The sequence below is a fragment of the Camellia sinensis genome, chromosome 4 (genome assembly GCF_055761805.1).
Source record: "Camellia sinensis isolate YWXY chromosome 4, ASM5576180v1, whole genome shotgun sequence".
Lineage (NCBI taxonomy): Eukaryota > Viridiplantae > Streptophyta > Magnoliopsida > Ericales > Theaceae > Camellia > Camellia sinensis.
The window spans coordinates 183,802,798-183,946,976 of record NC_138964.1 but is presented as its reverse complement, the minus strand read 5'-3'; the positions used below and the strand labels follow the sequence as shown (position 1 = coordinate 183,946,976).

General features: G+C 35.4%; 4 protein-coding genes and 2 long non-coding RNA genes across 6 annotated transcripts; 3 read left to right on the top strand and 3 right to left on the bottom strand.

The window, feature by feature from the left end:
* The first annotated feature begins 41,970 nt into the window (after nt 1-41,970).
* Nucleotides 41,971-44,298, top strand: LOC114289920 (thaumatin-like protein 1). Its single transcript, XM_028233789.2, has 3 exons — nt 41,971-42,501; nt 42,989-43,649; nt 43,938-44,298. The coding sequence occupies exons 1-3, from the start codon at nt 42,447-42,449 to the stop codon at nt 44,152-44,154; spliced, it is 933 nt and encodes a 310-aa protein (XP_028089590.2). The 5' UTR covers nt 41,971-42,446; the 3' UTR covers nt 44,155-44,298.
* Nucleotides 44,299-50,821: 6,523 nt separating this feature from the next.
* LOC114289992 (S-adenosyl-L-methionine-dependent methyltransferases superfamily protein) lies at nt 50,822-81,356 on the bottom strand. The gene is made up of 7 exons (XM_028233880.2): nt 81,067-81,356; nt 80,749-80,917; nt 79,954-80,033; nt 54,189-54,249; nt 53,927-54,042; nt 52,365-52,497; nt 50,822-51,405 (listed from the first exon to the last, which is right to left on the bottom strand). Exons 1-7 carry the CDS (start codon nt 81,281-81,283, stop codon nt 51,126-51,128), a joined length of 1,056 nt encoding a protein of 351 aa, XP_028089681.2. The 5' UTR covers nt 81,284-81,356; the 3' UTR covers nt 50,822-51,125.
* Nucleotides 81,357-100,952: 19,596 nt separating this feature from the next.
* On the bottom strand, nt 100,953-104,727 carry LOC114290064 (protein NUCLEAR FUSION DEFECTIVE 4). Its single transcript, XM_028233982.2, has 3 exons — nt 104,200-104,727; nt 102,370-103,163; nt 100,953-101,579 (listed from the first exon to the last, which is right to left on the bottom strand). Exons 1-3 carry the CDS (start codon nt 104,587-104,589, stop codon nt 101,102-101,104), a joined length of 1,662 nt encoding a protein of 553 aa, XP_028089783.2. The 5' UTR covers nt 104,590-104,727; the 3' UTR covers nt 100,953-101,101.
* Nucleotides 104,728-110,712: 5,985 nt separating this feature from the next.
* On the bottom strand, nt 110,713-113,692 carry LOC114288610 (protein FAR1-RELATED SEQUENCE 5-like). The gene is made up of 4 exons (XM_082923016.1): nt 111,364-113,692; nt 111,175-111,246; nt 110,968-111,039; nt 110,713-110,866 (listed from the first exon to the last, which is right to left on the bottom strand). Exon 1 carries the CDS (start codon nt 113,091-113,093, stop codon nt 111,531-111,533), a length of 1,563 nt encoding a protein of 520 aa, XP_082779142.1. The 5' UTR covers nt 113,094-113,692; the 3' UTR covers nt 110,713-110,866; nt 110,968-111,039; nt 111,175-111,246; nt 111,364-111,530.
* Nucleotides 113,693-134,688: 20,996 nt separating this feature from the next.
* On the top strand, nt 134,689-135,400 carry LOC145789751 (uncharacterized). The gene is made up of 4 exons (XR_014328040.1): nt 134,689-134,788; nt 134,890-134,985; nt 135,077-135,181; nt 135,283-135,400. It is a non-coding gene; the product is annotated as an uncharacterized LOC145789751 (long non-coding RNA).
* Nucleotides 135,401-135,447: 47 nt separating this feature from the next.
* LOC145789750 (uncharacterized) lies at nt 135,448-136,139 on the top strand. Its single transcript, XR_014328039.1, has 3 exons — nt 135,448-135,615; nt 135,719-135,788; nt 135,885-136,139. It is a non-coding gene; the product is annotated as an uncharacterized LOC145789750 (long non-coding RNA).
* Nucleotides 136,140-144,179: the final 8,040 nt, after the last annotated feature.

Here is a 144,179-nt window from a genome sequence, read left to right as displayed (position 1 = left end):
ACAAATTAACACATGAGGAATTGGTTTTTCCCAAAAAGAAATTTCATGTAACAAATCTCTCAACCAATTCGCTTTCTCACATGCTGAAACTAACGCTATAAGCTCAACTTCCATTGTAGAATTAGCAATTATTGTCTGTTTTTTAGACTTCCAACATATAGCACCACCACCCAAGGTAAAAATAAAACCCGAGGTAGAGAGAGAATCACCTGACAAAGTGTTCCAATCGGCATCACTATATCCCTCAAGTACCGCAGGATACTTGTTATAAAACAAACCATAATTTTTTGTTCCAGATAAATATCTCATAATTCTTCCCATGGCTAGCCAATGATCTCGACTTGGCTTTCTAGTGAACCTGCTAAATACTCCAACAGCATATGCAATGTCAGGTCTAGTACAGTCAGTAGCATATCTCAAACTACCAATCATGCTAGCATATTCCTTTTGATTAATCACTTCTTTTTCATTTGTTACAACAGACAAATGTATGCTTGCGTCAAAAGGAGTAACAACATGTTTACAGTCTAGAAAATTATATTTCTTTAACATTTTCTCAACATAGTGCGATTGATCAAGAAAAATACCATCATTAGTCTTGGTAATTTTAATTCCCAAAATAAAATTGGCTCCACCAAGATCTTTCATATCAAAGTGGCTATTAAACATATTTTTAGTCTCATTTATAATATGCAAATTAGAACCAAAGATAAGTAGATCATCCACATATAGGCTAATAATCACATGTGCATTCTCACAAGTTTTATAATATATGCACTTATCACATTCATTCGTCTTATAGTCATTCTCAAGCATGCAGGAATCAAATTTCTCATGCCACTGTTTAGGAGCTTCTTTTAAACCATAAAGGGATTTAGTTAGCTTACACACCCTGCTTTCTTGGCCAGACTCCACAAAGCCTTCGGGTTGGTCCATGTAAATCTCTTCATCTAGATCTCCATTTAAAAATGGTATTTTTACATCCATTTGATGAATTTTTAAATCATGAGTTGCAACCACTGCAATCAACAGTCTAATGGATGTAACTCTAGTAACCGGAGAAAAAATATCAAAGAAATCAAGATCAACTTGTTGCTTAAAACCTTTAGCGACAAGCCTCGCTTTATATTTATCTATAGTTCCATCCGGTTTAAGTTTTTTACAAAGGACCCATTTACACCCAATAGTTTTACAACCTGGAGGTAAATCCACTAACTTCCATGTTTTATTTGAAAATAGTGAGTCTATCTCATCATTTACAGCCTCTCTCCAGAAAATAGCATCAAGTGATGATAAAGCTTCTTGCACCGTAAGAGGAATTTCTTCCACATTGTAAAGATAATAGTCAGGGCCAAAATCTTTTTCTTGAAAAGAAAATTATTTGACTCCCACTATTTCTAGATTTGAAAAGAAATTTATTTTTGTAAAAAATAGCATCATCTGACTCAAAAATAATATTATTTTCCATATCAAAAAATCTATAAGCTGTACTATGCAACGCATACCCAAGAAAAGCACAGGTTATACCTCGTTCACCCAATTTAGGTCGTTTAGGATTTGCAAGCCTCACAAAAGCTAAACAACCCCAAACCCTCAAATAACCTAGATTTGGTTTATGCCCCCGCCACAACTCATAACGTACAATTTTAGTCTTTTTGTGTGGCACTCTATTTATCACATGGCAAGCTGTCAAAATAGCTTCGCCCCAAAGATTTGAGGGAGCACCTGAATCAATAAGCATAGCATTTGTCAAGTCAATTAACGTTCTATTTTTTCTTTCAGCTACGCCATTAGATGAAGGTGAATATGGTTGAGTAGTCTCATGAATAATTCCCAATGACTGAACAAAAGAGTTGATTCCAAGAGATTCATACTCTCGGCCTCTATCACTTCTAATTCTTTTAATCTTTTTACCGAATTGATCTTCCACTTCAAGAATGAATTCTTTAAATTTCTCAAAAGCATCACTTTTATTTTTTAATAAATATACGTTTGTGTATTTTGAAAAATCATCAATAAAAGTGATAAAATATCGGTTACCACCTGAAGTTAAAATTCCTTCAAACTCACACAAATCAGTATGAAATAATTCTAGCAATTCGGTATTTTTTTCAACACTTTTATGAGGCCTCTTGGTAATTTTTGCTTTACTGCAAACTTTACATTTCTCAAATTTTTTTGTCACTTTGGGAATTAACTCTAAACTACTCATGATTCCCACATATTTACTATTTATATGACACAAGCAAGCATGCTAAAAATTAATAAAAGACAAAATATAAGTGGTGTCATAGTAATAATCATAAAATTGATCAGCAAGGCAATTTAAGAGATAAAAGTGACATTTGTACTCATCTGTATTATAGGAAGCCACTTTTGCTTCATGTGCCTTGTAGTCTTCATCATTCATCTCCTCGGTTGGGAATTTGCTTGGATTCTTTTCGGTAAGAACATATGCAACTTTCAAAAGGCTAAGGTAAAAAAGAACTTTTCATTTCCACCTCTTAAAATGAACTCCTGTGAACTTGAAAGGCTTGTTGAGATCTCCAATTCCATCATTGATTTTTTCTGGCACTTGTTCCATGTTTAATCTCCTTAAAATTGTTGGTGAAAATGCCAGAAAAAATTATATTTTATTGATAAATGATGTAAAGAAAATGAGATACAAATAGATCAGCTGAGGCACGGATATCTCGTTTTCTTTAAGGAGATCAAGCCCACTGCGGTAGGAAGAACCCCAATACCAATGCAGCAGTCACAAAACTAGGACTTGTACCCTCTAGGATACAACAACTTGACCACTTGTCGTGTGGTTCAGGCCAACTCTGCACAAGATGGAGAACCCAAAGCTCTACCAATAAAACACCATTCTTTGCTAGTAATCTCTCTTGTATAGAAAATAGTTGATGTGTTAGTGGTGTAGAAAAGAGTAGATGAGAGAGACTATATATAGGCCATTAGGACCTTACAGTTACACCAAAAAATAATGACCATTAACTAAGTTCATGAATTCTATTTAACCTTCATTTATGACCAAAAGGTTAGCAAACTAATGAAATCCCATTTATGAAAAAGATAAACCAATAATAAATATAAGATATTAAAATGGTCCAACACAAATCATCAGCGTGTTTACATCAAATGCATGCAAAGATTCTCCGTTCGTCCATAATAATAGTTACTTATATAAACAAAGTATACACTAAAATATATAAAGGTTTTAGGAGTCAATTTTATATGTATATATATATATATATATATATTTATTTTCAAATAAAAATTTTGTTGAAAAAACATTAGAATATGTTGTCATGGGAGTCGTTTTTTTTTTTTTTTTTTTGGGTTATGTAGGATATCTTGAGTCAACTTTGGGTTATGTAAGGTATTTTGAGTCAACTTATGCACACCAGATTAAGTCCCTACAGCCCAAACAAGCCTTCTGAAAGAGGGCTTATGCCCTGCGGTCCGTGGCCCCAAAGTATACATTTGTTGGCTAGGAGATTTGAACTTGAGACCTGGGAGGGAACAAACCTCCAAGCCCCAGTCGTCATCCACTAGGCGAACCATCCTGTGATGGGAGTCTTCAAGGTTGTCCCGAAAAAAAATATATATATATAAAAAAAAGACCTTTAGCAACAAAAATTTAACAATGTAACTAATAAATTTTAGGACAAAATAATTTTGTACAAAAAAAAGTTTACTTTTTGAAATAAAAATTTTGATCCCAAAAGAATTGTAATTCATTATTAAATGTTCAATTTTGTTACTAAAAATATATTTGATAACTAAAATATTTTGTTCTTAAAAAATAATTTCATTCTTAAATTTTTCTATAAAATCTTAATTTGTTGTGGCGAATGATATATGTCTCCATTAACTGACTCTAATGGCTGAGGAGGACCATTGTTGAGGCTGAGGAGGACCATTGTTGATGCTGCGGCACCGATGTGATCAGGGAGCTCTAAACAAAAAGAAAGACGTTACTTATTCAAAATTTGTATCTCAAAAAATAGAACTATGATATAGATTTAAAATTAGTCTAATATGAGTCATTCCTAAAATTAATGTTATCCCCCTAAAGCCACATTGATTGGCTTTATATTTTAGGGTGGGTTTTGCATCCAACTTAGAAAGTCATGTTTTTTTAGAATTATTGTCTTTCATGAATTTTTATAAAATTTGCGTGAAAAAAAAAAAAAAAAATGTTCGGGTTTGTTTACTGTAGAATGATTGAAAAAGTAGAATCGTAAAATATTGAAAAATCCAGCTTTTTTACTGAAGGCAAAAACACTTCGAAAAAAAAAACCAATAAAAGAGGTCAATCCCAAACTCTTCCAAAATATTTAATCTTTTAATTTTTCAAGTAAAAATTGATGTTGTAGTTTATATTTTCAATTTAAAAATTTCAAGTAAAATTCAGGGTCTATCACTCCTAAAATTCAGGGTCAAAATAATAATCATAATACAATAAATTATAATTAAAAATTATAAAAGTCATAACTACGATATGTTACGCACCTTTTCAAGATATGTATTATAAATTTTTTCAATTTTTTTTTTTTTTTTCTTTTTTGGTTTGGTGACATCGTAGCACAAACTAGTTTTGCATGAGAGTTCAACACAATCTAAAGAAGGATACCAAAAGAAAAGCTCATGACTTGAATATAAGGGTCAATTTTTGCCCTGACAAGGCTCACATTTATGAATAAATTATTTTAATAATTTTTTAATTTTTATAAAAAGATATATAAAAAAAATAAAAAGAGCAATATGATAATTTATAATAATTTTTTAACTTTTTAATTAAAATTAAAAGTTGTTAAATGAAACCTTTTATGAGTTGGTTTGATTCGAATGAGGCTTGAGTTGAGCTAGGCTTATAGGGTTTAAAGGCCCTATTTGGTAAAGCTGTGAAAAAGTTATTATAACTTATAACTTAACACCTTATAACTTATAGCTATGAACATAAGTTGATTTTTGACTTATAAATTAAGCTTCTCCTCTCCCACTCAAAGAATAAGTTGATTTTTGACTTATAAAAAAATATAAACTGTATTGTTAAGCTGAACTAAACACATCAAAATAACTGAAATTAAACTACAAACTAAAATAAGTTAGAAATAAACCCTGCCAAACGAGGCCAAAGTCTGATTGGTCCACTACTTGGAATCCCGAGCCTAGCAGAAAATAGAAAAAAAAAATGTAAAAATAAAAAATAAAAAAATAAATCGAAATCTGTTGGATTAAGCACGTGACGTAAACTATTTGCCCATGAAAGGCCATCCATTGATAACCCGTCAAAAAGGCCACTAGACTTAACTTGCACGCGAATCTGAGTACCATTTTTATTGATTAACCTAACTCAGAGTGATGCGGACCTTGCCTAAAGAAAAAGAATAACGCAATAAGATTAGAGCTTGACGTGGGTCGATTGCACTTATGTAATTTTTAATCGGTCATCCATCCACTAATAGTAGATTAAAGAAAATCAATTTATATTCATTTGTCAATTTAGCCGAGTACAGATTAAGTGAATTGGTGAATTGATAGATAGATATAAATTGGTTAAATGATTTATAATTTTATAAATTTTTAATATAATTCAACTTGTGTACTTCTTCAAAAAAAATTATTATAGTCAAAGACTTAAAAAAGCATTACAATCACTACATGTCTCATTTAAAGAAAAAAAATTTAAAATTTTAGAATATTATAATCACTGCATGGCTCATTTACATATTACAATCACAGTATACCTTATCCACATGAAGTAAATTATTATAATAGGTGGTTCTTAAAATATAAAAACAATTCAAACCACAAAAATCATGAATAGGCAGTAGTAGAGGTTGTATGCCTCTGTATTGTTACATCTATATCTGTTTTTAAAAATAAAAACCAACCAACATATATCATCTTTTTTATTTATTATTTTTAGAGCTAGATTTAAAAATCAAAAAATATAAATAAACAACACATTTATTTTTTTCAATTCAAAAAATATATTCAACTTGAAAACTCTTTTTTAACAAAATATTTAAACTCTTTTTCAACTGAAAACACAAACAGAATATCTAAACAAACTGAAAACACAAAGTCTTATAAATTACTAAAGGTTCTCGCAGTTTGGCAATTCGGTTGCGGCCAAATGAACCTCAAATCCGTCATCCGTCCAAAACTAGACGGATTGGAAAAAATCAATCTGCAACCGTCCGCTCGTCATCACGCATCTGTCCAAAATGCGGCGGATCGGTTCAGTTCAGTCGGTTTGAACGGATCAGTATATCCGCTACTCACCCCTAATATATATCAATTAGTATACAAACTAGTGTATCAATTGTTGATGTGACATAATTTAAAAAAAATTGATATTTGTAATTTATAAAATGAGTGGGGTCAATAATAATATCATAACTAGTGTTGATACATTAGTTGGTACACTAATTCATACATATAAATACTTGGGACTTCCAAAATTAAGGACAGTATGAGTCATGACCCCTAAAATAATATAAACCAATCATGTGAAATTTTTATTTTATTTTATTATTATTTTTTTTCATCCTAAACTAATCACAGGTGAGTAAAAATTGTATTTTTTAAACTTCCGTAGAATTGTTGTATGTTTTAGGCCACTAAGCTAGTTTGTATCTTCCACTCATTTCAATTTGGAGCCTCTCTATCCAACTACTAAGGGTCAACATTGCCTTTTTTTGTGGCATTCTTTATTGGTGGAAGCGATTTCTAGGTCATCCTCTTCATTCTAGGACCAAATTTTCTTGCAAAAGGTGATAATTATAAAGTGCCCCAAAATGAAGGGAATTAATGATTTCTTTTTTTTTTTTTTTACCATCCCATATGTTCTCCACAGCCAACTGGGCATTTCAAACAAATTGCACATTTAATTTTAGTTATTTGACATTTATATATATATATATATACTAGCGGTAACCAGTGCGATGTACGGAAAAATAGACTATATATATTCTGTGTGATAAATAAATCATCTTAATTTTAAATTATATCTTAATAGAGACAAGCCATAATATTAAACCATCTAGGTAGATGTTAACAATAATTAACTCACAAAATTTTACAATAAAATTTGATATGTATAAGAAATTATTAATTATAAAAATTGTTGAGAATGATAGTATCACAATCACCTGATAACATAAATAACTTGTATCAAACTAAACAAAACATTAAAAGAGAGAAATTCTATAAGCTTAGAAAAGTTATCATAAATTTACTTAAACTTTTAAATCAGTGGTGTATATTATTATTGTGGGATCAAATTATGAATAAATATCAACTTTTAATTATAATTTATAAGTAGTTTTTAAAAAATTTTAATTTAAGTTTGTTGCCTTGCTTATAAAAAGAACTTCTCAAACAAATCATTAATTGATTATATTAGCAACCCTTTTATCTTTGATTTCCTCTATCAATGACATACTCATATCATATCAAAGTATAAATCATTCTCCATAGTTTGAATAATACTTGTATAGTTCTTACATCATTTTAAAAAAATTAATCAAGATAAGAATGTCATAGTATTATAAAAATTATATAAGAGAATAGTTTTAATCCATTTTATTTATAAAAAAATGATAAAAAATTATTTGAATTGTACTTGAAAAAATATAACAAATGATAGCTTTAATCATTATATACCCAAAAAAAATTATATCGGCTACTCAACGAAAAAATGGTCAAATACAAATAGAGTCATGAACAATTAATTAAATCATATGGGCTCTAAATTGATAGTATAATCTAGCAAATCAACTAATAATAACATAGAGATATTGACAAATATGTAATACTTCCCTATCATCTTTGTATTATATTCACTAATTTCATATATTATATGAAAGTTTTATTCGTCTCGATCCTTCAATAAAATAAAGATCAAGAAAACAAATTTGATAAGAAATTGATTCTAAACTTAATTATTGAAAAAACAAAGATTTCAAAGAGAGAATTTAGAGATGGGATTGAAGAAATACTATAACGAATGATAGCCTTATAAAAAATAAAAATAAAAAAAACATAACAATGATCTAATGCAAATTATTTTTAATAACTAATAGAAAGAATCTCAAATTATTACCTTTTATAAATATAGTGAAGAAAATTAATTTTGTGAGATTTTTGTGCTACATTTTCCTATGTAGCCTTTATTATTTCATTATTAATACTATTCTCATTCAGAGCGATAATTTTTTTTATTTATTATTTATTTATTTATTTTTACAATCTTTATCATTTGGTAGATAATAACGAATAATAAAAATTATCAAGAGAATGTTAAGAATTTAATAGGAGATAAGAAGTTATAGATAAGAGTATTTCATAAGATAAAAAATTTAAAATAAAAAAAAGATAATATGTGATAGGAGAAAAAAAAAGTAAATCAAAATAAAGATTTAGATATATATGTTTTTGATAGATATATAGATTAACAAATCATATCTTTATCTAAATTTTATTATTTTAATTTTTTGAAGATCAATTATTTTATCTTTATCTTTATCTGTAGGCCACGAAATTAATCTTTATAAATTATTTATCAATTTTTATATGTTTATTTATCTATAAGTCATGAAATTATTTTTTTAAATAATTTTTAAAATTTTTATCTTTATCTATAGGTCATGAAATAAATTTTCATAAATTATTTATGAATTTTTATATGTTTATCTATAATGAAATTAATTAAAGTACGAAATGAGGAGGAAAAAAAAAAGAGAGTAATTGTTTTTTTATTAAAAAAAATCAATTATTTAATCTTTATCTTTATTTGTAGGCCATGAAATTATTTGTTTATTTATGGGAAGAAATTTTAAATTATCTATAAGTTATGAAATTAATTTTTTTAAATTAATTGTTTATTTTTTTATCTTTATTTGTAGATTATAAAATTAATTTTCAGTTTTTATATGTTTATCCATATGGAGAAATTTTGAAATTCAAATCTTTATCCATAAGTAATGAAATTAATTTTAATTTTAATTAATCAAAAAAATAAAAAATGAAGAAAAATAGAAAACATGAAAGGCAATCAAAGAAGGTTGCCATGTAGGAAAGAGAGTGTTTTAAAATTATGAGAATTTAGAAATAAATATTTGGAGGTTTTTGACAAAACAACTACATTTGGTTATATATATAGTATAGATATATATATTAAGTAATCTTGCCTAGTTTCATCAATTGGGTACTTGGGTAGAAGAGTATTAGGAATTAATATACCAAATCAAGAATAATGAGACATGAAACACAAATATAAATAAAACAAGAATCTATACAACATATGAACATAAATATTTATATGGTTCACTCCATAATAAGGCATGTTTACAATTAATCTGTGGGGACATAATTTTTTAATGACAACACATGGCTGAGGTGTTATCAAAGTGCCAGCCGAGGTGCCATGTGTCCTGATCATGACGCCGAGATCATCTCGGCTAGGCCGAGGTTATCTGCGAAGATACCGGAATCCGAGATAAGCGGATAAGGGACAAGAGTCCTAGAATGAGAGAGAACTTCAGTTTGGGTAAAGATAAGACTCTTAGAAAGTTTATCCCAATCCTACTGGGAGTCCAAGATTAGCAGTAATCCTAAATCCATTGAAACTAGGTTTCTATTGGGATTAGGTAAGTGTTTGCTATAAAAGAGAGGCACCCCCATGGGTCTAAGGTATGCTTTTTATGCTCTGAATAGTGAGTGAAACACTTTTCCTATCTTTGAGAGATAACTGACTTGATCGTTGGAGTGTCCCCAGGTGGACGAACCATTGTCGGAATCTCTTCTTTTTGTGACAGGTCGTTCGGGCTGAATCTATTCTGCCAATGTTCCCCAGCTGTTTACTAGTTTGGCAATGTGGTCGGAAATTGACACACACAATTTGGCTCCGTCTGTGGGAAAGAAAGGAGAATAGATGGCCAACGACGGACAGAAAGAGAGGGCTGGAAAATGATGCTTGGGAGTTGGAATTTGCAAACTAAGGTTAGTTTAACACTTGTTGAAATTTTAAGAAAAATTTATAAGTTGAAGTTAAACCGAGGTCATGTTTAATATTTGTTGAATTTTAAGAAAAATTTACAAGTTAAAGTTAAACTGAGGTCATATTTAACACTTGTTGAAATTTTAAAAATTTACAAGTTGAAATTAAACCGATAACATGTTTAACACTTGTTGAAATTTTAAAAATTTACAAGTTGAAATTAAACTGAGATCATGTTTAACACTTGTTGAAATTTTAAAAATTTACAAGTTGAAATTAAACCGATGTCATATTTAATACTTACTGAAATTTTAAGAAAAATTTACAACCTGAAGTTAAACTGGGGTCATGATTAAAGGAATGAATGATATAGGTTCCATCACCTCAGGATGCCGAGATAATAGAACCTAGGGGCAGTTGTGGGGACATAATTTTTTAATGATAACACGTGGCCGAGGTGTTACCAAAGTGCCAGCCGAGGTGCCACGTGTCCTGATCATAACGCTGAGATCATCTCGGCTAGGCTGAGGTTATCTGCGAAAATACCGGAATCCGGGATAAACGGATAAGGGACAAGAGCCCTAAAATGAAAGAGGACTTCAGTTTGGGTAAAGATAAGACTCTTAGAGAGTTTATCCTAATCTTACTGGGAGTCCAAAATTAGCAGTAATCTTAAATCCATTGAAGCTAGGCTTCTATTGGGATTCGGTAAGTGTTGGTTATAAAAGAGAGGCCCCCTCATGGGTCTAAGGTATGCTTTTTATGCTCTGAATAGTGAGTGAAACACTTTTGCTATCTTTGAGAGATAACTGACTTGATCGTCGGAGTGCCCCGGGTAGACAAACTACCGCCGGAATCTCTTCTTTTTGTGACAGATCGTTCGGGTTTAATCTATTCTGTCAATGTTCTCCAACTGAGTGCTTGATTGGCAATGTAGTCAAAAATTGACACACAGAATCTTTCAAATAATTATAATTATCAAGTCAAGCTCGAAAGATACCAACAAAAGTTGAACTTGGTATGGCAAGCACTAGCGTTGATTAGCGTTAATACTTCATGTTAATTAGGGCACTAATATTGAAATAAAATAATTAGTGCATTGTGTTTACAAATGACTACACGATCTTAGTACACAATTACTTTTGAAAATCAATAATAGATGATAAAATAAGAAAGAAAAACGAGTTAGATAAAAAAGATACTTTGCGCGCACACACCATATCTTGATAAGGCAAACAAAAGCCATTCCACATCAGTTTGCCCCCTCCATGTTTGCTTCCACCTCAGATTCCTGCTAAGCTAATGATTCTTCTTCCATCTTCTACATTTACCACAACTTTTTTTTATTCTTCGTCATTTAATGAATGTATGTTAAAAGCATTTGTGTAACAAGAACAAGCCCTTTTCATCATTAATCACATAATAATATAATGAGTATTTACGTGTAGGTCTTAATAAATAGATTAATTGTTTAATAGGTCCTATGAAAAAAATTTATCATAAAAAAATGTTACTAATTGTAAGTTTTAGCGACAATTTATAAGAATCGTGACAAAAAGTCACTAATTGTCAATTTTTAGAGATATATATAAAAAATTGTCACAAAAAAATATTTTTAGCAACAATTTTACCAAGACTTATTTTCAATAGGACTTAATGGGAATTAAGTCTAACTATTAAGACCTATTGGTAGTTTACCATTTTTTTAATGAATTGGGCTTCTCTCTAATCCAATCTGGGCCCTAGAACTTATCTCGTTTCGATAATTTAAACTTTTTACTTTGTACAGTTCTTCATATATATCATCTACACAAAAAATTAGATAGTCTATTTTTAAAAAACACTTGTCTTCAAATCCTTTTGTAATCATCTCATATTTATGTGTGTAGTTGGTAATTTAGTAGGGGTATATAATAAATTAGTTTTCAATAATAATATAGCTGCAAAGATAAGTGTACCAAAAAAATCAATGCGTAACCCAATTTTATTTTAGATGAAGTAGGAACGAAACTCAAAATAAAATCGCATATGGAGGTTTAAATTTTTGGGGTGCTTACGTGTAAGTCTTAATAAGTAGACTTATTATTTAATATGTTCTATGAGAAAAATTTGTCATAAAAAAAGTCACTAATTGTAAGTTTTAGCGATAATTTATAAAAATTATGACAAAAAAAGTCACTATTTGTCAATTTTTAGCGACATATATAAAAAATTATTTCAAAAAAATTATTTTTAACCACAATTTTACTAAAACTTATTTTTAATAGGACTTGATGGGAATTAAATCCAATTATTATGACCTATTAATAATTTACTCTTAAAAAAATGGGTAGTTTAATAGCAATTTCTATAAATTTTCTATTGAAAAACTTTGGACACAAGGATTCTTCATACCTTTTTAGAAGAATTTAATGTCTTTACTATCAAAATTGCAAATAGTGGGGGTGACGCAAATCTTTAACAAAGGACAAGAGGGGGAATGCAATGAAAAAAAGAGTGAAAAAGTGAGGATGCTTACTAGAAAAGCAAAAGTAGAAATCTTATCCACATGGTGTACTTTACACGGCATATGTATATATATGTATATTAAAGCATCAATGAATTCCTAAAGATGGTGGTTGAAGTAATTGATATACAAAAGGGGGATACAGAAATAATTAGTAGTCTGCTTATTGATGTGTTATCCCAATTTTTAATGGAGGTTTATCATGATTGGTAGTGATTTAACATGATTTGTGGGTGAAAGAGAAGTCATTATGTAGGGATTTTATTTGAGGATCTTGTCAACATATTTGGGAGGGGGGGGGGGAGACTGTAACCCTTTTAAGTTTTGCATGGATTTCATTTTGGTTGTTTATTTTTTAATTACGGCAATTACATCTTCAAAGTTAAACTCGTATTTAATTTGATCTTTTCGTATCACTTACCGTTAAAATTTTGAATGAAAAGACTTAGGTGAGCACATTATAAGAGTATTAGAGAGAAAAAGTAGTATAACAAATTACAATTTTTGCTTTTCAAGTTTCACTTGGATGCTTTCCGCTTCTAATTTTTCTCAAATTTCAAATGGTGGAATGACGAGAAACCACAATGAAACATAAGTTGAAATATGATGGTTTGACTTTTGTGTCATTTAGTTTCTGTTATGACTCTTTGTTGTCAAAATCCATGGATCAAAACCAAGGTTGTTACAGGTTTCAGTTTTCCAGTTTTTCAAATTTTGGTCTCCCCGCTCGAGCGGGGATTGGAAGCTCTCAGCATCTCTGCAGTTGCCTGAAAAAATACTGGATGGTGTGATTCGATGCTTGAGCGTGGAAACTGCCGCTCGAGCGTGGAGCCTGTATGAAATCACAGAATTTGAAATCTCCGCTCGAGCGGGAAGACTCACGCTCGAGCGGACCGCGCGATCCCAGATTCTATATATTCGCTTGTTGGGTCTGTTTTAGGTTTACTTTTCCTAGATCTTATTCAAGAGTCCTAGGGTTTTGTTTGAGGTGTACTTCTGAAGTTTTGGTGAGTTTTCCTTGATGTTTTGAGAAGAGTTTTTCACTCATGATCTAAAATACATACATCAAGGAGTTGGTTACTTTAAATTCAAGAGAGAGTTCTCTTCGGTGGATTCCGAAGATTCAAGCGTATAGTTTCAAAAGGCGTTTGATCTTATACGTAGTCGTTAATTCGACAAGTGAGGTTGTGGAATCAACTTCAGGATTGATCAGTTCCGAGACGAAGTCGTGGAGAAAGAGTTACAGAAGATTCGAAGACAAATTGACTGAGTTGGGTAATTTGTATGTTATCTTTGTAATCTTTCTTACTTCAGTAGTGGATTGATTAGTGGTGTTTCGCCCGTGGTTTTTTAATCACAGTTGGAGGTGTCCAATTGTGGTTTTTTCCACGTAAAAATCGTTTGTGTCGATTTATTATTTATTCTAAAAAACAAACAATCTAAATCACTTTCGTAAGTGCTTGTTGATTTAGATTGTGTGTTTTGGATTTTTGGGATTTGGAATATTTGAATCTTGATCTAATCACGAATCACTTAGGATTTTCAATTGGTATCAAAGCTTAGGTCACATGAATTTCAAAGACCTAACTAAGATAGCCAACGAAGAGCTTGTGAGAGGAGTACCTAAATTGGGTAAGAATTTGAGCCATGTGTGTGGACCATGTCAACTTGGAAAGCAAACCCGTGCCCCTCATAAAAAGGTGAACAACTTTACAACCAAACATCATCTTGAATTGGTTTACATGAATTTAATGGGTCCTACACGCACTGAAAGCATCGGAGGTAAAAGATACATTTTTTTAACTGTTGATGATTTTACTCGATTTTCATGGGTAAATTTTTTAAAGGAAAAATCTGATACGTTTGATGCTTTCCAGGCCTTAGTCTTTAAAATTCAAAATGAACAAGGTATTTCCATTGATCGTATCATAAGAATCCGAACCGATCATGGTCGTGAGTTTGAAAATAGTTCGTTTTCGGATTTTTGTGATATACATGGAATTAAGCATGAATTTTCTGCACCCATTACTCCACAACAAAATGGAGTTGTTGAGAGGAAGAACAGGGTTGTTCAAGAAATGGCTAGGGTCATGCTCCTTAGTAAGAAACTTCCTCCAAAGTTTTGGGCCGAAGCCATAAATACTGCGATTTATGTCATAAATCGCGTGTATTGAAACCTAATGTAAAATATTTCAAAACTTTTGGGAGTAAGTGTTACATCTTCAAAGATAGAGAGCCTTTGGGCAAATTTGACTCCCGAAGCGATGAAGGTATTTTTCTAGGGTATTCAACCACTAGTAGGGCTTTTAGAGTCTATAACCTGCGAACTTCATCTTTAATGGAATCTATTAATGTGGTTATAGATGACACAGGTGCACCTACTCCAGCAACAAATGAGGATGACAATGATGAATCTCCAATCTTGGATACTGAACCACAAAATCAAGGAGAATCTGTGGACCAATCACAAGAAATTGCTACAGCTCCATCCTCACAGGTAAGTGCAAGTCCAAAGAGTGCACAAAGGGACATCACTCCTGTTGCTTCTGTCACCGCAAGTCCTAAGCTAAAACCATCAGCAAGGGTGAAACTGAACCATCCAGCTCAACAGGTGATTGGAAGTGTCTCGGATCGAATGAAAACTCGAAGACAGATTCGGGATGAGGTATCACATATGTGTTATGTTTCATTAATTGAACCTAAGAATTTTAGAGAGGCCTTGCTAGATGATAGTTGGGTCAATGCTATGCATGAAGAATTAGGTCAATTTGAACGTAACAAAGTTTGGACTCTAGTTCCCAGACCTAGAGACATGAATGTGATTGGTACCAAGTGGATCTTTAAAAATAAATCTGATGAGAATGGTACTGTTGTTAGGAATAAAGCTAGGTTGGTTGCTCAAGGCTACACACAAGTAGAGGGTGTTGACTATGATGAGACGTTTGCCCCAGTTGCACGTCTCGAATCTATTCGTATCTTGCTTGGTGTTGCATGTTTTCTTGGCTTTAAATTGTTTCAAATGGATGTGAAAAGTGCCTTTCTGAATGGGTACTTGAAAGAAGAGGCATATGTTGAGCAACCAAAAGGGTTTGAGGACCCCAAATGTCCTAATCATGTCTACAAGTTAGACAAGGCTTTGTATGGATTGAACAAGCTCCTCGAGCTTGGTATGATAGACTTACTACATTTCTTCTTGATAATGATTTTCAAAGGGGTAGTGTGGATAAGACTCTATTTGTGAAACATACTAAGTCTCATATTCTTGTTGCTCAGATTTATGTTGATGATATTGTGTTTGGATCCACTGCTGAACATCTTGTGAAATATTTTTCGGATTGCATGACACATGAGTTTGAGATGAGCATGATGGGAGAGTTGTCTTATTTTTTGGGTCTTCAAATTAAACAGTCTCCTTCCGGTATATTTGTGTCTCAGTCTAAGTATGCGAAAAATCTTGTGTCTAAGTTTGGTCTTGAGTCTGCCAAACATGCACGCACTCCCATGAGCACCAGTCTTCACCTCTCCAAAGATTCCTCTGGTATTGATGTTGATCCTACCCTTTATAGGAGTATGATAGGGAGTCTTTTGTACCTCATAGCCAGTCGTCCTGATATTGCTTTTAGTGTAGGTGTTTGTGCCCGTTACCAAGCTAGTCCTAAAGAGTCTCATCTACTTGCTGTCAAACGCATCATTAAATATGTTAATGGGACATTGGGGTATGGGGTTTGGTTTTATACTGATACTACAGCTGAAATTACTGGTTTTTCTGATGCCGACTAGGCAGGATGTGCTGATGATAGGAAAAGTACATCCGGGGGGTGTTTTTACCTTGGGAATAATCTGGTTTCCTGGCATAGTAAAAAGCAAAATGCCATCTCTCTTTCGACTGCTGAGGCTGAGTACATTGCTGCAGGGAGTTGTTGTGCACAAATGTTGTGGATGAAGCAAATGCTTCATGATTATGGGATAGAACAAAACACTCTTACTCTTTTCTGTGATAACACAAGTGCCATAAACATTTCAAAAAATCCTGTCCAACACTCTCGCACCAAACACATTGACATTCGTCATCATTTTATTCGAGAGTTAGTGGAAGAGGGCCTTGTTGTTCTTGAGCATATTCCCACTGAGCATCAAAAAATTGATATTTTTACAAAACCCCTTGATCTTCTTCGGTTTGAGTTCCTTAGAAAGACCTAGGGTGTCATGCTCGATCACTAGAGTGTTACTTGTTACTTGAGTAGGTGTAAGTGTTTTGCCTTATGTATGCTTGGAAGTCATAATCTCATTGTCATTGATATCTGTTGCACTTGCATCCAACTTTTTATGTACACAACTCATGCTGCTTACAAGATCTCATTGTTCATTGGTCATAGCTCATTTTGAATGCCCATGCTCACTAACCTCATGATCTCATTCTGTACACATCCTTGAGACTAATTGTTGCAGGGGTTTCCGCACATGTGAACAAAGTTCTCTATGGACCACTAACAGTGTTTCTTGTACTTTTACAGTGGAATTGACCGATACTAGCATATCATGGGTGATGTTGAGTCTCTTAACCATCTACCATCTGTTTTCACTTCCACAGTTTCTCCCTCAGTTCCTTGAAGTCTGGGCATTAGGAAAAGGCTACCTCAGAGGCACCAACCAGGCCATCCTTTATGATTTCATTCTTCTCTGGTTTGGTTTCCATACTCTTCAGAGTGAAAGCCACCAGTGAGTGCCCACAAGAAAGAAAATGTTAAAAAAAAAAAAAAAAAAAAATGGGACTCATTGATTGAGGGGGAGCCTCCGCATTTACTCAACAAATACCCCGTGATTCCTAGTGGTTTGACTTTTCTCTGTATTGTTGAGTTACTCTTGATGGAGGTCCAGCCATCCGATCACTACTAGGATTAACTCTAGCTCAGTGACTGTAGACACCCCATTTTTGACCGTCCTTGAGACTTGGACATCACCGCTTGGAACACTCGGTGATTATTCATGTATGTGTTCGTTTAGAGTTCCCGGAGGTTTCGGCTCGCGCGCCTTGCCTCAGGATCTCCGAACTTGACCGTTTAGTGTCTGGTTTCACACCGAACACTTATGTTTTGCCTTGGAAGGGCAAGGAAGGCCTTGTAAGGCATCCCCACACACCACCGGCAGTGGCTAGAGGCCACCGGCTGGTCTTTTGCTTCCATCGGCACATTTTGTTGCCGGTCGGCACATTTTATTGCCGGTCGGCATAGTTTGTTGCCGGTCGGCACTTTTTTTTGTCGAAACAACTTTTTTGGGCAGCCGACCACTGTTCATCCACTTTATGGAGATATTTTGTGCCAGCTGTGATAGCTGGCACCAACTCTGCCTCCCTCCATACACGTGTATGGAGGGATCTCCCTCTAAGCAAGCTTGTTGTATAAGCTTTGCAAGAGGGAGTCTTATAAGAGGGAGGGTCTTCCTCTTTATTCTAGGTTAGAATTTTGGAACCAAAAACCAGAGCTTTGAGATATAGATACACTCTATCTCTATATCTCCCTCTCTCCCCTCCTCTGTGTGTGTTTCTTTGGCCTAAAGGTGGTTTTTACCTTACTTTTGCACCATTACACACACTATTACACCTTACTCCGAGATTGAGGAACTTGGGGGGTTGATTCTTGAGTTTTTGGACTGGTTTTGATCAAAAGAAGAGGGCTAGACCATTTGTTCTTCAAGGGTTCTTCAAGGGTGAGCATCTTGCTTTATATTCCCCAAACTTGCAATAGTTTTCTACCTATCTTGCTTGCTGTTTTAGCTCTTGTGTATAACATGAAAAAGGCTTATATTTTCATGCTTTAGAACTTTCATTAAGGTTGTTTGGTGTTTTGAGTGCAAACTCATTCTATTAGGCCTTGTTTGGCCACTTTTGTTGCCTCTTTGGTTAAGCTTTGGTCATCTTTGTATTTTGATCTCTTCACCACAGAAAATCAGTGTATTTTTAGGGTTGAAGAGGTCGGTTTGAAGTCTTGCATAGGGGAGGGACACCCCTCTCCCTTTATTGTCTTGTTTCCTTGAGTTGTGGCCCAAAAGGGTGGCATGCATGCTTGCTTGGCTTTTGCTTCATTTCAGAACTTTTTGGGTGTTTTTAGGTCATGTGGGATCTCTGTTTTTGGCCGGATTTGTGCCTCCTTGTATGCTTGTAGCACTTGCTTTGTATTGCTCCATTTGGCCTAGAAATGTCCCTTGTGTTTAGACCATGATTTTTGCATGTGTTGGCTTAGCTCCATAAAGATATTAGCACTATTTTTCCATGCTTAAAGTCTGTTGGTTATCCATTTGGTCATGTTTGACATGTTTGACATGGTTGCTATGCATTTTGGCTTGTGAGCCCTCAAGTATGTGAGTCACAAGCATGCCTTAGTTGGTCCACTTTAATGAGTTGAAGTTGTTTGCCATGCTATTTCAGTCCCTAAATCGTGTTTGCATGCTCGCATTTATGATCCCTTTTGTGTCTTGAGGGTGTGCCCCTTTATGCCTACATTTGAGCCTTGGTGCATATGCCTCTTGGGAGTCACCTTAGCTGCCATTTTAGGAGAGTTTGGAGTCCTATCTTGGTCTGTAAAATTCTGTTTTTACTTGTTTTAATCATGCCATGAGAGGTCATGTTGGTGGGGGTAAGTTGTCTCCTTTTTGTGCCTTAACCTTGGGACCATTAGTTTGCTTGTTAGCATGAGTATTGGTCCACCTTTTAGACATCTTTTGGCCGCTGTTTTGGGATGGTTTAAGGTCTGCCCCTTTATGGTTCTAGGCCCCATTGCATGCTTGTTTCATATTTGTTGCATGGTTACTTTGTTAAGCCTCGTAGCATGTTAATCACATTCCCAAATTGGTCCATGTTTGCATCATATTTGCACCTTGTATGCTTGGCATTACACATTTGTCATGTTGGTTGCATAATGCTTGTTGTGCCTTGCATCTTGGTATCATGTTGCATTTTGAGCCATGTTTGCATAACATGCATTGCATTTACTTGGTTTGGGGTGTCAAACCAAGTGTGGGAATCAAGGAACATTCATACTTCAAGTGATGTAATGTGCCTCGATTCCCGGTCACCGGGGCCTTTGACTCCAACTTGATAAGGCTTCGGTTTTCATTTTGTTTGTTGCATGCATCTTTATATCAAATGGCAAATTTGATTCTTTGAGCCACCATGCACCATTGATGGTTCGAAGATCGAAGGACATGCTTCCTTGAGTTCAAAACATGATAGGAAGTATGACCATGCTTACATGTACCTGAAAACCCCATGCCATGCACTGTTTATTCTCTGTTTGCTGTCAAAACTGTCTCTGCAGGAAGTTTCTGCCGACTGGCAGAATTCAGTGCCGGCCGGCAACAATTCAGTGCCGATTATCAATTCAACAGCCGACGGAAATTCTGGAGTGCCGGTAGGAATTCTGTCTGGCCGGTGGTGCTCTGCAGTGTGTGAGGAACCTGCTCCAGGACTTGGGAAATTTTCAGAGAGATAAGGCAGTACAAACAGAAGTGGCAGGGGTACGATACGGGTTTTTCGGGCGAGCCGAGTTCCGAGCATGCATTATCTGCGCATCCCGAGGCAGAGGCTGTGGCCACCCTCTTCTTTCTTTTGCATCCTTTCTTTTAATTAATTAGGAAATTCTGTAATAATTTTATTTGTTTTTTATTTGGGACTGTAATATTTATTTGGACCCTCCGAGTGAGGGCAATAATGTAATAAGTGTGGGTGAGTGTGTGTATGTCTTCCAATCCCCATTTCTTTCTTCCCTTTTATTTACTTGCTTACGATGGTAGATTAGGGCATGTTTAAATCCAGCATACCTTATGCTATGCATGCGTGCATTCATGCATTTGTACTGCATGTATTGGGCTCGGTACATCACGCTAACTGCATTTGTACTTTAATTTACAAATCGAATATGTGATAATTGATCGCATTACATATGCCATGCTTAGGTTAACCGAGCCTATCTAAATTGCATCTTGTATGTGTTGCATTAGGCAATTTAACATGAACTAGGACATGCATGTTTGCTAACTAGTTTATTGTTTTGGCACGGAGTACTAGGTAAGCTTTTATGCTTTAGCATATCGCATGCGTGTGAATGTTGCCATGATAGCATGATTACCATGAGGCTAGCTGCTTATGTGATATAACTGCTTGAATGCCTGTGGATGGAGGTTGAATTACCTAAATTGGAATAATGCATTAAAACTGTGAGTTTTAAGCCCATTAGATAGTGGCAAAATCATCTTTTCTAAAAGCCCACTTGAGGGTGGCAAAACTTGCATTTTAGCCTACTTGCGAGTAGCAAACCATTTTCAAAACAAACATGAAATGTTTTGTTCCAATTTAGGCGATTTGGTCTATACTTGTTTGCTGTGCACATAACATAGTAATTCTAGGCTAATAACCAGAATAAGAACACATAAACGTTTTCAAAACAGAATATCACGGTTAGTAGAGGCCGGTCTTCGGACCGGGCGAGAGGGGGTGCTCATAGCTGACCTTCCCCGATCGTACCCAAGTTCCCGAGCCGAGGCAACTTTGGTGATGACGGACACGTGCCTTTGGCACCGAGTCAGGGTTTCCTAAATTCCCCCTTAATAAAATATTTAGGTGGCGACTCTGTATCTGGCAAAGCAGTCCATGTTTGGCACTTCTTTTCAAAAAATCTGTTTTCTCACAAACGATTTGCCAGATTTGGACTCTTTGGTTCAGATTAAGAACCGTGACACAAATCGAGTCCGAACTGTAGTAGCGGGGTCCCTCGCGGGCGTGCTACAGTGACCTCTCATGGATTGCACACACACACTTTCTTTTGTGAGCTCTCATGTTGGCTTTTGAGTTGTACATTCTCATGTAGCTTATGATCACTGATTATATTTTTTCTGCTTTGCTCATGATATTCAGTGTCATTTTTTTTAACAACTGCAAGTTTCCAGACTTCATGAATTGCGGATTATCTCATCTTAGTATTCAATTCTGGCTGAATGTGCTCATCCACTTTTGTTTCAGATCTCACCTCTTGTTATTGAGTATTTTGTTTTTATTTAAAAAAAAAAAGAGTTTTTTTTTTCCCGCTTGAGCGGCACTTTTTACGCTCGAGCGTAGTTTTGAGCCTTGCAGTAGTTTGCTCTCTTCCTTACAGTTCTGAGAGGGGTGAATTGGCGCTCGAGTGTATGTGTTCACGCTCGAGCTGGTCTCTTCGTGTTTTGTCTCACGCTCGAGCGTCAAATATTACGCTCGAGCGGACTGGTTTTGTATATATTTCCCTCCTTCGTCCTTTCAATTCATTTTTTCCACACTACTCTCTCTCTCTTAGGTTTTTTTTTCTTTTCTTGCGCTTCCCATCCTCTGCTCTTCCGTGGTGTTTCCTTGGTGTGTTCATGTGTTTCCACATCTCAGGTTTGTCTCTTCTCTCTTTCGCCTTTGCTCTTGTCGGGTCTCTCTTCTTTGATTTATACGTATTTAGTTTTTTTTCTTTTTTCTCTTTGGTTGGTTTACAGTATGTCGATGGGTCTGTAGTGCCTTTATTCATCTTGTTGAAGGTCCTTCATTGTTGCTATTGATTAGTTGCATACTGCTGTACTGTCCATGTCTTGCATCTAGGGTTAGTATTTTGGGCACTTTGCTAATTTTTGATTGACTTTGAAATTGCGGAGTTTAGTCTACCTCTAGTATCTTGTGTTATTTGATTTTTTTTTCATAAGTCCCTCCCCATGCTGCATACATTTTTGCATTCTAGATTTTTTTTTATTATTGCCTCATGTTGCTATATCCCTGTGTTACTAATGTTTCTGTTGTTTCTCTTGTCCTTGTTGGTTTTTGGTTGTATTGGGTTGGGGTTTGTTTGTCCTGTTTAGCCATGTCCACCTTCAAAAGACGTAAGTCTACAGCCTCTCGCCCTACCTATAACACTGACCGCTTCCCGTCGGCTGAAAAAGCCAAGTTATACCGCGATTCCTTCTCCTCCCGCTCCATCCACCTTGAACGTAATGTTCAAACCTCCACCTTTGAGTCCATTTCTATCCGATCTCTCTTTGATTCTTTGGGTGGGGATCATGTTCTTTTGTTCTCTGGGTCACAAAATCTTACTTGGGTACGGGAATTTTATTGCAATATGGATGGTCTTAATGACATTGGAACATCTTTTAAGACCTGGGTTAGGTCCAAGGAAATCACTGTTACCACTGATTTATCCGCGAGCTTTTAGGGATTCGTGAGAGATTTCCTATTTTTTACCCTTTTCCAGTGCGCCCTACGTGTGATTTTGATGAGGTTGCTCAGTTTCTTTGTGGTTGTCCTCGTTCTTGGCCTTCTGGTTCCTTGATCAAACAGAATGAACTTCTTCCACAATTTAGGTTACTCAACTTAATTGTGTGTGCCAATATCATAGTTACCACCCACTGCTCTGAGATTAACCAGGATCAAGGCTTTGTTCTTCAGTGTATAGCCCAAAACCGTCCCATTGATCTTGCCACTCTTATCATTCAGAAGATGGTTGTTCCTTTTGAGCGCAACAATCTTGGCTTACCCTATGGTTGTCTTATTAACCGACTTTTAGCAAAATTGAAGGTCCCTGCTTTTGATGAGGACGAATTTGCTTCTCCTTCCCGTCCGTTTACCAAAAAGACTGTCTCCCAGAGTCAGTCTCACATTCGGGGGGTTCCTTCTGGTTCGGGTCGTTCTGGTGCAGGTCCCAGTATTGCTGCGGCCATGGCAGAGGAGGCCGAGTATGATGCTGCTGCTGGTGGAGATCTTGGTGAGGGGGAGCAGCACCCTCCAGTTCGTACAGTTCATGGTCAGCTTCAGTTCCTTGAGCGCTCTGTTGGTTCCCGGTTTGACCATCTTGAGGCGCGGATGGATATATTTGAGGCCCGATTCACAGATCTTGAGACCACTACCGATGCTCGTTTCAGTGCCTTGGAGGCTTCTTCCCAGCGGATTGAGGATTCGGTGGCACAGTCTTCATCCCAGTTGGCTCAGATCTTGACCTTGCTTCAGATGCAGTCTCCCCCTCCGGCTTCGTGATCTTTGCTCTTTACTATTTTGTTTTGTTTCTCTTTCTTTTGTTCCCTCCCGGACAAAAAGGGGGAGTGTTTTTGGTGATGTGTACTTTGGATGATTTTGGTGCAGTTGATGTTGGTACCGTTGATGTTGGTACAGTTGCTTTTCTCTTATACAGTTGATGTTGGTACCGTTGATGTTGGTACAGTTGCTTTTCTCTTATCCTTCTTTGGTACAGTTGGATTGTTTTTTTTTTTTTTTTTTTTTTTTTTTTGCTTTGGATGATTTTTTTAAAAAAGACTTGTCATTGGTTATTTCTTATTTCATCCATCTAATACAGTTCCACATATTTTTGGTTGGCTTGTGTGTGGTTGTTTTCTTTTAGGATAGTTGTTCACAAGCATAGATTTGAGATTTGGTTGTGACTGTTGGATCATCGTTGGTGGTGTTGTTTTTTTTTGGATTTATGTTGGAACATTGTTTTTAGACTAGTTTGGAATATTGTTTAAGTTCTTTTGTGATTTTGTTAGGATATATGTTTTAGAATGGTTTTGTCCGGGATTTAACAAAGGGGGAGATTGTTAGGACTCTTTGTTGTCAAAATCCATGGATCAAAACCAAGGTTGTTACAGGTTTCAGTTTTCTAGTTTTTCAAATTTTGGTCTCCCCGCTCGAGCGGGGATTGGAAGCTCTCAGCATCTCTGCAGTCGCCTGAAAAAATACTGGATGTTGTGATTCAATGCTCGAGCGTGGAAACTGCCGCTCGAGCGTGGAGCCTGTATGAAATCACAGAATTTGAAGTCTCCGCTCGAGCGGGAAGACTCACGCTCGAGCGGACCGCGCGATCCCAAATTCTATATATTTGCTTGTTGGGTCTGTTTTAGGTTTACTTTTCCTAGATCTTATTCAAGAGTCCTAGGGTTTTGTTTGAGGTGTACTTCTGAAGTTTTGGTGAGTTTTCCTTGATGTTTTGAGAAAAGTTTTTCACTCATGATCTAAAATACATACATCAAGGAGTTGGTTACTTTAAATTCAAGAGAGAGTTCTCTTCGGTGGATTCCGAAGATTCAAGCGTATAGATTCAAAAGGCGTTTGATCTTATACGTAATCGTTAATTCGACAAGTGAGGTTGTGGAATCAACTTCAGGATTGATCAGTTCCGAGACGAAGTCGTGGAGAAAGAGTTACAGAAGATTCGAAGACAAATTGACTGAGTTGGGTAATTTGTATGTTATCTTTGTAATCTTTCTTACTTCAGTAGTGGATTGATTAGTGGCGTTTCGCCCGTGGTTTTTTAATCACGGTTGGAGGTGTCCAATTGTGGTTTTTTCCACGTAAAAATCGTTTGTGTCGATTTATTATTTATTCTGAAAAACAAACAATCTAAATCACTTTCGTAAGTGCTTGTTGATTTAGATTGTGTGTTTTGGATTTTTGGGATTTGGAATATTTGAATCTTGATCTAATCACGAATCACTTAGGATTTTCAGTTTCTACTGTTTAAAATTTGTTAATTTAATCCCTAATATATCGAAAGTATTTTAATTTGATCTCCCAACTTGGCTCCATAGATGCCATTAAAATCATATGTAAATGTTTAATTTTGGAGACCAATAACACATTACATTTAACTAGGGCATTTGGTCTAGTAGTTGTAGCACCTTTTGTGGTGCGAGATTTCGAGTTTAACTCCTATAGAGAGACATTTGATATCCTTTGTGGTGCAGTGATTTATTTCTCTCCCATTATGGAGTTGATGTTGGGCATGGTGGGTTCCAGTTATTGGTTGTTTAGACTTTCTACCTATTGTGGGTAGTGATCTGTTCGATTATCTAAACACTTGTCATTATTATAATTACTCTCTTATCTATTCACCAAAAAATAAAAAAAGAATACATTACATATTTTTTCGGAGATTAAAGTGTACTTTTTTTTTTAAGTGAATTTTTATAGTAATGACACAAATCATAAATTTTGAGAATTAAAAGCATAATTTTAAGTAAATTTTCAAATTTATCACTGATTTTAATGGCAACTGATGGAGTTAGGATAAAAGACTAAATTGAAATACTTTTTTATATATTACCAAAATGATTTGAACAAAATATTTCGAAAACGAAAAATGTAATTGATCCTAAATTCAATTTTAAGCCTCCCTTTCCTTCTATGGGATTGAAATTGCTTGGCATAGTCGGATTATCAGCAACAAATTCATAAAGCAGTCGCCAATACGTGTTAAGTGATAACTTCATGATTAGATATATGTATATGAGAAATGTTTCGTAACTCGAAACGCCTTTGGCCCGAATGGCTTGACTGCCCAAAACGACGTCGTTTTGGGCATTTTTTTTTTCTTCTTCTTTTTTTCTCTTCCCCTTCTATTTTCTTTATGAAACAAACAGAAGAAGAAGAAGAAGAAGAAGAAGAAAAGGAGAAAAGAAGGAGAGAAGGAGAAGAAGGAGATTTGGACTTCAATGGGTCTCTTCGGATATGGACTTCAATGACTTGTTATTCGGAACATCATTGCCTTGCCTTATTTCGTGGTTAGTTACTCTCTCTCTCTTTCTTTGTGATTTGAACCTGCAGACTCTGTGGTTGTGCGATGATTTTTCATATTTGAAGGCAGAGAGATAGTTGATTTGAGACACCAAAATGGAGAGATTTTCAATACCCATCATGATTGGGTTTGTGGTGGAGTTATTAAGCTTGTGGGTTGGTATTACAGAAGAAGCAGAGCATATGAAATACAAAGACCCAAAACAACCATTGAATGTTAGAATCAATGACCTAATGAAAAGAATGACGGTGGAAGAGAAGATTGGGCAGATGGTGCAAATTAAGTGCAAGGTTGCATCATCTAATGGATTTGTGGGTAGGGTTTGGTTTGGGATTTTTGATGCTTAATTTTTGAGAATTTTCAACTTATTTTATATATATTTGATTTTATTTGAGTATGTATGTATGTATGTATGTATGTGATGAGATGGAGAGAAGATGAAAAAGATTGAAGACAGTGATGAGAGAGAGAGAGAGAGAGAGAGAGAGAGAGAGAGAGAAAGAAAATGAAATATGTGGGTGAATTGAGCACAGCAACAGAAAGTTAAGTGGAAAAAAAAAAAAAATTCGGGCCACTTGAGCCAATGAGGATTCGAGCTACGTAACGGAGTTGTATATGTATATATAAATTTGTGAACTCTTTTCTTTTTTTTTTCTTTTTTTTATTAATGATAAACTAGGAAAAATGGGGAAAGTGAAAATTATGTCTTATTTTGGAAAGTTGGTTAAAAGTTAATTTTTTGACTTTTTTTCACTTTTTTTGAAAAAACATGTAAAAAATTAAAAAGATAATGTGGCCTAAAATAGGTTAAAAGCCTTTTAACTATGTTTCTAAATTGACCCATGTACTAAAAAGATTTGAATTCAAACTACAAGCAAGTAACTTGAACTTCAGTAAAGAGTGGATAGCTCGTTTGTAATTTTTGACTAAAATGCAATAATAATATAGTTAATTAGCAGGTGATCTGTGCAATACATAGGAATTTATTTCAAAATAAAAAATTGAATTTGAGTTTTAATGTTTTATGGCTAGAAAATTTTAACAATTAAAAATTAAATACAAATAGAATTGCTAATGGTTGGTGAATTTTTTTATCATTATGTGTGATCTTATGTAAAATAGACTCATAAAAATAATTTCTTTTAAAGTTAAAAAACAAAAGAATTGTGTTCTCAACCAGAAATCAAATCCTCATTTGTTAATCAAATATACCAAAAATCATGAATTTCACTTGTATCAAAATATTTTTGTTCTAAAAAAAAAACACCAAAAACAACGAAAAATTCTATAATGTATAAATTATAACTGGGTTATAACTCATTATGTATTATTTTGGTTATTAATCGAAAAGGTTTTTGCTAATTTCTTATATTTTTGGTTATGTTTAAAGTGGTGCATCGAGTTTTTAATTATACTTCAAGTGATTTTTTATTATGATCTATTATAATATTTTTATATGATAATATTTAAGTATTTTATTATATGAAAAAATGTTCAAGATGGGTTGATTCAAAAGTAAGATCTATGGTTATATTAGAAAGATCATAAGAGTTGAGAGGGTAATTTATAAGTAAATTGGACCGAGCTGGGTAAATGGGCCGACCTGTGTCTGTGGGTCATTGTAAGAGAGGCCGAGTAAAAGGGCCTAGAAGGTAGCTTGGTCCAAAAAGAATTGTAACAACCCTCGTCACTGTTTACCGAATAACCACTGATTACTGTTAAACTGAAACTGATTATGACTGATGAGTGAACTGAATAAACTGCTGAACTGACTGACTGAAATTGAAACTGCATTGACTGAGTATGCCTGTTTTATTGTAATTCTATCTGTTTGGTTATTTGATTATCTGTTCGTGTCTTTGTGTTTAAACTGCTAATTGAAGGCCTTATCGGCGGCCGAACCGAAAAAGCGATTAGTGTTTTATGATCATCGTGATTTATAGGATTTTATAGCATATTTAATTAAAAGGTGATTTGGTATGATTAATTTGGATTAAAATGAGTTGAATTGCAATAGTTGACTTAATTACAACCTTGCCATCCCTAGTGGATCACTTAGGCGACATACTTGGAGGCTTGTATACATGTAAACAAAACATTTCTTCTCCCATTTCTTGCACACAACCGACCTAGAGAGTGAGAGTGAGGGAATTGAGTTCAAGTGAGAGTCTAGCTTGGTGACTTGGAGAATTTGTAGGAGATTTGCCTAATTGAACTTCTACTCTTGTAATTGAAGACCTAGGTAAGGAAATTCAACCCCTCATTATTGTGTTTAAGTTCCTTCTAGCATGGATCATGGTAGTTTAAAGAGTTAAGTCAAGAATTGGTTCATTAATGTTGAATTGGAGCTCATTCCATGCATGCATGTTTGAATTGTTGAATTTGAGTTGATTCCATAGAGAATTGTCCCATGCATGCTCATGGTTATGTTAAGTCCATGTTTTCATCTTGTTTTTGGAACAATTGGCTCCTTAGAGCATCAAATTGAAGCTTTGAAATGATTTAAATTCATGCATGTTTGCATGTTCTTCATATTCATGGAAATTGGTTTGAATTGGATTTATTTGAAACACCCTTGGGCTTTGATTTTACAAATTGAGCTTTGAATCATGTTAAAGTACGAGTTTGATGTGTTTTCTGGAAAATTGGCCCAAGAGGATCGAAATTTATGGTTTAAAACTTGGTTTTGAGCTTGAGGTTCAAATCTGGAATTTCCAGAATTTGGACTCACGCTCGAACGGGGTGACTGGCGCTCGAGCGTGGAAATCGTGCTCCCAGCATTTTGTTCTGTTTTGAAGTCCGCTCGAGCAGAATAATTGACGCTCGAGCGGGACATTGTGTCTCATGCTCGAGCAGGTGTCGAGCGCCCAATCGAGCGTGATTTTCGCCTATCCAGCACTTTTGACTGTTTTGCAGAACGCTCGAGCAGGTAAGTCTACGCTCGAGCTAAAACCTTTGTCTTCATGTCCGCTCGAGCGGAGTAACCTACGCTCGAGCGTGACCCCTGTTTTCTGAAAAGTCTGTAAATGCTTTTAAAGTGCATCTTTGCATCATCATCCCATCCTAGGCATTCTTAGGCCTAGTTTAAAACATCTTAATGAGGATATAGATGTAGAACCACACCGAGGCAAATTAGGGATTAAGTTATTATCTTTCCCAACTGTGTAGCTTAGTGTGTGTTCAATCTGTAACTGTGTAGGGTTGGCGACTGGGGACGCGCTCTAGCTTTACTGTAGCCCAGAACTCTGTAAGTAACAACTGTGTAAAGATATGTTCAAAATGATTATCTTCTGAACAATTGAACCGTACTGCTTTCTGAATTGATACTGTTAATTGAATGAGTGTATGTCCTATATTCTGAACTGTACTGTGGCATCCTTAGCAACTACTGTTTACTGTTACAGAGATCTCTGTCGGTTCCCTTGTTGGAACCACTACTGTTACTGATTGATGGCCATCATTTACTGTTCGGTCTTTTAAGACCTACTGTTTACTGTACTGTTATGCTAATGGATGTACCACATATGATTGTACTGATTGATCGACTGAAATACTGATTTAATGAACTGTTTTCATTACTGTAAGGACATTCATTCTTAACCCCTTTACGCATTGTGTTATTCACTGGGCTTTAGCTCACTGCTCATATATATATGTAGGTGTACAGGCACCAGACCGCAGCTAGGAGCGTCGGGGTAAACTCCAGTTTTGTCGAGCCAACCTATGTGCCTCAGTGCGAGGTTCCGAGCCTGTCAAGTTATGGCTTAGGGGTGTTTTAGTTCCCCCTTCTGTCTCTGTAACCATTTTGTTTACTGTACTGTTACTGTACTGTTTAATAGGGATTAGGTCCCTGAACTGAATGATCATATATATGTACATACTGTTTTGTTCGACTGTATATATTTGAATGAAAAGTCTTTTTGCATACAGACTGTCACAGCTCATTGGACATTGTTTATTTACTGTATTGGCTTCTGCCAGCCCCTGTACTCTGTATTACTGTATTACTGTTAAGCAGGCCTTCGGTAATCTCGAATTACTGGCCGGTTACGGTGCTAAACCCATAGGGGCGGGTTTGGGTCGTGACAAGAACTCTGCAGTTCGCTTGGCCCCAGATAGCTCTGCAGTTAGCTCGGTCACCATACTCAAAGCGGTAACAGTTAGCTCGATCATATCCTTCTGAACCAAGGTATGTTGAGCTTTTCTCAGGACCTTGCTACGGGTTAGCTCGGTCCAGGCTCAGTATGGTCAGCACGGTCTCAGCCAGAGAAGCCGATACACGTACAGTGGACGAGAGGACCGAGCTAAGTAAAGCTCGGTCATTTCAGCCAGTTTAGCATGGCTGATATAGCTCGGTCGTTTTGTCATACCGCCGAAATAAAATCATATCACTTGGTTTAAGCAGTGAGGAGGGTGTTGAAGGATAAGCATTATCTTTCAAGAATGTGATTCCTAGGAGGACTCTGCATAGAAGAATAAGAGTTCTATTAGGACTGTGACACGCGAAACCTATAAAAGCTCACAACATCACCTATGGAGAGATAACACAATTTTGATTCTCGAATACACAGAGCTTTTGTCTATTTTTGCTGACTTAGGCATCGAAGAGGTATCCGGCACACACTCGCCGGCTAGCTCACGTTTGTGTTTTCAGGAAGCAAAGCGACGTCGTACGAAGGAGCGCAAACTTGATCAACAGGATTATACGAGAAAGTTTATTTCTTTCCCGTACAAGAGTTATTCACATTGATGCTTAAAAAATTATAAATTCAAATCATAAACAGTGTCATCAAAAGAAATCAGGCACAAAACCTCTATAATCTTGATAATTTCAGTTTTTAAGGGGTTCTGATTAATTATGTGACACATCATGATAACTGCAAAATTTTCATTTCAGCCAAATTATTTTTGTAGCAGAGCTACATGAAGGTGCATTCTCAGTAATACTGTAATTTCAAATTTTTTATTTAAAAATTATTCAAGAAATATCAATAGGTATCTTAAATACATACAATCATTTTCAATGAATCATTATTCTTCCTATCTAAAAAAAAAAAAAAACATATTTTTTAAAATAATATTCCACACTATTTATCATTTGACATTTGTTAATTTATCTTCCAAAAAGTTAATAAAAAAAATATTGAGTTCTATTATTTTAATCAATCAACATCAAATTAGACACTACACGTGTATGTAAATCATTTCTAGAAATATTATGTCTGATATAAAATCACAATCGAGTTAACTTTAATGAATATAATGATATTTAATATTATGATATGTGTTACAAAAGAATACTATTAATTTTAATTTTAATAATATTAGCCTTATCGTTCTATAAAATTGTTACTTGAATATTTATATATAATAAATTGGGGTTTTTTTTAGGATCCCCGATATTAAGATTTTATAGCATAAAGGACATTCAATATTTTCATAATGTCTAAGGTCCGCTCCCTCAACATTGATCTAGAGAAATTTCAATCCAGAGAAATTCGCTCCAGAGAAATTTTGGACTTCCCAAAGAATTTCTCTGGGTTCAACCCAGAGAAAATTCAAATTTCTCTGCGTTCATTTTGACTAATTTTCTTTGGTTTCAAATTCAAATTCAAATTTCTCTGGGTTCATTTATAAACCAGAGAAAATTCAAATTTCTCTGGATTCATTTTTACCAATTTTCTCTGGATCACAAAAGCATTTTATGAAATCATTTTGACAAACCTTAGACCAATTTCTCTGAGTTCAAATTCAAATTCTTCCTTTAGAGAAATTCTTTGATAGCCTTCATCATCATCATCATCATCTTCTTTCTACATCAGATAAGAAACTGTAGTAGCACCATGAAAGCCATATAAGCAAGAGCACATTGATAGCATCAACATAAATACACAACATGACAAATGATTAACTGGAGGTAGCATGAGGCAATAACAAAGCTTCCAGAGAAATTTGAACAACCCAAAGACCTACCAGAGAAATTTGAACAACCAGAGAAATTTAAACAAACCAAAGACCTACCAGAGAAATTTGAACAACCCAGAAAAATTTGAACAACCAGATAAATTTGAACAATCCAGAGAAATTCTCTGGTCCAAACCATTGCAAGGTTTATGTTTTTAAATCTGTTGTTTAATTAATAGTTGGGGTTGATTTATTCAAATGGTTGTTGTTGTTGAAGGCAGAGAAAATGGTAAACAAATCAAAGAAAATTTTAAGTAAACCAGAGAGAATTTTTTTAGTTTGGAGAGAATTTCTCTGGTTTGGACCAGAGAAATTCAAAGCTGGATGGTTGTTGTTGTTGTTGAAGGCAGAGAAAATGATAAGGAATTTCTCTAGATATCTACAAAGCTGTGTCCTCATAGGAAGCCACTGATCTTTCTCTCATATTTGGATTTTTTATTTCTAAATTCTTACACTAACAAACACACTGCAGACATATCCAGTGGAATGAAAAAAATTTCTTTTTTCTATTAACCTTTTACACTTGAATGCAAACACTAAGCATCAATTTTGAAAACTTTTAGTGATTTGTCTTTTGCAACCCATTAGACCAATTTAAGCAAGCACTGAACAACCTTTCAAAGGGAGAAGAAGAACTGTTTGAAAGCCGGCTATTGAACCAGTCATCATCATTCTGTGGTGGAGATTTTGTAATGGCGAAGATCTGTTGCGAAATAGTGAGTGATAGCAAAGCATCGACGACGTGCGAACCGAGTTCACGAGTGGCGAGGTGTCGGAGAATAGAGATCCGACAGTTCAAGTACGTCGCCGGTGTGGCCTTGCCTGAGACTTCAAACGGATGGAAGCATCAGAAACTAGAGCACGATAACAAGGCTAAAGATGGCGTGGGAGGAGCGGAGGAAGCTGAATTTGGACTCGAACTGGATGATCTTCCATGTGATGCGAAATCTGTAGCCGTGTTCTTGTGCTAGGTGGTAGTACTTGTCCAAACGATGCTTGCCCTTGACTTTGCCCATCTCTTCTCTCCAGGGTTTCGCAGAGAGAGAGATTGGAAGTGCTGCTCTATAGTAGAGGAGGAGAGACGAAGAGTCAAATTTCTCTGATATATGTTTAGGGACTTTAGACATCAAAAAATAATATTGTAGATCTCTTCCATTACTAAAAATGGGAGAGGGACCTTAGACTAATTTTTCCTAATAAATTTAGTTAAATTATTTATTTATTTTGATAATTTAGTTCTATTGTACTATAAAAGTGTAATTATCATATAATTTTATATGACATATATTAAATTATAATATAGTAAAATAAATATTCATTTGATATCAAAAATAATAGTTAAATTAGAAAGAGAATTAAGGATTCTAATTATTTAATTTTATTTTCATTTTTATATTTACACAGGATTTATTTAAATATAAATATGTTGTAATTGGATTAAGAAGAAAATACATAAATTACTTATGTAGAGTGTCATTTTTTCTTTAATATTCTTTTTAAATTATTCATACATATTGTATAGAAAGGTATTTAGTATAACATCCCTCTATAATTTTTAATAATAGAAAAGATTCACAATATTTATTTTTATTTTTTTTTTAGTCGAAGGTCTCCATTATATGTCACCCCCATTGCAAAAACACCAACGAACATCGCCCCTGTCAAATGGACTCGTTGTCTGGGCGAGATACTTCTGCCGACCACCAGTCTCCTTATATTCGACCACGTGTTCTTCAACATATCTGGGTTAGTTTCTTCAACCCGTGAGAACTACACAATCTATGGCTTTTTTAATACTCCCTCCGTCTCAAAATAATTGTCTCTTTTAGAGAATTCAACTTTTTTTAGTAGTACAATTATTATATTTGAAAAAAATTAATTTTTCAAAATTATCCTTTTGATAGTACATTTTTTGGGAATATCAATGTCATAATTGTACTTTTTATATTGTTTATTAATTTAAAAGAAGGACAAAATAAAAAATTTATATTATTTTTGTACTTGATTTTTGAAGAGGGACTAATATTTTGGAACAATAAAAAATGGAATAAGGGACTAATATATTGGGACGGATGGAGTATTATTGTTTGCTCTCTCTCTCTCTCTTTGCAAATAAGAAAGAGAAGATATAGATATACAGATATAGACGATGCTTTGTGTTGCCTTTTTGATCAATTTTCTCTAAGCTATCCCTGATTCGTGTAAAAATGATACAAGAGTTGAGTTAAACACAATTTTTTCTGATTTGGTCAAAACACAAAGAAAATTATGAATAAATCAGAAAAAAAAATGGTCAAAACACAATGAAAATTGTAAGCAAATCATATTAATTTGTGAGCAAATCAGAGAAATTTGAAAACACAGAGCAAATCAGAGAAATTTCAAAACACAGAGAATTTTGTCTGAAATTTCTCTATGTTTTGGAATTTATCTTGATCGAAATTTCTTTGAATCAAAATTTCATTGGATCGAAATTTATCTAAAAAAATGTTGAAGGACTCCAACTACTATGAAAATATTATATGTCATTTATCTTATGAAATTTTAATACCAAAGACCTTAAAAAAAAATTCCCTATTGTATATATGTATATAAAATTTAAATTAAATATAAATATTTTGTAATAAATAATTTCATGTTGAATAAAAGGAGCACTTTTTCATAAATGTCTTTTCTCCTACTTATGTGCCTTTAGTTCACATTATTTTCTTATATTCGAATAAGTCTTATAGGTAATATAATTACCAAAATATCCCTAATAATATTCACATTTACAGTGTAAATGTTCCGTGATGTGAATATTCACATCGTCAATGTGAATGTTCACACTATCAATGTGAACATTCACAAGTCAATGTGGATATTCACATTGTAAAATATGAATGTTCACATCACCAAATCAAAAAATATTTGTGAGAGTAGAATTGTCCATAAAACACCTTAAATATGAGAATTATGATTTGGTAGATCAAATGTTCAAATAATAGGACTTATTGAAATATAAAAATATCTTATGGACTAATTAGAATACAAACACTTGAAAAAAGATTTTCTAATAAATCTCCCTAAATAAAAAATTAAATATAAATTAATATTAGGACATCAATAAGATAGACAAAAAATATAAAATATAAAAGAGAATTAATTTGATTCATGTGATACACATAATTAAACATATTTTATCAAATAGTATCTATATAAAATTGGTTGTTATAATTGAAATTGAGTTTGTGTAAAATTTTATATGCAAATAAAAAATGCATTCTGATGTGACTTTTTTAGGGAGGATTTGAATGTGTCACATGAGAAAGAAAAAACACTACTTATATATATATATATATATATGATGTTAAAACATCTAATTTCAAATTAATTGGTAATGAGTGGAGTCGTCTCTGAATTACATTAACCAAACTTGAGTAACTTAAAGAGACATATGGGGCAACTCTAAAATACGATAAATGACACTAGTCTCTCTTGAAATTTGAGAAAAATACAATAAATCTCACAAGTTTAAAATAATTATGTTAGACTCTGTTGAAGTTTTAATTTGCATAATACTTAAATCCATTTTTATCAATTATTCGTTGGTCATATTATATGGATGAAAAAATAATATTATTATTATTTTTACACTAAAATACATAGTTTTCATTATTTATTTTTGTATCTTCACACCATCTGTATTAATTTTGATCTCTTTAACTTTTCTAAAAGAGAAGTTGATATAACTATGTCAAAATTATAAAATTCATTGTATTTTCACTAAATTTAAAGAAAAATCCGTGTAATTTACACTATTTTAAATTAGCGAACTCAAATCCAATTGTAGTGATATCACTACCTTTTATACCCAAAACAAAAAAAATAAAAAATAAAACCATTAATTACAATTTACAAAGCCAAACGGATGTAGCTACTAAAATGTTAAAAAGAAACCATAGCAAAACCAGCAAAGAACATATGTATAAGTAGCATAAAGTGAAAACTTGATGTGCTTTTTTTTTTCATATATAGATAAAGAGAGTGAAAGATTTGTGAATAAAGATGGAGACAATCGCACGTTAAGAACCTGATCAGATCATCAGATCAGACATCATCCTTGTGAAATTTTTGTTCCCTTTTTTTTTGCTTCTCAGTGTTTCCTCTTTCATGTTTCTCCTACACCTTCTTAGAAAACTACTTTATTGGCTACTTGCTTTGTCTTTAGATAAACTGATCTTTCTAGACAAAATTTTTACTTTCAGTTGGAAACCTTTTCGTATAAATTATATTTCAGCTCTGTATATTTCAACTAAAACTTATTAGTGCCAAAAAAAATTCAAATTGTGCCCTTTTTTTTTTCTTTTTTTTTTTTGTTTTTTTGTGATTGTAGAGGTCATCTTGTTTTTGTTTTTAAACTTTGTAAATATGGGTGATACAAGGTGTATGTGATTGAGAATAGAGATGGAAACGAGCAGAGCATTGATTAGGAACATTGCATGCCCTACTTCATTTCCACGTAAATTACTTTTTGACTATTCTCGTAGGCCACGTTTGATTCACAAAATAATAGTGAATGTATTAATAATTTTATCAAATTAGTGTAATATTTATTATCTAATTGAATTAGTTGGATAAATTATCTCCTTGTCCTTTGTTTAATTTACATTGGATAAGAAAACATATGAATATAGAATAAGAACTATATTTATTTTCTTTTCCAAGCTTACCCTCCATCAATATTTTTTCACAATCTTTACTTTATTAAAATTTCTTTATAAACGTGGTTTTGAAAAAAATTATAAATAAATAAATAAAAGCAAAATAAAAATACAAAATACAAAGGTCATGCTTGCTTTTTTTTTTAATTTTTTTTAAATATAAACTAATTTGATAAAATAAATATCAAAAAATATTTTAAAATTTTTAAAAATTATTTTTAACCTTCCAAAATATAAAATTATATAAAAATAATAAGGGTTTTAATTTTTAGTCAAGGGTAAAAGAGTCTTTTTTATTTTATTTCCCAACTCATAATATATTATCACACCCCTACCCCATTACTAATAATTTTACAAATTTGTTGGATTAATTATCTATTGGATTAATAATCCTGAAACAAAATTTCAAAACAAATACAGAATTATTGACCCCACGGATTAATAATCTAAATCTCATACTCTAATCTTGTCAATCAAACATAATCAAACATGCCATAGGGGATATGTTATTTGGTCTAAAATTTATTTTATTTTTTTATTTGTGATAAGAATATGCATTAAAAAATTATCAAAAATTTGGTTGAAAGAGTGGCTGGTGGCTACAGTTGGTTAGCGGCGGTGAGATAGATAAATGGGTTAAATAGATGAATAGATAAGTAATATATGTTTAGATAGGTGATATTTAAATAAATAATTGGATAGGTAACTGACGTGTATATAAATAAATGATATTTTGATATATAGATAGATACGTAAACTTTAAATAAATAGATATTCTTTTTTAACAAATAAGTGTCCTTTTAGATTGCTAATGTCCTTTTGAGCCAAAAATATTTAAGCATGATCTATTAACCCAAAAAATTTGGAAATGAACCTCTGCCTTGAGTGTCATATTCTCTTTTGTTAAAACAAAAGTTAACTTTTTGAGAAGTTGGTAAAAAATTAATTTTTTGACTTTTTAATTTTTTTAGTAATTTTTTTGACAAAAAAAATTGACTTTTTTTGAATTTTTTGTGGCTTTTTTTGGAAGAATTAGGTAAAAAATCAAAAAATTGACTTTTTATCAAGTTCCCAAATTGCTCTCCATTAACCGAAAAAAAAATATATAACTTTTTTAGATTCTTAAAAAAACTATTAAAAAAAAAGTAATTACCCAAACCCATCAAAGTGTTACATATGTATTTGGTAGCTACGGTTTGATAATATGAATGTTTTTTAATTTAATACTTAGCCTCTGTTTGGGAAGTGGGTTAACTTTTTAGTTATTTGGCTATTTTGGTTTATTTTGAAAAGATGGTAAAAAGTGATTTTTTGACTTTTAACCAAGCTTTTGGCTTTTTTAGACAAATGATTTGGGAAGTTGGTAAAAAGTGACTTTTTGACTTTTTTTATTAATGTTTGTTTATGATGTCAAATCATAATAAAATGACCAAATTACCCCCATTTATTTAAAATATTTGCAACTTCACCTATGTAACACATTTTGACCCATGATGATAAAATTATAATTTCACCGTTGGCTAAAAACCAACTTCCCAAATGAAAAAAAAGACAAAAAAGCCAACTTTTGGCTTTTGCTACAAACCAAAAAAAGTGGCTAAAAGCCAACTTTCCAAAATAGCCTGGGCTAAAAAGTTTGGTTTGAGAATGACTTTTTTGGCTTTTTGATTTTTTTGACTTTTTTTTGTGAGAGAAGAATGTAATGATTATGGGTTGAATGTGATATTTTATTTTTTATGATTAAAATAGTCTATTTTATCTTTTGTGACTAAAATAGCTAAAAAAATCCCGTTTAGCTTTTGCCAAACGGAAGTTTAGTATTTAAGAAAGGGTCGATTAGAAATTTAATGAAAAAACATAGCATGACATCAGCAAATATTATTGCGTTAGCTGCAAATCTTCAACTAGTGAATCTGAATTGGTCGGGGAAAAACATGTGAAATCGCTATGGGAAATTATACTTTCAATTTTTGTTAGAGGTGATCATTTTTTCTCGCCTTATTCTTAATGAATTTTTCTTGTTTCAATGAGAAAGTGAGATGGGAAAAGGTTTCCCATTCCGTTTATATTTACTAAACAAATTTGTAAGTATATAATATATATCATTTATTTTTTTTCAATATGATAAAATTAAATTTAAAAAATTACATTTAACATTTATTTTCATTCATATATTTCTCATTTTATATTTTTATTTTTCATTAATTATAAATTGATACTGCCACCAATCTGATTTGCTCCGCCTTGGTATCATACACGACGGGAACGGGGATTACAAACCCACCCCATCACCCTCTCTAATTTCAATAATTCAATTTAAATTTTACTTTACCATTTATTGTCTCAAATTGAATAATTCGTCCCACACTTTTAAATATAATTTTAATTTGGTTCTTTTTCCAAGTAAAAGTTAAAATTAACAATTTTAGAACAGTGTCAATCTCCTAATGTGTATATGTGAGAAAAATTAATGAAAATTTAGATAGAATAACCAAACTAAAACTAGGCTGAGCGTAGACTAAATTATTCAATTTGAAATACTCAGGTCTACCATACCTTCAAATTAAATATTAAAAAAAATGTCCAACATACCTTCTTTTTTTTTTATAGGTAAATTACACTCACCTCCCCTAAGGTTTTTGACAATTACAAAGATCTCTCTTGTAGTTTCAATAATTACAGAAATTACTTTTACTTTTGAAACTATTATTAAGATTTTCCACAGTTAATCTTCTATTAATTTATTTAACAGAATATGATGATGTCATACTGACGTCATGTACTATGAGTGAAAAATTCAAAGATTGCCCTTATATATTCAAATAGTAAATTTCACTCACCTCGCCTGAGGTTTTACAAAAAATTAATAAAGATCCATATATTATTTTAATAATGTTAAACAAAATTATTAAATTCTATACAATATTTAAAAAAATTATAAATTGTTAAGACAAGCATATATATAGTAGAATAACCAAACATTACCTTGTCTTAAAAAAAATAAAAAAAAAAAAAAGAGATAGTAAATTGATCACCATTAAATCTTATACTAGATTAAATACAATCATTTATTTGAAAATTATGAAACAAAGTATAAAAGATGTTTTATTTTTTAAAAAGACCACCAATTTATAAATAATTATTTTGAGAAATTAGAGTTTGAATAAAAATTTAAAAATACATATAGGTATTTGAATTTTTTTTATTTTCCGTATGAAAAATACGTATTTGGAGAAATTATCCCTCTCTTTTCGTTTTCTTTATTTTATTTCTTTAATTTTTATTTATATTTATTTTCTCATTCATTTTTTCATAGTGTCACTGTCAAATAGCAGCAACATTTAATTATTATTATTATTTGTTCTCTTCTCTATGTTTTTTCCTCAATTTTTTTCATTATTTTTTTCTCTTTCATCAATGCTAACTAGCATCGCCCAATACCATAGTAACTTACAAAACATGAATTATTCTTTTGTTTTGTAAACATATTTGTGTATTGAATTTTTTTTTAAGAAAAATAAATATAATAACATTTCATATTTATAATAAAAAAAATTGACTTATAAAAATTACGTCATAAATACACATAAAAAAATTATCATTTTATCTTTTCACAATCCTATATTATGCTCAAATTTTAATTATCTTTAAAAAAATAAGTTTATATTTCTCACCTTAATAATAAAATTTTTAAAAATAAATATAAAAGTGAAAAAATATCTAATCATGTTACAATAAATTAAAATTAGATGATAGGAAATGAAAGATAAAGAAATTATTTGAGAATAACAAACTATTTAAATTTGTCATTTCTTACATCTAATTAAAATAGAATTTTACTTGATGAAATAAATTATTTGAAAATAATAAAATACTCAAACAAATGTTATTTATTACATCTAAATTCTATATCTTCATCTTTGTTTCTTTAATTTAAATTATTTTTATTAAATTAAATCTCAAAATTAATTCAAATAAGAAACATGGATATTCTTTCTTAATTTCATTAATGGTTGATTTTCTTTTAACTTATAAAAGTTCAAAACTTATCGTGGAAAAAAAATACTAAGTCAATGAAATACAAAAGAAAAGAAAAAATTGTGAAAAATAAAATGATAATTTAATATATAGAGGTAAATTACAATTAAAGGGTATTAAGTGTAAAGGGTATTATGGTCATTTGCACAACCAAGTTAACACCGCTTGGCTTAAATTAACGAGAGGAGAAATCTTGACAGTGTCTGAAAAAGTAAGGAAGATTTTTGTAATTATTGAAATTACAGGGGAGATCTATGTAATTGTTAGAAACCTGAGGGGAGGTGAGTATAATTTACCCTTTTTTTTTCAAATTCAAAATACTTAAGGAAGATTTTAAATTTCAAATTGATTTAAAAATTATACTCCATTAGTTTTGATTCTAATAATGTATTTAACCATATGTATTAAAATAAAGATTTGTATTCTAATCATGATATAGTATCACCAATTGTATGGAAGTTCATCTTCAATGAAAAATACAATCCAAATTAACAAACTTCATAAAATAAATATAAAAAAATTACCAACTAATGTGTAATGCAATATTAAAACTACAAAATCTGAAACAATATTCTTATCAATAATATGATACATGCTACATCAATGAGTAAAGATAACACCATCTCATATTGGCAACTTAAAAAGGCAAAGATAATAGTAATTAACGAATTCTTTAAAATATATATATATATATATATCTTTTCGTCAATTTTTTTGCATGCACGACATTTGTCCATCACAACATAAATTAAGGGATTTTTGCCACGTTATATTAAAAATAATAATAATAATAAATAAAAAAAGTCATGTGACCCACGTCCTAGGCAAAGGAAGTTAGCTCAAGTTTGACTGTAATCGGCACCAAATACATTGTGCCAGGAGAAATTATTCAAAACTCCTCGAATATTATGTATTCATACTCTAAATTAATTACTAAGGCCTTGTTTGGGTAGTGGCTATTTTAATTAAAAAGTCAAAAAGTCAATTAAAACTAGTCACATCACCTCTCTACTTTTCTGCACATCTTTTCGTAAAAAGTGTTACTAAAATAGTCTGTTTCCAAACGAGACCTAATTAATTAGTTTTATGTTATTTTTACATCCCAACATAAATTGTAGGCTCTTCTATCTCTCCACCAATTAAAATTTTATAGAATATGTTCATACTCCGAAAGAGTACTGAATAAATAGGAGGTGAAGAAAGATTGTCCCTTTACTTCCCTGGTTGTCTATAAATAGAAGCCAATAGCAGATAAGTAAGATTCCCACCCACCACTTACCACTTCAGTACCCTTCTTCTTCCTTGTCCACTCTCTTCTACTACACTAGAACTACTGAGAAATTTCTCAATTTCTCAGTGAGACAGAGAGAGAGAGAGGGATGAGGCTTTAGGGGAAGGTTTTTATGCGTGGGTGGTAAGCCTACCTTCTTTTACATTCATCATCTCTCCCCGCCATCTACCAAGGCAAAAAACCCTGTCTCGGTTCTCTATTTCGCTGCTTCATCTCTACTTATCCACCATTTCATTTCACTGTTCTCATCGTTGTCACTACCATTTATTTTTCAGTCCCTAAAAATTGCAAATACTGATTCAAGGTTGCAAACCCAAGTCATAGAAATAAACTATATATCTTTTTTTATTAAGAGGCAAAAATCTTTATGGCTCTGTGCTCTAATATGATTCTGAGCCTTGTTGTGCTCTTCATTTCTAAAGGTAAACATTATTCAATTCACTTTCTGCTTGATTTCAAGATCTAATCAGTGTCAGAATCATCCTAATTGGTTGATAGATGTGATCCCACAAAAAGGATAAGGTTCCATTCCATATGATTTTTTTTTTTTTCAACAATCAATGAAAAAAGAGAACAGAAAAGAAAATTAGACTAACACGCAAATAACCTAACATTGTTCATCTTATTAAAAATATAAGGACAAAATAATTAACATAGGTATTTGTTCACTTATTATTAAAATAACATAGGACTTATATAGAATACTAGACTCGACATTAATTTTTCATCTTGAAAGAATTCCAAAAGCAAAAAGGCAGAAAAAATAAAATAAATCAAAATCTCCGCACTTCTCAAATCTATTTTATTATATAAATCACACAAAATGTTCATAAAATTAGTAAAAATTCCAAATATTTTCAATAATTGAAGTATATTTTTATATGATATGCTTCGTGTGGGTTGAAACAGGTGTTTCAGGTACTACATTTACATTTGTGAACAAGTGCGATTTCACACTCTGGCCCGGAATTCTCGGCACCCCAACACTCGACTCCACAGGATTCGAGCTCCCAAAGGGCGGTTCACGTTCCTTCCAAGCCCCAACCGGCTGGTCCGGCCGGTTCTGGGGCCGAACCGGCTGCAACTTCGACGGCTCAGGCCACGGCTCCTGCTCCACCGGCGACTGCGGCTCCAACCAAGTCGAATGCAACGGCGCCGGAGCCACCCCTCCGGCGACCCTAGCCGAGTTCACACTCGGGTCGGGTACCCAGGACTTCTATGACGTCAGCCTCGTAGACGGGTACAACCTGCCCATGTTCGTGGAGGTGAGTGGCGGGTCGGGTAGCTGTGCGGCTACGGGTTGCGCGGAGGACTTGAACCGGAAGTGCCCGACGGAGCTCCGAGTGGCTGATGGAGACGCGTGTAGGAGCGCGTGTGAAGCATTTGGGAGTCCGGAGTATTGTTGTAGCGGCGAGTATAGTTCGCCGTCGACTTGTACGCCGTCTGTGTACTCGCAGATGTTTAAGTCGGCGTGTCCGAGATCGTATAGCTATGCATATGATGATGCCACGAGTACGTTTACGTGTACGGCTGCTGATTATATTGTCACGTTTTGTCCGTCCGGCCGTCGGTAATTTTGTCACTCTTTGTCAATTTTTAAGTTTTTGTGCCTTTTTTTTTTAATAATTTTTTTCAGTTATTTTTTAGTGAGTTTTTTTTTTTTTTTTTTAATAAATAATTTACTTTTTAAATGTACGAAATAAAATAATTTTATTAAAATATCAAAAATTCACTAAATACACATATTAAGAAAAATAAAGAACTCAAAAGTTATTCTACTAAATCTTGTTATTAAAAAATAAAAAATAAAAAACTGTGATGAGATGTAATTTAATTTTGGGGATTTATTGTAATGCAGCCAAAAATCATCAAAAGATTCACCAAATCCAACAGATGGGTCGGGGTCGTCGGCGTCGGAGGAAATGTTGGCAAATACAGGGTCATGGCTAGCAAAATTGGCCACCGGAGACTCAACCAGAACACACTCTCCTCCTCATCCAGCTCTTCTATTTGCATTCATTCTTCTTCTTCTTCTTCTTCTTGTTTCTATTTCTCAGACACTCTCATTCCTATAATTTGTTATAGGCTTTAGTCTCTCTCATAATTCAATCTTCCATCATGTATCACTAAAAGTTAGGAAATCAAGTTTAACAAAAATCCACATTGTAAACCAACCCCACTTCATAATTCTCCATATCTAATGTTAGATACTTCTATTATTTTGAATGTGTATTAAGTTCTTTCCTTTCTATTTTTGTATAAATCATACTTCAACAGAAAGTTAAAACATAAGATACTAAAGAAGATTTTCAATGAAAATCAGAGGCAGGGTGAAAAGCATAAATGAATGTTAAATGTTGATGATTTAATTTTTGCAATTATAATATGGAGGCCTAAAGTGAAAATTAGATAAAAAATAGAGGGTAAAAGTGTAAAATATATTTTTTTTCTTTCCTGTTTTGGGGCTTTAAGAATTGGAATCTACAGTGTCTTCAAAGGTGTAGTATGGAAATGCTGTAATTAAAGGGCAAAAGATTAAACAGTAGAAAAGAAAGAAATCTTGTGGGGTTTTGGTTATTTCTAGCTTTGAAGGTGATTTCTGGGAAATAGATTGGTGATATATGCGTGTGCGTGCGTGTGTGTGTGTGTGTGTGTGTGGGGGGGGGGGGGGGGGGGGGGCGCACTTTGCGGGAATTGCAAGCTCGGTAGTTTTGTCTCTGCCTGTGGAAGGTTGGGAGCTATGCTACCTGGACTCTTTTTCACCTTTTATTTTTTTTGCTTTTTAAGATCCCTTCTTTGCTTGCAAATGTGGAAATATGAGCGGAAATTATCACGCATTTTTTGAGCACTATGTGACATTCTGTTCAATTAATTATGTTTTGTTATTTTCTATATTGTTTCTACACAAGTTTTTACTATTAAATTGGCACACTGCAACTTTGAAATTTCTGAGAGACCAAATAATTTACTTAAACATGAGATTTCAGGGAGGTTAGGGGTTATATTTCTTGAAATTTTAATAAAAATAAAATTTAAACAGATAGGTGAATAGATAGATAAGTGATACATATACGTATATGTATACATTTGAATAAATAAGTAGCACACGTACATATAAATATATATTTGAACAAATAGATAGATAAGTGAAACTTGTAAACGTAAGTGATATTTAAACAAAAGATAACTTTGAACACATGAGTTTCTTTTTGGACAAACAATACCCTTTTGACTCAAAGATTTAAGTTTGGGCCTGTTATCCCAATAATTTTATAAATGAACCTTTAGCCTGAGTATCCTATCTCTTAATCATTTTATGACTCCAAACAAATTGAGGCATTTATTAATAATTTCAAGTCAAATTTTTATACTTGTGTATTAATTGAGTTAAACTCAAGTAAACCCCAACTTAGTTCGAATAGACTCGTACATATATTATTTTAATGATATATTAAACATATTTCATAATTCACTTTCTGTCTTTGTTTATGTTTAGTATATGGGCAAATTTTCATATTTGAATGATAAAACAATTAACGATATGGATATTCTCTTTATGTTTTGCTCATAATTTTTTATTTTATTTTAATGTATGTGTTTTTTTATATTTTTTTTAACTTTAGTTTTAATTTTTTTTTTTTTAAATCTTGAGCTTGACCTTAAACTTAATTTGTTTATATAATCGAATTGATTCAAGCCAAATTTAATTTGTCAAAGACAAGATAAGCTGAGGGCTTGGCTCAAGCTTAAGCTTGATTTATTTTCAACGAATTAAACATGAATACTCCAAAGATCAGTTGGGTTGGACTCGTTTGTAACATTAATTGTAATGACTCCATTGGTTAGTGTCACTCTTAAACAAAATACGTGAAAAGACAAAAATGTATTTGCAAAAACGAATAGCATGAAATAAATGTATTTGTGACATTCATTAATATTGTGTTTGGTTGAGGGATTTGAGGAGGGATTTGGAAAGGGAAATGAAAAAGGTAAGTGAAATGTAAAAAAAATATACCTACATTTCACATAATTTCACATATTTTTTTCCTTTCATTTTTTAAATTCCTCCCCAAATCTCCTAACCAAACGCAACATAAGTAAACCATAGGAAGAAAAAATTCTCTATCCGGGGCGATCAAGACTTTCTAACATTATTGTAGGAGCACACAGTAATTTTTTCAAGCAGTTAAATAGTAATTTGATATTTTCAAAACCTACATGAGATATTTTAAGGGGCGCTAAGGTTAAATAATTGATATAATCATAACTTGTTGAATATTAGACTAGATCTTGGAGCTACTTTTTTAAAAGTCAAAAATATCACTTACAATTTGCTAACATGAAAACATAAAAAATCCTAACTACATGAGATTCGTTTGGAATGTGAGCTAATATTTTGATTTTTTTTTATTATTTTAACATGAGGTTAAAAAATTTTATTTAGAATAGATTTTTTAACTTTTTAAATTTTTATACTTTTTAATTTTTGTGAAAGAAGAAATGAAATAATTATAATTTAAACGTAATATTTTGTCTTATATGACCAAAATAGTCCAAATAAATATCCCAAACAAACCCATAATCTAGAATGTAACAATTTTTTTCCTCGAAAAATCTGAGTAACCGACTAGGGATTGGAGGAGGAGAACAAAAAAAAATCCAAACAAATATATATCAAATAGTTAAGATTAATTTTACATGTAAATCTCATTATATAAAAATAAATCTCAATAACATATCACACTTCCAATTCAATTTCTGGTCTCTGTTTTTGGGTTCGTAAAGTTTCTCGTGGCAAACAATAGGTCATTGTCCTAGGATTAGAGGGGCAATGATTGGCATCTAGGACCTAAAGTTCTTGAAGCATCGGTTAAAATTTCTCAAATTCTCAAGTGGCCAGTTGTCACAGAAGATATTTTTGGAGTCTGCATCATGGAAAGTGGAAATGTAACAAACTTTTAACTAATGTGAAAATAATAGCATCTCTAACTTCATTTAAAAAATAGACTATTTTAATTAATTTTTTAATTATTTTAATCTAATTAAGAGAATTATATTTAGAAAGAGAATTTATTTTTTTTTAAAATAATTAATTTGATAGTTGAAAAACAAAAAGTAAAATGATTATAAATTAAATAATACTATATGTACTAATTGATATACTAACTACTGTACCAATTGATGTTGTGACATAATTTTAAAAAAAAAAATTAAAATTTGTAATGTAATTGATAAGTAAGGTTAATAATAATGTCATAACTAATATTGATACACTAATTAGTATACTAATTGGGAAAATTTGGCTATAAACCTCTTTTACCTTCCTTTCATTGTTAGAAGGACTAAGAAAAAAATTATACTTTCTAAACCCCCTCATAATTATAAAATCTTGCATAAAAGACAATTTATTATTTAAATATTTTATCAGACTATTATACCCTCACATATACACAATCTAGATACAAAATTTATCTTCTCTCTCGTCTCTCACTTCTAACCCTAGCTTCCTCCATGGCCGGAGCTGTGTCATTCCTAAGCTCCGACGATCTCTCTCTGCATCTTCTCAACTCTCCTCCTTCAACTGTTCATCTTCTATCTCGTCTTTCTCTTCTAATCCTAGCTTCCTCCATGGCCGGAGCTGCGGAGAACTTGCAAATCGCGCTGATACATATATATATATATATTTTGAGATTTGAATTCGAATATATATCTACATATTCCGATCTGTAATATATATATATATATATATGTGTGTGTGTGTGTGTGTGTGTTTGTGTGTTTTGAGATTTGAATTCGAATATATAGATTTTTGAAAGCTCAAAGTTTTAAAAATCTGAAAAATCTGTAAAATCTGAAAAATCTGAAGATCCGTGGTATGAAAAATTGAGATTTCTCTAAAATTTTCAGATTATAGGCCTGATTCAAGAATTATAGGCATGATTCAATGTTTTTCAAAGTAAACATCGATTGATTCAAGGATTAGAGGCCTGATTCAAAGCTCAAAGCTCAAAGTTCCATCGATTTTTCAAAGTAAGCATCAAATTTCATTTGATAGAAACTCTGATTCTATTGCTCTGTTTTTTTCATTTGACAGAACCAGAGTAAAATTTTACTTTTAGCTTCAGAGTCTTACAGTTTACTTATTTTTCAGAGTAAAATTTTACTTTTATACAGAATAAAATTTTACTTTTAGTTTCAGAGTGTAAAATTTTACTCTCATTCATAGTAAAATTTTACTTTCATACAGAGTAAAATTTTACTCTGAAATACATAGTGAAAATGTCTTAATAGGAGAGCTGATAGATATGAGGGTAATATATTAAAAGAAACAAGTTTTAAAATATCAGGGATTTTGAAAGTACTTATATAATTCTTGTCCTTTTGAAAGAGAAATTAGATAGTGAGGGAGCTATGACCAAATCCCCCTACTAATTGGTATATGTAACACTACTGTTATAAATTAAATATAATATTTTATCTTATTAATTATTTTAACATATTTTATTTTTATTGGTCATTTTAACCCAAGCAAAGCCTTCCCAAACAGGCACTCTACGTATAGCAGGGAATTACATGAGTGACATAGATTAAAAATAATTACATAAAAGGAGACAACTCAGAGTTACACCCCTATCATTTTTTAGTTACACCCCACCATTTGTATGTCTACATCTTTCCGCGTTTTTTTAATCAATAACACATTCTTAAAAAAAACATAATTCGTGCTCATCTGTAATTAGTCCAAAAAAAAATAAAAAATAAAAAATAAAAAAATACATAATTAATTTATATTATTTTCAGGTCCCGTCCTGAGATTTCCGAGACCCAAAGCCAATAATCAATTAATAAATTTTTGAGACTCTTAAAAGACAAAATTTGTGTCAAAATTATAAAAAAATACTTAGTATTACATTACAACAATTAATAAGTATCGCTTAATCCTCACTCTTCTTGCATTTTTAAAAACAAATAAATCAATCATACTTGCATAATCTAATTTTTTTGCAAAATCATTTTCAATGGATAACAATGCTAATTATTTTAAATAGATCTTTCAATTTTTTAATGGGCCAATTTATTTTAAGTTGGTTTGTATCTTTCTTAATTTTTTTTTTTTGATTTAAAATATACCAAATATATTACAATAAACTATAATAGAAAGACCCTTTTTTTGGATCTATTTTTAATGGATAACAATGTTAATTTTTTTGAATGGACCTTTCAATTTTTTAATACGTCAATTTATTTTAAGTTAGTTTGGGTCTTTTTTAATTTTTTTTTTTACCTTAAAACGTACCTAATATATTACACTAAACCACAATAGAAAGGGCCTTTTTTTTTATATTTATTTTGAAAAGCGCTAGGCCATGACCTTGTTGGTCCATGCGCAGGGCCGCACCGATTATTTTGAGGATGATAGAAATTCCCAACTTTGAAAGTCTCGGCCATTTTTGTTTTTTAATTGCAAGTATGAATCATAAGAATCAGATTTTATGAAAAAACAGCTGGCCGACTACCTCTCCTAGACCCTACTATAAGCGAAAGTAATAGCAGCAGATAAGACAAGTCATTATGGCGGTGAAACACACAAGGTGGTCGGACCATAATGTTTTGGCTATAAGACAATTAGCTAGGCAAATTGCAGACAAACTACTGTTAGGGAAGGAAATATCAAAGAAGGCAAAGACGAGTGATACACATTAAAACTCTGAGAAGACTTGAGAGGAGGTGAGATCATCTAGAGATAGGCCACCATGAGATTTGATTCTTTAACCAACTTGTGTGGGGAAAACAAACCGACCAAGCAATAGAATGATGACAGCAACACCCATTTTAAGTGGAGCTCCGCATTTCAACTTTTTTAAGACATAAAAATTAAAATTAAAAATAAAAATAAACACCCAAATAATGAAGGCATGCGTATTGGATCAATGCAACATTAGGTTGTCAAGAAAGTAGAAATGAAGTGAAAATGGGAATAGAACTTTCTCAAAAGAACATTGATTGCGAAATCAAAACCAGCTTGTTCGTGCTTCGAGTGGACTTCCCACCCTGACCGAAAATGGAAACGGTTCCAAATTACCTTTCCTAGGGCTAATTTCAGCAAAAGCAACAAATTCTTAGATGGCACAGCAAAGGCTGTGTTTGGACCTTTGGATTTTGATAGAGAGACAAGAAAAGGAAAGGCAAATGTGAAAAGATTCCCTTTTTCGTCCATAAATCTCTCCTTCAAATTCAAGATCCAAACACAGCTTAAATGATAAATAGCAAAGTGAAAAATGAAACAAGAGATTTGTAGGAGAAAGGACACACTGATCTCTGTAAAAGCAGCTTCATATCTGTAACCAAAACATTCCCTATTCCATGAGATTTTCATAATAATTCGGCTTAATGCAATGGAATTCTCAACCATGCATCAGTCTTCTAAGGACAAATTGTCTATCCAGTTATATATTTACAATTTTCATTAAAGGTCAAGGATCCAACACATTTCAACAAAAAAAAAATCAAAAAAAACCCTCTCCCACTACCAAAAAATGCTACTAATATACTTTATCCAGAAAGCATCTGTTTTCTTCTTTTTGACATTGTCCTGCATTATATTCTTGGTGGAGTCTTTGTTTAGTAGTTTCATTTTTATCCCTTAATAATGAAATGGAATCTTCTTGCATGTCAAAAGTTTCAAGGATGATCACATATAGCAATCAAGTTAAAAGGAAAGCAATTATTCATGGAATAATAGATCAATAAAAGCCCATTCCGATAAGAAAAAAGATCAATCAAAAACAGTAACCAAACGATTCCAATTGGTAAACGCTATCAGTGAGGACTGAGGACCCCTATGAAATGCAGTGGAAAATATGTGGAATGCAAGTATTGTCGGGACCTACCAATAAACTAGGAAAAAGTGATGTGCTGTTGTCTGTACATGAAAACCAATGCATACGACAAACCAATCAACCAATAAACAAAAAGAAACAGTTAGATTTTGAGACGAATATGAACTACCTGGAACATGTACAGAACAAAAATGGGCTCCAGATGTTCACAGAGCGATTCTGACCAATAATGGGTAGCAGTGATCCTTCTCGTAGTTAGGCCACGCATTATTGCCATCCAAAAAACCCTGATGACGCTTCCAAATTTGTGTGTCATAGATCTCAGTTATGCTGAAATGCAAGCCAATCTCTTTTATTTCCCCTAGAAACCTGTCCAATGAGTTGCCTCTTTTAGGGCTGAAAAATATAGCTTCCGAGGGCCCCTCGCTTTTTAACAAGAATTTGACGGTTTGAGCGAGGCCTTTGTGGAATTCCTTGAAGAAAGTGCTGCAAAATGACAACGACTCAAAGTCAAGAAATTTGAAAAGAAATATAAAATCTTTTAACATAAAGATGAGAAATGCATTCCCAGCAATTTGCTTGCATGAGCATGTTTTCATGCATTACATCTTACATATGGGTGTTTTTTGTCGATTAGTGAAAACTTAGATTTCAAGATATCCACCACAGGGCATTAAAAATTGAAGCAAAAAACAATCTTGTCTTGTAACCTCGCAAACTCAATTATAAAAAGTACTAAAGAGGGAACACATCGACGACATCCGCCAGAAAGAAATTAGATTGAGAAGAATCTTGAAGATGGAAGGGCTGGACCCATAATGATGACCGTCACTCCAATGCCATAAATGTCCAAACCTCCTGTTCTTATCCCGGTGAGAAAGAGAGAAAATAATCTAGTTTAAAGAATGCTTTCAATACAAGTTTAGGACAAGTTGAGGCATATTAACACTTGGTTCAAACTTGATGATTCTCTTCACTTTCACAATGCCAAAAATGGGACAACATGACGAATACTTACAGTCCATCTAGATTGAGGGGTTTGATGAGAAAAGAAAAGAATGGAGAGGAAGACATTTCTCATTACTTGTTTGGATCATTAAAGAGATGAGAAATGGTGAGAAAACAAAAATCTCTTAAAAACTCATGTTTTGTTTCTCACCGATTTAGTGAGAAACCAAAATTAAAAACGCCCAATTAGTACACATTAATGTGTGTTTGGGAGGGGAAAGATTGGATACCAAAATTGCATAGAAAAATTTATCATTCCTAAATTACCCCTATAAATACAAAACAAATAAAATTAAAAGGCGTGTGTCCTCTTTTCTCACCTAGATGAGAAACTATAATCACTTCTTTTCTTTTCCCACCTCGCAATCCAAGCAGAGCGCTAGTTAATTGGAAAGTTCAACAAGAAATAGAAGTTTACTGTTGTAACAAGAGATTACCAGTCACTTGCTACAATGACATCAAAGCTGTTGGAATTATCTGAGATTTCTCGCTGATCCCAGTGCAAAATCATGGACTTCACTAGAGTGCCACCAAATGCACCAGAGTTGGCATTAATGTTACGCTGAATATCTGCATGTTAAGAACTTCAGATCTAAATCCAAGGGAAAATATATATATATATATACATATATGAAAGATGCTACAGAATAGCATTCTGAAAGCAATCACGAGCTTTAGATTTCTAAGCTTTACATTTCTAAGGACCTAAAAGATTAGAAGGTTGGAAACTTGCCAACATTCGTATGCAAGAATAAACTGACCACAAAATCTCAAACCTAAATCTGTGATGGAAAAGGTACAAATTTGCACACCAACAATATATTCAATTTACTTCAAACAACTGAAATCACTTTTTTACCGAGAGAGGGTGGGAAAAAGTGCAAATGCTTGTCAGCGATTTCGAGAAAATAGTGAAAACATGTGCAGTACATATGAGCCTGTGGCACAATATGTAGGGACCACTATGGCAGACCTTCAGAGGATATTTCCACAATTAAAGAATAACAACTTGGGGAAACGGGAAGAAAAAATCCTAATCCTCGCAATTTTGTCACTTTTGTAACAAATTGTAACTGCTGAGACAAATAATGAAACTAGCAAGCCGAGATGAAGCATGAGGGAAAAATTAACAATAACAGGGTTATATGAACAAATTGTTGAGAGTGCATTACTACAAAGAATCAGTATCCTTAAATATTTTTATATTAGCTAGCAATTTTTAGGAAAACAGGGTTACCTATATGCTTACAGAGAGTCATCTTCAATCACAAGTAGTTTCTCTGGATTATTGATGCAGACAAGATTTTAGGAATATTATTATTATTTTTTTTTTTTTTGAAATTAATATTTGATTAGGAATATTCTAGTTTCATGTAGAATAGTATAGAATTTAGTTTTCTGATTTGAGATTATTCAGTTTTTATATTTTATTAGTCTTGAGTTATTTTCCTATTTTGTCAATTCTTCTCTAATAATTAGGTTTTTTATAAATAATAATAATTCTAAGCCTTAGGGCAAGATAAGTTGAGAATTAATACAATTTCAGGTTTATACTCTTCTTTCCAACCTTGGGCATTTGTTTCAATCAATCACTGTTTAGGTTTTATTCTTGGTGTTCTTTGTGAATCAACAAGTCTAGAGAAGAATCTTGCTTCCAGTAATTCATTCTTGACTCAATGGACCCTAAGATCATTATCATGTGTTCATTCATCATATTCTTATAACTATAGATGGATCAGTTGCTTGGTTCATCTTTCAAAGACACTCTTCATTTGCTCATTAACGTATGTATTGTCCACAAAATTCCAAAGTGAAGTATATGGTGCATCACGCATGTCACCTCCTTCTATTCATGTTTAATTTGTGATCAAAATACACTATGCTTGTTTTTCTCCTCAAAGTAAGTCATACAGCTGAAATGAGACAGACATAACCTTCTTTATAGACAAAATATATATATATATATATATATATAACATGACTGCAATCAAAAGGATACAATCAACTACTTGAGGGTTCCCATCTGAGATCACAACTTCCAATGCATCTGTGACTGCTGCAATAACTAAACCAGCTAAGCCATATCCTGATCCAAGTTCAATAACCTTTTTGGACCTGGAAAGGTTAGAAAACAAGATCAGCAAAATCACATCATTTTATAGCATGCAGAAAAAAGTTTCTCAGGACCTAGCAACTAAGTAATAAAGCAAGAACAGGCTGAGATGTCAAGAACAGCAAAACTCAAGATATTACATAACAACCTGAAGATGTCCACATGAGACAAGCAATAATAAGCAAGGACATCTTCTGATGGCCAACAACCTGTCATTTTTAGCACAAATTAGGAAAATTACAAATTGATGACCAGGTATGCTACAAAATAAATCTACCCAGAAGCTTAAAAAAATTGAATACAAAGCACCAAAATCTACAATATTGCATAAAGGCAGAAAACTTACATATAGATATTAGAATATGAAGGAACATCACCTTTTTCAAAATTAAAAATGGAACAATGTCTATCTCTATCTGGTTTTAATTTATTAAGGTTCCCATGATTACTACAAAGATTGGAGTTAAATAGCACTTCCAAAATTTTGTACAAAGATCATTATCAAAATTGGAGCTAAATAGGACTGTCCAAATTTTGTAGCTCACCACCACTTATACCAAAAATAGTTGTTCCTTTTTGTTTTCCCTCCCCCAAAGGTAGCAAGTAGGCAGTAGCCTAGTTAGTTAAATAACTATGTAATCATTACCTGGGACTGAATTCCCTTCATCAAAGTAATTTACCTCTTTATTTCTAGCACAATATGTTAGCTATCATAGTTCTCAGAACAGAACTACTCTTTTCATCACAACAATGCCCAAAATGTCAAGTCCTTGGGGTTTAAATTAAACTGCCTTTTAGTTTCATCAAGGAGCATATTTGTATTTAGATGAAAAATCATCAGTTATTTTCTTAGAACCTCAACCCATGTTCCATTTGGGGTTCATTTTGCTCCAGCACCGCAACTTGCATGAAATAACCTCTCCAAATTAATACATGTTGGATTGATTTCTAATTGGAACCACATATTTAAATGTGTGTTATCATTTATAAGAAGCCTAAACTTAAGTGATCTAATTTAGTTATAAATAGACTTAAGGGTATGTTTGTCATGGAATTAATGAGTAGATACCTTTGTGTAATTTCTATTTCGGGCAGAAATAGAAATTATGATAGTTTCCAACAGCCAGGGAGGGGTGTAAATCGAGCCCGGCCCGGCCCATGTCGGGACTCGCGGGCTCTCGCCAAAAAATCAGGCCGGTCCGGGTCACGGGCCAAAAAAACTAAGCCCAAGCCCAAGGGTATTCGGGCCTTGGGCGGGCCAGTGGGCCTGGGCCTAGCCTCGGGCTTGGGCAGGCCTGGCCATTTTTTTAAAATTTTTTCTACCAAAAGTTTATTATTTTCTACTAAAAAATACACTGGACCGGGTCTAAGCAGGCCGATGGGCCGGGCTGAGCTTCAAAACGATGGCCCAGTCCCTAGCCCAGGGGCTCGGGCCTGGGCCCAAGCAGGCTTAAACGGGCCGCGGGCGGATTTCGGGCATGGTTGTTAAAATCACGATCCGGATCGTAAGATCGTACGATCCTATGATCTTACTTTGCCAAAACGATCCAGATCGTTGTCGGATCAATGTTACAACAAGATCGCAAGTAGGATCGTGTAGGATCGCATGGGATCATGTAGGATCATATGGGATCGTATAGGATCGGAGGTAGGATCGCAAGTAGGATCGTAGATTTTATGATTTTTCACCTTATTTTTAATATGTATCACTTTAATTTTAATTTTAATTTTTTTTTTTAATAGAAAGTAGGATCTTATGATCCTACGATCTGATCCACCAGACCCTCTCACTGATTCTACTTAGGATCCCGATTTTAACAACCTTGGTTTCGGGCCATTTTTACACCCCTACCGCCAAATGGAAAAACTATAAATATTTAGGAGTAATGGTCCCCAATCCTGTCAAAAAAATACATATTCTCCAGATCCTCTCTTGGAGAAAACAAAAGGCATTAAAGTAAGGAAAAAGATTAGAAGGATATCCCGTAATCACGTTTCTGCTCAACCGTTATAATGGATTCGGGTACACATTTCTCCTTGATTTCTTAATAATACACTATGATATGTGATCCGTTATTTAAGATTTTTAGGATATAATCCTAGCAAGTGGTATCAGAGCGGTCATATCATGTCCATTGTTAGAAATCGATATATCTTGATTGTAGTATTCCGATTACTAGGTTGGTTTTCGAAATACGGAATTTTATGGCTTTGTCTTCCTTCGTCTTCATAAAGGAATTGATATATATATATATTCACATACGGAGTCTTTGTGATAGATATATTGTTCATGTTTATAAGACTGTTCGATAATCATTTAATCTGGTCAGTTGATCAGTTTTTTGTGAGACACTTTCACTGTCAAACTATCAAACTGATAGAATTGTTTCCGTCGTTTTACGATAAATACAAACAATTTGTGTTTGAAACTGGGCACCATTGTTTTATCAAATTCATGTAGAGTATTGAATTGGTATGCCTACTTTAATGCTCTCCTTTGATGTTTGCCTTTTGATTTTTTTTTTTTTTTTTCCCTATACATACATGGCAACAAGAATACGACATATATAAAAAATAAAAATAAAAACAAAACAAAACAAAAACAAAAACAAAAACAAAAACAAACAAACAAACAAAACAAAACCAGGGGATGTTGGTTTCAGAAACAGTTGAGACTATATATATATATATATATATTTTTATATATAACAAAATACCTTGTTTTTTTTCTTTAAGAACTTGATGGGAATGGCGCACGTTTGCTTATAGTTATATATATAGTTTTTTATTGTCCGCTTGTATTATTTTTATATATACAGTTTATGAATTAAGGAGTCTTTAAATTTAAGTAATCTCATGCAACATCTACGTCAAATGATATCAATTGTCTAACATTTTGATTATAGATCAATTAAAACAAGATGTCACCAAAGCGACCTCTCTTGTCTAGATTGTTTTGTATGGAATGTTTGGATGTTCATGTATGTGTACATCATACGGGTATTAATCAGTCCAAAGAAAGATTAATACTTGGCAGAATTACACTAACACTTGTGGTGGTAAACATGTGACAATTATCACAGTAACCTAATGTGAATAATGAATCAATCAAAAGAAAGATTTATTATTTGACATAACTTAGTGTCAATATTTGATCATTTCAACAAGCTAGGAAGCACGGATATGGATACGGGATACGGGTACGATACGATACGGATACGGATACGGCGATACGGCAAAATTCAAAAAAGTAGGATACGGATACGGCGGGGATACGTTCAAAAAAAATATATATTTTCACAATTTTTAGTAATGTAGCATACACAAAAATAAAACTTCCCGTACCTGAACTCATTTCCTAAAATTTATGGTAAACAAATAAAAAAAAAACATTAATATAGCATCACCCATAACAACCATAATGCATCATCCTCATCCATAACAAAAAATTCATCGATTCAATTAAATTTCAACAATTTCAACAATATAGCATCACCCATAACAACCATAATGCAATTCAATCCCAAATTAAGGGGGGGAAAATTTACAAAGTTCATTTATTTATCAATAAATTTATTTATTTATTTATTAATAAATTTTTTTTACCTTATTTGATTTATTAATAAGTTTACAAAGTTTATAATTTTATAAGTTGACAAATTTTATTTTTAATAAGTTTATTTATTTATTTATTTATTACTAAGTTTTTTTTACCTTATTTAATTTATTTATTTATTTATTTGTTTGTTTTATTCAATAAACTTATTCAATTTGCAGAGTCTACATATAAGTGTTTTTTTTTTTTTTTTTTTTTTGCAGAGTCTAGTCTACATATATAAAAATAAATAAATAAATAAATAAATAAACATCCAAGTCCAGAAGGCAGGAACAGATCGACATCTCGAACCAGAGTCGAGACAGACAGATCGAGCGAGATCGAGAGGGAGAGGGAGAGAGAGAGAGTTCGTGACAGACAGAGGGAGCGAAAGGGAGAGAGAGATGGACGAACCTGATCGAGATGAGATCGATCGGCGAGCTGTTCGAGACGATCGACGAGCTGTTCGCGACGATCAACTGTTCGCGACGATCGGCGAGCTGTTCAAGACGATCGGCGAGCTGCTTCTCCTCCTCCTTCGCGGCTGCGTCGAATTCGTAGGTAAGACAGAGTTTGGTTTGTTATTTTTCATTTTTTTGTGTTTAATTTCATCTTTATTTTCATATTTTACAATTTCACCCCATTTTAAGTTTTTTAAATTATTTTTTTGCCCCCGCCGTATCCATATCGTATCCATTCCGTATCCATACCGTATCCTCCCGTATCCGAGACGTATCCGAAATTCAAAAATTAAAAAAAAAATACGGATACTCCATTTCCCGTATCTGATACGTATCCTCGCGTATCGGGCGCGTATCCGTATCCGATACGTATCCGATACGCATACGTGACCTATTTCGGAGTATCCGTGCTTCATAGTCAACAAGAATACCACTTACAGTTAATATCACTGCCTAAAGGCTTGGTATTAATGTTGTGCTAGGTATCTTGAGATGTTGTCATAAAATTATTTGATTTAGAGATTATTGATTTGGTTATTTGATGTGAGCATGATTGTTTATTCGTTTTATTTTATTCTCTTTTCAGCTTTAATGTCGACTACTTCAATCTCTGCCAACATGAACAATGTTCCAATGTTAAATGGAACAAACTTTAAGGACTGGAAAGAGAACATACTAATTGTTCTTGACTGCATGGACATAGACTTGGCATTAAGAATGCCGAAACGAGTGATCTCACTGAACAAAGTACTTATGAGGAAATTGCCTACCTTGACAAGTGGGATCATTCCAACAAGCTAAGTCTTATGATCATGAAGCGCGGAATTCCAAAAGTTTTCAGGGGTGCAATAACAGATGATGTTATTGTGATAATATATTAGGGATTTTATGTATATATGGTAGTATATATATTTTGTATATTGAAATAAGTCATATTTGCTTTTTCGTTCTAAGGTTAGATTATTATATAAACCAATGTATTATTGCATTACGATAACAATTGAATATAGAGATTCATTCAGAAAACTTACATGGTATCAGAGCCGTATCTGAAACCCCAGTTCTCACTTCTGATTGTTCGAAGTTATCCCTTCGATTTGAAGGTTCCCACTGGTTCAAAATCATCTCTGGTTTTGATCTCTGGATTTGATCGAGTTTGAGTTCGAGTTGTCAGTTCACCCTCTGCCTTGTCAGGTTCTTTACAACTCTTCTGATTTTCGAAACATGTCTGATTCGAGTCTTATGCGTGACCATCGGAATCAAGTTTTCTAGGCCGAAATCGCAACGTTGTTTGCCTTGTAACTTAGAATCGACTCCAGTGTTCATCGGCTCATCTGCCCCTACATTGTGATCCATTGGCAACCCTCGTGGTTTGGGTTCATCTTGTTCAAGTTCGTCTGGTTTGTGGTTGCCTTCTAATTCATCTCTTGCAGCTTACCTACGGTTAGTCACCTAGTTCTCACGACTCACCTGGTGTTTCGTAAATCATCTGGAGGTTGACTCTCTCTGGACCTCATGACTTTGTCTCTCTCTGGTTCTGGTTCACCTCACGACATAGCCCTCTCGCTGGTTCTGGTTCTGGTTCTGGGTCGGTGCTTCTAGTTCTGTCCATCTGACTTGGGAATATTTGTGGGTCTTTGGCTCAAGATTCTGGTTATTATAAATTTGATCTCTCCGGTTCTGTTTTTGGGTTATTACACTTGAACCCTTGAGCTTTCTAGTTATTATAATGTCTCTAGCTTCAGATGAGTGTGCTTTTTGCCATCAGCGAGGCCATTGGAAGTATCATTGTCCCAAGAAGGGACGTATGTCTGCCTCGTCTTTTCAGCAGTCTCAGACTCAATTCCATGCTCCTTTTCAGAGTACTTTTCAGACTCCAGCCATTTATACTGCATCTGCTCTGGTTCCTGATCCTGATTTGGCTTCCTTGAGTGCTCCGATTGCTCAGCTTCAGCATATATTGTCTACCTCCCAACCCTCCCTGTCTGTCTCAGTTGTTTCCTCTCTTCATTCAGGTTTGCTTGGGTCTCCTTCAGGTATCTCTTCGTCTGTCTGGATTTTTGACTCTGATGCCTCTCATCATATAACTCCTCATCTCTTATTCCTTCAAAATTGTACTCCTCCTCCCTTTCCTATTACTATTAATATTGTTAATGGATATGGTATGTCTGTTATATCTGTTGGGTCTGTCTTACCGTCTGCTATGTCTACTGTCTCTATTTCATTTGTCCTTTATGTTCCTCAGTTTTTTGTCAGTTTATTATCTATCAGTCAGCTTGATGCCTCTGGTTTTGATGTTATCTTTTCTTCTTCTCTTTGTTCTATGCAGGATCAGATATCCAAACAGCAGATTGGGATTGGTCGTAGAGTTGGAGATCTCTATGTGGTGGAGAGCTTGCATCTGTCTATGACAACCTCTCTAACTACTTTTTTCTCTTTTTAGTTAGATTCTCTGTCCAGTCCTTTCTACTTGTGGCATTCTAGATTAGAGCACTTGTCTGCTGACCGCTTATGGTCTTTAGCTCAGTCAGGTATATTGAGTAAAGTTTCTCCTAGTGAACTTACTGAATGTCGGGGGTGTAAACTTGCCAAAATGATAGCCTTACCGTTTCGTAAAAGTACTTCTATATCTGATACACCGCTTTCTTTAGTTCATACTGATGTTTGGAGCCCTTCTCCTGTTCTCACCAAAGGGGGTTCTACATACTATGTGTCATTTGTTGATGACTGCACCCGTTACACTTGGGTTTATTTTATGATTCATAAGTCCGATTTCTATCAGATATATCGTACATTTCAATCTATGATTACTTCTCAATTTGAGTCTACAATTAAAGTATTACGGTCTGACTTGGGTGGGGAATATTTTAAAAATGAGTTCTGTGAACATTTGGCCAATTTGGATACCATTCACCAAACTTCCTGTACAGATACACTTGCCCAGAATGGTCGAGCCGAGCATAAATACCGTCATCTCCTTGAGACCGCTAGGTCTCTTCTTCTCTCTGCCTCAGTTCAGGCTCCATTTTGGAGAGAGACAGTTCTTACTGGTGCTTTTCTTCTCAATTGCATGCCTACTCCCCTTCTTTCTAGTCGGTCTCTTTATGGGGCTTTGTTTTTCCAAATTCCTAACTGCTCCCTCCTTTGTGTGTTTGGGTCTGTCTGCTTTGTTCTTCTTCCCCGCAAAGATAGGACCAAACTTAGTGCCCGGTTTGTCCTCTGTGTCTTTTTGGGTTATAGTCCTACTTAGAAAGACTATCGATGTTACGACCCTATTTCTGGTCGTCTTTATGTCTCCTGTCATGTTTCTTTTCTTGAACGTCTGCCTTACTTTCAGCTTCCTCCTATCACTGCTTCGGTTTTCAAAGAGGATTTGGTTCACATTGATCCATTTCCTTCTAAGGTTCCTCTTGATGAGTATATCTCTACCGTTCCCCATGACCTTATTCCCTCTTCTCCACCTTCCACCCCTCTTGTTGAGTACCTCTCCACTGACCCCCCCCAAGGCTATTCCTACTTCTCCTCCTGCTTCACCTCTAGTTTCCTCTCCTCCTTCGACTTCTTCTCCGCCTCCGTTGTTAGTCTATTCTCGTCGCCAGGCACCCCATCCACTAGTTGTCTCTGCCCCGGCTGCTCCTTCTTCTGCTTCTGAAGACTCTGATCCTGTTGAACATTGATATCCTACTCGAGTACGTCGTCCTCCAAACAAGTTGGGTTGGTCTAATACATGTTTTTCTGTTTCATATCGTAATTTTTTGTTTGCTATTCATTCCTTTTCAGAACCTTAGTCTTACAAGGAGACCTGTCAGGATCCCAATTGGGTTCAAGCTATGGAGGACGAGTTGTCTGCTTTGCTGAAAATTAGTACTTGGGAGTTGGTTCTTTTGTCTATTGGTAAGAATTTGGTTGGTTGCAAATGGGTCTACAAAATCAAGACTCATTCCGATGGTTCTCTTGAGCGCTACAAGGCTCGTCTAGTTGGCAAGGGTTTTTCACAGGAGTATGGTATTGATTATGAGGAGACCTTTGCCCCTGTTGCCAAGATGACTATTGTCCGTACTTTGATATTTGTCGCAGCTGCTCACCATTGGCCTCTTTATCAAATGGATGTTAAGAATACTTTTCTTAATGGTCATCTCTCTAAGGAGATTTACATGTGTCCTCCCCCTGGCCTTCACCATTCCTTTAGACAGGTTTGTCGTCTTCGACGTGCTCTGTATGGTTTGAAGCAATCTCCTCATGCTTGATATGATCGCTTTCAAACTACTATGACTGAGCTTAGATTTCATCCTTCTGCTTCCGACTCTGTTTTGTTTCTGAGACGTACCTCGGCTGGTTTTATTGCTCTCTTACTCTATATGGATGATATGATCATCACTGGCTCAGACTCTTTTGCTTTCTCTGAGGTTAAGCAGCATCTCTTCCGCAGCTTCAAAATGAAAAATCTAGGTCCATTGTGGTATTTTCTTGGTATTGAGGTTGCTTTTTCTTCAAAGGGCTATTTTCTGTCTCAGGCTAAGTATGCTAATGAGGTCATTCACCGTGCTGGTTTTACTGAGACTAAGGTTTCCAATACACCTATTGAGCTTAATGTGAAGCTCAATTCTACTGATGGTGTCTCTCTGGATGATCCCACTTTATATCGCGAGCTTGTGAGTTGTTTAGTTTATCTGACGGTTACTCGTCCCGATCTTACCTATGCTATTCATGTGGTTAGCCAGTTTGTTTCTGCTCCTCGCTCCACACATTGGGCTGCATTGGTTCGGATTCTTCGCTATCTCCGAGGTACTGTATTTTAGGGTTTACTACTATCCTCTACTTCCTCTCTAGATTTGATGGCCTATGCTGATTCTGATTGGGCTGGTGAGGTTACTGATCGCAAGTCTACGTCTGGTTTCTATATGTTTCTTGGCGATTCCTTGATCTCTTGGAAAAGTAAAAAACAAACTGTTGTTACTCGCTCTACTGCCGAAGTTGAGTACCGTGCTATGGCTCATACTACTACTGAGATTGTTTGGCTTCGTTGTCTTCTATCTAATTTGGGTGTCCCTCAATCTTCTCCGACCTCTCTCTATTGCGACAACCGCAGTGCTATTCAGATTGCCCATAACACTGTCTTCCATGAGCGGACAAAGCATATTGAGATTGATTGTCACTTTATTTGTCAGCATCTACAGTCTAGCTCTATTTCACTTCCTTTCGTCTCTTCAGCTCTGCAACTTGCTGACTTCTTCACTAAGACTCACACCACTGCTCGGTTTCAGTTTCTTCTTAGCAAAAGCGGGGGTGTGAGAATATATTAGGGATCTTATGTATATATGGTAGTCTATATATTTTGTATATTGAAATAAGTTGTATTTTATTTTCGTTCTAGGGTTAAATTGTTATATAAACCAATGTATTCTTATATTACAATAACAATTGAATATAGAGATTCATGCAGAAAACTTACAGTTACTATTGCCAGTCAGTTTCTTTCGGAAATTCAGAAGCGTTTTGCTAAAAAGGATAAAACTAAAACAAGCACTCTTTTAGCAAGCTTAATTTCCATGAAGTATAAGGGCAAAGGTAATGTTCGAGAGTACATCATGGAAATGTCTCATCTTGCATCAAAGCTTAAGGCACTAAAAGCTCGACCTATCTGATGATTTGCTCATGCATTTAGTTCTTGTCTCTCTTCCTGCATAATTTAACCAATTGAAGGTCAGTTACAACTATCAGAAGGAGAAATGGACACTTAATGAGCTCATTTCATTTTGTGTGCAAGGGGAAAAGAGATTGAAGCAAGAAAGGACCAAAAGTGCTCATCTGGCTAACACCTCAAAGAATACAGGCAAGATGAAGAATAAGGGAAAAGAAGTTGCTACTCCTAAGGGTTCGGAGCAAAAGAAATAGAAAACAGGGATGGTTGTTTCTTTTGTGGCAAGCCTGGACACAAGAAGAAAGATTGTGCCAAATTCGCCGCCTGGCATGTAAAGAAAGGTACATTTCCTATTTTGGTCTGTTTAGAGATCAATTTAGCTTCAGTATCGAGAAACACTTGGTGGGTAGATTCTTGTGCTACTACTCACGTGTTTCTATGCAGGGTTGCCTAAATTGCCGAGAGCCAACTGATGCTGAAAGACATCTTTGTGGGTGATGGAAAGTCAGTGGAAGTGAAGGCCATAGGGCACTTTAGATTATTACTCAAGACTGGTTACTATTTGGATTTAAAAGACACTTTTGTTGTACCGTCCTTTAGACGGAATTTAGTTTCTATTATGTATTGGACATGTTTGGATATCGTTGTTCTTTTGGAAATAAGTAGTTCAGTTTGTCTATTAATTCAAATGTTGTTAGTACTGGTTTACCTAATACTTTTGATAATCTATATTTGCTAGAAACTATTTCATCTTATAATGAAACCTTGCATGTGGAATCATGAGGTACGAAGTGTAAATTAAATAAGGAAAATTCAGCCTCATTATGGCACAAATGCCTAGGTCACATCTCTAAATCTAGAGTTGAGCGACTTGTGTCTAATGAGATTTTGGACTCTCTTGATTTTTCAGACTTTGATGTCTGTGCTGAGTGTATAAAGGGAAAACATACCAAAATGAAGAAGTTAGGTGCCAATTGGATTACGGACGTCTTAGAATTAATTCATACAGATATATTTGGGTCATTCCCTACAGCATCTTGGAATAGTCAATAGTATTTTATAACATTCATAGATGACTATTCCAAATATGGGTATCTATTTCTTATACATGAGAAATCACAGTCTTTGGACGTATTCAAAAAGTTTAAGGCCGAAGTTGAGTTACAACTCAACAAACGGATAAAGAGTGTCAGGTCTGACCATGGTGGTGAATACTATGGTAGATACGACGGATTAGGTGAACAATGTCCAGGACCGTTTGCTCAATACCTAGAGGAATGTGGAATCGTCCCACAATACACCATGTCAGGATCACCTAGCATGAACGGTGTATCTGAGAGGCAAAACCAAACTCTTAAGGATATGGTAATAAGTATGATTAGTCATTCTACTTTACCAGAGTCCCTCTGGGGGGAGGCTCTGAAGACAGCAACTTATATCTTAAATCAAGTGCCAACTAAAGCAGCTGCAAAAACACCTTATGAGCTTTGGGTTGGGCGAAAGCCTAGTCTAAAGCACTTACATGTATGGGGGTGTCCTGCTGAGGCGAGGCCTTATAGACCTCATGAAAGAAAATTGGACTCCAAAACCGTCAGCAGCTACTTTATTGGCTATGCCGAGCGATCCAAGGGCTACAAGTTTTATGATCCCATAAATAGGTCAATATTTGAGACAGGATCTACAACGTTTTTTGAGGATGTTGAGTTTGGGGGGAGAAATCAAGTTAGAGACATTGTCTTTGAGGAGGAAGAGGGAGTCATCCCAATTCCTACTACTACTTTTGACCAAGTGCAGGTTCCTATACCTGTCATTGCTCAAGAAGTAAATTTAGATCCTCAACCAGACAATGTTGTTCAACCCCTCATTCAAGATGAGGTAATTGTTCCTGAGGAACAAACTCAACAACCTCAAGAACCTGTGCCATTAAGGCGATCCATGAGAGAAAGGAGATTTGCAATTTCGGACGATTATATCGTATATCTCCAAGAACATGAGGCAGACACTGAAATGTCGAAGGATGATCTAATCAACTTTCGTCAAGCCATGCAAAATTCCAACTCTCATAAATGGTTAGAAGCCATGAATGAAGAGTACAAGTCTATACAAGACAATAAAATCTGGGAACTGGTCCCATTACCAGTTGGTGCAAAGCCCGTAGGTTGTAAATGGATATTTAAAACCAAAAGAGATTCAAATGGTAATGTGGAGAGGTATAAGGCACATCTTGTAGCCAAAGGCTTTACTCAAAAGGAATGAATTGACTTTAAAGAAACTCCCTCTCCGGTTTCTATGAAAGACTCTCTTAGGACAATTATGGCGCTTGTTGCACATTTTGACCTTGAGTTGCATCAGATGGATGTCAAAACAGCATTTCTCAATGGTGACATTGAAGAAACAATTTATATGGTGTAGCCAGAAAACTTTGTGTCGGGAGACCCAAAGAATATGGTCTGCAAATTGACCAAATCCATCTATGAACTTAAACAAGCTTTCTCGTCAGTGGTACTTCAAATTTCATCAAGTTCTTACTTCGTAAGACTTTGAAACAAATGTCGTTGATGAATGTGTATATCACAAGTTCAGTGGGAGTAAACACATATTCCTAGTTTTATATGTCGATGACATATTGCTTGCCACAAATGATATAGGCTTATTGCATGACACCAAGAGATTTCTATCAAAGAATTTTGAAATGAAAGATCTTGGTGACGCTTCCTTTGTATTAGGAATCGAGAAACACCGAGATCGTTCACGGGGCATCCTAGGATTATCACAAAGGAGCTATATCGATAAAGTCCTCAATGGATTTGGCATGCAAAATTGCAAACCAGGTGAAACCCCGGTCGCTAAGGGAGACAAGTTCCTTATGCCTCGGCTGTAGGGAGTCTAATGTATGTCCAAATATGTACGCGTCCGGATATTGCGTTCATAGTTGGCATGTTAGACAGATATTTAAGTAGCCCTGGCATGGATCGTCGGAAAGCAGCCAACAAGTTATGAGGTATTTACAGAGAACAAAGGAATATGTGGTCACATATAGGAGTTCGTATCAGTTAGAGATCGTTGGGTATTCCGACTCCGATTTTGCTGGATAGCAAGACAGTAGGAGATCCGCATCAGGCTATATTTATTTGTTATGTCAGAATATTATGTATGTATGGTATTATGTAATTACGGTCAAGGTTTTCAAAGGCGTATACGAGGCGCGATTTGAGGCGCGACTTGAGGCGAGGCGAGGCGTACGGAAAACGCACAGATGCGTTCTTTTGGGGGCGAGACCCCAGCTATGCGTACGTGTCAAAATTAGAGGCGTAAGCATTTGTCGCGCTTCATGCGCTTTTCACGCTTTCAACAGCGAGGCGCAAGCATTTTAGGAGTTCGATTTCAAAAATCAAAAAGGGGAAAATAGAATAGTTGATGGAAAATTGCTATAAATGACTTCGATTCAAACTGAAATTGCTCAAGAAGAAGTTATAAATACCATGTAAGTCGATCTCCTTCAAATCAGAGTCCAACAACTTCGAATCAGTCTTCTAATCTTCTTCAACGAACTAGGGTTTTCAAGGTACGCAATCTCTCTCTCTCTCTCTCGAGTTGAGTCGACTCTGTCTCTGTCTCTGTCTCTGTCTCTCTGTTGTCGCGTCGGTTCTGTGATGTATATATGTCCAACTGTGTTGTATATATATTATATAATATGTCTATCTCTGTTTCGATGGTGTTTTGCTATTATTATTTTAATGACTCAAATATTAATATTAGTAGTCAAACATTGTAGATAACTACTACAGAGAAACATTAAAATAAAGGCTATATTATATTAATATTAGTAGTCATGTTTTGAGCACTATATATATTATATAATATATCTGGAGGCTATATATTATTATTATTTTAATGTTTCTCCTTTTTTTTTTTTTTATTATTATTATTATTATTATTATTATTATTATTATTATTATTTGACAGACTATAATTTATTATTATTAATATTAATATTCTTTTTTTCTTTTTGCCATCCCACCTAACCAGTATCTTTTTTATTTTTGTTTTTTTATTTGTTTATTTTTATATAGTGCTACAGTTGATAAGTTTGTGGGGAAAAAAAATGACTGAACCCAAAGGCCAAAAAAAATTTTTTGTCTGGAAGTATGTAAAAGAGTTGATGGAGAAAAGTATTTTAGATGTAAATTTTGTGATCAAACTTGTAGTGGTACTGTAAGTCGATTTAAAAATCATCTAGCCAGCACACATAAAGGCATTAAACCGTGTTCAAAAGTTCCTGAAAATGTAAAGTTGGAATGCCAACATGCATTAAAAAATTTCTTTGAGCAAAAAAGTGCCCGTAATGAGATGCTATATGAAATTGGGATGGGTGCTGGAGCAAAGGGCGAGAGTGGTGCTTCTCAATCTATTGAAGGCGATACTGGTGGTATGACACAACCACCAAAACCTAGGGGTCCAATGGATAAATTTGCTAGTTTTCAAGCACGACAATCTACACTGAACTCCAAATGGAAACAACAAGAAAAAAAAGATGTGTGTCGAAAGATTGGGCGTTTCATATATTGTAAAGCTCTTCCATTTAATTTAGTGAATGATCTGTATTGGGTAGCTGTAGTTGATGGAATTGCAAATTATGGACCTGGTTTCAAACCCCCTTCTATGCATGAATTGAGGACTTGGATTCTTAAAGCAGAAGTAGAGGATTAAATGTCATGATGGAGGAACATAAGAAAGCATGGAAATAATATGGATGCTCAATTATGTCTGATGGCTGGACAGATGGGAAAAGTAGAGTTCTTATTAATTTTCTTGTGAATAGCCCTGCTGGAACTTAGTTTTTAAAATCAATTGATGCATCTGATACTATAAAAAATGGGGAGTTGATGTTTAACTATCTTAATAGTGTCGTAGATGAAATTGGGGAAGACAATGTTGTTCAAGTTATTACTGATAATGCTTCAAACTATGTCAACGCCGGGTCAAGACTTACGGAGAAGAGGAAGAAGTTGTATTGGACTCCATGTGCTGCGCATTGTATTGATTTAATGTTGGACATTGGAAAATTGAAAGTCTGTGACCAAACTCTCTCGTTAGCTAGGCAAGTGGTCAAGTTTATATATGGACATTGTTGGGTTCTTTCAGTGATGATATCATATACAAAGAACAGTGAACTACTCCGTCCAGCAATAACACGGTTTGCCACTGCTTATCTTACTCTCCAAAGTCTTTACAAACAAAAGCAACCACTCCAAGCTATGTTTTCTTCAGAAAAGTGGGCTTCTAGTAGTTGGGCAAGAAAGGTTGAAGGGGTAAAGGCTCGTGCAACTGTGTTGTTTGATCCAAAACTTTGGCCTAATGTTGCTTTTTGTATCAAAAGCACAATACCTTTGGTTAGTGTTTTGCGAGAAGTTGATTCAGAGGAGAGGCCTACTATGGGTTACATTTATGAGTTGATGGATTTGGCTAAAGAAAAGACTGCTTTTAATTGTAGAGGAAATGTTAGGAAGTACGGACCAATTTGGAATAAGATAGATGCAAGGCGGACACCACAACTTCATAGACCTTTACATGCTGCTGGTTATTATCTAAACCCTCAGTTGCGCTATCGAGATTCGTTCTCCAATGTTGAGGAGGTGAGGCAAGGATTGTATCAGTGCATGGATAGAATGTTGAGTTATGATGAGTGTCTCATGGCTGATATCCAATTGGACTATTATGATCAAGCAAAAGGGGAATTCGGAAGTCGTGTTGCAATTGATTCCAGAGCGATACGCTCTCCCAGTAAGAAACTACTATGAAAATAATTTTCCAATTACATTCTACAAAATTAAAATACGAGATTGAAATTATTTGTGCATTTTTCAAATTATGTAGCTGATTGGTGGATTCGTTTTGGGAGCAAAACACCTGAGTTAACAAAATTTTCTATTCGAATACTTAGTCTAACCTGTAGTGCTTCGGGATGTGAGAGGAATTGGAGCACCTTTGAGTCGGTAATATATCTTTCTTTTCTAAACTTTCTTATGCATAAAATAAAATATTAATGTTCCTTATTTCGTTTCTTATATTATTATATTAGCTTCACACAAAAAAGAGGAATAGGCTTGAGCACAAACGTTTGAATGCTTTGGTCTATGTGAAGTACAACACTAAACTAAGAGAGAGAAGTATCAGAAGAAGACAAAACATCGATCCAATACTAATTGATGAAATTGATTCGGATGATGAATGGATTGCTGAAAAAGAAGATCCTATCCTCCCCCTCGATGCTTCTTGGCTTGATGAAGAAGAATTGTTCGATGCTGAAGCAATTAGGATGTGCCTATCACTACCTATGATAGAAGTGTGGAGAATCGATCAACTACGACTACAATTAATGTTGACTTATCTTCGAATGCAAAGAAAGAAAAGTTGGTGAGGTTCAAGTAAGTTGTTAAACAATTATGGACTAGTTGCATAGATATTATTATATGTGCCTATTTAATTAATTTGAAACCCTATTTCTTGTATAGGAAATGATAGAGGAAAAGGCAAGGCAGCAAGATGCACCCTTGTGGATGAAGATATGGAGTTGGAAGAAGTTGGTGGAATAGATGATAGAACCTATCCCATTATAGATATAGCGGACGAAGATGATGACAATATTAATGAGGATGATTTAGAGTGACCTATTATTTATTTATTGCTTTGTTTATAGAGTATTAGAGTTTTAGGTTATTTTGTTTATTGAACAATTGGAATTTAAGTTATTTTGACTATCACTTAAGTTATTTTTTTATTATAGTATTAATGAGAATGACTTAGAAAGCACTTATAATACTTGAAATTATTAATTAATTTTGGTTATATGCTTAGAATGGCCTTTAAGAATTTTATTTGGTAATTGTTATTTTTTTAACTCTTTTTATGCTATATTTAATTAATTTTGTATTTTAAAAAAATCAAAATTCAAAAGGCTTATGCCTCGCCTCAACAAGGGTAAAACGCCTCGCCTTGCGCTTTCGCCTTTAAAAACACTGATTACGGTATTATGTATCAATTAGGTAGGTTGATTGGTTGATTGTGAATATTCGATTGTATAGGGTTACTTCCTATTATAGATTAGGTTTATGATTGCTATAAATATTGGTTGTGATTATATATTACACAAGTTAAATATACAGAACATTCAGAAATACTTACATGGTATCAGAGCCGCATTTGCAACCCTAACCCTAGTCCTCATCTGAATTCGAATCATCAGTCTCTAGTTCGTGGGCATCAGATGACCTCTCTCTCTGAAATCGCAGCCGTGGTCACGACCCTTCTCTCTCCGAAGTCGCAATCGTACTCGCCTTCTCTTTCCCGACTCACGTCTGTCATCGCTACTGAAATCGCAGCGTGATCAGCCTCAGCATCCTCTGATTTTGTCACTACTCTACACTCATAAAAGGTGTCTCTCTCTGGTTCAGGAATCGCGACACCTCTCTTTGGCTCTGGTTGTGCTATGCAACTTCTTCTAATCTTCTCCACTTGGTTCTCCGACTGGTTTTCTCTCTGTGTTAGTGATTTTGACTCTCTCAGTACTGGTATTTGATTATAAAAATTTATTTTAAAAAAAACTCTTATTTACAGTTTGGCCCATTTGTTAATTATTTTTATACTTCAACTTGTAACTCTTCGGTCTATTACAATGACGAACATCAAAACACAAGCCATCAGGTGTAAACTCACTGGTGCCAATTATACTTATTGGGCTAGTGTTATGAAGAATTTCCTTCTTGGTCAAAAAAAATGGGGCTATGTTTCTGGTTCTATTCCTCGTCCATTGGACCCAAAACAAGAAAGATATCTGACTTCCTGTGATACTTGGAATTGTGATAATGCCCAATGTCTGACTTGGTTTCATAATTCTGTGGATGATCGTATTGGAATGATGTTTTCCAAATACAGTACTGCCAAGGAGGTGTGGGACTATTTATTGGGTATGTATCAGCAGTTTAACTTTGCCAAGCAGTATAAGTTGGAAACAGCTATTCAGAGTACTCGTCAGTGGGATCAATCTATTCAGGACTTCTACATTGAGATGACAGGTCTCTGGGATCAGTTGGCTCTCACGGAGCCATCTAGCCTCAAGGCACTAGACACTTATGTTGAGTTTCGGGAGCAAGGTCGTTTAGTGCAGTTCTTAACGGCTCTTTCCACTCAGTATGAGGCTATCCGTGGCGGCATCCTTCATCGATTTTCTCTCCCTTCTGTGGATGCTATTGCTCGTGAGCTTGTCTCCGAGAAAACCCGTCTTAAGACAGCCAGTCAAACTCTGTCTCCATCTGTCTTCTTGGCTCCTACTCAGCCTCCTCTGTTGTCGACCCCACCACATCATCAGCTTCAAGCTATTGCGAAGCCCAAGAAGGGGCAACTAGCATCTGATGCATGTGCTTTTTGCCATCAGAAAGGCCATTGGAAGTACAACTGTCCCAAGAAGGGATGTCAGTCTGCTCAGTCTTCCCAACCGCCTCAAACACAGTTTCGACCTCCTGCTACTTATACTGCAACTGCTCCAGCTTCTCATCTTGACTTGGCTTCCTTGCGTGCCAAAATGGCTCAGCTTCAGCATCTTCTGTCCACCTCTCAGCTATCATCATCTGCCTCTGCTCTCACCTCTCTTCATTCAGGTTTGTTTGGGTCCTCTTCAAGTACCTCCTCTTCTGTCTGGCTTTTTGACTCTGGTGTCTCTCATCATATGACTCCTCACCTTTCCTTACTTCAAAACTGTATCCCTCCTCCCTCTCCTATTACTGTTAATACTGCTAATGAATCTGGTATGCCTATTCTATTTGTTGGGTCTGTCTTACCCTCTGCCATATCTGTTGTTACTATTCCCTCTGTTCTTTATGTTCCTCAGCTATCTGTCAGTTTATTATCTATCAATTAACTTAATACTTCTGGTTTTAATGTTATCTTTTCATCTTCTATCTGTTGTGTGTAGGATCGAGTGTCCAAGAAGCAGATTGGGACCGGCCGTAGAGTTGGAGATCTCTATGTGGTAGTAAGCTTGCATCTCCCCCCATCCATCTCTCCAGTTGTTTTTTCTTCATTTCAGTTAGATTCTCAATCGAATCAGTTTTACTTATGGCATTCTCGCCTAGGTCATTTGTCTATTAACCGCTTACAGTCTTTAGCTCAGTCAAAATTATTGGGTAAAGTTTCTCCTAGTCAAATTGATGAATGTCGATGGTGTAAACTTGCCAAAATGTCAGCTTTACCTTTTAATAAAAGTACTTCAGTTTCTGTTTCTCCATTTTCTCTTGTGCATACTGATGTCTGGGGACCCTCTCCTGTTCTCACTAAAAGGGGTTCCACATACTATGTGTCTTTTGTTGACGATTGCACCTGTTATACTTGGATTTATCTTATGACTCATAAATCTGACTTCTACCAAATATATCGTACATTTCAATCTATGATCACCACACAGTTTGGGGCTACCATTAAATTATTACGATCTGACTTGGGTGGGGAATATTTTAAAACTGAGTTCTGTGAGTATTTAGCCAATTTGGGTACCATTCACCAAACTTCTTGTACTAATACACCTGCCCAAAATGGTCAAGCCAAGCGTAAACACCTTCATCTCCTTGAGACAGCTAGGTCTATTCTTCTCTCTACCTCCGTTCCAACTTCGTTTTGGGGCAAGGCAGTTCTTACTGCTGCTTTTCTTCTTAACCGCATGGCTACTCCTCTTCTTTCTGGTCGGTCTCCTTATGAGGCAATGTTCTCTCAACTTCCCAATTACTCCATTCTTCGTATGTTAGGGTCTGCTTATTTTGTTCTTCTTCCCTGTAAAGATCGGACCAAACTTAATGTCCAATTTGTCCTATGTGTCTTTTTGGGTTATAGTCTTACTTAGAAAGGCTATCAGTGTTACGAACCTATTTCCCGTCGTCTTTACGCCTCCCATCATGTTTCTTTTCTCGAACATCTGCCTTACTTTCAACTTCCTCCTACCACTGCTCCAGTTTCCAAAGAGGATTTGGTTCACATTGATCCATTTCCTTTTGAGGTCCCTCCTGATGAGTACATCTCTACCGTTTCCCATGACCTTCCTCTCTTTTCTCCTCCGTCTCCCCAACCTGTTCCTTCTCCTCCTCCATTGTTAGTTTATTCGAGTCGTCAGGCTCTCCCTCCACCAATTATCTCTGCTCCTACTACCGATCCTCCTACTTCTGACAACTCTGATCCTGCCGCACACCGCTATCCTACTCGAGCACGTCATCCTCCAAACAGGTTGGGTTGGTCTAATACATATTTTTCTGCTTCCTATCATACTTTTTTGTCTGTTATTCATTCTTTTTCAGAACCTCATTCTTACAAGGAGGCCTGTCAGGATCTCCATTGGATTCAAGCTATGGAGGATGAATTGCCTGCTTTACAGAAAACTAGTACTTGGGAGTTAGTTCCTTTGCCTGCTGGTAAGAATCTAATTGGTTGCAAATGGATCTATAAAGTAAAGACTCATTCTGATAGTTCTCTTGAGCGCTAAAAAGCTCGTCTAGTTGCCAAAGGTTTCTTCCAAGAGTATGGTATTAATTATGAGGAGACCTTTGCTTCTATTGCCAAGATGACTACTGTTCGTACTTTGATCTCTGTCGTTGGCCTCGTTATCAGATGGATGTTAAGAATGTTTTTCTTAATGGCCATCTCACTGAGGAGGTTTATATGCGTCCTCCCCCTAGCCTTCACCATTCCTCTGGACAGGTTTGTCGCCTTCGGCGTGCTTTGTATGGTCTGAAGCAATCTCTTCAAGCTTGGTATGATCGCTTTCAGACTGCTATTACTACGCTTGGGTTTCATCCTTGTGCTCAGGACTCTACTTTATTTCTTCTCCACACCTTTGTTGGATTTGTTGCCTTATTACTGTATGTAGATGATATAATCATCACTGGCTCTGACTCTTCTGCTATCTCTAAGGTCAAGCAGCATCTTTTCCGCACTTTTGAAATGAAGGATCTGAGCCCCTTGCGGTATTTTCTTGGTATTGAGTAGGGATGGCAATTTGAAACCGGCCCGACGGGGACCCGACCCCCTGACCCCGATTAGAGTGGCTTTTCCCCGAAAAATATCCCCTATGGGCCGGGGATGGTACTCAAAAATAAATCCCCGATGATTTTCGGGCCGGGGACGGTGATATGTTTTTCACCCCCGTCCCCAGCCCCAACCCCGACCCCGACCCCGTCCCCGTCCCCGTCCCCGTTAGCCCCCCGAATCAAACTTACTATATATACCCCTTAATATATAACATGTAACTTTTTTATTCTATCTCTCTCTCTCTCTCTCTCTCTCTCTCTTCCCTCTACACTCTCTCACTCTCGCACCTCTCCTCTCCTCTCCTCTCTTCTCTCTCACTATCGCACCTCTCCTTTCCGCCTCCTCAGCGCAGCCATCACTGTCCGCACCGCCGGAGTGGCTGTCCACCTCACACTACCGCTCTACCTCCGTCGACTCCGCCGTTCGCTCCACCTCTATCGCTACCCTCTGTCGACTCTGCAGTCACACAGAGATCTCAGATAAGTGTTGATCTCCTCCATCATCGCCGCCGATCAGCCGATCTCCTCTGTCGTCCTCTCTCTGTGTATACATGTATGTGTGTGTCTATGTGTGTATGTATAATGTATGCGTGTGCTCTGTGTGAATGTATACATGTGAGTATGTATGTATGTATGTATGTATTTGCGTATGATTTTTTGAGAATGTTGCTAATGATGTTGAAAGTTGTTGATGGTGTTGAATGTTGAAACAGATTTGAATCGAGGAACTTTCGGGGTCGAGGAAACCCGATCCCCGTTGGGGACGGGGACGAGGACCGGAACCGTGATAGGTTCCCCGTCGGGGATCGGGGCTGGAGACGGAGAAGTTTTGGCCAATTGGGGACGGGGAGTGGGATCCCCGGCCCCAACCCGCCCCGTTGCCATTCCTAGTATTGAGGTAGCTTATTCTCCCAAGGGCTACTTTATCTCTCAGGCCAAATATGCCAATGAGGTTATTCATCGTGCCGGTCTTACTGACACTAATATTTCTGATACCCCCATTAAACTTAATGCGAAGCTCACCCCTACTGAAGGTGTTCTTCTAGATGATCTTACTTTATGTCAAGAGCCCGTGAGTTGCTTAGTCTATCTGACGATTACTCGCCCTGATCTTACCTATGATGTTCATATGGTTAGTCAGCTCGTTTATGCTCCTCATTCTACACATTAGGCTGCTTTGGTTCGGATTCTTCGCTATCTCCGAGGTACTATCTTTCAGGGTTATTCTTTGATTTCTTGGAAGAGCAAGAAATAGACTGTTGTTGCGCGTTCCACTGCCGAAGCTAAGTACCGTACTATGGTTCATGCTATTGCTGAGATTGTTTGGCTTCGTTATCTCTTGACTGCTTTAGGTGTCCTTCAATCTTCTCCGACCTCCCTTTACTATGACAACCGCAGTGCTATTCAGATTGTCCATAACACTGTCTTCCATGAGTAGACGAAGCACATTGAGATTGATTGTCATTTTGTCCGTCAGCATCTGCAGTCTAGCTCCCTCTCGCTTCCTTTTGCCTTTTCGGCATTGCAACTTGCTGATTTCTTTACGAAGACTCACACAACTGCTGATTTCAGTTTCTTCTTGGCAAACTCTCAGTATTTTCTGCTAAAACACCTTGAGTTTGAACGGGAGTGTGAGAATATTATGTATTTATGGTATTATGTAATTACGATATTATGTATCAATTAGGTAGGTTGATTGGCTGATTGTGAATATTCGATTGTCTAGGGTTATTTCCTATTATGGATTAGGTTTAGGATTGCTATAATTAACAGTTGTGATTATGTATGACACAAGTTGAATACACAGAACATTCAGAAATACTTACAAGCCGGTGGAGCAATTTCTTGGAGGTCTGCAAAGCAAACGCTCATAGCTTCGTCCACCATGGCCGCAGAGTTTGTAGCATGTTACGAGGCATCAAATCATGGAATATGGCTGCGGAATTTTGTCACTAAGCTGCGCATTTTGGAAGGTATTGAAAGACCACTCAAGTTATACAGTGACAATAAATCAGCGGTTCTATGTTCTAATAACAATAGGAGCTTGACAAAGTCAAAGCATATTGACATCAAGTTCTTAGTTGTACAAGAAAGAGTACAGAGTGGACAAATTTCCGTAGAGCACATTGGGACAAACTCCATGATAGCAAATCCGCTTAAAAAGGATCTACCACCCAAGGTCTTTCATGAGCACGCTGCTCATATGGGTGTTGTTTTATTTGAGAACATTCTGGTTTAGTGGGAGTTTGTATTTGTATTACTATTTTATGTTAGACTTGAGTTTTATCTATGTACTTGGATTGTTTTCTGCAGAGATAAAGTATTCAGTTTATTACACTCTGTTACGTATTTTCAAGTATTAATCTCAACAAAGTTAAGTAGGACCAGTTGGAAATAGGCATGTGTGGATCACATTACAAGTAATTTCCATGCTACGCATCCATGATTGATCTATGTCATTTGGCTGTGTTGGTATACGTGCCCATTGATGGGTCAAATTACGATTGATGTAACAAAGACTACTTTGATCCTATATCAATACAGTTAATGGAAAAAATTGTTTGGATACCCTCAGGTCATGATAACAAATTTCTGAGCTCACTAAAGTTAAACACATTTATCAAGTGACATATGTGATCCGGTGGGAGATTGTTGGATTAATTTCTAATTGGAACCACATATTTAAATGTATGTTGTCATTTATAAGAAACCTAAACTTAAGTTATCTAATTTAGTTATAAATAGGCTTAAGGGTATGTTTGTCATGGAATTAATGTGTAGATACCATTGTGTAATTTCTATTTCTATGAGGGGCAGAAATAGAAATTATGATAGTTTCCAACCGCCCAACCGCCAGATGGAAAAACTATAAATATTTAGGGGTAATGGTCCCCAATCCTATCCAAAAAATACATATTCTCTAGATCCTCTCTTGGAGAAAACAAAAGGCATTAAAGTAAGGAAAAGGATTGGAAGTCTATCCCGTAATCACGCTTCCGCTCAACCGTCATAATGGATTCAGGTACACATTTCTGCTTGATTTCTTAATAATACACTATGATATGTGATCCGTTATTTAAGATTATTAGGATTTAATCCTAGCAATACATTCATTGCTCTTCTTTGCAACTTTTTCTCAGACTAAAGTAAGAAGGGAAGCTATTTGAGACAGTTTGGTCATGCACAAAGGAAACAAAGAAAGGCACCCATAAGTAGACAGAGTAGATTAAAATTTTAGGTAGATAAGGCATGAATATAAGCTCTGCATTGGCCACAATGGTGCTTTTCCAAGACAAATTATGTTACAAACACCATCAACCTTAGTTATCCATGCACCACAATTCTCAAAATACTTCTTATCATACTTTTATGGTTTGGGAAAGTCAATTCAAAGTATCCTTACAACATGCAATCCATGTTTTTGCTAACTTTGATGCTCCTAGAAACTCGATGAATTGATGGAGATCCCGATGCAGGATTTTTACTTTTGGCACCACATCAAAGGATGGACAACTTGTAGAATGACTAATTATGATTGTTGATGGTTTGAAATGATTTAGCACTCAATTATGATTTACAAAGGCTGAATAGTGTGTTTAGTAAGAGTTTTTAACTCAAAATCAGCGAGCAGGATTTCAATTGTATAAAAAACTCAAAATAAGAGGATCGATTAGAAGAAGAAAATGAAGAAAGACAAGTGCGAGAACCTAGGCAATCACAACTAGGATCTTGAGCATTCACATTCACCCCCAAGGAGAGATGCACCACACGTCACAGGTGAGGTGATAGGCTTAATCACAATGGTTCTCATATAAATTTCTACTTTCTTGACATGATAATTTATTCATAAGTTGATAGTGCCATGACAAAGTCTATCCGGCATTGTCTACAACCCTGTTACACTTCTTAACAATCAATTGCATGCCACTTTTTCTGATCAAAGGTTCTTGCAAATGACAAATTAATACAGCATAAGATAAATCAGGAAACATGCAACACATAACCTGATCACTATCAGAGAATGAATTTTTAGAAATAACCAACTTAACCAAATTCTGGATAAACAATTTTCACGATGACCAAGCAATCAGCTAATTAGACAGACCCCATTGATGCTTTTTGTCCAGGTCAAATGAAAGAATAGGATAACTAATCAAAAGGGTTATCAGTTCCAGACTTGAATCCTAGTTATTCTATTTCGTAGTTCTGTTCACACTAATCAAAAGGTGTAACAGTTCTAGACTTCAATCTTAATGACTATTTTCTGGGTCTCTTTGCTGTATTTCATTTAACACACAAACCACAAACAAAACACATACATGCACATTTAAGTCAGGACAGGAAGTCCAAATGAAAACGAACCGGTGTACTAAAAATATAGAACATAAGTACAGTTGGAAGATCTTGAAAATTGGTAATTCTCCACGTTATGTGCACGCTTCAAATAGGTAAAAATCAAGGTCAAAGAAACACGACTTGGGCACAGGATAGATCATATGTCAACATGCAGGTAAATAATGGGCACATAAACAGCAGGCTACAAGAACAACAACAATAACAAAAGAATGGATTCACAGTGACCTAAAACTACTTGCTTGAAAATAAGTATATATATAATACATATATATTCTAAACCAACTAGTCCATTCTTTTCTATTATGAAGACTGAATTTTCTATCTAAAACATGATAACTTAGATGCTTCATCACAACCGAGGGTATGGAAGAAGAAATTGAACAACAAAAAACGCATAAGCCCTATCCCCATGGCTTTAAGTCCTAAATGCAACAAGGGTAGCCAAGCATATAAAATCGTTTCTTACAAAGGGTATTATTATTAATACGAACCATACTAACATTGATTATTGAATGCCTATATTGGTACCAAACAGAAGGACAGCAAACAGTCCTTGAACTTGAAGCAAAGCAACAATATAAAATCACTAAGAGGTTTGGTCGCCCTTTGATTACCAGAGATGTATCTCTCTCTTTATTCTTAACAAAAGAGAAACCTGAACTAGCAGCATTACAATTCAAAGACTTCAATCATGAAAACAATGATAATAAAAATAATTAATAAAAGTAAAGGGCCTTTGATGAGCAAATCTTTCTCCAGAAACAAACTCACAAATATAAAGAAAAACTTACAAACAAGGCCGGTGTTGTCAATGTTGTAGCTGTTACAGATCTCAAAATCATAGAGATCAGCATGATTGTCAGCTCTCTGACTGCAACAAACCAAATCAATTCTCTTTCTTAAATGAAGCACCACCTAAACTAGAGCTTCCTAATTGCCAACCACTACAAGAATTTTATCTTTAATTACAACTAAAAGAAACAAAACAACAATTAACAAGTAAAAGAAGATTAACAAGGCACTAAATCAACCTCTGTGTACATATGAAGCACGGAAACGTCACACCATATGGACACACCAATATGGAATTTTTTGAAAAATGCAGAACATGAATACACATAATTTAATATATTTATTATAGATCATATCTATGAATATTACATTCAAAAATATTATTAAAAAAAAGTAAAGTAAAATAACACTAATTCCTGAAATTTAAAAGAGGGGAAATTAATAGGTGGAAATTTATATTGTTTTCTTTTAGCATAAGTTACTTTTATTCAAACTTATATATTGTGTTTCATGTGGTGCTACCCAAATGTCTGAAAATTGTTTGGTCCTAAAAAAAATTAAAAAAAAAAAAAATACCTGTCGAGAAGTGCCAAATACACCACCTTCTTAGAAATGTGGGCACTTCTTAGCCGCATAATATTAAAAAGGAAGTATCAATCTAAATTTGAAGCAATCTAAAACATGGTGCTCCTCAGTGTGATCTATTTTTTTGAAGAATTATAACAATAAAATGAGAAGCATATAGGCAATAATGATTGAAAAAAATGGTGAAAATATGGAATTAAGAAACTCACAATAAACATAGTTCTGGGGAACCAGTGATGGGTAATGTGTAAAAAACGCAAACATCTCTGGAGGTGGACAAAGAATCTGAATTTTCCTCCTTTACATGGAACTGTATCAAGTTAAACCCACGAATCGCCTTCCTAGAAATACTCTTAATACCCATTTCAGGTTGCTTATCTGCACAAATTTTATTATACCCAGAAGATCAGCATTCACATTCGTACCCACATGAAATTGAATAAAGAAAAACACGTATTGATGATGATCTATTCAAGCACTATCAAATCAATCATAACACACACACACACACACACACAGAGTAGTACCAGGATCTGGAGAAGGGGGGCGAGGAAGAAAGGCGTGGCGAAGAATTGCCCACCTGAGAGAAGAAGAAGAAGAAGAAGAAGAAGAAGGGTCGGTTAAGGAAGGAGGAGGGTCCATGGTCATGGTCCCCTCTGGAAGCTGGTTTGGGTCCTTTTCGTTGGTGGTGTAGTGTAGTAGTGAGAGAGACTCAGAGTCATGAATGTGATGATCCATCATCATGTTTGTTGGGGACAAGATTCAGCTTACAAAATAATTGTTAATTCTACGGAGCAAGCAACAAACAGTGGTCCCTATCCACTCAAGTTCACATCGTCCGCCGTTGTATCCGGCGGTCCCTACTGCAGTTCAAAAACGGCAGCGTTTTGACCACGTTTTTTTTTTTGCATTTTTATTTTTTTGGCCCTTTATCTCCTTTTTCTTGGAGAAATTCTATTTTCACGCACTACATTATCTCTATGCACATCATTTCTCACTCCACTCATTTAATAATTTAATTTTAGATATTTATCTTAGTCTACACACCGCGCATTCCAAATATACCCATTTAATAAGAAATATGTGCACACCCTTATCTTCTTCTTCTTCCAAACTCTAACCCTAACTAGCAACCACCTCGTGCGGCGGTGACGCAGCACCATCGTTACCACCTCTTTTTCACTTACAATCACCATCTCCACCTACAAACTCACCCAACGTACACACTAAATTTGAACATCCACTGAAAATTGTGTTTCAGATTTTGAAATCACAGTAAACTTCCAGTGAAGGACCTCCATAGAAGACCTCCATTTTGAAATTCATCACTAGTTTTTTCTGTTTCTTGCAAAAAATTAATAAACATACATTTTTTTGTTTCATTCGGAAGTACACTGTCGAACCAATGTGTTCGGATGTTGAAGATTGAACCAATATGTTTTGTTTGGATGTTGATGGTCGAACCAAATTCATTGGTTTGATGGTTGATTTCCAAATGGAAACGATTCTTTCAATATTGGTAGTCCAAATGGTAAGAAAATGAATCTTCATCCCAGATCTAGGTTCCACGATGCCTACAATGGTAGAGAAGGTTGCGTGAGGGTGGTGTGATGGTGAGGCAGCAATGGGATGAAGATATTACCATGTCTAGGATTAGGGTTTAGAGGTGGCGGGTGGTGATCAGCAATGGCTACTAGTAGTAGGTAGTGGCTAAGGTTTTGATTGAGGTTTAGGGTTTTGATTGAAGGGAGAAAGGGGTATTTTGGTAGTTTCATTTTAGGACAAAAATATAATAATAAAAAAACTCATTAAATGTGTTGATAGAGAGTAAATTGTGTGCAGAAATAGAATTTCCCCTTTTCCTTCTTCCCTTGTTTTCTTCTCTTTAAGTTCTCAAACATATGAGAACTAAAAACCCTAACCCGACGAATAAATGAAGACGGCGGCAGCGGCAGCAACTTAGAGAACACATTATGATCTGGGTATTTTTAGAAACGAGTCCGATGACTCCGACTCCGATCACCACCACCTTCACGAACTGTGTCATAATCTCTGGGGGGTTTTTTTTTTTTTTTCAAAGATCATATGTAGAATCTTTGTTAGATTTCTGATTGGTTTGATTTGGTTTTATATATAAATGATGATGACAATGTGGATTTGTGGATTTCTATTTAGAAAAGTATTGAATTGATTTTTGTGTTCTTGACTAGTTAAGTCATTTTCTAGGATTGCAAATGAATGTGAGCAGTAACCATCATTTCAATAAAAGCATATAAAGAATTGATGAAAACATAAAATCTATGACAGACTTCCAAGCACGAGTGAAGGTGCGTGAAGTGTGTTGAACAAAAAGAGTGATTGCCCATCTGAGAGAAGAAGAAGAGTCTCCTTTCTCAACCAACCATTCTTCTTTTTCTTCTTTCTTTCTCTCTCTTTTTCGCCTCCGCTGCCAGGGTCTTCTTCGTCTTCGATCGTTCGAGGTGTTTAGGGTTATCAACTCTCCGTCCCTTAAGGCCCTGTTTGATTGGGAGATATGAAGATTGGGATTGAATATTATATCTGGTGGGATCCATATATCCCATGTTTGCAATTTTTTTTTTGAAGGGGATATAATATCCAGTGGGATTGTATATCCCCCAAAAGTGGAGGATATACAATATCACCCCCCCATTATATCATATCCCCTTGGTTGGGATATGATGTAAAAAGTCCAATTTACCCTTTTGTCTATCTAACATAATGTAATTTAATATATTTTTTGAATTTAATATAATATAATTATTGAATTTAATTTAATATTATTGAATTTAATATAATATAAATATTATTGAATTTAACATAATATAATATAATATTATTTAATATAATATAATATAATTTAATACAAATTTTGAATTTAATATAATATAATATTATTGAATTTAATTTAATTTAATATAATATTATTGAATTGAATTTAATATAACATAATATGATTTAATTTAATGCAAATTTTGAATTTAATATAATATAATATTATTTAATTTAATTTAATATAAATATTATTGAATTGAATTTAATATAATACAATATTATTTAATTTAATTTAATATAATATAATATTATGAGGGCAATCTTGAAAATTACTTGTTATATCCCACAATATATTTTGTAAAACAAACATGCATAACATATATCCAATCTTATATATCAAGTCAACAAACATGACTTGGGGGATATACTATCCAATACCTATATCTTATTCATTATATATCCTGACTAAATCTCATATCATATTATATCTTCCATTTTATATCCAGTGAAACAAACGAGGCCTAAGAGCTTAGAGAAAGAACAAAATAGATAGGGAAAAAAAGAGGCCAAAACGATGCCTTTTTTGCATAGAAGTCATTACAGGGTGTCACAGTAGAGGATCTGAACTCATAAAGAGTCATCCACACTTTAATGGTGGGAGTACACACGCCTCACCATTATCATTATTATATGAACAAAATTAGGATAATTATTCAATAATCTCAGAATATAGATACATGGTATTCTATAGTATTGTAATTTGTGAAAAAAGTAAGTAGGTGGGGTATTGTGTTGAATGATTGAGGAAGATAAGGGGGTCAAATAAATTATGATTATAGTTAGGAGTACAAACATGTAGTACTGTAGAAATAGTCTATAATTTCCTATAAAATTATACGCACCAATTGGTATGTATACTAATAGATGATGTGTCATAATTTAAAAAATTTTGAATTTTGTAATTTGTATAATAGAGGGTTCATATTTTTGAAATGACATTGTCATAATATGTATTAATATACTAATTAATATATCAATTAATACATATAGCGTCACTATTATTATATTTCCCATTTGGATGCCTTGATTTGGAAAGAAAAGGCCAAGAAAATAATTAAAAAAACAATTCCCAATACTCATATTAGGGAACTTACGTACATGTGTCAATAGGAAATATATGAGAGAAAAAAAAAGTTAAAAACTTAGATTTTGACTTGTATTGAAAAGACGGTTAAAAGTTAGTTTTTTAATTTTTTTTAATTGTTTTTAAAAAAATATATAAAAATGTAAAGAGATTATGTGACCTAAAATAAGTTAAAAATCAAAAATTGATTTTAGCTAAAACACTCATTTGTTTGACAACTTACTATTTTAATTTAAAAGTTAAAAAATTATTGAAAAAAATTAAAAAGTCAACGAAATATATAACAAAAATTAAAGATTTTATTTTTTATATATTTTTTGTAAAAAATTAAAAATTCATCCCCAATATATTAATTTTTTTATCTCATATATTAGTTAAAATGTCAAAAAATTATTAAAATAGTATGTTTTCAAACAAAACTTTTTTTTATATAATTCTTATTTTGAATCTAGATGGGATTAAAAAAGAAAAAAACAAAGTGTTACTATTAATATCTTCATCAATTATTTTGAACCTCTTATTTTTTATTTTTTTATTACAATAATGATCTCAAGTAAAATTACTAAAAAAGATAACAATAATTTTGGGACATTCCATCTCACAATTAAGCTCATACACCCACTACATCATGAATTAGGGTTTGTGAGAGCACTCACCTCCATCACCACCCATTCATATTTCCCAAATCCCACCTTCAAAACCTATTCACCCTCAAAACCTTAAAAACTCTTTGGCGGTAATATTCCAGCAGCAATGATAGCAACCATTTGATTATTTATATTTCTCTGGTAATGACAATGAGTGAAAGTTTTTTCGACAATCACAACTCTATGAGACGAGAGGAGTATAATAATTAAAGCTCAGAAGAGATTCATAACTTTGATGTATTCTTAACTTAGAAGAAATTAACATTGTAAGGGTAAGTTTCTTGAAAAAAAAAATAACAAAAATAATAAAAACTGTTCGTCATTTTTTTGAGGCTGAACTCCCGAACATATGACCAAAATTCGGAAGCACAAGCATGAACATTGTTTATTTTTCAGAAACAGATAACCGAACATTTTTTATTTGTTTGGGAACAGATAACCAACTTTGACAATGACCAAACCGAAGAAAAGAATGAGGTGGCAGAGATCACAACCCAAGCCAGTCTTGTCAGGGCAATTGATAATAATCACACTTGGCTCTTCTTCTTCTTTCTCAAGTACAAAAATCCCAACCAAATTTCTTGCTGACATATTCTAAGGATTAAAAATTAAAAACCCTATATTTATTTTCTCACTGTAAGGTTATAAACAAGTATGTGGAGATGAAGTAAGAATCATCTTCGTGAATTTTGTTAGGATTTTTGAAAAAGAGATTTTTTGGGGTGTGAGAGTGTGCATTCAATTGAATAGGTGGAATGTTTTCACCAAGATAATTTTGGCATTATTTAGGGACAAAAAAGAAATTTTAAGGATTTTAAATTTATAAGTAAAGGTCTAAAGAAATGATGGTCTAAAATAATTGATGGAGTGTCAAGAACAACACTCAAAACGAAATTAATTATAGTATTTTTCTTTTCCTTTTTTTTTTTAACATACACCAGTCCTTCACTTTTATAAGAGAGACTTTTCCCAATATAAGCCGTTTTTACATTGTATTTCCAAAACTAGGCCAACTTCTGACGGAATTCCAAAACTAAGCTAAAGCGCCATTACTATTCGCGCTTTTACTGTTAGGAGCGCGAAAGTAGATGAACAGGAAAATCGCTATTACAAATAGCGACTTTGATTAATAAGTCGCTGTTACTAATAGCGCTTATAGCGTTACTCTGTTTCCCAATAAAAAAAATTTTGTTCCCAAAAAAACGCTATTGCTAATAGCGATTTTAACAAAAAAAAATTTGCAGAAAAAACGCTATTTATAATAGCGATTTCAGTTAAATGAAAACGCCATTTCTAATAGCGATTTCAGTCCTCATATATACGAAGCCCCCCCCCTTTGCATACGTTTTTCAGCAGAACACGTTTTTCAGACTTAGGTTTTTCGGCATCTCGCTCTCAGCACACTCTCCATCTCTCAGCCTCTCCATCTATCAGCCTCTCCATCTCTCACCCTCCTCCATCTCTCACCCTCCTCCATCTCAGCTCGCTCTCGGTCTCTGCTCTCGGTCTCTGCTCTCACTCTCTGTCTCTGCTCTCTCTCTCTCCGTGGTATGACATTAACCCTAATTTTATGTATTTAGTTTTTGTGTTTGTAAATATGTTGTATTTTTTTGTCAATGTTAGGGTTTTACATGTGAATTATTAAATGTGTTAGGGATTTTATCATTGTGGTTATGAAATTAGGGTTTGGAATTTTTTGAAATCAGGGTTAGTTTTTGAATTTTTTGGAATTATTAAATGTATTTTTCTGTCAATGTTAGGGTTTTTATCATTGTGGTTATGAAATTGAATATGGTTATGAATGTTTATGCTTTGTCAGTGTGGTTGTGGTGATGAAATTAGGGTTCGATATCAGATTGTTCACATTATTAGGATTGTTCAAATTAGGATGTCATTTTAGGGTTCACATTATTAAGGGTTGTAATGCTTTTGAATTTTTATGCTTTTGAATCATAAATCGGGTTTGGAATTTATTTAATTTTTTGAATTTTTTAAATAAATCATAAATATGAGAATTGAGAATTGAGAATTGAGAATTGAAATTTGGAATGATGAAATTCGTAAATCATCAATTTATATAATTGATAATTGTTAATGTCATATTATGAAATTCATATAATTGAGAATTGAGAATTGAGAATTGAGAATTGAGAATTGAAATTTGGAATGATGAAATTCGTAAATCATCAATTCATATAATTGATAATTGTTAATGTCATATTATGAAATTCATATAATTGAGAATTGAGAATTGAGAATTGAAATGACGAAATGTTTATATTTTTAAATTTGAAATCAGGAATTAGAATTTTGAAATTATGCTTGTGAATCAAAATGTCTATATTTTGAATATTGAATAAACCAACGTACATTTGTTGAATTGGAAATTGTTTTTTTTTTGCTTGTGAAGAGGAATTAAAAGGAAATTAGGGTTTTAAAAGTAATTTTTTTTAATTAAGAATTGCGATTAAAAAATCCGAAATTCATATAATTGATAATTGTTAATGTCATATTATGAAATTCATGTATTTGAGAATTGTTGATTTCAAATTATGAAATGTGTATATTTTGAAATTTGAAATCAGAAAATGGAATTTTGAAATGATGCTTGTGAGTTTTTTTTTTTTTTTGCTTGTTAACAGGAATTAAAAGGAAATTAGGGTTTCAAATTATGGTTTTAAAAGTAATTTTGTTTAATTAAGAATAAAAATAGTAAAAATTGTAATTCATATAATTCGTAATTGTTAATGTCATATTATGAAATTCATGTAATTGAGAATTGTTGAATTGGAATTATGAAATGTCTATATTTTGAAATTTGAAATCAGAAATTGGAATTTTCAAATTATGCTTGTGAATCAAAATGTCTACATTTGTTGAATCAAATTATGGTTCAGAAATTGTTAATGTCTAATTTCTACAAAATATAATTATTAAACAAAAAAATATTTAATTTTGAATGTATCATGTATTAAAAAAATATTTAATTTTCTCTCCATGAAAAGATCATGTTCTCTGAAATATTTAATTTTGACTCTATTTGATTAAAAAGAAATATTTTTATTGGTTTCTCAAAATATTTAATTTTGACTCTATTTTATTAAACGAGTAAAGGTGAAGACACAACCTTACAACTCAAGGTGAAGACACAACCTTACAACTCATTTCGCCCTACGAAATTATTATTCATTTGTTTTAAAAAATTAGCATGGCTACATGGTTCATAGGAGGGAGTGGGGGTCGCAGAGGTGGTAGGAACTTGCAAAGGGGTGAAAGTTCACGATGAGGAGGGGGAAGGGGAAGTGGCGATGCTGAAGATGAAACACCATTTCCTTTCTTGGATGCCTCTTGTGCTTATCATGATAGGTTTAGGAAGCGACATTTTGTCATGCCCAAGTACTATCGAGATCCATGTGGTTTGGTGGAGGATCCATCAGAAAATCAAACAGGATATGGTTATGCAAAGGCTAGACTTCTTAAGTGGCTCGCACTATTTATAGAGCGAGTGCAAAACGAAAGATTATGTCGGGAAAGAGGACTGAAGGTGCCAAAAGCACGTTCTGTTGAGATCCAAAAGGAAGATCCTGATAATGTTGATCGACTATGTCAAACACTAGAACGTGAGATTTCTCAAATGGGTCGTAGATTGGCCCGCGATATGTAGCTACTCATACTTAAGAAGGATGCTCAGAAGAACAAAACAGAACCAAATGTTGCGGCTATCAAGGCTATCATGGAGGATCCTGAACTTGTCTCTGACGCTGAGCTTTCGGATTGTTCAGACTCTGAGCCACCTGCCGATTTAAGCGCGAATTAGGTGTTAATGTCTACACTTCGGCAATATAACAACTTGCATTAATATGTAATGTCTGTGTTAGAGTAAGTATAACTGTTATGTTATGTTATGTTTATGTTTAAGTTTATGTTTATGTATTGTGTCTGTCAAATGTTACGGCTATTAATATGCAATATTAGGTCATGAATTAGGTGTTTCTCTATCTAACTGTTATGTTTATGTATTGTGTGTTCAGTTAAGAGTGTCCAGGATGTATGTAATGTGTGTTCAGTTCATGGTGTCCATAATGTATTTTTGTGGGAGAATTATGTCTGTACTACCTACGTAACTGAAAACTATTACATTTGCAACTTCAGTTATGTTGTTTTCATACCCGTATGAGTATTTTGTAAAGTACTGACTTCGTATATTATGTATTAAGTATTATTACAAAAATGTTGAGAAAATTTATTTTAGGAGCTCTCGCTGTGGCCTTTGTCTTCTTGGCCTACTCCGCGGTGGTCTTCGCGTCTCACCCTTCGTCGTTGCTCGTCGAGTTGCACAATGTGTGGGTGTGCTTCGAACTGTACAGCATGCATATCACATTTTAACCCATAACAAAGACGATACAAAAAAATAAATTTTATAAATGAAAACGGGTACAAAACGGTTTTACTAAACTGGTTTACTAAACTGATTTTCTGAATTACATTCTCACCTTCTAACCCAAAACAAAAGAATAAATATATATTTATGTTTAAATGAAAACGGCTTTCGTAAAGCCAAAATAATTTTCTAAATAACACCTTCCAACCCAAAACAAAGACAAAAGAAAAAAAAAAATTACATGAAAACGACTTTAGTAAAGCGAAAAAAAAATAATTAATTACACAAAACAATAAGCAAAAAAAATATTTACATGAAAAAAAATTTTTAATTACATTTTCTAAATCAAAACAAAGACAAAAGAAAAAATGAAAAATGTAACATGACAACGGCTTTAGTAAAGCCAAATAAATGAACATGATTGGCTTAATAATATCTACATAAATATGATTTTGAAATTATATATATGAAAAATAGTATGTAAAATTAATATATGAAAAGAGGTTTTTTTTCATATTATGTAAAATTTATGAATTACACATTCTAAACAAAAACAAAAGAAAAAAAAAAACATATTTTAACATGATAATTGCTTTAGTAAAGCCAAGTACTAAAATATACAGTGTAAATATATTTTTTAAAATATGTTTTATGTTTTTTTCTTTTGTTTTATCTTGAAAATAGCGTTTTATTCCAACAAAGTTTATGTTAAAAACGCTGGGCGGAAAAAAAATTTCTGTTAAAATTGCTATTAGAAATAGCGTTTTTTTGGCAACAAAATTTGAATTGAAATCGCTATTATAAATAGCGTTTTTTCTGCAAAAATTTTTTTTGTTAAAATCGCTATTATAAATAGCGTTTTTTTGGCAAAATTTTTTTTGTTAAAATCGCTATTAGCAATAGCGTTTTTTTGACAGCAAAATTTTGTGTGAAAAGCGCTGTTAAGAACAGCGTTTTTATTGGGAAAAAAAGTAACGCTATAAGCGCTATTCGTAACAGCGACTTATTAATCAAAGTCGCTATTTGTAATAGCGATTTTTCTGTTCATCTACTTTTGCGCTCCTAACAGTAAAAGCGCGAATAGTAATGGCACTTTAGCTTAGTTTTGGAATTCCATCAGAAATTGGCCTAATTTTAGAAACAACAATGCTAAGTAGCTCAAAATTTTGTGGCTCAAATGGCTCAAATCACTCAAAACGACGTCGTTTTGACAGATTTTGAGTGTAAAACGACGTCGTTTTGACAGATTTGAGCCATTTGAGCCACAAAATTTTGGGCTACCAAACATTTTCTTTTTAGAAATACAATATAAAAAAGGCTTATATTGAGAAAAGACCCTTTATAAGATGGAACTTATCACAAGTACCCCCAACTTGACAACTCAAATGAAAAGGCTTTTGCCACTTGATAAGTATATCAATCACCAGTCCTTCACTTTTATAAGATGGAACTTATCACGAGTACTCCCAACTTGACAACTCAAATGAAAAGGCTTTTGCCACTTGACAAGTATATCAATTATCATACTTTTTTTGTTTTTCCCTTTTTTGTTTTTGTTTTTTTTTTTGTTTTTTCTTTTCTCTAATAGTTATAGATACTTATATGATATCTATAAATAAATAATATGCCCCGTTTGGTAACATAACTTTTTAGTTTAAAAATTAAAAAGTCACTAAAAAAATTAAAAAGTCAAAGATTTTATTTTCTCTCTGTTTTTTGTACATTTTTTCGTAAAAAATTAAAAAGTCATCCCAAACATACTATTTTTTTTTAACTTCATACTTTAGCTAAAAATTCAAAAAATTACTAAAAAAACTTGTTCCCAAACAAAGCCTCAGTAATGTTATACAAATAATTTTTTCTTACAAACTTAGCTTACTTGATGCCACAGTTGAGTTATTTCATTTCACTTAAGCCTTATTTAAGAATAAGTTATTTTAATAATTTTTTAACTTTTTATGAAAAAGATGTAAAAAAAAATAAAGAAAATAATATGACAACTTATAGTAATTTTTTTACTATATAACTAAACTATTTAACCGAGATCATAATTTTAGTATATCCATTTCAAATATCAATGCTTTGATTATAAGCCACATAAGTATCTATATTAATATACAAAACAAATAGCTGGTTGATGTCAAATTTTTTTAGGAAAATAAGTGAGACCTTCTTTTTGGAGAACCTTCACAACCCTCAAAGTGATTCACACTATTTATATATGTGTGAAATCTACATCATGAGTGGTGTGGATCACTTTAGAAATTATGGGGTCCTCCAAAAATGAGGTCTATATCATTGTTTTTTATTATTATTATTTTTTTAAATACCCAAAAATACAAAATTTAATATAAATTGTTTCAATTATTTTCAACGGTTTTAAATAACTATCATAATTCAGTAATGATAGAAACTCTCACAAAACACAATCCCATAATCCTCAAAATGATCTCAACCATTCATGTCACTATCAGACACAATCCTCAAAAAAAATTCAAACACATCAATGATCAATACATTCATTACGAGAGTTACAAACATTTTCCATCATAATTATTCCTAGGGAAGTGATTGAGACCCCCTCCAATCACCAACCCCACCACCCCCAACACACACGTGGTGGGTGGTGATTGGAGGAGAAGGAAAAAAAGAAAAAGAAAAAGAAAAAGAAAAAAGAAAAACTGACCATCAGAGAGAGAGAGGGTTAAAGGGAATGCCTCCTTAAGGGGTCCAATTCATTTTCCTTATGAAAATTGTTTGAGACCACTAAAACAATGAGCTCTAATAGCTCTAAAAACACTGTGCCCCTAATTGATTTGATGTTTTGCTCTTTGTTTTTTTTTATTTTTTTTTATTTTCTGGACTGTAGCTCATTAGAGTTGACTTAATAGTCCATTTTTAGTGGGATGTATCCCAATTACAAATTGAGTCCTGCTATATCCACCGAATAGTAACCCCCGAATGGCCCGAAAGAGGTGTCAAGACTTGGGAGGAGTGTCTGGCCAAGTCGCTCCAAATTTGTGTGGCTAACGAAACAAATGGCCAAATCAGAAAATTTGTGTGGATTAAACATTTCTGTTATAAATTACACACACGTGTGCGCCCACCACCTCTAAGTATATATATATATGCCCTACAAGTTTATTTGCATATCATATTTCAAATAGAATAAGATACAAAATGGTAATTGGTTCATTTGAGCAAAATAGCAGGTACCATGTTTATTACTAGTGAAAAACGGAAAATGGGAACATAAATTTATATATTGAATGTATTCAAAGAGGTGCTCAAATTTGTATTGATAATATAAATTTAAATTTGATGTGATGTGTAAAATAAATTTGATCTACAAATTTTAAATTCAAAATACTTCTCTCTCTCTCTATATATATATATACATCTTTTGCATACATAACCTGCGGAAATGAGAATGTGGGGACTCATAAACAAACCTCAACAAATTAACATCTAAGCATAGAAACAATATGCTTTGTTGTTGCATGGTAAGTTTCTATTATTTTTTAAATATGATAAATCTTATATGTATGTATATTTTCAATTCATACTTAAAAGATGAAATAAATTTGATAACATTTCTCTATTTGAAATACAAAATATAGGGGGTGAGTATGGTACAGTTTAGGAGTAAATCATTTCATGTAATTTGAAACCAAACCCAACCAAATCAAGAAAATTTTGAAACTAATCCAGATTGAATTAGTAAAATGTGGTTCAATTTGATTTGAACTAAGATTTTTAGAAATCTGCTATCATTCGCAACACAATCACAAAATATTATTTTCAATCTACTAAATATCAATAATAAGCCATCATTCTTCAAATAATAATTGGTTATAACTAGTTTTATCACTATACAAGGATATGTTCACAAGTTCGCGAGTGTAGAGTGTTTACAACTTATGTATAAATAATAGATGTTGTGTGCACACTCAAATTTGACCATACAATTCATCTCTAATATTCCTCTTGGAATTCTGGGTGTTAATGTACACTAAACCTAACCCACTAACCTAACCCACTACATCCACTCCATTAAACCTAACACACTTACCATCTCCACTACCACCCACCACCTCCACTACCATCCACTACCACCACTCACCTACCTCACACCTCTCCTATATAATAGCTTGTAATATACACAACACAAAAATCAATCTTGTATCATACATAACAATCAATCATAATACATACAATTTCTCTCTATATCAATTTATCTTACATGGTATCAGAGCTAGGTTGAGAACCTAGTATTTTCGTTCCACCGGCGGGCGGCAATCTCGCCTTGGCCGCCCGCCGGACAAACCAAAATCTCACTCACCTTGGCTGCTTCATGTTCTTCTCAGGAGATAAACTTGAAATGAAGAGTTTACCAAAGTTGCTGGATCTGATCTGATTAAGCCTTGCACTGTTCAAGCAAAAGCTACATCTGATCGTAACACATACTTAACACTCCTTGTTACATTTCGGGCTTCATGCAGCATACACGTATCACCATGAATGTGAAGGAGAGCCATCCCTTCAGTGGGAGACACCTCATACAATGGATTCCGGCGGCGACAGTCCTACGGAAAACACATTCCGGAACCCTCGCCGGAGCTCCAACATCACAGAGATCCTCTCTTCCTTCCCAGACTACACTCTCTTCAATAGCTACCTCACCCAAACAAGGCTCTGTGACGAAACAACAGTCGCGAGACCATCACAGTCCTGGTTCTCCCTTCATTTGTTTACAGAATCTCTCTCTCTCTCTCTCTCTCTCTCGGCAGTCTCGGTTACGGAGAGGACGACACACAAGCTGCTTCAACACACACACACGGTGCACATCTCTCTCCATGCACGACACAACTCTCTCTCTCTGACTCTCGGTTAGAATAGCACCCAACAGCATGGTTTTTTAAAGAATAATCACACACACACCCACCCACCCCACTTCTTCTCTCTCTCTGATACAACCTGTAAAAGCTTCTCCATATATTCTATTTCCTCTCTCCCACTCAGCCACCCACGCACACGGCACACCCAGCACCATACACCCACTCCACACAGAATCCAAGATCTTCCCACACCATGCACATGACACCCAGCTAACACACACCTCTCTCTCACCCACGGCTCTCACACACGCCACTCACCCATGCACGCTCAGCCACCTCTCTCTCACCCACGGCTCTCACACACGCCACTCACCCATGCACACACCTTAACAAAATGCATACACGCTGAACACATTCCATCGGTTCACACAAAAACACATCGGCTCACAGCTCTCCCAGCCTTCTCAGCCGCCTTCGCTCTCTTCTCAATCCTCATCTCCGCGGCTCCCATCCCGCCGGCTTCAGCCGCCATCGCCGGCTTGACTCCATGCAAGGACTCAAAGCAGTTCGGTAAGCACACAGGGGGCACGGACCTCCGGCCAACCGCAACCACCACCAGTGCAAGACATCAATAACAACAACCGCAACCCAAGCTCCACCGGCAAACCCAAGCTCCGCCGCCACAACCAATAATTACAGTCATCTGCTGCTGAGGCAACGGGCCATTGATATCAGAAACAGAACCCATGTTCTCTCTGACTCTTTCATGCACACAACTCTTGGTCTCTCTCTCTAATCTCTCTCTGGGTGTACATCGGGTAGAGCATTGATCAAAAAAAAAAAAAAAAAAAAAAAAAAAAAAAAAAACAGACCCATGTTCTCTCTGTCTCTCACTTTACTTTGTTTTCTTTTCTTTATTTTTTTTTTTTTTCCCACAACCCACTCATCACACGCACGGGTAGGACTTTTACACCCAGCAGATTCCTACACACACACCCATTTGCGGAGGGGAGACACGGTTTCTCTCTCTCAAGACCCACCCACTCACATTTTTCGAATCTCTCACTCTCTTTTCTTTTTTTTTTAATCACATCCATTCCCGTCTCACTTTTTTTTTTTAACAAAAAAAAAAAAAAAAAAAAAAAAAACAAACAAACAAACATTCCTCATTCTACAAACTCATTTTATTCATGTCGGGCTCACCCCGATCACTATTTTACAACAAAAAAAAAAAAAAAAAAAAAAAAAAAAAAAAACAAAAACAACAGCTTTGTTTTCTTTTCTGCAGACGACCACACACCGACATCTCTTCTCTACTCTGCCGCCGGTCTCTTCTTTTTGCCTCCGTCCTGCGCGGTCCTTGCCGGTGTTGCCTCCGTGTTTCCCACTCCACTGGGCATGATCACTACTCCCTGCTCCTCCACTGCAGCATATGGCGGCCCTCCAAATCGGAACATCACGGTGGCCTTCCGCTTCAGTTCCTTGTTTTCTGCCTTTAGCACGCTTATCTCTGCTCGCGCATCCTTATACATGCGTTGGAGCAGCGCCAGCTGGGAGTTTAATTGCTGCACCTCATTTGTCCTACTCTGTAGCCGGTGCGACAAGTTTGTGACCGCCGTCATGGACTCCACACAGGCCTTCAAAGTATACTGATTAGCCTCCACATCCGTTTGCACTGCCATTTTTTGCTCCACCGACTGCATCGGAAAGTTCAACGGAGCAAACCCAGTGGTGTTTGGTTGAGGTTCATGGGCCACCGCACCAGTTCTCTCTCCTGTGGACTCGTTGAGGTCGGGAAAGAGCGTCAGCAGACCACGGGACGACGAAGCCATTTTTCTCTCGCAACAGAGTGTTACAGACTCTCTCTCTCAGCACAACAGTGTTACAGCCTCTCTCTCTCAGCACAACGAAGCGATTTTCAGCGGATTTCGCAAGGTTTTTTGCTTCTGCCTCGGCCTCAGGCTCTGTCTTGGTTAAATAGCCGAGGCAGCCACGCGCATCGCGCGCCTCTTCTCGCCGACAAACTGGCACGCCTTTTCACGGCACGCCTTTTGATGCCTCGGGCACGCCTTTTGATGACACGCCTTTTGAGGGTGCGGGCACACCTTTTGAGGACACGACTTTTGAGGGCTCGATATCTACATCCATGTATATCTTTTGGGCAGCCAATATACACACTCATACAGTGTCTTCTACACCGGTCAGCTTTATCAATCCCTTTTCAACCTCAAATAGGTTTTTCTCTTCACACCTATTTGAGTTTGAGGGGGGGTTATACACAGTATCATGTATAAGTCGCTCATGGCGCACTCCCTAAGTCGCCCCCTTGGTGCACCACCACAATTTTCTACATCGGTCCGACATGACCCCATAAACTGTCTTCTACAACGGTCTGACACGACCACACAGTGTCTGCTACATCGGTCCGACATGACCCCATAAACTGTCTTCTCCAACGGTCCGACATGACCCCGTAAACTGTCCTGCTACAACGGTCCGGCATGACCCCGTAAACTGTCCCGACATTGATTCCGGTCAGCTTCTACATCGGTCCGACATGACCCCGTAAACTGTCCCGACATTTATTCCGGTTAGCTTCTACAACAACGGTCTGACACGACCACACAGTGTCTGCTACAACGGTCCGACATGACCCCGTAAACTGTCTGCTACAACGGTCCGACACGACCATACCGTGTCTCCTACAACGGTCTGACACGACCATACCGTGTCTCCTATCCTGTTTTATTTATCAGTTTATTTTTCTGTTTTGTGATTCTCTCCAAACTCAAGTTGGCTAGTACCTATCCTCCTTGAGTTTGAGGGGGGCTGTTAATGTACACTAAACCTAACCCACTAACCTAACCCACTACATCCACTCCATTAAACCTAACACACTTACCATCTCCACTACCACCCACCACCTCCACTACCATCCACTACCACCACTCACCTACCTCACACCTCTCCTATATAATAGCTTGTAATATACACAACACAAAAATCAATCTTGTATCATACATAACAATCAATCATAATACATACAATTTCTCTCTATATCAATTTATCTTACATCTCCACTACCACCCACCACCTCCACTACCATCCACTACCACCACTCACCTACCTCACACCTCTCCTATATAATAGCTTGTAATATACACAACACAAAAATCAATCTTGTATCATACATAACAATCAATCATAATACATACAATTTCTCTCTATATCAATTTATCTTACACTGGGAACCAAGCTATAGAGTACAAAGTTATTGCCGAGATCCATGCCTGCAAAACCGAAATCAAAGCTAACTCAGTTGCTCATCAATCGGGAGAGCACTCTAATACTAAAGTCAGTCAACTCACAAGAAATATAAGCACATATAACTTGAATGCTCTAATTCACACATAAACGCACATACTTGAGACCCTTGGGATACTTGCCTTTATATAAAGTGTCATACCTCCCCCTAAAAGTTGTTTTCATGTCAATATTCCCTTTAGGAATAACATATCATATAGGATTCCTCTCTCCTAGTTAGATTATGATTAACCTCTGAGAAGAGTCCTAGCATCTGCAACCTAGTAGTCGTTAGTTTATCGTTTCCATACCTTGGCCAGTCACATTCTGCCATGTGGCATCTTAGCCCGAAGCCCCGCCATGTGGACAAGCCAAAAATTATGTCCTCACATATATTACTTGAGTATTTGAGTGTCTATAATAACTAACAAATTATAGTGTGTGTATATATATATAAACAGTCATATTTGGCGAATTGTAACTATAAAATCATGGAGTATGATTCGCTTATTTTAATAATCAAAATCAAACCATGCATTGAGAAAATGAATTATATACCTATTTACAATTTTTTTTTTTTTTTTTTCTACACCATGCAACAACTAGATGATTCCCACCAAAGAAATGTGCTCTTTCAATCTTGATGGAAGAAGAGAAGGCCTAACATGAAAGAGAAGAGCCAATCAAGTTAGCCAGGATGACTGCCTGAGAACCAAACAAGGGCTAAGTAATACAAAATGATCCAATCTCTCAACCCTTGTGTGGAATTAGGCAAGCCATCCTTGGCTACCAAACTCTACACTCTGCCCTTCATGTAAGGCCTCTCTTCCTCTCTCTCTCTCTCAAACCAACTCATTCTCCATTTCATGCAAAGACTTGGCCATGGATGTCTCTATTTATAGCCAACTTGATATAGTAGACACACATACGATTCCGATATATGTATAGATCATCTACAGTTGAGTATTCTCTTTACAATCAAATTGCCTTTTTTTTCTAAAACAAGTCTCTTATCCTCTTTTTATTTCTTTTTATGTCTGGTTTGTTTCCACTTAAAATATTTTTTAATAAAAAAAATTATTTTTCAAAAATTCATTTGCTTATATTTGATTTTGTCCTTAAAATTACAATACTAATGGTTGTATTAGTGGTAGTGGGGTGGATGTGGTGGCAGTGGGGTGATGGTGGCAGTAGTATATGGTGGGATAGTAAGATTTTAGTTTGAAAAATGTTTTTGAACTTTTAAAAATAGAAAATATTTGTCGCTCAAATAAATTTATTTTTCATTGACCATAAAAAAATATTTTTGTTATTCCAAATGTCAAAAAATATGGAAAACATTTTTCCCCTAACAAATGGACATTTGCATGCATGATTGACTAGAAATCATGCATGATATTAGCTCAAAAAAAATGAATAAATAAGGGAATATATTCTATTAAAAAATGTGTGGAATCAATTTGTGTGGGTGTGTTTATGCTTTCTTTGCCCTTCTGGATAGTTGTAATAGTAGTGATTGGAATTTCAACGGCAAAGAAAAGTGCTTGAAAGATTTTCTTTTTCTAGGCCAGCTCTACCTGTTGTGCTATGGGCAGCCCAAACTTGCACCATAGTCAAATTTACCTCCAAACTTTCAACACTCCTAATTCGAATCTTGCCAACTTCTTTTATTTCCTCCTACTGACAATGAGAAGAAGAATTTTGATGTTATAATCAATAAGAGGAAATAAAAAGAGGAGGAATTGCATTAAGCAATGTTCGAATTCGAACATCACAGTGATAGATGATTGTTTATCCACTACGCCAGCATCTTAGAATGTGGTTGGATGAATGATTTTAGGAGGGATGAGTGGACGGAAATTAAAAAGCTATTTTTAGCTAAATAAGATAAAGAATTAAAATAAAAATAAATATAAAAAAAAATTATGTGTCATTAGTTAAAAAGGTCAAAAAAATAATAAATTTTTTCACTAACAGAAATACTAACTTTTCAATAACATTGACGATACGGTACTCTATAATTATTTTTATATAGAAAAATTGTCAATAAATCTAAGTTGAAGAGTACGTTTGGTGTTGGATCCAAGAATTAATTTTATTTCATGAGAATGACATGCATTGAAAAGTTGTCGCTGCCATCGGCTAGTAGTAGCAATCGGTGGCAGTGTGTTAAATAGATAGGTGATATTGAATAGATAAATGAATAGATGGGTGGTGTGTTGAACAGATAGGTGATATTGAATAGATAGGTGAATAGATGGGTGACACGTGTACAAATAGTGAAATATTTGAACAGATAGTTAGATCTTTGAACAAAAAGTTGCATAGATAGTTGACACTTGTACAAATAATATAACATTTGAACATATAGATTGATAGGTAAACTTTAAACAATTAGACGTCATTTTTGGACAAATAATGCATTTTTAGCCCAAAAGGATTGAAGTATAGGTCTATTAATCTAAAAATTTTAAAAATAATTTTTTGACTCGAATAGCATTTTTTTATTTATAGAAATGGGAGAAAGAAAAAGAATTAACCATTTTATTTTCTTGATTGAGTGACCACTTTATTCTCTTTCTTTCTTTCTTTTGGTACTTCCCTACTGACCTTCACTATTCGTGCTTTAAATTTTGACTTCTACAAAAGGAAACGCAAAATCTAGAAAAGCTTCATTAGTACTCGAAGTTACTAAAAAAACGTTTAAATAATGTCATTGACGAAAAATTTTGCTTTGAAAAATAGAAAACCTTATCAAAAATTGATTCTTTCTCCAAGTTCTTGAACAGTTGTACATCCTCCAGTCCTTCACTTTATAAGATGGAACTTATCTCAAGTGCCCCCAACTTGACAACCCAAATCAAAAAGCTTTTGCCACTTGACAAATATATCAATTATCACACATTTTTTCCCTTTTTTCTTTTCTCTTTTTAGGTTTTTTTTTTAAAAAAAATAAAATAAAAATCACATTCCTCATTTTTCCAAAAAAATATTTTTGAAATGTTTGGATCAAAATGATTTTAGGTGTAAACCACATCATATAAATTTATACTATTAACTTTGAATTCTAAACAATTTCTTAAAATATTTTTATGAGTACATAGTCTTCAAGAACTTCCCACATAGAATTAAAAGCAACCACTAACTCTACAACATACTCTAGAACTACACAAACTTCACAACAGAAACAGAGGACACAGTTTGAGAAAATTTCTGCACAAATCCTAATCATGATCATAATACTCTGTTTGGTTAGGAGATTTAGAAAGAGATTTGAAAAAGGAAAAAGGAAAAAAGAAAAAGTGCGTGAAACTAAGTAAAATATTGGTATATTTTATTTATATTTCACCTACCTTTTCTCTTTTACTTTTCAAATCTCTCAACCAAACACAATGTAAATGAATCAAAGCTTTCTCATCATCTCCAAAGAATGGTAATACAAATTCACTTTACCACTTATGTGGCAATTTGATTCACTATTCCCATTTTGCCCTTCTTGTCCAAATGGATCTTCAAATAGACCCTCCTCATTCTAACTGCCAGCAATAAGTCCAGTCCAAGCCCAAGAACACAAGCAAGGGCCATGATCACAAAGACAAGCCTGTAACATTGAGGTCCGATGCACACGTTGCCGCCTCCGGGGGAGCTAGAAGCTTGAGCATCATACAGATATCCAGCAAGCAAACCCGAGAAGACGAAGGAGCCAAGGGGAAGATTGAGAATGAGGATGTTGTACAAGAGGCCATAATATTTGAGGCCAAATAACTCGGATGCAATTGGGACTGTGGCAGCAAGACGGACCCCATAGCATATTCCAACCATTGTTGAACCAATGTAAAGAGATCCTGTGAAGGCAATGGCCATTATAATGAATCCACAAGCCATTAATACTTGAGAAGCTGCATTCCACAGAGGCCTTGGCATTGCAAATTTGCTGTAGATGTTGTATGCATATTAGCCATGGCATAAGTTGTAAAGTTGCACAGAACACAAGTGTTGTACAAAAATTGAACACTTGAAAAATGTTTTCCAATTAAAATCACACTTTTACCTCTAATTGAAAAGGGTTTTCCAATTAACTCCCTAAAACTTTCAAATTATGTCCTTAAATTTTTATTTCCTCTCTTTTCTTTTCAATAAATTCCCTACAATTTGTCAACATAAATGTTTAATTTTGTCAAAATCTTTTCTTATAAATTTTATATTACTTCCCTCTTGTGTTTTACTCTCTTTTTTGTCATGATCATCATGTTCAGAAACTATAATAGAAAATCAACACAAAAAGAAATGCTCAGTTAACTCAAAAATATAATTTTGACATCACGTTGATTTTTTGTCCTCCTTTCACAAATGAATATTGGATTCGGTTGCATTGAGATTGATCTCGCTAAGGTTACGACTCAATAATGTCCCTACGAATCAAAATCTTAGCTCCACCACTAACTATAAAGAACCAAACTGTGCCCCTTTAAGAACCAAATTGTGACCCTTTAAAAACCGAATCATCCAAACTCACAAAGGTCGGGTTAATTTGATTTGCAGGTTTTTTAGGTCATTTAGGTCATTTACCCACCCCTGCTTGATACCATGAGTTCATTTTGGACTTCCAATGAATGAATGATAGCAAACAAAGATTGGAAGATTAGACAAAGTGTTTGTGTGTTGCCAACAAATTGTAGTAATGTTAATGAGCAATGATGCAAAGAGTGATGATCCTATAATACCTGATATAGTACTCGGACGCCATGCCTGAAATGATACGACCAAAGAATCCCCCAATGCTAGTAAGCGACACGAAAATGGAAACATCATTGTACCCAAGTGCCCTTCCCATCTGTCCCATGTTGTTTATCACACACATCCCTGTCCCAACCCCACAAAGAAACGACACAAACAACACCCAAAAATCAAAAGTCTGCATTGCTTCAAACATCGTATGATCTTCTCCAATAACTGGCCATCTCTTGACCTCAACAACATCATCTTCATCTTTCTTAACCTCCTCAACAAGCAATGGCTCATTGATTTGTGCTTCAGCATCTGAATCAGAGCTAGGCCTGACTACAATGTAGTACAAGGGAACAAGCAGTGGACTTGCAAGGAGGATAAGTAATCCGATAGCGAATACTAAAGAAATTATGTGGATATGAACACCGGAGACATCGAATGCTAGTAAATAGAAGGCTATGATGACGGCCACGACATTAAAATAGTGGAATATGTGTGGTTCTTTGGTTTCTTCGGTGGCGGTGGGAGGCGGTGTTTCATGGAGGAAGAAGGCAGCGGAGAAGCAGACGAGGGCGGGGACGATAGAAAGAGTGAGGAGAAAGGTGGAGGGATTGGAGGAGAAGAGGGAGGAGGAGAGGTCAGTGAAAATGGCAGTGCTGAGGCCTAAAAAGCCTTTTAAGATGCCAGAGACAGGGCCTTGGTTGTGCTTGAAGTTCCTCATGCATGTAACTAAAACTGCTGTGTTCAACCATGTTGTGCTGTTACCTCCTAGGCAAAGAAATATACACATCTGTGCCAAAATAATAATGAGATTTTAGTACAAGTATTGTGATGTTAATTGTAATTAACTCTTATTGTTTAGAGAAAACTAATACATGCAAAATATTGGGGCAAAATGAAGAATTAAAGTAAATAAAAAACTTGGGCAACTGATGATGCAGGAAAGCAAATAGAAACAAAATCACATCATTCTTACTTTTTAGTCTTAATAATAATAATAATAATTTTAAAAATGGCTAAATTAAGTAACTTAAAAAATAGAGGACAAATTTTATTTTACACCCTTAAATTTTATATCTAATTTCACTTTATTTCTTAACTTTTTAATTGTGTGGGTCATATTTTGAGTCAAGTTGTATTAGAACTATTCGTATAATATTGTTTTGAAAACTAACAGAAAATAGCTTAGTTTTAGCACTCTTATACTTTAAATAAAATTTCATTTTTGTCACTCCGTTAATTTTTGCAACGACATTATAAACTGAACCTAATTATAACTTGATTAAAAATTAAGTAATTTGACTGAAACAACTAAAAAGTTGGAAGACAAAACGAGATTGAATATAAAAATACAAAAAAAGTTTGAAATCCCAAAAATCACTTAAATACATAATGATGTGGCAGGTCCAACAACTCTTTTACTATAGCCTATTTTGGGAAACAAGAAAAAAATTATTTTTTTGATTTTTTTTAAAAAATATATAAAAATAAAAAAGTGATATGACTCAAATAAACTAATACGATTGATTTTTTTATTCTAATGGCCAAAATAGGCCTATATAGTTGATTTTTTTAAAATTATGAGTATATTGATAAAATAGAGGTGGCTTGTTCTGGGAAAGTAAGTTAAAAGTTAATTTTTAAATTTTTTTACTTTTTTTTGAAAAAATATATAAAAAAATAAAGATATCGTGTGATCTAAAAAAAATCAAAAAATAGATTTTTTTTTTTACTTTTAACTGAGTTGTCAAAACAAGCCAAAATCTAATTTGGCCAAGAATAGAAGAGTTTGTGTTGTGTTGGGGGGTAATGAAGAAATGACAAACCTGCCAGTATGGAAGAGGAGGAATCCTCTGGCTAACAACAAGCCATTGAACTCCATATCCAATAAACCCCTCAACTGCTCCAATTATGAGTATCACTGAAGTTGGAAAACGATCTGAAGCTAACCCAGATAGTATCCCAAATGCCTTACCCACATCTTTAGCCACTGAGAGATTGTTGAGCTGGAGTTGGCTCAGAACCATTAGCGATTTCAGAGCATCGGAGTAGTTGGAAAATGTGTAATTGTTGCCGGCGACTGCCTGAACCCATATCGCCGTCACGAATCCCAGCCATTTGATCGCCGGAGAAGATGATGGAATAAGTGAAACTAATCTTAAAACCATTTTTTTTTCTTTTTTGAAATGTTTAATGATGTTTGGTTTGAATTGCATGTGATGTTGTTGTTGAGAGTTTATTTATAAGCATGGTTTGGTGTTCATTAATGGAAAACTTGATACTAGTTTTTGTTGGTTTGGACCATGGTTTTACAATTCAGTGACTAGTTTGTGTGTGTGTGATTGATTTGGATTAGAGTGGTCCCTTTAACTTGTTTTCTTAAAAGAAAGAAATGTAAATGAAATTGGTGTTTACTATTATTAATCACATAAAGAAATATTTATGTCGCTTTTACATGGTAGGATTTAAATTGATTTCCTCTATCACACTTATCCAAAGTTGTTGCATTAGAACATTTTTAATGAATAAACACAATCTTATTATATTAATATAAGTAAGAAGTCGAAATAAATGAAACAAATTTAATAAAATATCATAAACATAATCTTATTATATTAATATAAGTAAGAAGTGATTGAAATAAATGAAACAAATTTAATAAAATATCATTTATCTTTTACTACTAGCTATCATGGAAAGTGGTTTTGCAGGCCATTTCTCTTCATCCCCCGGTTTACGCCGCGTCGCCGCCATGTTTGGTCGATATCAGCAGCATATTATAATAAGAAGATAGTATAAATTTACAACTCACTGTCGAAAGGAGGAGAATTTATTTGATACCCTTGACACGGTCACGTGATATTTCAAATATGTAGTGATTGATAAAAGAAATGAGATTCATGATTTTATATTGAGTGATTTAAAAATAACAAAAAGTATAATGGATGGCAATTGGTGAAACACGTGAAACACCAGCTGGTGACTCTTCAGGAAAACCTTGCTTGTTTTCATTTTTCAAAAAATACTTTTTAAAAAATTTTACTTTTTTATTTTTCGTGTTTTTTTGTTTTTACTGATTTTTTAAAAATATTTTAAGCAATTTTTTTATTTTTTAGACACACCTAACATAAATACACCTTAAAAGTAAAAAAAAATTGTAAAAAAAATCTTTTAAAAATTCACTAAATACCAAAAATATAAAAAAAAAAGAATTTAGTACATTTTTTTGTATTTTTATGTATTTATTAATTTTTTAAAATATTTTTTTACAAATTTTTTACTTTTTAGATACATCTAACTAAGGTGCATTTAAAAAAATAAAAAAATTGTTTAAAATTTAAAAAATATTCACTAAAAACAAAAGAATACGAAAACAAAAAAACTCAATTTTTAAAAAATTTAATTCAAAAAATTCAAACCAAACACACTAAATAATTTTTCTCAAAAGGAGGTGGTGGGTCACACTAGAAACAATTAAATTATTAAACTTTCTTTGCAAGAAAATCATTGCTTAGGTTTTGGATCACAAGGTTTGTTTGTTTGTTTGTTTTTTTTTTTTTTTAATATCATAAAAAAAAACAAAAAAAATAGAACTTTTATTAATGAGAAAGGAGCTGTGAATCACAAGATAAAATCTAAGTTACCCACCTTTTAGGAAAAACATTATACCATTGTTCACATTCAATTGAATGAAAATTGTTAGATAATTTTAAATTATCATAGGTTAATATTGTATTTTTGATAAATAAAAAATTCCCACCAAAACATAACTTAAACTAATTCTTGAAACTAGTATAGTTAATGCCAGTAACAGTAACCATAGCCAATAGCATTGCTGGAGAAAAAAAAACCCGACTAATGTACAGTTATTTTACAGATCTACATTTGATGAAGAATGACACAGAACAAATAAATAATTTAAACAACAATGTGTAACTACCACACTTTTTTCTTTTTTCCTTTCCTCTCTTTAGTTTTTGTTTTTGTTTTTGTTTTTTTTTTTTGTTTTTTTCTAATGATCACATTCTCAAAACCCAAACAAATATGTGAGTAGCAAAGGAGTCCGGATCTTCTGCCATACATTCCTGCCATACATTCCTACAGTGCTATACAAAACGACGTCGTTTTGTATTAATTTTTTTTTTCCCTCGTTTCTTTTACGTTGCTTCAGAACTGTTTAGAACCCTAGTGTTGCTTCAGAACTCAGACGAATTGAGAGCAGAGGCGAAACGACGAGGAGAGGAGAGGAGAGGAGAGGCAGCGGTGAGGCGAGAGGAAACGACGGCGACGACGGAGAAACGACAACGACGAGGTCCGTTCGTCTTCAGGATCATTTTTCTCCCTTCGTCTTTTATTACTTTTTTTTATATGATTTTGTTGCCAATAGATGCTTTTGATTTATGTTGAGTTTGATGGATTTGTTGTTGAAACAGATTTGGTGTGATTTTTGTTAAATTTTTGCAATTTTTTTTTGATTTGGTATTATTCCGAAATTATTCCCAATGTTTGTGTTAATCTGTTCAATGTTCACCATTTGATGTAATTAGATCAAATAGAGACATGATTGAAAATGAATTTTTATGTGTGTTAATCTGGGTTCAAAATGAATTTTTTCCCTTTTTTTTTTATGTGTGTTAACCTGGGTTCAAAATGTATGATTCAAAATGAATTTTTATGATTCAAAATGAATTTTTCCGAAATTAGATTTGTTAATCTGGGTTCCACATTTCTATTAAAAAAGAATTTTTTTTTTTCCTTTTATTTGACACTTTTGACACAGAATCATTGAGGAATTCATTTTTGAGTCTTTGAGTCCTTGAATTCATTTATTTCCTTATCAACTCGCATGTTGGGAAATCAACTGTTGCAGATAAAACATTCAGAATAATACTCTCCTCTGGTTTAATGTACTCCATTATGATCCCTGAAATCTGCTCATAGATATCAGGAACACCTTCTAGTGATTCCAGGACTGCCCTGTTTGATCTAAGATATACATGATTTAAATTTTTTTCCTTTTATATGGCAACAGAATGAGGCACAAGAACAATATAGATCAAATAGTGACATGATTCAAATAGGTATTTTTGAAAAAAAAATTTAAAAAAAATCTGAAAACTGAACCAAACATCCAAAACATCCAAGATCCAAAAACAGAGCTTGACAGTGTATTATTGGTGGGGTAGTGTAGTGATAGCAAATGAAGAAGGAACATGGATTGAAGGGTAACTTGATTCAAACCTCACACAAGCGTGTGGAAGAAAAAACTGTGATGCTAGAGATACCAGTGAGTCATACCATGTATATGGACCTTATATGACCATATGGAATGACTTGGTGGTATGACTCGATGGTTTATCATTTCCGGACAAAACATTGACACATATCATTATGATAGGCACCTCCACATGTTTGCTATGTCTATGCTGCACAAGAAATGGGTTAACCATAGTCATATTGAGCCTAATTTATTGGCAGCTGGGGTTATGGCTGGCATTTTAGACCTTGAGGTCACAGAAAGTGTATAGGTGTGAATTTTCAAGAAAACATTGACACATAACATTGATCCATTAGTGAAAATATTAAAGTGAGCATAAAAATGTAGTGCAAGAAAACCATGAAACATAATAACCTTTTTTATCAACTTTGTTGAATTTTATATGGCAGGACTGTTTGATCAATATTGGACCAATATAGAGCAATACATGATTATGCAGGACTGTTTGATCTATATTGGTCCCATTGTCAAAAAAAAAAGAAGAAAACATGAATGTTGACAATGGTTATTGAAAACATGAATAAATAGGATAGTTGCCTGTGTCAAACAAAACATGAATAATGGCAATGCATGTAAACAACAGTTTGCTATTTTACTGGTTTGAACATGAACTATGTATATGATCTAAGAATGAACATGAACTGTGTATATGACTAGGATGAACATGAACATGAACTATGTATATGACTAGGATGAACATGAACATGAACTATGTATATGATCTAGGACTGAACATGAACTATGTATAGGATGAACATGAACATGAACTATGTATATGACTAGGATGAACATGAACATGAAAATAACATTAAGAATTAACATGAACATGAAAATGACAATGTTTATTAGACAAATGGTTATTATATCATTGATTAGTGCTTTATTTTACAGCTTTGTTTGAATGTTGTCTTAATGGACTGATTGTAATTGTGGAAAATGCTCTTACTAGGATCATGTCAATGTCAATGGGTTCAAACATTGATGCTGGATATTTGCAAAATCAGAGATGCAATTGTGAAAAAAAAGCTGCAGTGTTCATATCAGAATCAGAGAAAAATCCAGGGAGGTTGTATTTCAAGTGTCCAAATAGGATGTGCGAGTTATTTGGGTGGGGACCGGCTTCGACTGGGAATGCATTAGATATCCAAAGGAAAAGTAAAACTAGTCATATGAAGAATGAAGATGAGAGAGACTATGATTATGATGTTGACAAACTCAATCAAATTAAATAAATTGGAACGAGTTGAAACAAACCAAGAAGCTATGAAACTGTTTATGTTCACAGCCATAGTGTTGATTGGTTTTACTATGCTAATAGCACTACTGAAGTGAATGTAACCTTTTAGTTATTTTTTTGGTATTTTGTTTTTTTTTTTTTTTGGTGGATGTATTTGGGTTTTGAATGTTGTAGACCTTAAACTATGAATGTTGTACACCTTAAACTATGAATGTTGATATGTAAAGCTTAATGGAATTGCCTACGTTTGACGAATGCGATGCGCTTCTTTTTTGTTTCTGTCAATGACGTTACCTGAAATTACCTATGCTTGACGACTTCATTATTTTAAAATGTTGTGGACAGATCTCATTATTTTATAATGTTGTGAACAGATTTCATTATTTTATATTCTTATTATTGGTCAGGTCATACTTGTTCTTCACCAAATCTGTCCACAACATAACACAACCAAATCTGTCCACAACATAACCGAATCTGTCCAAAATAGTATACATGTATCCAAATCTGTCCAGAATCCACATCTGTGCAGACAACACAAAATAACACTGTCCAAAACCAAATCTGTCCAAAAAAAAAAAAACCTGTCCAAAACAAAAAAAAAAAACTGTCCAAATCTGTCCAGATCATTCCAAAATCTGTCCACAACATTATAAACCTGTGCAACACAAAATAAGACAACCAAAACTGTCCAAAATCAGTCCAAAACCAAAAAATCTGTGCAGATCATTATAAACTTGTCCAAATCTGTCCAAAACCAAAAAAAATTGTCCAAAACCAAAAAATCAGTCCAAAACCAAAAAATCTGTGCAGATCATTATAAACCTGTCCAAATCTGTCCAAAACCAAAAAATCAGTCTAAAACCAAAAAATCTGTGCAGATCATTATAAACCTGTCCAAATCTGTCCAAAAACCAGATCATTATAAACCACTCCAAATCTGTCCAAAACCAAAAAAAAACTGTCCAAAACCAAAAAATCAGTCCAAAACCAAAAAATCAGCGCAGATCATTATAAACCTGTCCAAAACCAAAAAATCAGTCCAAAACCAAAAAATCTGTGCAGATCATTATAAACCTGTCCAAATCTGTCCAAAAACCAGATCATTATAAACCACTCCAAATCTGTCCAAAACCAAAAAAAAAAAACTGTCCAAAACCAAAAAATTAGTCCAAAACCAAAAAATCTGTGCAGATCATTATAAACCTGTCCAAATCTGTCCAAAACCAAAAAAACTGTCCAAAACCAAAAAATCTGTCCAAAATAAAAGCAAACTATCCATAGGATGTCCATATCATTCAAAATTTGTCCACAACATTATAAACCTGTGCAACACAAAATAGCACAACCAAATCTGTCCAACATTCATGACACCAAATCTGTCCAAAATAAAAGAAAACTGTCAAAATCTATCCACATCATTATAAATCTGTCCAACACAAAATACATCTGTCCAAAACAAATGAAGATAAAATAAACTTCTCAGGGATGTCCATCTACATGACTGTCAGCAGGACTATGTGACGCTTGCGAGAGATGGACTGCAAAGTTTTCAACACTTGTACATCGAAGCAACCCCTGAAAAGATCTGTGAGTAGGGTACACAGAAGGCATTGACTGAGCCGTGTTATTCCCCTGCAATGCACCAAACCATGTATTCAACTTCGATTACAATGTATACTACATTTTAAATGTAAACTATGTCACTAATTATAACTCACATCATATGTACCATACGTAAGAGAATGACCACTTGTACCACCCATAAGAACTTGAGGTCGAGGTTGAGATGGAGAAATGTACATATCATGACGATGATCCTAAATTAATACCCATGACGAAAAAAAAAAAAAAAGATTAATAACCAAAAAATTTTAAAAACAAAAGAAACATCATTGAACATTAATACCTTATTATAATTAATACCCATGACAAAACGAGGTTGTGATTGAGAAAAATTGACACCAAGACCATGATCCTAAATACAACCAATAGAAACTATGTAAATAAAATATTTGAATAAAAAACATGGTCATTATTTAACATTTTCTTAAAAACTTGCACACAAAAAACTATTACCTGAGTAGAATTACCACTCATGACGAAACGCGATTGTGATTGACCTTGGCAAGTATAAATAGCATCACCCGACTGCATTGCCAGACAAACCAATTATAGATAAAAATAATTAAATGCCAAGCAACCCAACTTGGGAAGTGTAAACAGTAATGAGGTTGTGATTCACCCATGAATAAAATTACCACCCATGATTCACCCATTAAATACCTGAATAGAATTACCACCCATGACGAAATGAGGTTGTGATTCACCTTGGGAAGTGTAAACAGTACCACCCGACTACATTGCGAAGCAAACCAATTACACATAACAACAATTAACTATATAATGAACAAACTGAATGAAATGAACTCATCAAACTAACCATATAAAGACCACATTACTATTAAATATTACCTGAATAGAATTATTACCCATGCGAAAATGAGGCTGAGATTCACATTGGGGAGTATAATTAGCGCCACCCTACACACAACGAAAAACCTTAATGAAAGTGGGTCATTACTAAATAAAATCAATGTTTTAGTTTACTAATCTACTGTATTTTAATCGTATGCAATTTGTCATGTCCAAACCTGAATAGATTGCATCCTTTTCTTCTTTGCAATAGCTTTTTCCATCCCGCCTTTGATCCTCCTTCTTCCTTTACTAGTTGACTCTCTTTTCTTCAGTCCCTTAACTTGGATTGGACAATCTATTTCATCACTCTGTGGGCATGCGTTGCTTGATGAATTTCTCAAATCAGTTACCTCCACTTGACCACAAATGTGGAGACTTAATTTGTCTTCAACCATTACACTCAATTCTTCACCTTTTAAAACTAATAACTGATAAGTTTCTTCACTTTCAGCGGCTCTACTCGCTATTGCTTTAAACATGGTCATTAATGACCGATATCGGTCACTTTGATGTAATTTGACATAAGCCTTCACTTCATACCCACGTCTATCTTTCACTTGTTCAGCCCTTGCTTTTTTAGTCCATCGTTTGAGTATATACTGTGGTGGAAGTTCCGTTGCATTGAATATATCTCTAAGCACCTTGAGACAATGTCGACATAATATGCCCTTCACTTCAAACTTCTTGCAACTACAACTCAAACAACCCCCTCTATCCATTGTCACAATCTTATCTTTTTTCCCATCTACCATTGTTCTTATTGTGAAGTTGGTGCTCTCACCATCATTAGTAGTGCCTATAATGGATGCTTCAATGGACTGCACATACTCATTTTGGAATTCTTCAAAAATAGTTTTCGTGTAAATCTCTGTCACTTGCTTTAACATCACAGTTGGAATTGAAACCCTCGGTAATTTTTGGGACAAATTATACTCCGCTTCCAATTCCTTATACCTCTTCTCATAAAGCACCCTCTCAAAATGCTTGAAGAGCTCCATCAAATTATGGTCACAATTCAGATAATCCTTCAGAAATGCATTAAAGGATTCACTAAGTTGAGTAGTACTCATTCCAGCTGCCCAAGAATTCATAATATATGGCCATCCCCATTTCTCCTTCACGCGAAAAGTCTGCTCCAACCAATGATTGTCGAATGCATCATACTTATCAAGCATTTGGTCCCACTGTATTCGGAATTCTTTTTCATCATCAATGTCATGCATAAATTTTGAAAACACACCCTTCACCCCTACATCATCGAAAACAGAACTTACATGCTTGACAGCATTTTGCATCAAATGCCACATACAAAGACGATGGTTTGTATCGGGTATGACAATTGGAATGGCCTTAGCCATCGCAGTATCTTGATCTGTGAAAATAGTTTTCGGAGCTTTGTTTGACATTGCCTCCAAAAAAATTTGAAACAACCATGTAAAAGATTCAACAGTCTCATCATACATCAACGCTGCACCGAATATAACTGTTTCTCGATGATGATTAAATCCAACAAATGATCCAAAAGGTCTATGCTCATTATTTAGTTTGTAAGTAGTGTCAAATGTCACTACATCACCGAACTGAGCATAGTCCATGATCATTTGAGCATCAGCCCAAAATATATTACTTATCTGCTCATCACAATCTAATTGGACTGCATAAAAAAAAAGATGGATTTTCCACAGTTTTCTTACGAAAGTAATGCAACACACTACCCGCTTCCCCATATTCCAAATCTTTTTGTCTCTTCGATCTTAGGTAATTTTTTTGGTCCAATTTGGTGAAACCAAGTGATGCTCTTCCACCAGATTCCCTACCAAATAGTTCATAAGCAGACCTAAGAGGAATTCCAGATTGTGAAGCTAATTCTACTTCAATTGCTTGGGTGGTAGAAATTTTTCTTTGGGATGGCAACATATGAATGCAATCTTGAGGCACAAGATCATGATTATGATGTTCAACAAAATCACAAGCAATATATTTTCCTGATATTCTATCTAACTTGATACTAAATCTGGCACCACAACCACATCTTATCTCTTGTCTTGGATTTTTGACAAGTAGATCTCGTTTGTCAATACCCCGACTTCCCTCTTTGTAACATACAAACGTGCCTGATGTTATCTCCTTCGTTTGTCTGTTCTTGTTTGCATATGCCTTCCTAATACTAAAGCCCACCTTTCCCCCATACATATTGTAAAAGTCATATGCAGCTTGTTCAGAGTCAAATGGCATTCCCACTTTCGACTTCCAACCACAATCATCAACAATATTATTTTCTTCCATTACCTACAATTCATATGCAGCTTGTTCAGAGTCACATGAAGGACCACTTGTGAAGTTATATGATAATTTTACTCATATGCTAAATGCCCAAGCATTGTAATTTCAATTTCACCTTTAATCTTAACCAACCAGGATTAACTTAATTGATCAGAACTCTTACGCCTCACTAAAAAGTCAAGTGTTCAAGGACTTTCCCCTCATCTAGTCTATAACATCCTATATGTACCACACCACCACAACCCCCACCCCCCCGGTTTCATATTGCACCCATTTAATCTAAAGATGAAATACAGAAATTTAATAAATAGAGAGAACACCTTCAAGAAAAAAACGCCCCTTTCAACAATTAACACGCTACACGCTAGAAAATCATGAAGACTCTAGTAAAACCATAATTTTAAAAACCCTACAGCTGATAGGTGCAATTGATTGTTTCACATGAAGGACCACTTGTGAAGTTAAATGAGAATTTTACTGATATGCTAAATGCCCAAGCATTGTAATTTCAATTTCACCTTTAATCTTAACCAACCAGGACTAAATTAATCAAAACTCTTACGCCTCACTAAAAAGCCAAGTGTTCAAAGACTTTTCCCTCATCCAGTCTATAACATCCTACATGTACCTCCCCCCCTCCCACCCACCCACCCACCCACCCATCCCAAAAAAAATAAAAAAAATCTCTTAAATAGAATTGAAATAAAATTACGTTAATCCATTAATCCTCCTTGGGGATTGAAAAGAATTTGGCCAAATTATACTCGTAGTCCATATTGTTTGCCTATTATGTCAATTTGATCTTTAGAGTTCTAATTGTATTAATTTCACCCTTGATTCTTACATTGGGCATCAAACCAATTGAACAATCCTCATGAAGATGGAGGAATAATGTAAAGCAAATGCATATACAGTAATTAGGACCAGTTTTAACCGGAAAACTGTAGCTTACCTTCCATGGAAAAGGAAGACATGAACAACAGTGGCAGTGAGGCAAGCAAAACTGAGAGCATAGGTCATAGCCAACGAGGTGCTGAGATAAAGAGGACCCTCCCTCTCATAACCCTCGAAGTCAATATGGAAGTCAGGGTCCACAATGGCACTGATATTGTAATCTTGACTAGTGGATGTGAATAGTCCATCTGAGAAAATAGGGAAAGTCTTGGAATTGAAGATGTTAAGCCAATAAGTAATTGGAGTCATGACATACATTATAAGCACAAACCCAAGAGCAATGTTGGCAGTGGCAAACCATGGGCTAGCAAGTGGGCTCCCAAGGTAAGAGGATATGCTGGACCAATCGAATCCGAGTGCACCGATCCCAAGGCCATGGAGGCCTGAGCCTAGTTGTTGGGCTAGGATGGAATTGGGAAACAAATAGCATAGCCAGGAAAGAGAAGTTAGCATTGGGAAGAGGTGGCCTGGGAAGACATAGTATGCAAAGCTGCAAGTGAAGGCAATGAGGAAGAACTGGTTCCTTGTTAATCCCCCTATAGGTCTCTCCTCTTTCTCATGTAGTGCACTGTCATGGACAAACAGGAGAAGAGTAAGTGAAAGAAGAAGACAGTAATAACTAGCATTGAAACAGCAGTTGATATTAGAGCATCTCCAATCCTTTATATTTTTTTAATCAAATTTAAATTTGACGAAAAAATATTTAAAAATCATCTCTAATCATTTCATAAGGGATGGCAATTTTTTCATCAAATTAAAAACCTATCAAATATTTCATCAAATTTAAATTTAAAATTATGAAGTAGTGGAGATGCTTTTTTCTTTTAAATCCAATTTGATGAAAAAGAAAATTTTGGATAAGAGGGGAATTTTTATAAGTATTTTGAAGAAACTTTGATGAAAGAATTAGAGTAATTTATATCAAATCAAATTTTTTGCTCAATTTCGAACTAAAATAAATGAAAAATTGGTGAAGTGTTGAAAATGGTCTTAGCTTTGCCACTAAGGGAACCAAAGTGCAAATGAAATGATTAGATAAGAGCTCGTTGTCCTAAAATATCAATAGCATTGTGTTTGATTCATGAAAAATATCTTTCTAAATGAAATAAACACTTTTCAGTGTGTTTGGTTTGAGTTTTTTGAATTAAGTTTTTTAAAAACTCAATTTTTTGATTTTTGTGTTTTTTTCTTTTTAGTGAATATTTTTAAAATTTTAAATATGTTTTTTATTTTTTTAGATGGACCTTACTTAGATGTATCTAAAAAGTAAAAAAATTATGAAAAAATATTTTAAAAATTTAATAAATACATAAAAATATAAAAAAATATATATTGAATTCTTGTATTTTTTTTTGTATTCTTGGTATTTAGTGAATTTTTAAAAGGTTTTTTTTCACAAATTTTTTACTTTTTAAGTATATTTATGTTAGGTATGTTTAAAAAGTAAAAAAAAATTGCTTAAAATATTAAAAAAATTCAGTAAAAACAAAAAAATACAAAAAACAAGAAAGTAAAATTTTCTGAAAAGTGTTTTTGAAAAAACACAACCAAGCATGGTGGTGTGTCATGTGGCTTACCCATGACCTGAGTCCATTTAAATTTTAACAAAATCTTAATGGAAAGTATAGAGTGTAATGAGATAATATTTTAGGACTTTTCTCACGTGTGCCTTGCATATGGTATGCAAGGCACTTACACCCTTCTATTTTGCATTTACACATTTATATGTATTGGGTTATATCAAAATATTTGGAAACTTACACATTGGTGACCTGCTAAGCAGGTCACTTTCCAGGTAAATTAATAAAATAATATATTATATGACTAAAGGTGTAAATGGTCACAAGAAAAGTATAAGTTTTCAAGAAAGGCATAAGGAATTTCAGAAAAAGGCGTAACTGATTACTGAAAAGTATAAATCATTTACACCTTTTATGAACACTTACTCCTTTTGTGTAAGAATTTTTGGCATAAGATTTATACCTTTTGCTTCGAACATACACCTTTTGTGGAAGCCCAACTTAAAGCTTTTCGGAAGTCACTTATACCTTTTGTGAAAAAATAAATTCATCAAATTTACACCTTTTGCTTCAGCTTATACCTTTTCGTGGAACTGCTTATATTTTTTTTGAAAAGTTACTCCTTTTGTGAAATAATTTTTGTCATAAGATTTATACTTTCTTTTTCTTCAAACTAACTCCTGTTGTGAAAGAGTATATAACCACAAAAGTATAAATGTTATGCCAAAAATTCTTACACAAAAGGAGTAACTTTTAAAAAAATATATAAGCACTTCCACGAAAAGGTATAAGCTTAAGAAAAAGGTGTAAATTTGATGAAATTTTTTTTTCACAAAAGGTATAAGTGACTTCCGAAATAGGTTTAAGTTGGCCTTTCACAAAAGGTGTAAGTTCGAAGAAAAAGTATAAATCTCATGCCAACATTTCTTACACAAAAGCAGTAACTTTTCAAAAATGGTGTAAATATTTTCACGAAAAGTATGAAGGAGTAACATTTCAAAGCGTTGATAACCATAAAAGGAGTAACAAAGGGTTCATTTCAAAATGTTCGTAAACATAGAAGGAGTAACATATGTTCATCTCAAAGTAGTAAACACAGAAGGAGTAACATTTCGAAGTGTTCATAAACCAATTGACACAACCACTGAACAAATCAAAGGGTCGTGACCCCCGCTGACCACCCAAGCGTCGGTGGGCTCCGATGCTCACAGCCTTCTGAGATCGGCACCTCCACTAGCACCGCCGCCGCAAATCAAAGGTTTTTTGAAAGATTGGCTATCGATCTTGGTCTCTCTGTGTCAATGTCGGTCTGTCTCTGTCGATTCCTGTTTATCTCGGTCTGTCTCCAGCGATCTTGGTCTGTCGGTGTCCATGTGGGTCTCTTCTCTGTCGATCTCTGTCGATTTCGGTCCCTCTGTCGATCAGTGTCCATCTAGGTCTCTATGTCTGTCGATCTCAGTCTATCTCTCTCCCTCTCTCTCTCTCTCTGTCCGTTGCTCTATATTAAAAACGGTTCTCTTTTACATTGACATACTTGGTTGAATTTGGGGTCGGAGTTGCTATTCCAAGCCCTCACAGACTCGTCTTCTCTGAAACGGAGTTCTACTGGGACAAAGGCCAAGCCCTCCGAAACGCCCTTCTCTCTCACATTGCCATTATCTGAACAAGACAAATACAGTGTGATTGGATTTTAGGAACTTACAAAAAAAACGGAACTTGGACGTTTTGCGAAGTTGCTTACATCTCTTTGTGGCATAGATCTATACGTTTTCTCTGAACTTACACCTTTTGTGAAAGTCCAACTTAAAGCTTTTTTGGAAGTCAGTTATACCATTTGTGAGAAAATAAATTCATCAAATTTACACACTTTGCTTAAGCTTATACCTTTTCGTGGAAGTGCTTATATTTTTTTTGAAAAGATACTCCTTTTGTGTAAGATTTTTTGGCATAACATTTGTACCTTTTCTTTGAACTTACACCTTTTGTGAAAACCCAACTTAAAGGTTTGTCGGAAGTCAGTTATACCTTTTGTGGAAAGATAAATTCATCAAATTTGCACCTTTTGCCTAAACTTATACCTTTTAGTGGAAGTGCTTATATTTTTTTTGAAAAGTTACTCCTTTTGTGTAAGAATTTTTGGCATAACATTTATACCTTTTCTTCGGACTTACACCGTTTGTGGAAGGCCAACTTAAAGCTTTTTCGCAAGTCACTTATACCTTTTGTGAAAAGATAAGTTCATTAAATTTACACCTTTTGCTTAAGCTTATACCTTTTCGTGGAAGTGCTTATAATTTTTTTTGAAAAGTTACTCCTTTTGTGTAAGAATTTTTGGCATAAGATTTATACCTTTTCTTCGAACTTACACCGTTTGTGAAAGGCCAACATAAACCTTTTTCGCAAGTCACTTATACCTTTTGTGAAAAGATAAATTCATCAAATTTACACCTTTTGCATAAGCTTATACCTTTTCGTGGAAGTGCTTATATTTTTTTCGAAAAGTTACTCCTTTTGTGTAACAATTTTTGGCATAACTTTTATACCTTTTCTTCGAACTTACACCGTTTGTGGAAGGCCAACTTAAAGCTTTTTCGCAAGTCACTTATACCTTTTGCGAAAAGATAAATTCATCAAATTTACACATTTTGCTTAAGGTTTTACCTTCTCGTGGAAGTGCTTATATTTTTTTTGAAAAGTTACTCCTTTTGTGAAATAATTTTTGTCATAAGATTTATACTTTTTTTTCAAACTTACACCTCTTGTGAAAGAGTATATAACCACAAAAGTATAAACTTTATGCCAAAAATTCTTACACAAAAGAAGTAACTTTTCAAAAAAAATATAAGCACTTCCACGAAAAGGTATAAGCTTAAGAAAAAGGTGTAAATTTGATGAATTTTTTTTTCACAAAAGGTATAAGTGACTTCCGAAATAGGTTTAAGTTGGCCTTTCACAAAAGGTGTAAGTTCGAAGAAAAAGTATAAATCTCATGCCAACATTTCTTACACAAAAGCAATAACTTTTCAAAAATGGTGTAAACATTTTCACGAAAAGTATGAAGGAGTAACATTTCAAAGCGTTGATAACCATAAAAGGAGTAACAAAGGGTTCATTTCAAAATGTTCGTAAACACAGAAGGAGTAACATATGTTCATCTCAAAGTAGTAAACACAGAAGGAGTAACATTTCGAAGTGTTCATAAACCAATTGACACAACCACTGAACAAATCAAAGGGTCGTGACCCCCGCTGACCACCCAAGCGTCGGTGGGCTCCGATGCTCACAGCCTTCTGAGATCGGCACCTCCACTGGCACCGCCGCCGCAAATCAAAGGTTTTTTGAAAGATTGGCTATCGATCTTGGCCTCTCTGTGTGGATGTCGGTCTGTCTCTGTCAATCCCTGTTTATCTCGGTCTGTCTCCAGCGATCTTGGTCTGTCGGTGTCCATGTGGGTCTCTTCTCTGTCGATCTCTGTCGATTTCGGTCCCTCTGTCGATCAGTGTCCATCTAGGTCTCTATGTCTGTCGATCTCAGTCTATCTCTCTCCCTCTCTCTCTCTCTCTGTCCGTTGCTCTATATTAAAAACGGTTCTCTTTTACATTGACATACTTGGTTGGATTTGGGGTCGGAGTTGCTATTCTAAGCCCTCACAGACTCGTCTTCTCTGAAACGGAGTTCTACTGGGACAAAGGCCAAGCCCTCCGAAACGCCCTTCTCTCTCACATTGCCATTATCTGAACAAGACAAATACAGTGTGATTGGATTTTAGGAACTTACAAAAAAAACGGAACTTGGACGTTTTGCGAAGTTGCTTACATCTCTTTGTGGCATAGATCTATACGTTTTCTCCGAACTTACACCTTTTGTGAAAGTCCAACTTAAAGCTTTTTTGGAAGTCAGTTATACCATTTGTGAGAAAATAAATTCATCAAATTTACACACTTTGCTTAAGCTTATACCTTTTCGTGGAAGTGCTTATATTTTTTTTGAAAAGATACTCCTTTTGTGTAAGATTTTTTGGCATAACATTTGTACCTTTTCTTTGAACTTACACCTTTTGTGAAAACCCAACTTAAAGGTTTGTCGGAAGTCAGTTATACCATTTGTGGAAAGATAAATTCATCAAATTTGCACCTTTTGCCTAAACTTATACCTTTTAGTGGAAGTGCTTATATTTTTTTTGAAAAGTTACTCCTTTTGTGTAAGAATTTTTGGCATAACATTTATACCTTTTCTTCAGACTTACACCGTTTGTGGAAGGCCAACTTAAAGATTTTTCGCAAGTCACTTATACCTTTTGTGAAAAGATAAATTCATTAAATTTACACCTTTTGCTTAAGCTTATACCTTTTCGTGGAAGTGCTTATAATTTTTTTTGAAAAGTTACTCCTTTTGTGTAAGAATTTTTGGCATAAGATTTATACCTTTTCTTCGAACTTACACCGTTTGTGGAAGGCCAACTTAAACCTTTTTCGCAAGTCACTTATACCTTTTGTGAAAAGATAAATTCATCAAATTTACACCTTTTGCTTAAGCTTATACCTTTTCGTGGAAGTGGTTATATTTTTTTTGAAAAGTTACTCCTTTTGTGTAACAATTTTTGGCATAAGATTTATACCTTTTCTTCGAACTTACACCGTTTGTGGAAGGCCAACTTAAACCTTTTTCGCAAGTCACTTATACCTTTTGTGAAAAGATAAATTCATCAAATTTACACCTTTTGCTTAAGCTTATACCTTTTCGTGGAAGTGGTTATATTTTTTTTGAAAAGTTACTCCTTTTGTGTAACAATTTTTGGCATAAGATTTACACCTTTTCTTCGAACTTACACCGTTTGTGGAAGGCCAACTTAAACCTTTTTCGGAAGTCACTTATACCTTTTGTGAAAAGATAAATTCATCAAATTTACACCTTTTGCTTAAGCTTATACCTTTTCGTGGAAGTGGTTATATTTTTTTTGAAAAGTTACTCCTTTTCTGTAAAAATTTTTGGCATAACTTTTATAGCTTTTCTTCGAACTTATACCGTTTGTGGATGCCCAACTTAAAGCTTTTTCGCAAGTTAGTTATACCTTTTGTGAAAAAATAAATTCATCAAATTTACACATTTTGCTTCGGCTTATACCTTTTCGTCAAACTGCTTATATTTTTCTTGAAAAGTTACTCCTTTTGTGAAATAATTTTCCTCATAAGATTTATACTTTTTCTTCAAACTTACACCTTCTGTGAAAGTGTATATAAGCACAAAAGTATAAATGTTATGCCAAAAATTCTTACACAAAAGGAGTAACTTTTCAAAAATGGTGTAAGTATTTTCAGGAAAAAGTGTAAGCATAAGCAAAAGGTGTAAAATTAATGAATTTTTTTTGTTCACAAAAGGTATAAGTGACTTCCGAAATAGGTTTAAGTTGGGCTTTCACAAAAACTGTCAGTTCGAAGAAAAAGTATAAATCTTATGCCAACAATTCTTACACAAAAGGAGTAACTTTTCCAAAATGGTGTAAATATATTAACGAAGGAGTAACATTTCAAATTGTTGATAACCAGAAAAGGAATAACAAAGGGTTCATTTCAAAATGTTCGTAAACACAGAAGGAGTAACATCAAGTGTTCATTTCAAAGTATTCGTAGTAAACACAAATGGAGTAACATTTCGAAGTGTTCATAAACCAATTGACACAAACACTGAACAAATCAAAGGGTTCGTGACCCCCGCTGACCACCCAAGCGTCGGTGGGCTGCGGTGCTCACAGCCTTCTGAGATCGGCAACTCCACTTGCACCGCCGCCGCAAAGCAAAGATTTTTTGAAAGATTGGCTATCGATCTTGGACTCTCTGTGTCGATGTCGGTCTGTCTCTGTCGATCCCTGTTTATCTCGGTCTGTCTCCAGCGTGGGTCTCTTCTCTGTCGATCTCTGTCGATTTCGGTCCCTCTGTCGATAAGTGTCCATCTAGGTCTCTATGTCTGTTGACCTCAGTCTATCTCTCTCTCTCTCTCTCTCTCTGTCCGTTGCTCTATATTAAAAACGGTTCTCTTTTACATTGACATACTTGGTTGGATTTGGACTCGGAGTCGCTATTGGAAGCCCTCCCAGACTCGTCTTGTATGAAACGGAGTTCTACTGGGAGAAAGGTCAAGCCCTCCGAAACGCCCTTCTCTCTCACATTGCCATTATCTGAACAAGACAAATACAGTGTGATTGGATTTTAGGAACTTACAGGTTTTCGGGGGAAAAAACCGAACTTAGACGTTTTGCGAAGTTACTGACATCTCTTTGTGGCATAAGATTTATACTTTTTCTTCGAACTTACACCGTTTGTGAAAGCCCAACTTAAACCTTTTGTGTAACAATTTTTTTCATAAGATTTATATTTTTTCTCCGAAGTTACACCTTTTGTGGAAAAAAAAATACATCAAATTTATACATTTTCCTTAAGCTTACACCTTTTCGTGGAAGTGCTTACACCATTTTTCAAAAGTTACTCCTTTGGTGTAAGAACTTTTGGCATACCATTTATACTTTGTCTTCGAACTTACACCATATGTGAAAGCCCAACTTAAAGCTTCGTCAGAAGTCACTTATACCATTTGTGAAAAAAAAAAATTCATAAAATTTAGACATTTTGCTTAAGCTTACACCTTTTTGGGAACATATTTACACCATTTTTGAAAAGGTACTCCTTTTGTGTAACAATTTTTGGTACTTTTTCTTCCAACTTACACCTTTTGTGAAAGACCAAGTTAAAGCATCTTCAGAAGTCACTTATACCTTTTGTGAAAAACAAAATTAATGAAATTTACACCTTTTGCTTAAGCTTACACATTTTTGGGAACATATTTACACCATTTTTGAAAATGTACTCCTTTTGTGTAAGAATTTTGGTCATAACATTTACTCCTTTTGTGCTTATACACTCTTTCACAAAAGGTGTAAGTTGGAAGAAAAAGTATAAATGTTATGCCAAAAATTCTTACACAAAAGGAGTACCTTTTCAAAAATGGTGTAAGTATTTTCACGAAAAGGCGTAATCTTAAGAAAAAGGTGTAAATTTGATGATTTTTTTTTCCCAAAAGGTGTAAGTGACTTCCGAATAAAGCTTTAAGTTGGGGTTTCACAAAAGGTGTAAGTTGGAAGTTAAAGTATAAATGTTATGCCAAAAATTCTTACACAAAAGGAGTAACTTTTCAAAGATGGTGTAAGCCCTGCCACGAAAAGGTGTAAGCTTAAGCAAAATGTGTAAATTTTATGCTTTTTTTTATCACAAATGCTATAAGTGACTTCCGACGAAGCTTTAAGTTGCCGCTCACAAACGGTACAATTTATTGAACAAAATGAGTAACTTTTCAAAAATGGTGTAAGTATTTTCACGAAAAGTATGAAGGAGTAACATTTCAAAGTGTTCATAACCACAAATGGAGTAACAAAGCGTTCATTTCAAAATGTTCGTAAACACAGAAGGAGTAACATCAAGTGTTCATTTCAAAGTATTCGTAGTAAACACAAAAGGAGTAACATCAAGTGTTCATTTCGAAGTGTTCATAAACAAATTGGGACAACCACTGAACAAATCAAAGGGTTCGTGACCCCCGCTGACCACCCAAGCGTCGGTGGCCTCCGGTGCTCACAGCCTTCTGAGATCGGCACCTCCACTGGGACCGCCGCCGCAAATCAAAGGTTTTTTTCTCTCTGGCTATCGATTTTGGTCTCTCTGTGTCGATGTCAGCCTATTCTCCGTCGATGTCGGTCTCTCTCTGTCGATCCCTGTTTATCTCGGTCTGTCTCCAGCGATCTTGATCTGTCTGTGTCCATGTGGGTCTCTTCTCCGTCGATCTCTGTCGATTTCGGTCCCTCTGTCGATCTCGGAGTGGCTGCTCTGTCGATCAGTGTCCATCTAGGTCTCTATGTCTGTTGATCTCAGTCTATCTCTCTCTCTCTCTCTCTCTCGCTCTCTCTGTCTGTCCGTTGCTCTATATTAAAAACGGTTCTCTTTTACATTGACATACTTGGTTGGATTTGGACTTGGAGTCGCTATTCGAAGCCCTCCCAGACTCATCGTCTCTGAAACGGAGTTCTACTCAGAGAAAGGCCAAGCCCTCCGAAACACCCTTCTCTCTCACATTACCATTATTTGAACAAGACAAATACAGTGTGATTGGATTTTAGGAACTTCCAGGTATTGGGGGGGGAAAAACGGAACTTACATGTTTTGTGAAGTTACTCACATCCCTTGTGAAAAAACTTACAGTATTTGTGAAAAGGTTACACATTTGTGAAATAATTTATTTTACAAAATTTAGACCTTTTCGTTGAAATACTTAAACCTTTTGTGAGATGTTACTAATTTATTAAAAATCATGTCTATTAAAAAATTTACACGTTTTATTGGAACTTACACTTTTTATGAGAACAGAACTTACACCTTTTTTGAAATAAGTTGCATCTTTTCTGAACATGCTTACACCTTTTATGGAAATCTGAATTATATTTTCCTAAATTTTAAACCTTCAATGGGAAGTTACACCATTGTGACATATCTTTCATGTTTTGTGAAAACTACATACATGTTTTTGAAAATATACACCTTGCATGGAAGGAGTATTTGAATAAAATTTATACCTTTTGTTAAAAACATAAACCTTTTCTGAATGATTACACCTTTTTGTGGGAATGCTTACACCGTTTCTGAATGGTTACTACTTTTGTGAATAACTGTTTTCATAAAATTTAGACTTTTTATGGGATATTACAACTTTTCTGCCAGCAAAACTTACACCTTCTATGGAAAATATGTTTTCAGCAAGTTTACACCTTATTTTAAAAGCTTACACCTCTTCTAAAAAGGTACTCCTTTTGTGAAGCAAACATGTTTAAAAAATTGTACACCTTTTAAATAGGAGTTACATCTTTGGTGAAGACAGTTAGACCTTTTTTGAAAATTTACACGTTTTATGGAAAATAAGCTTTTGATAAAGTTTGTTAAGGCCGTTTGGTAACACTTACGTTTTCAGTTTTCTGTTTATATTTACAAAAACTTAAAAAACTCAAATAAAAACTTGTTTGGCAAAATTTTTGATTTATAAATCAGTGGTCTCAATTTATAAATTTGGCCAAAAAATAAAAACACAAAAAATGTGTTTCCATTTTGAGCTTTCAGTTTTTTTTTTTTTTACCACCCAACACTAGCCACCACCCGCCACCATTTTCCACCACCGTCTTCCGCCTCCGCCACCACCACCCACCCCCACCCCCACCACCACCACCACTACTGCCCACCACCCACCACCCACTTGCCATCCAACCGCCACCACCCACCACTTGCCATTACCATCCACCGCTCGCCACCACCACCTACTTGCCACCACCACTCACCAGCCACTTGCCACCACCACCTGCCACCACTAGCCACCCACCACCATCTGCCACTCACCTGCCACCACCACCACCCACCACCACCATCACCTATCACCCACCTGGCACCCACCTGCCACCACCACCCGCCACCCGCCACCACCACCACCCACTCGTTACCACCTATCACCCGCCACCGTCACCCACCCACCCACCCACCCACCCACCACCACCACCACCACCACCATCCGTCACCTACCCGCCACCACCCACCACCACCCGCCATCCGCCACCCACCTGCCACCACCACCCACCACCCGCCGCCACCACCACCACCACCACCACCACCTGCCACCGTCACCCACTCACCCACCATCACCACCCGCCACCACTCGCTATCCGCCACCCACCTGCCACCACCACCCACCACCCGCCACCACCACCACCACCACCACCTACTCGTTACCACCCACCAACCGCCGCTGTCACCCACCCACCCACCCACCACCACCACTCACCACCACCTACCACCTACCACCACCCGCCATCCGCCTGCCACCACCACCCACTTGCTACCACCCACCACCCGCCACCGTTACCCATCCACTCACCACCACCACCCACCACCCGCCGCCACCACCACCACCACCACCACCCACTCGCTACCACCTGCCACCATCACCCACCCACCACCACCACCACCACCCACCACTCACCGTCACCACTTTCCACCACCGTCTTCCGCTGCCACTTACCATCACTCGCCATTTCTCACTCTTTTTTATATTTTAAATTTTTTTTAAACATTTTGTCAATTACCAAACGCGTTTGTAGTTTATGTTTTTCAAAAAATAAACAAAAACTAGTTTATAAAATTTTTGCAAATATAAACTGAAAACGTAAACGTTACCAAACACACCAAGAAATTATTTGACAAAAGGTATAACCTTTTCAAATATGGTGTATGTTTGTCCGAAGAAGGTGTAAATGACCATAGAAAAGATGTAAGTTTTGTTTTTCACTAAAGGTGTAACTTGAAATAATAAGTGTAAATTTTACGAAAAAGGTTTTTCCACAAAATGTGTCATTTTTCAAGAAGTTGTAAATATTTCCGAGAGGAGGTGTAAATTTTTAGGAAAGGTGTAAACTTTAGGAATAGTTGTAAACTTTGTGAGTTTTTACAAAAGGTACAAGTTCCCAAGACCAATCATCGAAGCTGAATGTTTCGTTTTTACAAAAGATATAAGTTCCCAAAGAAGACCAATCCCAATGAAAGCTGAATGTTTCGTTTTTAGAAAAGATCCAAGGTGTAACTTTTACTAAGAAAATTAATGTAATGTAAAGATATAAAGTTCCAAGGTGTAACTTTTATGAAGAAAATGAATTTATAAATGATGTCAGTTTTCATTAAAAGGTGTCGGTTGTCAGAACAAGTATAAAACTTTAAAAAATCCCGAAGTGTTCAGAAGAGGTGTAAGTTCCGTCGGCCCGTCCGTCTCTCTTCCATCTCGGACCTCTCTCTTTGTTTGTCTTTCTGTCTGCCCGTCTCTCCGTTGTTCCATTTCCCCGTAGCTGTAGGGTTTTATAGAGAACAATATTTGAGTGCTGAGCTTGAGTTCTTGGGAAGGCTAGCCATGGAGGTGGATGCGTAAATACTTTTTTTGAGTTGATTTTTGTCGGTGGAGCACAACCGCAAGGGTTAATCGAGCACCACCGTCGGTTCGTCTGATCCGGTTGGTATTTCCTTTATTTCGTGCTGGTACATTATCTGTCTCCTTGTTTGTCTTCTATCATTCGCATATACCTTCACACCCAACCCGAAATCGACCCAATAGGAACTGTTCTGTACTCCATTTTGGTATTTTGTGCTATTCGAATAGGAACTCTTCCCTCTGCTAACCGAAATGGACCCAATAGGAACTGTTCTGTACTCGATTTTTGTATTTTCTCCCTTCCGAATAGGAAGTCTTCCCTCTGCTATCAGTGCTGCAAGTTGAACATAGGTATGATAGTAGTTAGCAACAAGCATAAAAGGTGTTCTGCATTTACATGGCGAACTTGTTAGGTTGGGTTATATATAACGAAAGAAGACTTTAAAAGAAATTTGTGTAATGTTGGCACGGGAAAAACAAATTTTTTTTTTCGAGTAACCAAAAAAGCAAAAATAAGAAACTCGATAAACAAACAATGACTAATCTTGTTTCCGCAACAGGTAGCACACTCGGTTGAATTGTGCTTTAAATTTTGTAGTACTCGGTGATTTTATATTGCCAGAACTTATGTTTAGAAACAATCTGTGGTACACGGACTCTTCAAAATAGATCAAATACCTGTGTCGGACACCTGAGAGTCAGACAAGGGTATGGGATATGTGTCGGATACTTTTCAACGGACACTTCTTATATAATTGTATAAAACACAATTATTATATGTGCAAATTATTGTGAAATTACTATAAATGTGATTTTGACACCGTGAGTTACATATAGTACCATTTTATGGCACATATTAGATTAAAAATATGATATTTTTTCCCCACACCGTGTACCATTGAATGTAGGGTTAAGATTTAATGAGTCGGACCTGTACATACATACCGCACCTGGGACCCGTACCCGAGTCCGTGTAACACAGTAAACAACTCTTTCTTTCAGTGCTGAAGTTCATGCATAGTTGACGGTATTCAACTTAAAACATAGGAAAGCCAATTGAAAGAGTTGAAATGAGGATGACGATTTCCAAATTTTGTAGAGAGCTATTCGTTCCCACACCCAATTCTGAATCAAGAGTTGAAGCATTCACTTTCATGGCTAGCCTTTCCAACAACTTAAGTGGCCGGAGACGATGGCTGAAAACCAATACCTTCTCCCCACCTGAGTCAGACAACCCTAACAGATTAAGGAAGAAGTTTGGCTTCAGTCCTTGTCTAATATCCAACTTTTCTAAGATGTGGTCCATCCGGGCATCGTCAATGCCCTCTGTTTCTGTGGTTGACGTGTCTGTAGGTGAAATCTTTAGGAGGGATCTCAACTGTGCGTGCACATACAGTGTGCTCCCATCCCAGGTGATGTTCAACTGCTTAACGAAGTTGTTCAGTTCTTCAACTTCACGAACTGTCGTAAGGGTGAGGTGAAGAAATTCAGAGAGGTCAACAAGCCCAGGCAATTCACGAAGAAAATCTAATTTGTAGAAATGGGCAACCTTGCCTGTCATTGCACGCAACTTTTGAATGACGGTTACCTTTCTATTGAAGTTATCATCTTGCATATATATACAGCAGTTACATTTGAAGAGGAAGGTAGCTGTCATTCATGAGTTGCGGGCTGTCTGGACTTTATTGAGCGAGTTCATGAATGCGTACTCTCATTTGTCTTTTTTATGACCTTCGTGCAGAATGAGAATGGATGGGTACGTTAGTAATATTTTTTGGCAGGCAGTGGCAGTCTTGCTTGTTTCATTGTCACATACAATTGATGAAACTTGTTTGTACGCCCAGAAAAGTATTATTCTCTGATCTGCCCACTGTCTGAGCACCCGAAGGTAATGGAGCATGGGCCAGGATTGACCCACCTCGATTCTCTGCAACCAAGTTGCTCAGTAGGAAATTGAAGCCCTCAACTTGATGGCTGGCCTTGCCAACAACTTAAGTGGCCGGAGACGATGGATGAAAACCAATACCTTCTCCCCACCTGAGTCGAACAACCCTAACAGATTAAGGAAGAAGTTTGCCTTCAGTCCTTGTCTAATATCCAACTTTTCTAAGATGTGGTCCATCCGGGCATCGTCAATGCCCTCTGTTTCTGTGGTTGACGTGTCTGTAGATGAACTCTGAACAACGTAGTTAAGAAGTTGAACATCACCTCGGATGGGAGCACACTGTATGTGCACGCACAGTTGAGATCCCTCCTAAAGAGTTCACCTACAGACACGTCAACCACAGAAACAGAGGGCATTGACGATGCCCGGATGGACCACATCTTAGAAAAGTTGGATATTAGACAAGGACTGAAGCCAAACTTCTTCCTTAATCTGTTAGGGTTGTCCGACTCAGGTGGGGAGAAGGTATTGGTTTTCAGCCAACGTCTCTGGCTGCTTAAGTTGTTGGAAAGGCCAGCCATCAAGTTGAGGGCTTCAATTTCCTTGCTTGTTTCATTGTGACATACAATTGATGAAACTTGCTTGTACGCCCGGAAAAGTATTCTTCTCTGATCTGACCACCCGAAGGTAATGGAGCATGGGCCACGATGCAGCCACCTCGATTCTCTGCAACCAAGTTGCTCAGTAGGAAATTGAAGCCCTCAACTTGATGGATGGGGTTTCATCTGGTTTTTGTGCCTGGGATGAGCACCAATTTCTGTCACAGAAGAATCGTGTCCTGATTGTTTAACCCCGTCATGAAATAGTTCAGTTGCTTCTTTGTCATTTGTAGTCGGGCCTTCATAAAAGTATGTGCGTGTAGTCCTTCAGCCCTAAATAAAAAACACAATGTAGTCCTTCCTCTTGAAGATTTGGGAAATTATGCATTTATCGCTTGTACACATAATTGTTTTAATTGTAAGCTGTGTGAACGAAATGCAAAATTTCCATGTGTGCCCTTTCTTTTATCTGTTTCAAAATCTATATATGTGTTGGGAAATTCTGCGTGTTGTTGTCTGTGTTTATGCAAAATTTTAAGGTTAACAGCCACATGTTGCAGCCGTTTGTTTGTGTTCTTGTAAATATTGATTGCAATACTTTGCAGGAGTTGTCGTCATTGCATCTGATGGATATTGGTCATCTCGCACCAACAATGTTAGTTTTCTCCTTAAAGACTTGCTACCAGTTGGTTTCGTACATATGTTTGTAAACAAATGAAATCCATCACCAAGGAATACGCTGATTTTTTTCTGGATCAATTCTTACAGCAGCCCTTGTACTTTTGTGTTTGTGTTATTTGTTTTGCACAAATTTTGAATGGCCTCGCTTTGCACCATCAATTTTGAACTTTTGTTTCAATTACGTCCATTTGATTTCAACTCTTCACTGTTTTGTATCAGAAAATATGCATATACGTGGCAACTGTACTTTTTGTTGTAGTCAACTTATAACTTTACTGAACTTACATAATCTCAATCAATTGACATTACAATCTTTGTTTTAAAAATGACAAACGGCATTAGCAATTTGACCGAAAATGTCCACGAAATTTGAAATGGACTGTCACAATTTAGGTAGTTTAAAGTGCATCGATCGAAATTAGACAACGGACAAAATGTGTACACCACCCCTGTAATTCTCCCTTCAATCTAATTTGTATGATTTGCTCTTTCATAAGGGGAAGGAAAAGATTGAAGACAATTGCCGAACAACATATCCAAATGTCTGACACTATCGCTGGCTCTTGTCGAAAGCGGCCAGTTGCACCATTCATTTGTTACAGGTACTAGTTGTTTATTTTGACAATCTGGAATTACATATTTCGTACTGAAATTACGCGCCTCGTCGAAGTTCAGTTTGTGATGTTTCAAATTGGTTTTGTTCCGCATGTCTGAAAATGTTTAACTTGGTGTCGATTCAGTCCCGGATGTACGAAAGCTGTCTTATGTCGATTTCGGGGCCAGCTTGACATAAAAACTTGCATATATATATATATATATGTATTCATATTTCACATTTAGTGATGATAAGCTTGACGATGCTTGCATGCAGCCAGCAACAATTCAAGGAAATGCAAGGGCCAGACAACACTCGACGAAAAATGGTGAGTGTTGAAATCTGTATTCTTTATAATACACTATAATGGAAACACATCGCTGGGTTGCTATCCACACGTTGTATTGAATGGTCGTAGTGGGCTTGTGATTGTTTCGCGTTTGTAGGATTGTAGCATGTAATAATGTCACCTTCCTATTGTTTTTGTAAATTTCAATTCGTTGTAAAAGTCCAGCTACGTTTTGTCGCTGACTTTTTCTGTAACTGTTATTTGTATTTGCAATCTTATTTAATTACCAACAATGCACACAGATTGCGTTTGGCATAAAGTTGTAGTTACAGTAATTTCGGACTCATAGTTGTTACTTGTCTTGTACGTCTGTCATTTTCTTGGTTAAAGACTAGAAAGGAGATTGGGGAAAGGTGGAAGGCACTCCTCTCTGATGAGAAAAAGAGGTTTGTGGAAATGGCTAAGGCGAGCGCTGAGGAACACGCCAAAGTAGTACCATGTGCACCGAAGGCTGAAAAGGTCATTACGTACTTCATGTTTTCGTAAATGCATTTGGCTAGGTCCTGCTTTGCTGACATTGTTGGTTGTATTTTTGTATTAATTTAAGGGTAAAAAATGTGCAGGGTAAAAGGCAACTCCGCATATCATTGAAGTCAATTATTGAGCTAGTTAACCGGTTCAACGAAGCACAAAAGCAGGCATTCATTGACATTGGGTTTGTTGGCCTCCTGGGGATGAAGTGTACACGTATAGATCACGACTTGTGCGCATGGTTGGTACAGAACTTCGATCCTGACAGTAGTTCATTGAATGTTCATGGTTGTCAAGTCAGGCTCACGTGTAAGGCAGTTAATGTTTTATTAGGAATACGGTGTGAAGGCGATGACGTGCAGTTGGCTGGGTCATTGGAAGCATATCCCAATATCTACGATGAGGTTGGAGTTGTTAATGGAGTCATTCCTTTGAACAAGTTGAGACTTTATCTGACCGAGACTGCTGGTGTGGAGGACGAGTTTCGGCGGAAATTTGCGCTGTACGTGTTGGGGGCCATGTTGTGTCCTACCACAATGACCGGGTTGAAGCCATCGTTCATTCATGCCGTGAAGGACGTGAATCGTATGCGAGCTTATAATTGGGCAAAGTTGACACTGCAATTCCTTCACAACAGTGTTCGGAAGTATAAAGGTCATCGCGGTGCAACTGGATGTGTTTTCCTGCTAATGGTATGCCAATACCTTGAATTTTTTTTCCATTCCCCCCTTCATGTGTTTCATGCATTGTTCTGTCATGGTTCAACAAATTGGCCTTGATTGGGACATACAATGGTACCTGCTTTGTGAGTACGACAAACAGCACTCTTCCTGACCAAGTATGGTACTTGCAGAAATAAATTTTGTGTGACTACCGTCATGAATTTAAGAACAAAGAGTACAGGGCAAAAAGTATGCTGAACCTCAATGGAGGAACCAATTAAAACTACGTTACGAAGAGGGGAACATGTACATAAATTTTTTTTCTTGGTTTCATCAATAAAGTCCTTGGTGTGCTGTACAATTTTTTCCCCAAAAAACATTGCATGATATGTGCCTATAAAGTTGACAGCATCCTCAACAAAATCGGTATGCTATGTACGTTCCACTGCAAAATTGAGAATAATGAATGTCATTGTTACTGAATATAGTTCATTTCTGTGGGAAGAACAACTTAATTATGGTGTGCCCCTTAATGTCCACAGCTGTTGTACCTTGATTGTGTTTGTCTGAGCTCGAGTACGACGCGGTCCACACCTCGGCTTCATGATTGGGGTGATACCCAAATACGGGAGATGCTGCGACGTATCAGAAGGAAGCAAAATTTCCCAACAATTGCGATAAGCACTCCTACCACTGTGCACATTTCACACCATCGACCCACTTGTCTTCAACATACAATGTCAGACTTCATTTATGCGTTTCTATGATTAGGTGGAGTTTGATTACAGTAACGCCGATGATGCTGACATGGATACATGCCATGTCGAGAACCAACAAACAGGACAGTACAATGAAGTCCGTATGAGCAATTTGGAGTCCGACATTCGTGAACTGAAGGAAATGATGAAGCAAGTTCTCCACAACCAAACAGATTTAATGGAGATGTTGCGACATTTCGAAGGCAAGCAAGTTGTTCGCAATGACAAGGTAATCCATCCAAGCATTACGCAATTTTCACACAGTTGAGCCACATCATTTGAAGATGGTTTGTAAGACTAAGTTCACGAATGTGTATGTATAATTAGGTGGAAGGCAATGATGTGTGTATCATTAACCTCTCCTCCAATGTTGCTCAACTGAAGGAAATGCTGAAGCAACTGCTTCAACGTTTCAGTTTGGGCTGCAACGAACCGTTCACTGAACAAACCAATTTACGTGAACTGAAGCAAATGCTACACCACCTCATTGAAGGTATATTCTCTACACCGCAACCGGCAGGCGTGGCCAAACAGGGTGTGGACCCTGCTGTTGGAGTCGAGGCGCATGAGGATGGCGTGGTCAAACCATCGGACGAAGTTAACCCAATGGAGTGTAATATTTCAGATGTACAAGGGGTGGATCACCAACAACATATTTTGAAGGGAACCTTGGTAAGGGACAAAAGTCATTTGCATGATGGGCACAAGTTGAACATCGAAGAAGGTGGGGACAACAACAAGAAGGGAGGCCTTCAGTCAGGGGAAACATATGAAACTAAAGATAAATACAGTCCTGACCTTCAGTCAGGACTGGGCGTGAAGAACGTGGCGTGCGATGTGCATACTTCTCCTACTAAGCTTGGCAAACCATTGGGAGCAACTGGAATCGTTAGAGGAAGTGCAAAGGGAAGACGAAAAGGAAAAGGAAAAGGAAAAATGTGCGGAAGTGGAGTTCAAGCCACTGAGGTCGGGGATATGCAATTGTGCATCGATAGCAAAACAAATAGTGGAGTTGACGACAACAGTTCACCTGTGGATGTTGATGGTGTGGACAACGTGAACAAGGTACAAATACTGCCTTTAATGCCCCACAAGTTGTGAATACCCAATTCATGCCCACATCAATAATGTGAATCAGTAATTTTACAATCATCTGTGTTGTATTGTACTAGTTGTCAAAGAATTGCATGTTTGCAGTTATGACTGCTACCATATGTTAGTACACATTTCTAACAAACTCCGCACCAAACATCACAAGTTGGGAAAACTCTGAGGCTCACAGTTTTTACATCATTTCACGTTTTTTTTTATGACTACAGACCTTGTAATATAAGCTTCAATATTTTTATGAAATGTGTACTGTTAGTTGGCTGTTTATTTTTGTAGGACTCGTTGACGATGTTGGACAGCGAAGGGTTGTTATCGGCGGAGGAACAAAAACTTCTTCACTATGTATTTGACGATAGCAAAAATGAAATGTATTGTTTCATTTACTACTTGCAAATTTTCAATGACAGTCCACTGTGAAATAATTATCGTTCTAAGGATCATTTATTGCTTGTAGGGACATTGTTGTTTCCATGAATCTTCATGGACGGGCATGTGAAGTTGGCACCCGGCGTGACATGCGCACGCTCAAACCAGGGTCGTGGCTATCCGACACTGTAAGTGTTGGCTGCACAAATATGAACCTGCGTTTTTCAGTACCCCTAACTCAGAAACCTTTCTAATCAACTTGCCTTGTGTCTTGCATACAATGTTCCAGCCAATCAACTTGGTGGTGGTGCAATTGACTAATCGACAGAGGGATTTACACAATGACGGGAGGCACACTGATTGGTTCTTTCCCGTATATCTGTCGGTAAGTAAGTGTTTAAAGCTACGTTGTGTATTGTGTATGACATATTTTGACAAATGTTTCCGTCAATGACCTTTACGCATTACACATGCAGACTATGATTCTAAATAAAGATATGCAACCTCTGGACCATGAACATATCGTCACATCATTTTTCGGACATGACAGATACACTGGTGCGATTGATGCATGCCAGAGGGTAATATCAATGTTCATCCCGTTATATTAAAACGAAAATATGAAAGCCATTACATGTTTGCATGGCCTCTAAACAAGGTCTGCCGTTGTGTTTTCGTGTAGATTTACATGCCTTTCAATTACAGAGGAGTGCATTGGTTGTGCGTTAAAATTGATATGGTGGACCGTGTAGCCTACCTATTCGACTCAGTCCCATCCAACCGACCGAACAAAAGGAAGCTAAATACAGCTAAAATTTTGGTATGTCCTTTTGGTGCATTTCTGAACACTACAAAAAACTTGAACATCCTTTACGTAAACCAACTTCAACCTTGTGGAACAGGTTGAAACTATGCACGACTTGCTGCAACTACACTTTGGAAATGATTATGTTACAGACGTGCGTAGCTTCCACCGCTGCATGTTAGACGAGAGGCCAGTACAACAACTGGACGAGTAATCCACAATCCCTCCCTCACATTAATGTCTAAGCTGCATGACTGACTTAATGAACCTATTACGTATTGACGACAACTTTAATGTGAAATTATTTTTGTAGCACGTTTGACTGTGGGATGTTCGTCATCAAATTCATGCAGCAACCTGATTTAAGCCCCGGTCCACACAAGGTACATTTTACCGCTTAATTTCCATTTGTCAATCAAATCCTTCCTCGTACGTCCTCTAATTTTAACTGATTTGTCTTACGATATTTGTGGACAAAGTTCGCTCCCTCTGTGCGTCATAAGTTGTTGGTTGACATCGTTATGGATGTCAATAATGTAAAGATCGCAGAGTACCGGGAGTGCCTTCATATGAGCAATGCCACAAGCTAGGCCAGTGATGGGAATGGGCTGCCAGTACGCCAGTAATTTGGGTGGCAATAGGACTTTAACTAATTTTTTATTCTTTGATTTCAATATGGATGTTAATTATGGGTCCCCAGTATTGTTTTTGCTGGATGATGTAAATATGGACCAACTGTAAACATGGATCAAACATGTCGATGTAAACATGGATCAAACATGTCGATGTGGCTGCTGACTTAGTACTATTTTGTTTACGCATGTTTCTTGTTCGGATGAATGTGACTGTAACTGTATATAATTTACGGCTGCTTTTGTTACCGAAGTTAATTTATAATTTAATTACAAAAAAGGGAAAATTAATTTTCAAAAATGAAAGAAACCACATTATGAATGAAAACTCAATACTCTTCGTAGGTAAGTTATATATCAGCCCATTAGCACATATGACTCCAGCCAAAAAAAAACTTTCATGGCTTACAGGGAAGGATACAAAAAAAATAAATCAAATCTACATATCTGCTGCATCATCAGCAGCGTCTTCTGAAGAGTTGTCCGTACTGTCTGATTGACTGTCCTCATCCATTGTCTTATCAGACTTCGCTTCGTCCGCCGCCAATTTGTCATCGGTCAGCCAATCAACGTTCTGCTTGATAGCACCGACTTGCCGCTCCAAACTTGACAACCGTGTGTCCACTTCATTCAGCCTTTCGTAGATAGCTTGCAACTGCTGGAATACAGGAGCAACATGAGCTTCAACAATAACTTCAATCTTGTTCGAATCGGACATTTTGTAGGAATATGTGTATGGTTTATTTTACTGACTACTTTTTTAAAAGAATGTACAGATTCATAATATTACACAACACTATGCTGTAAGTATTTGTAATATATGGTACATGACTTGTATGTTTGCAGAAGACCTCATGCATTGTGACATACATCGTATTAATTTCTCAAACTAGCCGAATTCATCTTGCAAAAATTCGTTCCTTCTTGCATGCACCAAGTCATCCGTTCAGTACCCCTGATCGTCCATTATTTGGCATTTCCAACACACATGCATTGTACCTTCCATCAGTACTATCCCACTGTCATTGATTTCCACACCCACAGTTCATCATACAGTCACATTCGTCATTTGTATTTGTGCCCCAACCCAATTACATGTCTACTCATCCATAAAGGTTAGCAAAATTGCTCTTATCAGATACATATGCCGTTCCAATTGCACCGAACCTTTAAATGCAATACCCGCAGTCATTAAGTTGCTTTTACGCAGTTTGGGTAGTTGTTGCCACCAAACAACAATAAGTGTGTTCACGTCTTTAAACCTACCACCAACGTATTAATGACTATGGGTTGAAGGTAATTTAACATTTACAACCAACCACAAAAAAGTTTGCAACCAGTGTTGTTTCCTTTGCATTTGGATTTGTTTTTGCGTCCATATATTCTTCGTGAACCTGCGAAAACAAAGTTGGACTCAATCAAGAAGCTTCACACCTATGGATGCACACCACGGTAAACGTGGTCGTGGACAATCACTTGCAACGGCTGGCAGCTCCCGACCGAAGTCACCAGAATTGGATTATGCAGGTGGGTATATTGATTCCTTCGGTGATCGACGTTTCTTTGAAACAGGGTTCCCACTGTGGAGTTTTGAACCTCTACGGGATTACAACTGCACCCCAATACAAGATGCTTGCCTGGGGAAGTATTTTGGAATTCCAGTTTCACTGTTTGCCAAACGAGTTCAGTGTGAACACCACTGTCGATGTGCTTTTCTGAAGGTCACAAAAGCCTGATCGGTTGAAATGCAGCGGCAATTCCCTCATGTCAGCGACTCCCAACTTAGGCATCGTTTGCAAAGTGAGGTTGATCAAATGACTCGTCGACTCATTAGGAACTCACAGATAGAGGACGCAAAGGCAGAGTCGAAGATACATGGATCGAACCCGGCATCTGCGATAAAGGCTATAATGGAGGATCCTGCACTGGTATCGGACCCTGACCTTTCAGATTACTCAGACTCCGAAGTTGTTGATTTGAGCGAGGATTAGCAGACCTGGACATGTGTATGACATAGTAAGCGTAGTCTTGTGAGATGGCATCGTCACGCGAAAATAAACGACTTAGAAACTAACAGACCGTCATACTCTGCTAACCATTGCAACGGTGCATGCGTTAACGTCTTCATCAAAATGATTTGTTGAAGGTATTTTTTTGGGTCACCGTCCTCGACTAAAATCTGTCTTATGATTTTTGTTGGTACGATGACAAGGTAATTTTTTTGTAATGTCAATGACCGATATCAGAAACTATCATTAACCTACGTTTTGTTGATTACTTCATGTTTGTGAATCGTTCAATATGGACAACAAGGTTTAAGTGTCGGAATCATTGACTGGAATCACAAGCTGTAATTGCAAACAAAAATTGTGCACAACCAGCCAACGGTCTCATACACTCTTAACATCAATATGGGCACAAAATGTTTTGTTTTTTCAAAGACGACGGTTGTGTGGAAGCATACCCCATGGGGTCAACCTGTGCATTAGCAATTTTTCTCCCATTGTGCATTGTTATGAACTAATCAGCTCCCCTTCAAACAAAAAAATATACAATAGACCATGCAGAAACAGAGTATTGATATTCATTAATGAAGAAGTCAGCACGATGGTGAAGAAATGTACCACGCATCCTATATCTGCTTTCAACTTGCTAACAGATAATAGTTGAGGCCACAGATAAGTGACAAACAGATACTAGTTGACAGATAACAGATTTGCCAAATCTGTTAATTACAAACAAACCTGCAACACATAACAGAAGTTGTTCATTACAACCAAAATTGATGCACCCAGATAAGAGAACCTGCAACAGAAAACAGGCCACAGATAAGTGACAATGCACCGAAAAAATTCAGTCATCCACAAAGCATCCACAAAATTCATCCACAGAGCATCCACAAAAATGAATCCACATACCATCCACAAAATTCGTCCACAGATCTGCCAAATAGCATCCACAAAGCTCTTACAATGACACCAATGTTTCCCAAAATTCATTACAGACTAACATTATAAGTCACATCATAATAACTTATAAAATTCATTTCGTACATTCATTCCATAATAAAATTCATTCCACAAAGCTATTAAGTAAGTTACATAAGTTACATCATAATAAAATTCATTCCATAAACATTACTTACATAATGAAGTACAATACAACAAAAACTGGTACAAACTTCCATTCAATTTCCTAAAATACAAAGAAGTACGAAAGTTACATGATCAAGTACAAAATGATAGAAGGGCTGTGCTACATCCCCTGAATTTGGGGGCCCCTAATCCCCCGAAAAATCAGAACAAGGCAAAAAAAAAACATGCCCAAAACGACGTTGCTTTGGGCATTAGGGGGATTAGGGGGGCATTTTTAGGGGGACAAATCATTTATCAATGATAGAAAATAGGAAAATGATTTGTCCCCCTAAAAATGTCCCCTCCTAATCCCCCTAATGCCCCAAACGACGTCGTTTTGGGCAATTTTTTTTTTTTTTTTTTTTCCCTTTTTTTTTTTTGCCTTGGTTTGAAATTTAGGGGGATTAGGGGGCCAAAAATTAGGGGCATGTAGCAAGGCCCTAGAAAAAATAATGAAATACACCATCGCTTTGATTATATTTTCTATCCTTTCAAGCCTTCGACCATGGTCATTTCCCAAGTCATGAAGCCTCATCCTTACATCGTTGAAGTGTTCTACTGTTAAAGCATCACCAGCTCTAGTGTTGGAAGGGATTGTGGACATAACGCCTTTATCATCTTCAGCCACGAAGTTGAAGTAATTGCAATGGGGAGTGGGAGTGGTACTCTACAATGCATGACAATCAGTTAGTTGAATACGACAAATATTACTGTGACTACTAAAGGATTAAAATTTCCAATACATACTTACATATTTTGATGGGCAAACAAAGCACAAACGCCCTTCATTTCCATTCTTATTGTTCTGACAATACGTATGGCAGCGGTTCTTCCATAATTGCACAGCCTCGTTTGTAATCTTATGTTGCTAATGTTAGAAGAAGAAGCCATTTTTTAAATCCGCATACATGAGAAATTTGTAGTGGTCTACTATGCTTCTGTTTGATGGGTTTAATAGCAGGTCTAGCTTAATTTGAGGGACAGAGTGTGTCTTTACTGAAAACATCTATTTGTTCAAACTGCCATGTTTAATAGCATTTGCACAGAGGTTACACAGACTAAACTGTTAATAGCATTTGAACAAACATCGTAGCTCAATGTACACACGTAGCATTTTGAAACTGAACAAATACAGCAGTTTCAAACATAGCATTTGTGATTAATTACACACATGTTACACACATAGCATTTTCAATCTGAACAAACATGGCAGTTTTACAAACATATCAGGTCAATGTCAAGTAAATTATCAATCACACATGTTAAACAACTATTATCAACAAATCATGCTGAAGTGAAATGATTAGGGGCAGATTGTTGGAGACTGTGATTCAGTAGTTATCAAACTGAAATAGTTATCAACAAATGACACATGTGATTTTCAACAAAGCACACTGAAATACTTATCAACAAATCAGTAATAGTTATGAACATTTAAGTTCAGTTTGATAATAGTTATCAATGTTGATAATAGTTAATTCAAGTCACACAGCTAACACATTAGTTGATAGCAGTTCATTACAACAATTCATGCGTGATTGACAACAAATTCAGCAAAATCACATTATCAATCGCACATTGAAAATTACACAACTATATGCATTCGTTCAACTAATTATCAATCTGCATAATCATACTATGTTCTGCAAAAATGTGATCCTTTTATTTTATGTTGGATCAGTTTCTGCGTATTCATACTACGTTCTACAAAATTTATACTTTAACTCTAAAAGGTAAATGCATAAATGTTCGTCACAATATGTGCCGCATTTTTCAAGCATACCATTTATCTATCTGCATAACAGTAATTTTCAAATATATTTTGTGAATCACAACCCTAACTTTTTTATTTCAGCGTTTGGAGGACGAACCTGGTTCATCTATGGCCTGAAAGCCCACGTTATCGTCAACAAATTCCTTCTCTACAGCCGATGGTGGTCGCGGTCGAGCTATGGTTCGCGAAGCAGAGAAAATGAGGGCTACAGCGGTGGGTTGGGTTTACGAGTGGGTGGCCGTCGGGAGTGGTCGCCGGTGAGGCTGGGTTCGGTGGAGGAGGAGTGAGTGTGACAGTGAGGGGGAGTGAGAATGAGATTGAGGTGTATACTCTGTATAACCTGTATAGCAGAGCGGAAAAACGGAAATTTAAGTTTGGTTTGCATTTGGGAGACGAGTTTTAAAGAAAAAATTTCTAAAAAATTGTTTGGTTTGAGTTTTTGTAAAAAAAATTTCAAAATCACTTTCTCTCACTTACATATCAATCAATCACTTTTTCTCTCTCCTCTCTCCTTTCCAATCACTTTTTCTCTCACACACATCTACTCAAATTCTCCCAAAATATCAAATCATCCCAAACTCCCAAAAAAACAACTCTCCCAAAATACACAACCATTGTTAACATAAATTTCAGAACATAAACCTTACACTTTTGATCATTTACCATGTGTATTATCAAGAAATCAAGACAAAATGACATACCTGAATCCATTGATGAACGGTTAAACGGAAGCGTGATTATCAATGAACTCTTTGTTATTGATTATGTTATTGCCTTCTAATCCTTTCCCCTTTGGTGCCTTATGTTTTTCCTTGAGAGGATTTAGAAAATAAAATGGCAGTGTTCTTCTTTTTTCACCTTTTTCACTTGGGAAGGAATAGGGACCATAACCTTTTAAAGGTTGTAATTGGTTTTCAAAACTGAAAGGTTGTGGAAGTTCAAAATAAATGAAAACCAACTTTAACCATTATTGGTTTTAATTTCTATTTATTGGTTTTCAAAACTGAAAGGTTGTGGAAGTTCAAAAGGAATGAAAACCAATTTTAACCAATATGTTTTAATTTCTATTTCTGCCTCTCATAGAAATAGAAATTATACAACTAGCTAGTATCTACACATTAGGTCCATAACACATATACCCTTAAGCCTATTAACTAAATTGAATCACTTAAATTGTAGGCTTCTTATAAATGATAACACCACATTTAATTATGTGGTCCCATTGAGACATTATCTAACAATCTCCCACTAGACCACATATGTATCCTGAAAAATGTGCTTAACTTTACTGAGCTCAAAAATTTGTTATCATAACTTGAGGGTATCCAAACAATCTTGTCCATTAACTATATTAATATAGGATCAAAGCGGTCTTCATTACATCAATCGTAACTCGACCCACCAATAGTCACGTATACTAATACAGCTAAATGACATAGATCAATCATGGATGCGTAGCATGGAAATTACATGTGATGTGATCCATACATGCCTATTTCCAACTGGTCCTACTTAACTTTATTGAGATCAATACTTCACAATACCTAACAGAGCGTAATAAACAGAATATTTCATTTCTGCAGAAATTAATCAAATTACATAGATAAAACTCAAGGCTGACATAAAGTAGTAATATAAATACAAACTCCCACTAAACCAGAATGTTCTCAAATAGAACAACACCCATCTGAGCAGTGTGCTCATGAAAAACCTTGGGTGGTAGTCCCTTCGTAAGTGGATCCGCTATCATGGAGTTTGTCCCAATGTGCTCTATGGAAATCTGTTCACTCTGCACTCTTTCTTTTATAACTAGGAACTTGATATCAATATGCTTTGATTTTGTCGAGCTCCTGTTGTTATTTAAAAGAACAAACCCAAAAAATTTTTAAACTCTCTCCCCAAATGTTTTTTCAAAAACAACTCTCCCAAAAACAAACCAAACAGTCTTCATTTTAATTTTTAGTCCATAAGCCAAAAAATCACTAACAAAAGAAAGAATGAATTAAGACTGGGACCCCCTTTCCCCGTACAAGGATCCTCTCCTTGCAAGCCCCTCCTTGTGCCCGTCCTTACAGAGCCTTCGGGCCTACTTTTAGGCCCAATTTTGATAATCCAAACCGTTCATATTTTCTGATTTATTCAGTATATCATACCTGTAAAAAATCAAGTTGATTTATTCACTCTCTCTGCTTCCAAGTCCCTATGGAGCCTCCCTTTCTCCTCCCTACCTTGGCGCGCTCGCCCTCCAATTCCCTCTGGAGATCGCCCACTCTGCTATCCACCTCGTCCTTCTGCCTGACCAGCTCCTCATTATTGCTCATAGCCTCTTCATGTCGCTCGACCGCGGCGGCACAGGCTCTTTGGGCCTCGTCGAACTTCTTCTGCTCGCCAGCAAGTTGGAACTCGAGCGACACAACCTGGCGGCATGTGTCCTCTAGCTCCGCCTGAACCGTTTGCAGCTTAGTGTGGGCACTCTCCCAACTTGCACTCTTCTCCTTCAACTTTGCAAGCTGGGCCTTGGCCTCATCTGCCTTGAGTTTGGCACCCCCCGCCTTCCTCAGCAGGGCCCCTGCTGAGGTGGTTACCTGCATTTGAGCGAAGTATAACCCCCTTAGCAGCTCAGCCTCGTTGAATCTGGAGGCCGAGCGCAAGGCTGCCTCTTCTACAATCCCTACAAGGCGATCTGCCCCTGCTCTGGCTGGGCCTTCTTCTCCCTCCAGCCGCCCTGCGGTCCTACCGACTCCTCCTTCTTGAGGTCCAAGACCCCCCTGAGGCTGTCCCTCCCTCCTTGGCCCAGGGCCAACAGCCTCATCCTCCACTTGCCTTTCGGGGACGACCTTTGCGCCCCCTACGGCGATCGCCGCCACCACTGGCACCACCTCCATGACCTTTGAGGCAAGCATTTATTACGACAACACCTCTCCGTCGGAACAGGACCCCCTTACCCTGAGCAAGGTAAGCTACAGCATAAGCTTTCGGCAAGGAGAGCAGGTCGGAAGGGACAACGAAATGATGAGAAAAGGATATAAGCAAATGTTGTAGACAAGAAAAAGGTTAAGTTCTCTATCTGGAATCCTCTCCCATATACTCTGCTTCTCTTCCTAACTTGCTTGTCGGAGAGTTCGCTGGGGGACTACTCCGTTCCCCGTTGAACTTGCCTGCAGGTTATCTGGTGGGCTTGATCATTTGGACACGGCCTGGAGGAGCTTAGACCTGTCTGATCCATACACTGGG

Excerpts from the sequence above, each read along its gene's own strand:
- LOC114288610 (XM_082923016.1), bottom strand. The coding sequence starts at position 113,093 with ATGGGGAAGCGGGTAGTGTGTTGCATTACTTTCGTAAGAAAACTGTGG.
- LOC114289992 (XM_028233880.2), bottom strand. The coding sequence starts at position 81,283 with ATGATGATGGATCATCACATTCATGACTCTGAGTCTCTCTCACTACTA. Across the intron at positions 80,034-80,748 it reads TCCCCAGAACTATGTTTATT|TCAGAGAGCTGACAATCATG; the intron begins GTGAGTTTCTTA and ends GGTTTGTTGCAG. Across the intron at positions 52,498-53,926 it reads GAACCCTCAAGTAGTTGATT|ATATTCAGCGTAACATTAAT; the intron begins GTATCCTTTTGA and ends CTTAACATGCAG.
- LOC114290064 (XM_028233982.2), bottom strand. The coding sequence starts at position 104,589 with ATGCAATTCAAACCAAACATCATTAAACATTTCAAAAAAGAAAAAAAA. Across the intron at positions 103,164-104,199 it reads CTCCTCTTCCATACTGGCAG|ATGTGTATATTTCTTTGCCT; the intron begins GTTTGTCATTTC and ends ATTTTGGCACAG. Across the intron at positions 101,580-102,369 it reads GCGTCCGAGTACTATATCAG|CAAATTTGCAATGCCAAGGC; the intron begins GTATTATAGGAT and ends CAACATCTACAG.
- LOC114289920 (XM_028233789.2), top strand. The coding sequence starts at position 42,447 with ATGGCTCTGTGCTCTAATATGATTCTGAGCCTTGTTGTGCTCTTCATT. Across the intron at positions 42,502-42,988 it reads TGTGCTCTTCATTTCTAAAG|GTGTTTCAGGTACTACATTT; the intron begins GTAAACATTATT and ends GGGTTGAAACAG. Across the intron at positions 43,650-43,937 it reads TTTTGTCCGTCCGGCCGTCG|CCAAAAATCATCAAAAGATT; the intron begins GTAATTTTGTCA and ends ATTGTAATGCAG.